At 40.3% G+C, this 123,878-nt stretch overlaps 7 protein-coding genes, 1 long non-coding RNA gene and 2 pseudogenes across 8 annotated transcripts; 9 read left to right on the top strand and 1 right to left on the bottom strand.

Annotated features, from left to right (window-relative positions):
- The first annotated feature begins 19,544 nt into the window (after positions 1-19,544).
- LOC120561268 (GPI-linked NAD(P)(+)--arginine ADP-ribosyltransferase 1-like) lies at positions 19,545-20,469 on the top strand. The gene is made up of 2 exons (XM_039804307.1): positions 19,545-19,610; positions 19,705-20,469. The coding sequence occupies exons 1-2, from the start codon at positions 19,545-19,547 to the stop codon at positions 20,467-20,469; spliced, it is 831 nt and encodes a 276-aa protein (XP_039660241.1).
- A 6,711-nt stretch (positions 20,470-27,180) lies between these two features.
- Positions 27,181-28,085, top strand: LOC120561263 (annotated as a pseudogene).
- Positions 28,086-32,333: 4,248 nt separating this feature from the next.
- On the top strand, positions 32,334-36,811 carry LOC120561085 (annotated as a pseudogene).
- Positions 32,397-33,469, top strand: LOC120560001 (ecto-ADP-ribosyltransferase 5-like). The gene is made up of 2 exons (XM_039802086.1): positions 32,397-32,505; positions 32,747-33,469. The coding sequence occupies exons 1-2, from the start codon at positions 32,440-32,442 to the stop codon at positions 33,467-33,469; spliced, it is 789 nt and encodes a 262-aa protein (XP_039658020.1). The 5' UTR covers positions 32,397-32,439.
- A 2,070-nt stretch (positions 36,812-38,881) lies between the features above and the next one.
- Positions 38,882-39,800, top strand: LOC120560000 (GPI-linked NAD(P)(+)--arginine ADP-ribosyltransferase 1-like). Its single transcript, XM_039802085.1, has 2 exons — positions 38,882-38,947; positions 39,045-39,800. The coding sequence occupies exons 1-2, from the start codon at positions 38,882-38,884 to the stop codon at positions 39,798-39,800; spliced, it is 822 nt and encodes a 273-aa protein (XP_039658019.1).
- Positions 39,801-56,091: 16,291 nt separating this feature from the next.
- Positions 56,092-68,310, top strand: LOC120559999 (NAD(P)(+)--arginine ADP-ribosyltransferase 1-like). Its single transcript, XM_039802084.1, has 3 exons — positions 56,092-56,144; positions 66,642-67,064; positions 67,162-68,310. The coding sequence occupies exons 2-3, from the start codon at positions 66,999-67,001 to the stop codon at positions 67,909-67,911; spliced, it is 816 nt and encodes a 271-aa protein (XP_039658018.1). The 5' UTR covers positions 56,092-56,144; positions 66,642-66,998; the 3' UTR covers positions 67,912-68,310.
- Positions 68,311-77,994: 9,684 nt separating this feature from the next.
- LOC120561198 lies at positions 77,995-82,304 on the top strand. The gene has a single exon (XM_039804203.1). It carries the CDS (start codon positions 78,058-78,060, stop codon positions 80,782-80,784), a length of 2,727 nt encoding a protein of 908 aa, XP_039660137.1. The 5' UTR covers positions 77,995-78,057; the 3' UTR covers positions 80,785-82,304.
- Positions 82,305-100,545: 18,241 nt separating this feature from the next.
- On the top strand, positions 100,546-102,005 carry LOC120561199 (ecto-ADP-ribosyltransferase 5-like). The gene is made up of 2 exons (XM_039804204.1): positions 100,546-100,740; positions 100,841-102,005. Exons 1-2 carry the CDS (start codon positions 100,675-100,677, stop codon positions 101,603-101,605), a joined length of 831 nt encoding a protein of 276 aa, XP_039660138.1. The 5' UTR covers positions 100,546-100,674; the 3' UTR covers positions 101,606-102,005.
- A 9,399-nt stretch (positions 102,006-111,404) lies between these two features.
- Positions 111,405-113,816, bottom strand: LOC120561203. Its single transcript, XR_005639572.1, has 4 exons — positions 113,633-113,816; positions 112,204-112,399; positions 111,630-111,770; positions 111,405-111,524 (listed from the first exon to the last, which is right to left on the bottom strand). It is a non-coding gene; the product is annotated as an uncharacterized LOC120561203 (long non-coding RNA).
- Positions 113,817-117,946: 4,130 nt separating this feature from the next.
- On the top strand, positions 117,947-119,004 carry LOC120561201 (GPI-linked NAD(P)(+)--arginine ADP-ribosyltransferase 1-like). The gene is made up of 2 exons (XM_039804205.1): positions 117,947-118,012; positions 118,109-119,004. The coding sequence occupies exons 1-2, from the start codon at positions 117,947-117,949 to the stop codon at positions 118,850-118,852; spliced, it is 810 nt and encodes a 269-aa protein (XP_039660139.1). The 3' UTR covers positions 118,853-119,004.
- Positions 119,005-123,878: the final 4,874 nt, after the last annotated feature.

Below are 123,878 nucleotides of genomic sequence, written 5' to 3'. Positions count from 1 at the left end.
TTCCCCTCTACTCCTCTGGATGGAAACAAACTGTTGTTGGGTTTCTTGTGGTCCTTCTCCAGGACATTTTTAGCGTTACAAACTCATTTCCTGCATTGTGGTGAATTTTTATGCAAACATTTATGGTGTAAATGTCTTTAGTAATATAAAGGGAAACACAAAATGTATGTAGCAGGTATCAATTCAAACAATATAATGGATTATATAATGCTGTGGCTCTCAGGCATTCTGTGTGGCTTTCAAATATTAATTCATCTGTAGAGCAACTTTTCTCATTTAATGAAGCTCAGCGTAAATTTTTAAAGGAAGACTTCATATACCTTTTCCATCACTCATAATGATCAGCTATTTCATGGTATGTCACTTGTCAGTAGCCTAGTAATCAGAGCAGCTGTGTCAGTGTTAGTTACCGTGCGTTCATGGACATCGAAAAAACGTTTTTCCGAAAGTGAAAAACGTCACCATTCACGTGACGTCCTGTGAGAATCAGAGGTGGGAAACTTCGGGCTGGATTTTGCTAACCGAAGTTCCCCAGTTGGTGACGCGTTGTTGACAACTGACGTTTGATGGAGGCGAACTTTGGTTCACTGAACATATTTCAATGATAATAAACTGTTTATTGTGGACAAATGCCTCTGCCAAGAAAACATACACAGACATAATATGTTTAAAATTATTCATAAATAGGCCTATGTATAAAAACAACACATTATCCGTGTCTTTTCCCGTTGGTTGTCCTGCAGATAACACAAACAAACACCTGTCCATGTGCTGTTCGGTGCTCGCGATAAGAAAACAGCAGAGAATCTTCTGTTATTGTGGCCTCCATGTTTTCACACACCTGATGCTCTAGGCTATGGCCAACCGCTGGTGGCAGTCATGCAAAAGTTGTTATGCCAAAGGCCAATATAACAGAAGAAGAAGAACACTCATCCCCCACCTGGGAACCCCCCCCTTTGTTTAAACAACGAAAGGGGGGGCTGTTCTCCCTGCTTGCGCCTCGCCTGCATCAACATTGCGCGCCTTTGTCTCGGCCTTTCCCCACCAGCTCCCCCCCTTTTAATTTCCTCTCTTTTACCTTTTGCCTTTTCGGGGTGTGGGGGTGGCCCGCCCCCCCCTCCCCCCCCCCCCCCCCCCGCCCTGGGTTTCCCGCGTCTCCTTGTCGCTGCTTTTGGTTTCTTTCCCCCCCCTCCCCCTCCACCCCCTGGGTCTTTCTTTGGGTTTTTTTGGGCCCTTTCCGACCCTTTAGTTTGTTTGGGCCAATCCCAATCCCCTTGTCCATTACCTGTTTCTCTACACTCTCAATTTGTAATAAATTAAAAAAAAGGTATGCAAGTTTGACCTGTTTTCCCTATTTCCAATCACAATAACTTTAAATAATTATCACCCTCCTCTTTATCCTCCCCCACCACTACCAACAAACAACATAAAACCAAAAAATAAACTATCCTAAACATCATCATTATCTAACTGACTAATATCTTATTACTCATTTATTAGTTTCATTATACCACAAAACCCTTTAGCCCTTCCACTTTCTTTATGTCCCGGCTGCAGTTGAGGGAAACTGTAGCCTATAACTTCCTGAGCGACTGATCATCCGTTTTTTTAGAAAGAAATATGGCTATATGAAATAGATCATGAAATACATAAATGAGGCAATACATATGAACATTTGGCATTAGTCATTATAGTTCAATAGCCTAAATACATATGTTTCACTTTTAATTTATTTCAGGGGACTTTTATTTATTCCGTCTATTTATATGCACGTTATATTCAAAGAAGTCTCCCGGGGGCTTCCGTATAAAACAATACAAATGATGAAGAGGATTTGCCAGGATAATGGTTTTGAGTTCCTTACTTTTCATCTTTCAGCAGGTGAAAACAATGGTGCACTTCAGCCTCTTGTGGCTGAAATGAGTATCAAAGCTACTGTTTTCACAGATAAAAGTAACTTAGAAAAATAATCATGGCAAAAACTTTTCCCCACCTGTTCTTAAGTTATCAACACAAGAAATAAAACTATTTAAATTAGACGTAGAAAATGACCAGAATTTTTATTTATTTTTTCTCACTTGCCTCTCCTTGGCTTCTGTATAAAACAATACAAATGATGAAGAGTAGCATTTCAGAAAACGGGTTAGGTTAAAGTAAGATTCAAAGTGAGGGAAAATACAGACTAAATCCTGAGTTCACTGGTACATCTTTAAAGAATACAGCACATTAACTTGGCATATTGTCACATGGATTAAGTCAAAAGTAAAAATGGCAGAGCTCCAGTAAGAAGTCTCACACTCAAATTCATATTTAACTCTTTTGATTTTTGTACAGTGCGATCTGTGAAAGGTTCTTCTTTCATATTATCTTCATGTAACCCCCATCTGCGGTCTCCCACTTTCTCTTGTTCACACACACACACTTAAGAAACACCAGACAGGAAATTACCCAACTAAATCCCAACTGTTCCTCATTTATTTAGTTTTTCACTTTCTTTCTTCAAAAGCTAAATTTCAGCTCGTCTCCACTATTTTTTTCTTTTTCTTATAGAAAATGGAAACGAAAAGTTGCCTTGTACAAACTGTAAAAATTAAAAATTAAAAATGCTGTACAGATTGGTAAAGAAAGATGAGTTCTTCCCCTCTGCCTCAGTGCTGCTCTCCACACTGTGCAGTCAAATACAGCAGTAAACAAGCTTCTTAAGCTCACACTCTCCATTTATATATACACACACACACACGCACACACACACTGGGCGGGCAGAGGATTGCTGCTGTGGACAAAAAGACTACACACAAGTACTTATTCTTGAAGTTCAATTGTGTTTTTTCAGATTTCATGACTGCTTAAAATGTCAAGTTAATGGATCCAAGACGAAAAAAATGTCCTGATTAAACAGATTTCTTTACAGTGGTTTTTGCCCGGTAAGAGAAAGAAAACAAACAGGTTGCAGCAAAAAAAGATGTTGTTATTTACAAGGGACAAGAAATGAAACCGACCAAATAATGTCTATATACCACGTCTCCACTGGGCCTCGGTTGGTTGATTTATTTCAGTAATTCCATTTAAAAAGTGAAACTTGTATAATGTATACATTCATTTCACACAGACTGATATATTTCAAGTGTTTATTTCTTTTAATTTTGATGATTATAACTGACAACTAATGAAAACCCCAAATTCAGTATCTCAGAAAATTAGAATATTGTGAAAAGGTTCAATATTGAAGACAAAAACACCTGCAAAGGCAAGGTCCCAGAGTCTGGAGGAAGAGAGGAGAGGCACAGAATCCACGTTGCTTGAAGTCCAGTGTAAAGTTCCCACAGTCAGTGATGCTTTAGGGTGCCATGTCATCTGCTGGTGTTGGTCCGCTGTGTTTTCTGAGGTCCAAGGTCAACGCAGCCGTCTACCAGGAAGTTTTAGAGCACTTCATGCTTCCTGCTGCTGACCAACTTTATGGAGATGCAGATTTCATTTTCCAACTTGGCACCTGCACACAGTGCCAAAGCTACCAGTACCTGGTTTAAGGACCATGGTATCCCTGTTCTTAATTGGCCAGCAAACTCGCCTGGGGTATTGTGAAGAGGAAGATGCGATACGCTAGACCCAACAATGCAGAAGAGGTGAAGGCCACTATCAGAGCAACCTGGGCCCCCATAACACCTGAGCAGTGCCACTGACTGGTCGACTCCATGCCACGCCGCATTGCTGCAGTAACTCAGGCAAAAGGAGCCCCAACTAAGTATTGAGTGCTGTACATGCTCATACTTTTCATGTTCATACTTTTCAGTTGGCCAACATTTCTAAAAACATTTGAAATACATCAGTCTGTGTGGAATGAATGAATATAATATACAAATTTCACTTTTTGAATGGAATTACTGAAATAAATCAACTTTTTCATGATATTCTAATTATATGACCAGCACCTGTATATAATGTGAGATGTCATGATAAAGGAGCTTGGTTATGAATTTATTCACCCAACACAATACAAATGGGACTTATTAAGTCCACTTATTATGTTAGACCCTTGTTTGATCATCTTGTTTTTCAAAAAAAATTATTAAATTGTGTGTAACAATTGATGAAATTACGTCAAACCGTTGAAAAATGACATTAGTATCGACAACTTGTACTGATGTCTAACATTGTTGCAGTTCAAGATGCGACTGATGCACATTCCTGCATCGCCTAATCTTTTTTTTTAACTTTGTTATTAAGTCTGGCAGTGTGTTCATGTTAGTTGATTTCTCATTTTATTTTTAGCCACAATGCACAATTAGCTGCTGTGCTTCCTGTTTGTGCACAAACCCATTTTCTACCATCTGAAATGCTCTAAGTGCTCTTTGAGTGACGTGTGAATGCTTCCGTGATTTAGAATCAGCTGCAAAGTGACACAAACGCTGCATTTCCACTGCATGGTGCAGCTCTACTCAACTTGAGCTCTGATTTGGGCTTCCATTAGCAAAAGTTGTGGGTTATGGAAGCAAGTGTTAAAGCTTTTGCTCAGTTGAGGAAGTTTTATTGAATTTAGCAGTTTCCAAATGAAAAATGAAAGAGAGAAAAGTTCTGATACCAAAAGTGAGTCGAGTAGAGTGAATGAGGCAAAATGCACTGTTTAAACATCTGAGATCCCTGCTGATTTTGTTTTCCAGATGTCCATCTTGTATTTCAGAATTTTAATTTAAATTCCAGTGGGGTTATTCTGTCCTAGCAGTTGTGTCCTAACAATGCTTAGGCAGATAGCAAACAAGGCAATGAATGAAGCTGGTTTGACGTCTTCTTAAGATGGAGATTTATTGAAGAGTTCACTCCAAGCATTGTTTTCTTTTGTAAAACTAAGGAATGCAAACAAAAATATGTTTACTAAATAGACAAATATTTCATCACATTTTCATACACACACATATTAGCCTGTGCATATTACACCCGCAGCTAGCGCTAGCATAACTTACACGAAGAAAAAGAATGAGCTACGCTAACATGAAATTTCATCTTAATAACTATTACAATTATTGCATACATATTCCCATAAGTGTTAATTATGATATCTGCATACAACAAGGATCCGACACGTATAGAACAGCAGTATTTCACCATTTGACACGTGTGGGAACTAAACTCATCCACTAGTTAGTTTTTCTCAATTGCTAAAACACAATTTTTGAAAATTGCTCCATTTTCTGAAAACATTAAACACAAAACCTCATCTTCAAGCACTATTTACAAAACCTCTGACTCCTCTCGCAAAATGAAACGTTCACCTCAAAACAGTTTTATCTGTGTTCATCAAACACTGCTCTCAAATCATAAACAAAGTGATCAAAATTATATACACTATCAAGCAGTCAGTAACCAATACACCAAAAAATAGAAAACACATTGTTCAAGACATATAGTTCTCAAAGAGAAGTACATTTTTAATCTCAAAACAAATTTCATATTTTTCTGTCATTGTCTTTAGAAGAACAAAAACATGTTCTATCATAGTAGCTCAAAATTGATCAGAAATTACTACTCTGCTTTGCTCTTTGCATTTTTTGGGGGGGTTTTCCTCCTCCTTGTACCCCTATTTTTACAGTACTGTACCCTGCATCTCACTAACTTGTCCTTTGTCTCTGTGATACTGTAATTCTTGTAATTCTTTGTTGATATAAACCTGCATCCAGTCAAACTCTATTGAGCAGTCAGTACTGTTACAGTAACAAATGGAAAGCACAAGGTTCAGGGACATACAATGTGTCCATTGTACAGTATACAGCCTACAATGCACTGTACTACAGTATACAATACAGGGACAAAAATCAAAGGAATAAATGTGATCAATGTGCTTCTTCTTGTCTTTGGGCCGGGTCAGGCCGGAGCACTTCGTCGACATCACAGCAATATGTTCCCTCCTGAGGCAACGGGGAAGAAGCCTCTTGTGTGCTGCATCCAGCCCTGACACCTCGCATACGCACTCGTCCTCGTCCTCTCACATTGTTTCTTCTATCCATTCTCAGACTTTCTCCTTCCCACCTTCAACAACCTGTTTGCTCTCTGAACTGGCTTATATTGTTTGTGTCACATCATTTGAAACAAGTGAAATCAATTTTGAGTGGTTGTGTTCAATCAATGATACGTGTTCTCTGTTTGTATTTGATTGTTGCTACTTGTGTTTACCGGTATGGATGACATGTGCATTAGAGTGCAGAATGTGTTTAGAGATTTGCTGAAAGTGAGATCTGCAAATAGTGTTTTATCATGTGAAATGGTTTAAGGTACTGACAACAGACTGCACAATTAGCTAAATGAGTTCAGGCAACTGATAACTTTGTTCAGCCAATAGGTTTTAGTGTTTTAGCAATTGAGAAAAACTGTAACAAGTCATGTCACAAAATGCATCACCCATTTTTCACCACTAGGCGACGTACTCGCACCACCAATGATGCACAGCAGCCTGGCAAAGCAGACTCTGAACAATTCAATTCACATTTACATTTCTCAACCAGAAAAGGGGTTATACATTTGATTATCTTCTTCGCTGTGACTTCACATTTTTGGCATTCGCATTGTCACTTTTAAAGACAAAAATTCCCCCGTTTGCAGATTTAGCCTTTAAAAAGCCAGTTGAACCATTTTGTCTGGATTCACCTCATTTCCTTCACCTTGCAGATAGAGGCGTGCGGTTATTTCTACACTTAAAGGCATCCCTTTGGTACAAGCATATTGCTCTTTTACATCCATTCTGATTTATATGAGCGCCTCACCTCTGCTCTCTCTCTCTCTGAGGAGGGAAACGGACTTAAGAAGGATTCACACGTGGCAGGAGACTGCTAATGAGTTATGTAATGCTGCTGACTTAAATAGCCAGTTGTTTAAGAAAGTTTCCAGCCTTGTAGTCCTTGTAATAACATCAACTTACGATTTGAAATTAATTTTTTCTCTGTTTTCCCATTCTGTGAAGACAGAGGTCTTATTATTATATTATTAGTATTAGAACTGTTTAAAATTTGGATTTTTTAAATATAATGCTTGAAGAACACATTTCAAAGGACACTCATTTAGTCCGAGGTCTGTGTGGTCAGGAAATGGCTGTGTGTGTGTGTGTGTGTGTGTGTGTGTGTGTGTGTGTGTGTGTGTGTGTGTGTGTGTGTGTGTGTGTGTGTGTGTGTGTGTGTGTGTGTGTGTGTTCGATCACTCTGTATAGATGCAGGAGGGGCACAGTCTCTGAGGTCACTCAGCTTTTCCAGCCTCTAATATTTACTTCAAATGTACCAATCCTAGAAGAGAAAATCACTTGGTTGATACATATACCACATTAAACCGACAAGGGGTCGCATGTACTGTACATATTGTTTTGTTTTAAGGTGATAGAAGTCCTGAAGTTTGGGAACCAACATATACGTTTATTATTATTTTTACTGAAGTAAATTATCTTCACCACTGGACCTCCCTCAAATAACACTGACATACAACAAAATATTTGAAGTTACAGTAAACTCGGCATGTTTGGAAGCTTAAACTAAGTCCCTTCCTTTAAACAAGTCCAGATCGACCACAAAACATAACGGAAAACCGCCCTGAAGATTTAACATTTGAATAAGTAGCTACATTAAATATAAGGCTTTTGTTATAAAGTGTTGTCTCATGGTGTGGACAACTCACCATGAGAAAACACACAGAGGAAGCTCATCACAGTCCACGTAGCAAGGTGTAGTTTAGGAGACCAAATGTCCATCTTACTGTAACAAGCACCAGTCAGAGGTTGCAAACCCACATCGGAAGGGAGAGGTGGGGAACCGGTGGGTGAAAGACCTCCTCGCTGAATACGCTGAGAGCTTCCCACAAATCTCCTGTCACCTCGAAGCCAACATCAACAGGTGCATCTACGGCCAAAGAGGGTTCGAGGATCGCACCTTCCAGGAGATGTGGGAGCTCTACAGTCAGTACAATAACCAAAAAGACAGGCCAGGTGACTACAGCGAGGAGCAGAGGGAGGTAATACAAAAGGCCTCCAATTCTGTGAGGAGATGGCTCAACACACCAGTCACCCACATCACCAGCGTGCAGATGAAGAGGTTCCGCAAATACATCAGGGACAAAGAACAAGTTAAGTGTTGATCATGAAAGAGGAAGAGCAGGATAGCTAATAACTACAATTTGTTAATTTTTTATGATATTTTAAGCAGTTGGATAAATGTTTATGTTTGCTTTTGGTATTTAAAAACTAGTAAATCATAAAATGTATACATTTGTGGGTCAGCAACCGCAGGCAAGCCCCTCCAAGAAGGATCATTCCTTATGGCCAGGTGATGAAACTGAACTGTTGGCTGTAAGCCAGGCTGTGGAAGGTAAATCAGATCAAAGTCAAAGTATCTTTATTAGTCTCCCCAAGGACAAATTAGTTTTGGACACTGGGAGAAATTGCTGCAAGACTTACAAACAGAAACACACAACAAGCACAGGGTTAAAACAATTTAAAGTCAAATGTACAGTAAACATTTGGGCTACTCAAAGAGCTATGCAAATTGCAAATTACCATTTTCTATACTTGTGCAAAAAAGCCATCCTTCCTACATTCTTCTGTTCTCCCATACATGCTTTACAAACACTCATTCCTACTTCCATAAGCATCCATGCATTCAGTCATAAATAAACATTCATCATCCATTCATAAATAGCCATACATTCAGTTACAGTATAAATATGCCTTCATTCCTCCATTCATATCCATACATACATTCAGTCACAGATATAATACACATACGTATATCGCTGCTCATTAATGAGCTTGAATGAGAGAGGAACAAATGAGTGCTTATAGCTGTTATATTTGCACAGGGGAACCCTGGACCTCTTTCCTGAGTTCAATAGCTCAAACTCTGAAGACAACACTGAGAGTTATCAGATAGAATGGTCTTAGTCTGGCTGATTGTTGCCTGATCAAAAAGCTCCTGTGGGTTGAGAGTAGGGTTGCACAATATTGACAAAATGTGATATTGCGATATGGATTATGAATATTGTGATATCTATATGAATTTCAATATTTTTAAACATATGTAAAATTACAAATGTTACGGGAAAACGCATCAAAATAGATTCATAACAAATTAAACAAGTTTTCTTACAACACAAAGTTTATTTCAACTGATACATCAATTCAATTCAATATATAAATGTTTTACTGGTTGGACAATATAAAATATATAAATAAGGACCATGTCTACAGAAAAGGACATGTTTTACTGGTTGGACAGTATAAAATATATAAATAAAGAGAACAGGACACAACTTTTCTTTCGCTTCTCTGATTCATTCCGTTTTGTTGTCTCTATCTATTTCTTCACTTACTGTCACTCTGTTAAAATATGCACACACATGGTACGCTCTATAGGGTTTATCACGTAGTGGACCCATGCACTGACGTGCACTAACATGTGCAAGTGGCACGGTAACTGGCCAATGAAACAGGATCATTATAGCGTTTCAAGCCGGTTCTAAATCAAACACAACTAAGCCACACAGTCAACGGACGGGACGCAACACTCCACAAAATAAACAAAATATTGCATACTTATTGCAGCACTTATTATTATCTATATATTGCGATAACGATACTGAGTCGATATATCTTGCACCCCTAGTTGAGAGGTGCAGGTGTTCCCATAATTTTGCCTGCCGTCTTAACCAGATTGAAAACCTGAGTTTTGGATTTGACTGTCAAATTCCCAAACCAGCTGGTAATACCATACCGAAGATTTGGCTCTATTGTTGCTCTATAGAAGATTAACGTGATATTTTTACAGACCCCAAACACTCTAAGTCTGCGCAGGAAGTGGAGACGCTGATGAGTTCTGGCACAGACATTTGTTACATGTGTGCACCAGCTCAGGTCATTATCAATATAAACTCCTAGATATTTAAAGGAGGACACCTGCTTGATGTCATAACCATGGATGGCCACAGGGCTCTGATCTCCAGCTGATCTGGGCTCTACCTAGCCTGGTCCTACCAGACTCTGGTACATTTCATTTGTACAGAGAGTCTGGCCACTCTCCATTGACAAGTGTTAACTACTCTGTTGAAGTTTAAAACTATTGGATCTGCCCAGAGCCACTCTGGATCTGCCATAACCAATCGCTAATGTTTGGTCGTGAGTCACAAACACAGTAACATAAAAGGATAATGGCTTTATTCTGGATTCATTGAGTAATTGTGCTTAATGAGTTGTAGAATTGTTGAATATATCATATTTGCAGTTGTTTGTATCAGTAGTCTAGTGCTAGTGATGTATCTAACTTGATTTTACACAACAGGGTTGAGGTTATACGAGCACTACTACACAGGGAGACCAGGAGAACCAAAGATGGGGGGAAATGGCTTAGACCTTAGAGGGTAAAGTACTGTATAGTACAAATTTGAGGTATACTACATCTCCTCCACTACACTTAAAAAAGATATTGTACTTTTTACCATACTTTTATAACTCATCAGAAGATCCAGAAATCTTACAAAATAAAAATGATGTTTGATGACAATAAAAGTTAAAGAATCACACAACTGGCACCAAAGATTTGATAAAGTAAATACAGTATATACTGATTTATATGCTGTGTATATATATATGACATACAATTTATTTTTGTTTATTTCTTTCATTCCCAGTGTGTAATCTAAAGTGAACTGTATAAAATAATGAATGAGAACATTTTTCGGTCAGAATAAACTTGCTTTGACTTATGACTTATTGTTCATTTCTCATTTTTGAACATGTGTGTGTTTAAGTTGTATAATTTGGAAATCACAATTACCCAGAGCCCAAACTGACACTATGTGATGCTTATTTTGTCAAACCACGCGTTTAAACGTCAAAATCATTCCAAATAAACAAAGATTATTAAAAATAGTCTAATTAAAAGCTGGAAAGCTGGAACCATGACATGTTGACTAAAAAATTGACTTGAACAACAATCAAAATAGTTGCCAATTCATTTTCTGTGAATCAGTTGCATTGATTAATTGACTAATTGTTATATTATGTAATGCATCATATTTTAGAAGCTAATCTCACATTTTGTGTGCAAAGTTGAGTGGAGCTATGCTTTGAAATTCATTGACATCACCAGACTTTACACACTAAAAATAATAACTAAGTCGATGAGGGAGATGTTAATCAAAGTGAAAACACAAGTGTGGCCTTTAAGGTTTCACATACAAATGATATTATATTTTTATGAACTATGATGAATTAATATTGATTAAACTACCAAATATAATAACTCATTAGCATTTGTTCCATCTAGCTACAACATTACAATGCTGCTTATACTCTAATCTTTAATTCTGAGGTGATTCACCTTCATTGCTACTGTTATTTATAGGAGTTAACTGGATGCAACTCAGTACAAACACAGAAGATGAATCATATTTATCTGTAAAACACTGAGCATGAACCAAATGATGATGTGACCACCAGGGGACGCAAAATGCATAACAACACATCTTTGGATTATCACTTGAAGATTTTTTTCTTGCTTTTGGTCCATCATCATCCGTTTCAGATTTCTTCTTGAAGATTTTCCAGATGTTTCTTTTGTCCCATATTCACTACTGAGCTCCCAAAGGGACCTTATTTATGATAGTGTCCCAAAAATTGGTTTTAGCACAGAACACAATTCCCAGTTGTTGGTATAGTTACTTCAAAAAAGTTGCAGTTGACTTTTACCTTAGAAACCAACTTTTTGTCACATTTCTTTGAGTAAAACACTGGTCCGTCTCTATAGATCAGTCAGGACCAAACTTGGTGGATGATACAGAACCTGGATGTCTTTAAGGATGATGTCAGGACTAATTACCTCTTTATCTTCTTCTCCAGACTCGTTTTCTTCTTCTCCTTCCTCTTCACCAGTGGTAGACTGAATATACTCAAATACTAAAGTACGATTTTGAGTTGTTACACCTTAGTATTTTCATTTTATGACACTTTGTTCCTCCATTACATTGCATTTCAAAGTGACAGATTGTCTTTTTTTACTCAACTACAGCTTCAGTTATTAGTTACTCCAAGATAAAGAATTTTCATACAAAACATAATTTTATAATATACGATGCATTACTGGAAATTAAACACAATGAGCTGTCAGGAAGGAGGATCAGAACTCAGGCGCAGACTGGAGTAGGTGGTAAAGAATATTATTTAATTGAAGCTGCGAGTGTGGGCTGGCAGTGGGGGTGTTGGGTCCGAAGATGGCTGGACTGTCAGTGGGGGTGCTGGGTCCGAAGATGGCTGGACTGGCAGTGGGGGTGCTGGGTCCGAAGATGGCTGGACTGTCAGTGGGGGAGCTCGGTCCGAAGATGGCTGGACTGGCAGTGGGGGTGTTGGGTCCGAAGATGGCTGGACTGTCAGTGGGGGAGCTCGGTCCGAAGATGGCTGGACTGGCAGTGGGGGTGCTGGGTCCAAAGATGGCTGGACTGTCAGTGGGGGAGCTCGGTCCGAAGATGGCTGGACTGGCAGTGGGGGAGCTCGGTCCGAAGATGGCTGGACTGGCAGTGGGGGAGCTCGGTCCGAAGATGGCTGGACTGTCAGTGGGGGAGCTCGGTCCGAAGATGGCTGGACTGGCAGTGGGGGTGTTGGGTCCGAAGATGGCTGGACTGTCAGTGGGGGTGCTGGGTCCGAAGATGGCTGGACTGGCAGTGGGGGTGCTGGGTCCAAAGATGGCAGTGATAGCAGAGGCCAGAGGGGCTGCTGGGCTGTGTTCCTCAGTGGGGCTGCAGGACTCTGAAGGGGGGTTATTTCTGAGAACAGAGATCTTCCAGTTAGTAGCGTCAGGGAGCGGAGCACACAGGGAAGTACAACAACAAGAAACTAGACTAGAGACAACTCTAGAAGGCTGGTGGAAAAGCATACTCAGTGGTCAGGAACAATCCAGCAGGGAGAGGAAAGTCAGACTGGCATCTGAAGGCAGATGATGGAGCAGGATGAGTAGCAGGTGCGCTGACTGGAATTGGTACCAGGTGTGGGGAGAATCAACGGGGGGGGGCGCGTCCTCACTCTGTGGAACATGTAGGCGGGAACAGAAACACAGACAGACAGAGAAAAAAAACACGCCAAACACAAGGCAGGCATAACAAAATGAAGAAATAAACCAAAACACATTCACAAAAACACAACACACACACACACACACACACACACACACACACACACACACACACACACACACACACACACACCAGACTGTCACCGTGCAGAAGTCACGGCAGGCCGGGGCGTGACATGAGCTACCTGTCGACTAGCTACAACAATACAATGCTGCTTACTCACCACCTGCAATAATAACTCACTTTCATAAGGTATCATAAATTGTCAATTATTTATAATGAGTACTTTTACTTCTAATGGAGTATTTTTACGCTGTGGTATTGCTACTTTAACTTAAAAGATAAGAACAGAGAAAAAACTTTAAACAAAAGATGAATACCATCTACATCTGAATCAATGCAATGAAACAATAAAATGGGTTTGTCTGTTTACCTGTTCTCATCATCATCATGAAGCAGGAACCAAACAAAGGACCATTGAGCAGCAGCAGGGGGGCTGGAACAGAGGCTCCTGTAGCGCCTCCTGGAGGGCACTCACCTTATGCTGAAAAACTGGTCCATGCCTTTGTCTCCTCCAGACTGGATTACTGTAACACACTTCTCATCGGGATCCCTAAGAAAAGCCTGCAGAGACTAGCCTGGTCCTACCAGACTCTGGTACATTTCATTAGTACAGAGAGTCTGGCCTCTCTCCATTGACAAGTGTTAACTCTGGATCTGCCATGACCAATCGCTGACGTTTGGTCATGACGTATGTCGTGCGCATGTGCAACAAGAGGGGAGACCGACAACTATCGGCTTATGTTTAACATTAGCATTGCTAGCGTTAGCCTTAGCCAACTCCTTCACCACTAACGGAGCGAGCTGGAGAAGCTAACTTTTCCCGAACCCCGTGGGGAGGAGGGCCACAACATCATGGCCACCAACACAACTCAGCAAAGACTGTTCTTGCTCGGGCTTTAACTTCTGGATATTCGGCAGCGTTGCCACAACGGACCGCATCTTTCTCCGCCGCCATTACGGAACTCGCTGAAGGTTACCGAACCTCAACGTCATCGTTCTCAGCCACTCCCTCTGTTCGCTGATGGACCTGTTAAAATTTGATCGGAGAAAACCGAAGAATATACTGCGAACCCAGACGTAGTACTGAAGGAAAATGAAAATTGAGTGGAGGTACGTAGGAGGGCGGAGCCAGGCTAGCAAGGATCCTGACAAGAGTACGAAAATACGACCACATCACACCCGTTCTCCATTCACTTCACTGGCTTCCTGTTTCCGCCAGGATTGAATATAATCCTTACCCACCAGTGCATCTATGGAAATGCCCCCCCCCCCTATCTGAAAGAACTACTTACCCCTCTAACTACAACTCGATCCCTCCGTTCAACAAACTCAGACCGCCTCCTTCTCCCCAGGACTAATCTCAGCACCGTGGCTGATCGGGCTTTCTGTTCTGACGCTCTTCCGATCTGGAATGCCCTCCCCAACCGTCTGAGGGCACCTCAAACTATTGATGCTTTTAAAAAAACGACTAAAAACATTTCTATTTAGCAGAACTTATGAGTTTTAATTAACCCTGCAAGTCGTTGCGCTGTCTTTTTGTATTTTATATTGATGTTTTTACCGTGCTTTTATGATCTTAACTGTAGCACTTTGAGATTTGCTCCAAATGTAAAGTGCATTACAAATAAAATCTATTATTAAATCTATTGTTAAGTCTCCTCGGGACTCAGGACCCACTCCACCTGTGAGCCATTGATCTAATCCAGTGTTTCTCAAAAGGGGGTACGTGTTCCCCTAGGGGTACTTTGGAGAACTGCAGGGGGTACGTGACATTTTTTGCAAAATGTTTTTCAGTTATAAGACTGTAGTTACTTCTACTCTTTTTGTCGCTTTTTCAAAGTTTTTGTCGCTGTTTCTGAAGTTGGTCACCTTTTTTTTTTTTTTAAGGTTTTGTCGTTTTTTTTTAACTATTCTTGCCTTTCTTCCGTACTTTTTTCTACTTTTTTTTCTTCAAAGTTTTTTTTTTTAAAGATTATTTTTTGGGGCATTTTCAGCCTTTATTTCTACAGAACAGCTGAAGACATGAAATGGAAGAGAGAGGGGGATGACATGCAGCAAAGGGCTGCAGGTCGGAGTCGAACCCAGGCCCGCTGCGTTGAGGAGTAAACCTCTATATATGGGCGCCCGCTCTACCAACTGAGCTATCCGGGCGCCCTTCTTAACAGTTTTTGTCTCTTTTTTTTTTATTCTGCTTTTTCGAAGTTTGTCGCTTAGGCTATTTGAATTTTTCCCTTTTGTCGCCCTAGTGTTGCGTTCCTTCTTTCTACTGTGTTTTTTTTTTATACGTTTTTTTTCAACCTATTCTTGCCTTACTTTCTTCTGTCTTTAGGGTCTAACCCTAACCCTAAGGTCTCTGCCAGAACCTAACCAAAGCTAAATTAGTACAGGTGTTGGGCTTACCTTGGTTAAATTAGCCTAGGTTAGGATCAATTAGACTGGGTCAGGTAGTGTTAAGTTAGGACACTGTTATTTGCACAATGGGTTGGTGGTTGCTAATGTTTTAAAAGAATATTTTACTTTTCTTTACTTCAAATCTGAAATGTTTGCCGTCTCCCTCAATTACCTCTCTCTATTTGGTGCCATTTTTCTGATTGCTCTACTTTTATCTTAATTGATATAAATATGTGACCTGATTGGCAGTGGCCAGTAGAGAAAATTTAACATAGCTGGGTATTCTGAGTTGCTGCATAACTCAGAGATATTCTCCATCTTCTTCGCATTTATTTCCTTCCTCTCTACCTTCAGTCTTTGCTTCCTCACTTCCCTCTCCACCTTAAATTCTTGTCTGCGTTTGTACACGACCAGCTCCCTCCTTCGGTCAAGCAGACGTTCTTTTTCTGCCGTTTTCTCTGGATTTCTGAGGAGATCTGTAACCAAAAGAATATGAAAGGTTAAGTCTGGAGTCCAGTTGTACACTCGCACCCCTCCCAAAAGGAAATAGTCAACATATTTGTTTTGTTACAAGTTGTTAAAAATATATGTTAGCCTGGCACCATAACACCTAACACCTCTAATTAACACACCTTGTGTGTTTCATTGTAACGGTTCAATGTAATGTAATTAGCCTGTATTAGTCACGTGGGCTGGTTTTCTGACTACTTTTACTTACTTTTAATGAATTTAGTGAATAATAATTTCACTTTTTAGGACTTTAAATGAAGGACTTTTACTTGTAATGGAGTTCTTTTTTTTTTTTTTTTTCATAGTGGTGTTGGAACTTTTACTAGTGAAGAAATTGAATAGTTGTTCCACCACTGATCTACTGTGATCTGAAAGGAGGCTATACATATACCTGTATGACATTTTATGTGACAAAATGTAAGTTTACTTTCTTACCATGACGCAGGAGGTAGCTCTCATCCACAAAGGTTGACTGGATGTCCCTGGCAATGTTGTTTATCTTGCAATTGAGCCACCAAATGTACATTCTTGAACGCAGACTAAACGTTTTCCTCTCCTTCTCCTGGTTCTTTCTCTTCATCTCTTCACACCTCTCTCTTTCTCTTTTTAAACCCTCCTCCTCCAAGGCTCTCAGCCCTTCGTTCTTGCTGCCTGGTGGTAGAACGCTGGTCATCTTCAGAAGATGATGACGAAGGACTCTCAAACCTTCGTACTTGCTGCCTGGTGGTAGAGGGCGTGTTTTCTGCACAAGACAAAGAGCTCTCTCCCCTTTGTCTGCTCTCCTTCGTGATGGCAGAAGGCTTGGTGCCCACGATGAACAGAGAGCTCACATCCCTTCGTACCAGCAGCCTGGTGGTACAACGCAGGTCATCTTCAGAAGATGACAACGAAGGGCTCTCACCTCTCCATGCTTGCTGCCGCCTTGGAAAAGAAGGCTGCTTGTCTTCAAAGGATGAAGAGGAAGGGCTCTCAAACCTTCGTACTCGCTGCCATGTGGTAGAACGCTGGTCATCTTCAGAAGAGGGTGATAGAGGGCTGGTTTTCTGCACAAGACAAAGGGCCCTCACCCCTTTGCCTGCGCTCCTTCATGATGGTAGAAGGTTTGGTGCCTCCACTAGATGAAGGTCTCTCACCCCTTCGTCCGTGCTCCCTCAAGATGGTGAGAGGGATGAGGTCTTCCGGAGACGAAGGTCTCTCACTCCTTCGTTTGGACTTCTTCGAAGAAGAGTCCATACCTCCTGAAGACCGAGGTCTTGAAAAGAATTTTAATCCAAAAATGGATCTAAACATTTTCTTGATGATTTTTTGTTGTATATTGGCGTTGTGAAACTGCAAGTACAAACACACAAACACACACAGCAATTACTTCACTGATAATCACATTATTGTTTCAAGCACTAAGCAAGTTATTTCACTTAACTAAACCTTCTAACTGAACTTAAAACACATCATTATTGCACTGTGCTTGATAAACAAAATGCAAAAGGTCTGCCACAAATATCACTTAGAATAATAATAATAATAATAATAATCATACTTATATGATATAGACTTCAGACTGCAGTATAATGTCCTTTCAAATAAATCAATCAAGTATTAATGTATGTCAGACACATAAACAGTACATTTATCCATTGACATACTATAGCTGCAACTAGTAGGCTACAGCAGTTACAGACTGGGATCAAAAAACGGCCTTTGGCATTAGCAACACACAGGCCCTATTTTCAACCTTAACCCAAGTCATCTGTTTTTAAATTGGATGCATAACCTGTCCTATATACAAAGTTACTGTATGAAAACTGTCTTCAAAAAAAAACTTGGGTAACACTCGTGTTTCCCAAGTTGTGCATGTTTATTGGATGTTTAAACACCTCGGTGTCTAACAGCCAAAACAGGAGAAGCTCTGAGTTCATCAACAAGTTCCCATGTTGATGAGTCTCCTGTCCCAAAGCTTGGTTGTGTCCAGTCAGATTTCTGAGAGGACTGTCTATATGTTTGAATGGTCTTTGATGCTTTTAGGTTGGAGAAAGTCCTCTTTACAAATCAATGATATTTAGTTTTGTACATGGAGAGCAAATATAGTTTGAGATACTGCGCGCAAAAAGAAATAAACTCATATGAAAGACTGACTGTAAAAAGACGGACGGAGCCAGAACACATGACATTTAAACACTAAAACATATTTAAAGGTGCTCTAAGCGATGTTGGGTGATGGCACTTCTTGTTGACGTTTGAAGTATTGTCAAACAAAACAGAGGCTAGCTCGCCCCTCCCTCCTCCTCATCCCTCAACCCCCACCCCCAAATCCTTCTTGTCGGTTATTGGCTGGAACACTTGTTTGTTATGTTTGGTGATGCAGAGATCGCTTTTTTTACAGTGTGTTCAGGGGACAGGCAGCTAGCTGATAGTGAGATGTTTGCTGTATGTGACAAAAAATGTTGTAGGCTCAAAATCACTTAGAGCATATGTGCATTTAAAACAGCTTTAAAGAGATATTAGTAAGGTTGCATATCATTTGATGTTTTCAGTTCAAGCTTTTCTCAACAGGAGGATACTTTTTGTCTCTCTTACATGGAGCGCTGCAAATTTGCTTTGAATTTAAATATGATTTAAATGTGTATGCTAATCTTGCAGAACTGTGAAGATAAGACCTCATGGTCACTGTCATGAACCAGCTCACAGATCTGACAACATAAAGGAAACCACAGATACAAGTAATGAAGAATTGGTGCAGCTTAGGAGTCCATCTTAAGTTGTCAAAAATACAATATACTCAAAAGATCAGCTAATTGTAAACATCTAAAAACATCCATAATTTTTCTACACCCACTATTGTCGAAGAAATTAACTAAAGACAGAGAACGTGTTATTTTCATGTGTGATGTGTTAAAGATGTGAGCGGTGGATGAACAGGCAGATAAACTCAGGCTGAGCAGCTGAGGTCTGTGTTGTGAGGAAGTTGCTCCATAAGTGACACCCAACAGAACATCAAATGTGTATTATTCCTGTTGTGGGGACATACATTTGTTTACAGTCACATTGTGGGGACTCACCTTTCTTTTGGGGACATAATGCAAGTGTGTTAAAATCTAAATTTCCTATGAAATTACAACAGTTTTAGTTTGTTCAAACAACCTCCCATGAAAATGAACGTGTACAGTACTGGAATCACCAGATCATAAAAGGTGATACATTATGGTTTCCCCTCAGAAGACGTCTAAAGGAGCCATTGGACAAGGATTGCTGAGTTGACGAGAATACAGTCCCTCCCCCTGCATGCTCACCCATAAAAACTCTGTGAAAGTCTTTGTTTCCTCAACACACTTTTGCAGACTGCTTGACACTCTGTTAAACGGCCTCCTGCTACATTCAAGAGAATAAATAAAATAACAGATAAATCTAGTGTGTCAGACAATCTTAATTTCCAGCTTCATCACCGAACACCAAAGAGATTTTCCACAACAGTCTCCAGGTTTCTGCTTTGGTGGAAGATGGCAATGATGGTCGTTTTGGCAGTAGTGGTTGTCACTTATGGAGTCTCTCCAGGATTTGCAATGGTAGGGTTGCTTCATTTTAACTGTTGTGCACTAACATCTGTAAGATGACCAGAAAACAAGATTAATTGTTCTCAAAATGTGTATTATTTCTTAGATGAAGGCTGATGAATCTGGTGCTGTGGCTGGGGAAAACAGTGTGCTTCCACTGGACATGGCTGAAAACTCTGTTGATGACAACTATGATGGGTGCAAAGATAAAATGAAGGAGAGGGTAACAACATACCTGGAGAATGAGAAGAACAACAACGAAGTCTTCAAAGCGGTCTGGGACAGCCAAGAGAAATATGTCCTAAAAAAGTTTAAGGAAGGGAAAACCAAATCACTAGAAAAAGATCAGATTGTAGCAATTTATTATTACACCTCTGGTGAAGGTGATGTGTATCTTGATTTCAACGCTGCAGTTCGAACCCAGAGACCTGAGTACAATACCACATTCAGGTATCACGCACTTCACTTTCTCCTGACTACTGCCATTCAAGATGAAAGAGCCTTTGAGAAAATACAATGTCTCACTGTCTACCGTAGAGTCGACAGGTACTTTCGCCAAGATGTTAAAAACACACAGATTCGCTTTGGCTCTTTCACCTCAGCCTCACTGGGTGGTTACGGCAAAGCAGAGAGGTTCGGAGACAAGTCATGCTTTGAGATTTTCACGTGCATGGGAGCAGATATCTCCCTCTATTCTAAATTTGGCGACTGGGAAGCAGAAGTGCTGATTCCTCCCTATGAGGTCTTTAAAGTCGTAGAGATAAAGAAGAGGTCTACTATGCAGCCAGATCTTCCATGTGATGTGGTCTTTAAAGTGGATAGTACAAATTATTCTGTTTCCAAGTTGAATTGTGCTCTTTTTCCGAAGTAAACACTTTCACATTACATACACTTAACAAAACATGTAAAATTTAGGAAGCACCATTTTAAGTACTGCAAATGATCTGTAATCAAGATTAATGTGAATGTGATTTATTTGTTAACAATGACATTTCTCGACAATCTTAAATTGAGGTGTAGATTTTCTACTGTGCGACAAGTGTTTAAGAGAAATAAACACTAGCTGCATAAAAATTAAATTAAATGTTGTAATACATTGTCTTAAAAAATAATTAATCACACTCGTGTTTCCCAAGTTGTGCATGTTTATTGAATGTTTAAACACCTCGGTGTCTAACAGCCAAAACAGGAGAAGCTCTGAGTTCATCAACAAGTTCCCATGTTGATGAGTCTCCTGTCACAAAGCTTGGTTGTGTCCAGTCAGATTTCTGAGAGGACTGTCTATATGTTTGAATGGTCTTTGATGCTTTTAGGTTGGAGAAAGTCCTCTTTACAAATCAATGATATTTAGTTTTGTACATGGAGAGCAAATATAGTTTGAGATACTGCGCGCAAAAAGAAATAAACTCATATGAAAGACTGACTGTAAAAAGACGGATGGAGCCAGAACACATGACATTTAAACACTAAAACTTATTTAAAGGTGCTCTAAGCGATGTTGGGTGATGTCATTTCTTGTTGACGTTTGAAGTATTGTCAAACAAAACAGAGGCTAGCTTGCCCCTCCCTCCTCCTCATCCCTCAACCCCCACCCCCAAATCCTTCTTGTCGGTTATTGGCTGGAACACTTGTTTGTTATGTTTGGTGATGCAGAGACCACCTTTTTTACAGTGTGTTCAGGGGACAGGCAGCGCTGCAAATTTGCTTTGAATTTAAATGTGATTTGAATGTGTACACTAATCTTGCAGAACTGTGAAGATAAGACCTCATGGTCACTGTCATGAACCAGCTCACAGATCTGAGAAAATAAAGGAAACCACACAATTAATAATTGGTGCAACTTAGGAGTCCATCTTAACTGGTAAAAATTACAATATACTCAAAAGATCAGCTAATTGTAATCATTTAAAAACGTCCATCCTTGTTCTACACCCACTATTGTCTAACACATTAACTAAAGACAGAGAACGTGTTATTTTAATGAGTGATGTGTTAAAGATGTGAGCAGAGGATGAACAGAGTCAGCTGCCAGACTGAGCAGTTGGAAGGTCTGTGCGTTGTTGATGAAAGTTGCTTCATAATGAGACGAACATCAAATTGTATATTATCTCGCTGTTGGGTGGGGACATACATTTGTTCACAGTAACATTGTGGGGACTCGCCTTTCTTTTGGGGACATAATGCAAGTGTGTTAGAATCTAAATTTTCTATGAAATTACAACTTTTAGTTTGGTCAAACAGCCTCCCATGGAAATGAACGTGTAGAGTACTGGAATAACCAGATCATAAAAGGTATGTTATTTTCATGTGTGATGGGATTAAGATATGAGCGGTGGAGGAGGAAGCCAGCAGATACACTCAGACTGAGCAGCTGAGGTCTGTGTGATCAGGAAGTGGCTTCATAAGTGACACCCATCAAATGTGTGTGTGTGTGTGTGTGTGTGTGTGTGTGTGTGTGTGTGTGTGTGTGTGTGTGTGTGTGTGTGTGTGTGTTAGGACTAGGCAAGTAGCAGTTATGGTTAGGGGTTATTTAGGTTATTAAGTCTCCAGTAAATGAATGTAAGTCAATGTTATGTCCTCTCTAAAGCATGAAAAGAAACACAACTGTGTGTGTGTGTGTGTGTGTGTGTGTGTGTGTGTGTGTGTGTGTGTGTGTGTGTGTGTGTGTGTGTGTGTGTGTGTGTGTGTTAGGATTAAAATTTCCTATGAAATGACAACTATTTTTGTTTGTCCACACAGCCTCCCATGAAAATGAACCTAAACTGAACTGGAATGACCAGATCATTAAAACATATCTGCTTTTTAGAGTTTATAAAACATCTCGACTGATTTTCCTCCCTTTTACATAAGCATGTAAGAAAACAAACATTTTAAATGTTATTAAAGACCAAACATGCACTGAGACTGAGGAGGACATTTGACAGTGTTTAAATCTGTTTGGACTTAGCTACGTGTGTGCAGGAAAGAAGCTGTGAATAAAGTTTGTGTTGTCGTCAGTACTCTCTGCTGGATAAACTATTTAATGAAGACACTACTTCTAAATTACCTCCAACAGATCTCTGCCAAACTTAAGGTACTTGTACTTTACTTGAGTATTTGCATGTTATGCACCTTTATACTTGTACTACTCTACATCTTAGAGATAAATGTTGTACTTTTAGTTTCCAGTGACAAAAACTTTCTATGGGGACTGACATTGTTTTAGAATACTATAGTGATAGGCTATATTATTGGCAATGAATAAAGAGCTGTGGATAGCTTGCTAGGTTAACTATTTCTTCTATTTCGCTCCTTCACTCTAGCTAGACTATTGTTTTCTATAGCAACCCAAAATATCCCCTTTCCTTTACCTCAAGAAAACGTAGCTAAAGGTAAGCAGGTCATTAAAAACAACTTACAATTTCACTCTGTATCACGCACTAGGCCTAAGTGTAATCAATCTTCCTTCATTCGTCTGCGTGTGTATCGGTGTGTGTGTGTGTGTGTGTGTGTGTGTGTGTGTGTGTGTGTGTGTGTGTGTGTGTTTTAATGCTGCTTGGCTCTCTTTATAGCTAACTCTCTACCTCGCTCGTCCACATACCGTTACCGTGCAAGTGGGAGCTCGTTGAGCCTCTAATTTCAACCAGCTGACAGTTCCATCCATCCATCTTCGTCCGCTTATCCGGTGTCGGGTCGCGGGGGGAGCAGCTCCAGCAGGGGACCCCAAACTTTCCTTTCCCCCCGCAAAATTAACCAGCTCCGCGATCCGATCCCGTTCCCAGGCCAGGTTGGAGATATAATCCCTCCACCTAGTCCTGGGTCGGCCCCGAGGCCTCCTCCCAGCTGGACGTGCCTGGAACACCTCCCTAGGGAGGGCGCCCGGGGGCATCCTTACCGGATGCCCGAACCACCTCAACTGGCTCCTTTCGACGCAGGGAGCAGCGCGCTCTACTCCTCCGCCTACGGATGACTGAGCTTCTCACCCTATCTCTAAGGGAGACGCCAGCCACCCTCCTGAGGAAACCCATTTCGGCCGCTTGTACCCTGGATGTCGTTCTTCTGTTCGACCCAAGCCTTCATGACCATAGGTGAGGGTAGGAACGGAAACTGACCGGTAGATCGGAGCTTTGCCTTCTGGCTCAGCTCTCTTTCGTCGCACAACGGTGCGATAGATGGAATGTAATACCGCACCCCGCTCGCCCGATTCCACCAATCTCCCGCTCCATTGTCCCCTCACTTCAACAAAACCCCACGGTACTTGAACTCCTTCACTTGGGGTAAGGACTCATTCCCTACCCGGAGAAGGCATTCCACCGGTTTCCTGCTGAGAACCATGGCCTCCGATTTAGAGGTGCTGATCCTCATCCCAACCGCTTCACACTGCGGCTGCGAACCGATCCAGTGAGTGCTGAAGGTCACAGGCCGATGATGCCATCAGGACCACATCATCTGCAAAAGCAGCGGATGAGATCCCCAGCCCACCGAACTGCAACCCCTCCCCACCCGGACACTTCTCGATATCCTGTCCACAAATATTACAAACAGGATTGGTGACAAAGCGCAGCCCCCGCGGAGGCCAACCCTCACCTGAAACGAAGTCCCGACTTACTCGCAGAACCCGGACACAGCCTCACTTTGGTCGTCAGAGATTGGATGGCCCCGGTAGAGACCCTCTCACCCCATACTCCCGCAGCACTCCTCCCACAGTATCTCCCGGGGGACCCGGTCATACTTCTCCAAATCCACAAAACACATGTAGACCGGTTGGGCATACTCCCAGGCCCCTCCAGGATCCTTGCAAGTGAAGAGCTGGTCCGTTGTTCCACCGACCAGGACGAAATCCGATTGTTCCCCCTCAACCTGAGGTTCGACTATCGCACCTTGGAGTAGACTTTACCAGGGAGGCTGAGAAGTGTGATACCCCTGTACTGGCACACACCCTCTGGTCCCCTTTAGTAAAGGAACCACCACCCCAGTCTGCCACTCCTTTGGCACTGTTCCAGACTTCCACGCAATGTTGAAGAGACGTGTCAACCAGGACAGCCCCTCCACACCCAGAGCCTTGAGCATTTCTGGACGGATCTCATCAACTCCCGGGGCTTTGCCACTGTGGAGTTGTTTGACTACATCAGTGACTTCCGCCCGGAAATCGACGACAACTCCCATCATCCTCCAGCTCTGCCTCTAACATAGAGGGCGATTAGTCGGATTCAGGAGTTCCTCAAAATGCTCCTTCCACCGCCTCTATTACCTCCTCAGTTGAGGTCAACAGTGTCCCATCCTTACTGTACACAGCTTGGATGGTTCCCCGCTTCCCCTCCTGAGGTGGCGAACAGTTTTCCAGAAGCACTTTGGTGCCGACCAAAAGTCCTTCATGCCTGTCTCTCCAAACTTCTCCCACACCCGCCTGCTTTGCCTCTTTCACGGCAGAGGCTGCAGCCCTTCGGCCCTTCGGTACCCTGCAACTGCTCCGGAGTCCTCTGGGATAACATATCCTGGAAAGACTCCTTCTTCAGTCGGACGGCTTTCCTGACCACCGGTGTCCACCACGGTGTACGTGGGTTACCGCCTTGAGGCAACTAAGACCCTAAGACCACAGCTCGCCGAGAGCTTCAGCAATGGAAACTTTGAACATTGTCCACTTGCGGTTCAATGCCCCCAGCCTCCACAGGGATGCACGAAAGCTCCGCCGGGAGGTGCGAGTCGAAAAGCCGTTGGACAGGGGCCTCCTCCAGACGCGTTCACCAATTTACCCGCACTACACGGCTTTTTGGGCCCAGGTCTGTCCAGAGTCTTCCCCCATCCCCTGACCCAACTCACCACCAGATGGTGATCGGTTGACAGCTCTGCCCTCTCTTCACCCGGAAAGTGTCGAAACATACGGCCTCAGATCAGATGAAACGATTATAAAATCGATCATTGACCTCCGGCCTAAGGTGCTCTGGTACCAGGTACACTTATGAGCATCCTTATGTTAACAGGTGTCGTAACATACAATCCATGACTAGCACAGAAGTCCAACAACAAACAACCACTCTGGTTTAGATCAGGGAGGCCGTTCCTCCCAATCACGCCTCTCCAGGTGTCTCCATCATTGCCCACGTGTGCGTTGAAGTCCCCCAGCAGAACAATGGAGTCCCCCACTGGCGCCCCATGCAGGACTCCACTCAAGGTCTCCAAGAAGGCCGTACTCCGAACTCCTGTTTGGTGCATATGCACAAACAACAGTCAGAGTTTTCCCCCACAACCCGCAGGTGCGGGGAGGCGACCTCCTCGTCCACGGGGTAAACTAACGCGCAGCGGCGCTCAGCCGGGGGCTTGTTAGTATCCCCACACCCGCCGGCACGCACCCTGAGCAACCCGCGAGAAGAAAAGAGTCAAACCCTATCCAGGAGTACGGTTCCAGAACCGAGACTGTGCGTAGAGTGTAAGCCCCACCAGATCCAACCGGTAGCGCCCCACCTCCGCACCAGTTCCGGCTCTTTCCCCACAGAGAGGTGACGTTCCACGTCCCCAGAGCCAGCGTCTGCTGCCCGGGTCTGGTCCGTCGAGGCCCCTGACCTTCACTGCCACCCATGTGGCAGCGCACCCGACCCCAGCGGTTCCTCCCACAGGTGGTGGGCCCATGGGCTGGAGAGATGGGAGCCATGTAGCTTGTTCGGGCTGTGCCCGGCCGGGCTCCGTGGCAAACCCCGCCACCAGGGGCGCTCGACGAGCCGGCCGTCTGGGCCTGGCTCCAGACGGGGGCCCCGGGCTTCCTCCGGGCAGGGTCACTCCATTTCTACCTTGTTTTTCCATTGGGGTTTTGAACCATTCTTTGTCTGGCCCCTCACCTGAGACCACTTTGCCTTGGGAGACCCTACCAGGAGCACAAAGCTCCAGACAACACAGCCCTCAGGTTCACAGAGACACACAAACCTCTCCACCACGATAAGGTGATGGTTCACGGAGAGGCAGCTGACAGTTGTAAAATAGAATTAAAACATACACACTACACACCGACACACACAGATGAATGGTGAAGGAAGATTGATTCATCATAGTTAGATACAGAGTGCACTGTTTATTATTATTATTGTTGTTCTTATTATTATTTAGGGAGGCTTAGGAACATTTTCGGGTAGCTTCAGCACCCCTAAAATAGGCCTAACGACGTCCCTGCTTTTACTGCTGTAAAAGATCTGAATACTTGTTCAATGTTTACCTGCACTTTGCTGGAAACTGTTTTGGAAGCTGCTTTTTGAGAGATACTACTTTCATCTTCACAAAGTAAAACATTATTAATATTATGTTTTGTTCCAGTTCAAGGCAGCTGTTCTCAACAGGAGGAGTCTTTTTGGCTCTCTTTTGTCACAGAGTTGTGAACCATTACTTTACCATTTTTGGTCATGTCTATCTACAACAACCACCTCTTCCTTATTAAAGGACACTAATAACCAGTTTTACTGTATCTCACACCCACTTTTTAACTTCCTTAATTGCTTCTTAAGTGTACTGTACCCAGACCATGTTCTTCCATTGACGGGTTTCTGCTCGACTCAACAAGTTGCCAGAGATTATTTTATCTAACAGCTGTGTCTCCAGGTTTCTGCTTTGGTGGAAGATGGCATTGATGGTCGTTTTGGCAGCAGTGGTTCTCACTTATGGAGTCTCTACAGGAATTGCAATGGTAGGGTTGCTTCATTGTTACTGCTGTGCACTAACATCCATAAGCTGACCAGAAAACAAGAATAATGTTCTCAAAATGTCTATTATTTCTTTGAAGGAGGCCGATGGATCTGGTGCTGTAGCTGAGTGTGTTTCCACTGGACATGGCTGACAACTCTGTTGACGACATGTACGATAAGTGCGTAGGAGAAATGAAGAAGGAGGTAAAATACTACAACACAGAAGAACAACAACACAAAGTTCAAAGATGTCTGGGACCGCTCAGAGAAAGAATTCAAGAACAAATTTAAGAATAAGAATAAAAAGAATAAAGTAGGCCTACTAGAAAAAGATCAGATTTTAGCTATTTATTCTTACACTGACAAACACGGTGTGTATCGTGATTTCAACGCTGCAGTTCGAACCCAGGGACCGGAGTACAATACCACATTCGGGTATCACGCACTTCACTTTCTCCTGACTACTGCCATTCAAGCTAAACGAGGAAAAGAATGTCTGACTGTCTACCGTAGTGTCAACGTGTCCTTTAGCAAAGATGTTCAAAACAAAGAGATTCGTTTTGGCTCTTTCACCTCAGCCTCAAGTCATGATTATGGCAAGACATTGTTCGGAGAGAAGTCATGCTTTGAGATTTTCACGTGCATGGGAGCTAATATCTCCCCCTATTCTAAATTTCCGGAAGAAAGAGAAGTGCTGATTCCTCCCTATGAGGTCTTTAAAGTCGTAGAGATAAAGAAGAGGTCAATTATGCAGCGAAACCTTCCATGTGAGGTGGTCTATAAAGTGAATAGTACAGAGAATTATGTTTCCAAGTTGAATTGTACTCTTGTTCCGAAGTAAACACTTTCACATGTTTTACATACAGTTAACAAAACATGTCAAATTTAGGATGCACCATTTTAAGTACTGCAAATGATATTTAATCAAGATTAATGTGAATGTGATTTATTTGTTAACAATGACATTTCTCGACAATCTCAAATTGAGGTGTAGATTTTCTTCTGTGCAACAAGTGTTTAAGAGAAATAAACACTAGCGCTGCATAAAATGAACCCTTAAAATTTTTTTTACTTATATTCATTGTAATCGACTGAATTACGATTATTCCATCGATTAATCGAGTAATCGGATAAGAAATACTTAGTAAGAAATACTTAGTAAACAGCAATAGTAAATATTTATTATTGCTGTTTACTAAAAAAAAGGAAACCTGTCGCTTGTATATATACAAAAGACTGGTTTCCTTCTTTAGAAAAAGCAAAATTTTGTATTGCCAAATTCCAAGACCCTTAAAAAGAAATATATTACAATAGTACATTTTTGGTGGCCCAAATGTTAATATTTTTCACCCAATTCCCCTTCTTGCCTCTGGCTCTTTGCACTGGATATGCAAAAGAGCTGTTCACTGACCAGAGGGTTTACAGCAGGGCTACTCAACTACACGGTTCTGGGGGACACATTTTCAGAAGCCTAATACACAGTGAGGAGCACAGCTCTATCTATGGTGAGGAGAAAGAATAAAGAATGCATGATGACGTCATTCACGTGCATATTAAGTAGCCATGCTGGGGGGAAGGAGCCGGTTTGTCTCCGGCAGCAGCTACATTTCCAAAGATTAGAAGCAAACTAATAAAAAGTTACACTACAAACCGACAGCTTTCGTTTTAGCTTGGTAAAACATCGCTATTAGCAGAGTAGCATGTTGTAGGCTAGTTGTGTAAAACATAACTATTAGCAAAATAGCATGCTGCAGGCTAGTTGTGTAAACAGCGCGGTGGACGAGAGCAGCAGACGTTAGCTACCTTGTGTCGGGTTGGCTCCGTGGAATGGATGAGTACACTGGAGGTTTGTTACAGAGATGATGTAGCAGCATGTTTGCAGCTTAAAATGATCCCAAACTTTCTGTCGTTTTCTCTCGCCTGTCTCTCCCTTTTAGACCCCCGCTATTTTCGTCTTCCTTTGTTTTGTAATTGTATTTGTAATATGGGCCGTCAGTCTTGTGTCCGCAGAAGCGCAAACCTCTTGTGCGCTAGTAATAATCCTCCGTGCGGAAACACAGTGAGCCGTACAACCTTAATTACATTGATTTAACGAAGCTTCGAGGCAAAGAATTTTGCTTCGAGGATTTTTTGTAATCGAATTATTCGAGTTATTCGAAGAATCGTTGCAGCCCTAAACTGGATCTGTATGAAAATGTTTAAATGAATAACAAGAATTTAAATGTTGTAATACATTGTATTATTGCCCATGTCATCTGTATTTAAATTGGATGAATAACCTGTCCTATATACAAAGTTAATGTATGAAAACTGTCTTAAAAAATAATTAAACACACTCGTGTTTCCCAAGTTGTGCATGTTTATTGAATGTTTAAACACCTCGGTGTCTAACAGATAAAACAGGAGAAGCTCTGAGTTCATCAACAAGTTCCCATGTTGATGAGTCTCCTGTCCCAAAGCTTGGTTGGCTCAATGGTGTTTTTTGCCTCCGACGGCGCCTTCCAGGCAGCTAATCCTAACCTTAACCCTAAACATAACCATTGCCGCGCTGCCTGGGAGGAGACGTTGGGGGCAAAAGACACCAAAGACCGCTTGACTGTGTCCAGTCAGATTTCTGAGAGGACTGTCTATATGTTTGAATGGTCTTTGATGCTTTTAGGTTGGAGAAAGTCCTCTTTACAAATCAATATTTAGTTTTGTACATGGAGAGCAAATATAGTTTGAGATACTGCGCGCAAAAAGAAATAAACTCATATGAAAGACTCTGACTGTAAAAAGACGGATGGAGCCAGAACACATGAACACAACATTTAAACACTATAACATATTTAATATTTAACTGCACTTTGCTGGAAACTGTTTGTGCATTTAACATTTGAATAAGTAGCTACATTAAATATAAGGCTTTTGTTATGATGTGTTGTCTCATGGCGTGGGCAACTCACCATGAGAAAACACACAGAGGAAGCTCATCACAGTCCACGTAGCAAGGTGCAGTTTAGGAGACCAAATGTCCATCTTACTGTAATGGTGAAAATGACAATATACTCAAAAGACCAGCTCGTTTTAAACATCCAAAAGCATCCATCCCTTTTCTCCACCTGCTATTTTCCCTCTAAAGAACTAAAGACAGAGAACATGTTATTTTCATGTGTGATGTGATTAAGATGTGAGCGGTGGAGGAGGAAGCCAGCAGATATACTCAGACTGAGCAGCTGAGGTCTGTGTGATCAGGAAGTGGCTTCATAAGTGACACCCATCAAGGATGTGTGTGTGCGTGTGCGTGTGCGTGTGCGTGTGTGTGTGTGTGGACTAGGCACGTAGCTGTTATGGTTAGGGTTAGTTAGGTAAGTAAATGAATGTAAGTCAATATTATGTCCTCTAAAGAGATGAAAAGAAACACAACTGTGTGTGTGTGTGTGTGTGTGTGTGTGTGTGTGTGTGTGTGTGTGTGTGTGTGTGTGTGTGTGTGTTTTTTATTTGTCCACACAGCCTCTCATGAAAACTGAACTGGAATGACCAGATCATTAAAACATATCTGCATTTTAGAGTTTATAAAACATGTTGACTGATTTTCCTCCCTTTTACGTAAGCATGTAAGAAAACAAACATTTTAAATGTTATTAAAGACCAAACATGCACTGAGACGGAGGAGGACATTTGACAGTGTTTAAATCTGTTTGGACTGAGCTACGTGTGTGCAGGAAAGAAGCTGTGAATAAAGTTTGTGTTGTCGTCAGTACTCTCTGGTGGATAAACTATGTAATGACGACACTACTTCTAAATTACCTCAAACCAATCTCTGCCATAGTTAAGGTACTTGTACTTTACTTGAGTATTTGCATGTTATGCAGCTTTATACTTGTACTACTCTACATCTCAGAGATAAATGTTGTACTTTTTACTCACCTACACTGTTAGAAAAGTCCGTAGAAATACGGGCTAAAATTCTGTGTTAATATGAAGGAATTTTCTGTATTAATTTTTCACAGGTGTTTTTCTGTATTCTGATTTTTGGATTAACAGAAATGTCCGTTTAAAGCTACAGAGGACATGCATTAAATCAACAGAATTTTCTGTTTTTAGATTAACAGAAATGTCAGTAAACTTAAACGGAAAAGGTACTGGTCATTTTCTGCCAGGACATTATCCGTTTTTCAACAGATTTTTTTCTCACAGTGTACATTTGTCTGACAACTTTAGTTACTTCTCAGATGACAGTTTTCCATCCCCTTCCTGTCCAGTGAAAACCACATATCTCCAGATGTGTTAATGTTGAATGTTTGTGATGAACTGAAGGATGAAGTGTTCCTTTAAGTGTTGAGAAGATTCTCCTACCTCTTAAACTAAACGTCTGTAAAAAGCCTCTTGGATCAGCTGAAACCTGCATCCTAACAAAGCTGAAAACAGGACCTTATTTTAGAGATACGTGGTTCTCACAGGACAGCAACACTCCAAACATATGATGATCTTATAGAAGATGATGCATCGCTGTAGATTAAACTACCCAACAGTATATTAAGGAGTTAACATTAGCACGACTTTAAACATCTACAGCAATGAAATGCAACATACACATTAATGTTGCAGTAATATTAATCCAGAAATATCAGATATAATAAACAGTGACAGGGAACACTTTACTGCACAATACTTGTACTTTAAGTACTTTAAGTATATTGTGATGTACTAACATACTTTTACCTGAGTAAGGTTTTGAGTGCAGGACTTTCACTTGTAGTGGAGTAATTATACAGCGTGGTATTACTTTTACTGCTGTAAAAGATCTGAAAACTTGTTCAATGTTTACCTGCACTTCGCTGGAAACTGTTTTGGAAGCTGCTTTTTGAGAGATACTACTTTCATCTTCACAAAATAAAATGTTACTAATATTATGTTTTGTTTCAGTTCAAGCTGTTCTGAACAGGAGGAGACTTGTTGGCGCTCTTTCGTCACAGAGTTGTAAAGATAAGCCATTACTTTCCCATATTTTATCATGTCTATCTTTCACATCCACCTCTTCCTTCCTGTTCTACTGTATATTACACCCACTTTTTAACTTCCTTAATTGCTTATTAAGTGTACTGTACCCAGACCATGTTGTTCCATTGACGGGTCTTTCTGCTCGACTCAACAAGTTGCCAGAGATTATTTTATCTAACAGCTGTGTCTCCAGGTTTCTGCTTTGGTGGAAGATGGCAATGATGGTCGTTTTGGCAGCAGTGCTTCTCACTTATGGAGTCTCTCCAGGAATTGCAAGGGTAGGGTTGCTTCATTGTAACTGCTGTACACTAACATCTGTAAGATGACCAGAAAACAAAGCTACTATATTTTATCTACCAGCACAAGGTGCCAATAGTGGTTTTTTAGGTAGTAGGGCTCATTTTGGCAATCTCTGAAGGAATGGTAGGGTTGTTTCATTATAACTCCTGTGCACTAAGATCCGTAAGATGATCAGAATACAAGATTAATGTTCTCAAAATGTCTATTATTTTTTTTAAGGTCGGTAAATCTGTGTTTCCACTGGACATGGCTGAAAACTCTGTTGATGACATGTACAATGGGTGTGAAGAAGAAATGAAGAAGAAGGTAACAACATACCTGCAGAATGAGAAGAACAACAACCCAAACTTCAAAGAGGTCTGGGACAGCTCAGAGAAAATTATCCACACAAAATCTACCAAAGAACTGACAAAAGATCAGCTTGTAGCTATTTATTCTTACACCTCTGACAAAGTCTATTGTGATTTCAACGCTGCAGTTCGAACCCAGGGACCTCAGTACAATACCACATTCAGGTATCACGCACTTCACTTTCTCCTGACTACTGCCATTCAAGCTTTAAGAGCCAAAAAGAAAAAGAAAAAATGTCTCACTGTCTACCGTAGAGTCAACGTGTACTTTCGCCAAGATGTTAAAAACAAAGAGTTTCGCTTTGGCTCTTTCACCTCAGCCTCACTGGGTGATTACCTCAATGCAATGTTCGGAGACAAGTCATGCTTTAAGATTTTCACGTGCACGGGAGCAAATATCTCCCGCTATTCTAAATTTAGGAAAGAAAGAGAAGTGCTGATTCCTCCCTATGAGGTCTTTAAAGTCGTAGCGATAAAGAAGAGGTCAATGCAACCAGGTCTTCCATGTGAGGTGGTCTATAAAGTGAAGAGTACAAAGGATTATGTTTCCAAGTTGAATTGTGCTCTTTTAAGTACTGCAAATGATCTGTAATCAAGATTAACGTGAATGTGGATTTATTTGTTAACAATGACATTTCTCGACAATCTCAAATTGAGGTGTAGATTTTCTACTGTGCGACAAGTGTTTAAGAGAAATAAACACTAGCTGCATAAAAATGAACCCTTACAATTGTGTCATTGTTAAACTGGATCTGTATTAAAATGTTTAAATGAATAACAAGAATTTAAATGTCGTAATACATTGTACTATTGCCCATGTCATCTGTATTTAAATTGAATGCATAACCTGTCCTATATACAAAGTTACTGTATGAAAACTGTCTCGAACAATAAACACACGTTTCCCAAGTTGTGCATGTTTATTAAGTGTTGAAACACCTTGGTGTCTAACAGCCAAAACAGGAGAAGCTCTGAGTTCATCAACAAGTTCCCATGTTGATGAGTCTCCTGTCCCAAAGCTTGGTTGTGTCCAGTCAGATTTCTGAGAGGACTGTCTATATGTTTGAATGGTCTTTGATGCTTTTAGGTTGGAGAAAGTCCAAATATAGCAAATATAGTTTGAGATACTGCGCACAAAAAGAAATAAACTCATATGAAAGACTGTAAAAAGACGGATGGAGCCAGAACACATGACATTTAAACACTATAACATATTTAATATTTAACTGCACTTTGCTGGAAACTGTGCAGATTTAAAGAGACATTAGTAAGGTTGCATATCATTTGATGTGTTCAGTTCAAGTTTTTCTCAACAGGAGGAGACTTTTTGTCTCTCTTACATGGAGCGCTGCAAATTTTCTTTGAATTTAAATGTAATTGTAATGCGTACGCTAAGCTTGCAGAACTGTGAAGATAAGACCTCATGGTCACTGTCATGAACCAGCTCAAAGATGGAATACTAATTCAAAATTAGTAATAATTATAATTCATTACATTTATAAAATATAAAAAACAGGCCTTAACGCACAACATGTCAAATACAAAAGTAACAGTTATCATACAAGTGCGCAGATTTACCGTCAACATTGGGGAGGACACATTTTATGGGGGGGTCCGTGGGTCCTTCTCCAGGACATTTTTAGCGTTACAAACTCATTTCCTGCATTCTGGTGAATTCTTATGCAAACATTTATGGTGTAAATGTCTTTAGTAATATAAAGGGAAACACAAAATGTATGCAGCAGGTAACAATGCAATATAGAACAATATAATGGATTATATAATGCATAGGCTTTCAAATATTAATTCATCTTGTAGAACTTTTTCTCATTTGATGTCATCCTCTAGAGTCCCAACATGAACTCTTCCCCTCCAACTTGTGTTTTGTTTGTGGGAAATAACCTCTTTAAATATACCCTGTTGAGGCATCAATAATTAATGAGTACGATATTTCCAATGAATGTATAAATCCCCTTTCAGCTCCCTCAGATGTTTTAGTCAAGTTGTTTGCTCATGTTTAAAACTTTTTGCTGAACATTCAAAATATAATTTCACATATGTTTTTTAGGTGTTTCCTATATATATATATATATATATATATATATATATATATATATATATATATATATAGAAGCTAATGGCGCCCCAGTGTATGACACCACAGGAATTTTTCTTACAAAAATTAATTGACCCCCCTTAGACTTTGGAGCCTTTTGCCACATTTCAGGCCTCAAGGCAATACATATAAAACTGCTTAATTTTTTTGTGAAGAATCCAGCAACAAGTGGGACATACAATCATGAGGGTGGAACAGGGAAATTTATTGGATATTTCAAACCATTTAAAACCAAATAAAAACTGAAATATTGGGCGTGCAAAATTATTCACCCGTAAGCTTTTTTCGCATTCTTCCGACCAATCTGTAGTCTGCAGGTTTTTACGTCACCTTTAGTATCGCCTCAGCTCGCTTGGAACCTCGACTGAGGTGGTACTAAAAAGTACCTGTTAGCAGGTACTTTTTATCTCGTAATGGAAAACCAAAAAGGCTAGTAGAGTCGGTAGGAGTAGAGCCGAAAGCCACTTTAGTAACCTGTTTTTACTGTATCTCACACCCACTTTTTAACTTCCTTAATTGCTTCCTATATAAGTGTATACTGTACCCAGACCATGTTGTTCCATTGACGGTCTTTCTGCTTCGAGTTGCCAGAGATTATTTTATCTAACAGCTGTGTCTGCAGGTTTCTGCTTTGGTGGAAGATGGCAATGATGGTCGTTTTGGCAGCAGTGCTTCTCACTTATGGAGTCTCTCCAGGAATTGCAATGGTAGGGTTGCTTCATTGTAAGTGCTGTGTAACTGCTGTGCACTAACTGCAAGACAACTCTCTTTTTTGAGACATGTATCGCTGTTTGAGCGCCTTCCATTTACTCCGCAGGACGTCCCACGACTTGTCGTAACCTTTGTTGGTTATTTCCTTCGCGAGTTCCTGATAAATTATGGCATTTCTTAGATTTTTGCTATCTAAAATAGCCGTTATATTTTGCTTGTAAATTAAATTCAAAAGGTCTCTTGTCTCCTCGTTCGTCCACTTCCACTTTACTTTGTCGTGTGCAAACAGAGCGGAAATACTGGGCGGAAATGAACTAGAACTTCTTCTTCGTTTTGTGGCTGGTTGCAACCATAAAATGACCTAAAACTTAATTTCAATTCATTAATTTATTCGGCAAATAACATTTCCATCAGCGTTTATCGCATAAGCCGTATATCGATCAAGATAAAATCCGATGAGACCGAACGTATTTCCTTTGAGTCGATATTCATGAAATTCAATCAAATTTTACTGTTTCCATAAGGCATTTTTCATTCGATATCACTTAATTCAGATAAAAACATGTGGATGGAAACATAGTTAGTGTGCTTCCACTGGACATGGCTGAAAACTCTGTTGACGACATGTACAATGGTTGCTAAGAAGAAATGAAGAAGAAGGTAAAAAAAGAATATCTGCAGAATGAGAAGACCAACAAAACTTTTGGGTATCACGCACTTCACTTTCTCCTGACTACTGCCATTCAAGCTAAAACAGCCTCTGGGGAAATAAATGTCTCACTGTCCAACGTGAGAGTCAACAGGTATTTTTGCCAAGATGTTGAAAAACAAAGAGATTCGCTGGGCGCTTTCACCTCAGCCTCACTGATAAAAGGTTCGGAGAGAAGAAATGCTTTGAGATTGTCACGTGCATGGGAGCTAATATCTCCCCTTATTCTAAATTTGAGAAAGAAGCAGAAGTGGTGATTCCTCCCTATGAGGGTCTTTAAAGTCGTAGAGACAAAGAAGAGGTCAACTATGCAGCCAGATCTTCCATGTGAGGTGGTCTATAAAGTGAGGAGTACAGGCTATGTTTCCAAGTTGAATTGTGCTATTGTTCCAAGGTAAACACTTTCACATGTTTAACATACAGTTAACAAAACATGTACAATTTAGGATGCACCATTTTAAGTACTGCAAATGATCTGTAATCAAGATTAATGTGAATGTGGATTTATTTGTTAACAATGACATTTCTCAACAATCTCAAATTGAGGTGTAGATTTTCTTCTGTGTAACAAGTGTTTAAGAGAAATAAACACAAGCTGCATAAAAATGAACCCTTACAATTGTGTCATTGTTAAACTGGATCTGTATGAAAATGTTTAAAAGAATAACAAGAATTTAAATGTTGTAATACATTGTATTATTGCCCATGTCATCTGTATTTAAATTGGATGCATAACCTGTCCTATATACAAAGTTACTGTATGAAAACTGTCTTAAAATAATTAAACACACTTGTGTTTCCCAAGTTGTGCATGTTTATTGAATGTTTAAACACCTCGATGTCTAACAGCCAAAACAGGAGAAGCTCTGAGTTCATCAACAAGTTCCCATGTTGATGAGTCTCCTGTCCCAAAGCTTGGTTGTGTCCAGTCAGATTTCTGAGAGGACTGTCTATATGTTTGAATGGTCTTCGATGCTTTTAGGTTGTAGAAAGTCCTCTTTACAAATCGATATTTAGTTTTTTGTACATGGAGAGCAAATATAGTTTGAGATACTGCGCGCAAAAAGAAATAAACTCATATGAAAGACTGACTGTAAAAAGACGGATGGAGCCAGAACACATGACATTTAAACACTAAAACATATTTAAAGGTGCTCTAAGTGATGTTGGGTGACTCCACTTCTTGTTGACGTTTGAAGTATTGTCAAACAAAACAGAGGCTAGCTCGCCCCTCCCTCCTCCTCATCTCTCAACAACCCACCCCCAAATCCTTCTTGTCAGTTATTGGCTGGAACACTTGTTATGTTGCGGGGTACAGACGATCGTTTTTTTCCAGTGTGTTCAGGGAACAGGCAGCTAGCTGATAGTGAGATGTTTGCTGTATGTGAAAAAAAATGTTGTAGCCTCAAAAACGCGTGACATTGCTTAGAGCACCTTTAATATTTAACTGTACTTTGCTGGAAACTGTTGGTGCATTTAAAACAGCTTTAAAGAGGCATTAGTAAGGTTGCATATTATTTGATGTTTTCAGTTCAAGCTTTTCTCAACAGGAGGAGACTTTTTGTCTCTCTTAAATGGAGCGCTGCAAATTTGCTTTGAATTTAAATGTGATTTGAATGTGTACACTACGCTTGCAGAACTGTAAAGATAAGACCTCATGGTCACTGTCATGAACAAGCTCAAAGATCTGACAACATAAAGGAAACCACACAATTAATAATTGGTGCAGATTAGGAGTCCATTTTAACTGGTAAAAATTACAATATACTCAAAAGATCAACTAATTGGAAACATCTAAAAACATCCATCCTTGTTCTACACCCACTATTGTCTAACACATTAACTAAAGGCAGAGAACGTGTTATTTTCATGTGTGATGTGTTAAAGATGTGAGCGGTGGATGAACAGGCAGATAAACTCAGACTGAGCAGCTGAGGTCTGTGTTGTGAGGAAGTTGCTCCATAAGTGACACCCAACAGAACATCAAATGTGTATTATTCCTGTTGTGGGGACATGAATTTGTTTACAGTCACATCGTGGGGACTCGCCTTTCTTTTTGGGACAAAATGCAAGGGTGTTAGAATCTAAATTTCTTATGAAATTACAACAATTTTAGTTTGTTCAAACAACCTCCCATGAAAATGAACGTATACAGTACTGGAATCAGCAGATCATAAAAGGTGATACATTATGGATTCCCCTCAGAAGACGTCTAAAGGAGCCATTGGACCAGGATTGCTGAGTCGACAAGAATACAGTCCCTCCCTCTGCGTGCTCACCCATAAAAACTCTGTGAAAGTCTTTGTTTCCTCGACACACTTTTGCAGACTGCTCCTCCTGCTACTTGCAAGAGAATAAATAAAATAACAGATAAATCTAGTGTGTCAGACAATCTTAATTTCCAGCTTCATCACCGATCACCAAAGAGATTTTCCACAACAGTCTCCAGGTTTCTGCTTTGGTGGAAGATGGCAGTGATGGTCGTTTTGGCAGCAGTGCTTCTCACTTATGGAGTCTCTACAAGAATTGCAATGGTAGGGTTGCTTCATTGTAACTGCTGTGCACTAATATCCGTAAGATGACCAGAAAACAAGATTAATTGTTCTCAAAATGTGTATTATTTCTTTGGAGGCCGGTAAATTTGGTGCTGTAGCTTGGGCTAAAGCTGGGGAAAACAGTGTGCTTCCACTGGACATGGCTGAAAATTCTGTTGACGACAGCTACAGTGGGTGCGAAGATATAATGAAGCAGAAGGTAACACAATACCTGCAGAATGAGAAGAACAAAGACAAAAACTTCAAAGAGGTCTGGGACAGCTCAGAGAAAATTTTCTACACAAAGTTTAAGAAATGGTTTACTAAAGTACTGAAAAAAGATCAGCTTGTAGCTATTTATTCTTACACCTCTGACAAAGTCTATCGTGATTTCAACAATGCAGTTCGAACCCAGGGACCTCAGTACAAGACCACATTCGGGTATCACGCACTTCACTTTCTCCTGACTACTGCCATTCAAGCTGAAAGAGCCTTTGAGAAAAAACAATGTCTCACTGGCTACCGTAGAGTCAACGTGTACTTTCGCCAAGATGTTGAAAACAAATCGATTCGCTTCGGCTCTTTCACTTCAGCCTCACAGGGTCGTTACGCCAGTGAAGCGTTCGGAGACAAATCATGCTTTGAGATTTTCACCTGCATGGGAGCAGATATCTCCCGCTATTCTAAATATCCGGAAGAAAGAGAAGTGTTGATTCCTCCATATGAGGTCTTTAATGTCGTAGAGATAAAGAAGAGGTCAACTATGCAGCCAAACCTTCCATGTGAGGTGGTCTATAAAGTGAGGAGTACAGGCTATGTTTCCAAGTTGAATTGTGCTCTTTTTATGAAGTAAACACTTTCACATGTTTTACATACAGTTAACAAAGTATGTAAAATTTTGGATGCACCATTTTAAGTACTGCAAATGATCTGCAATCAAGATTAATGTGAATGTGGATTTATTTGTTAACAATGACATTTCTCGACAATCTCAAATTGAGGTGTAGATTTTCTACTGTGTAACAAGTGTTTAAGAGAAATAAACACTAGTTGCATAAAAATGAACCCTTACAATTGTGTCATTGTTAAACTGGATCTGTATTAAAATGTTTAAATGAATAACAAGAATTTAAATGTTGTAATACATTGTATTATTGCTCATGTCATCTGTATTTAAATTGGATGCATAACCTGTCCTATATACAAAGTTACTGTATGAAAACTGTCTTTAAAAATATTTAAACACACTCGTGTTTCCCAAGTTGTTTATTGAATGTTTAAACACCTCGGTGTCTAACAGCCAAAACAGGAGAAGCTCTGAGTTCATCAACAAGTTCCCATGTTGATGAGTCTCCTGTCCCAAAGCTTGGTTGTGTCCAGTCAGATTTCTGAGAGGACTGTCTATATGTTTGAATGGTCTTTGATGCTTTTAGGTTGTAGAAAGTCGATGATATTTAGTTTTGTACATGGAGAGCAAATATAGTTTGAGATACTGCACGCAAAAAGAAATAAACTCATATGTAAAAAGACGGATGGAGCCAGAACACATGACATTTAAACACTAAAACATATTTAAAGGTGCTCTAAGCGATGTTGGGTGACATCACTTCTTGTTGATGTTCAAAGTATTTTCATACAAAACTGAGGCTAGCTCTCCCCTCCCTCTCCCTTTGGCACACTAACCTCCCAAACCCCACCCCCAAATCCTTCTTGTCGGTTATTGGCTGGAACGCTTGTTTGTTATGTTTGGTGGTGCAGGTTGGCTCAGTTTGTTTTTGTTGCCGTTTGTGGAGCCTGGGCTGTCTACAGAGACCCCGTTTTTACAGTGTGTTCAGGGAACAGGCAGCTAGCTGATAGTGAGATGTTTGCTGTATGTGAAAAAAAATGTTGTAGCCTAAAAAACGTGTGACATCGCTTAGAGCACCTTTAATATTTAACTGTACTTTGCTGGAAACTGTTTGTGCATTTACAACAGCTTTAAAGAGACATTAGTAAGGTTGCATATCATTTGATGTTTTCAGTTCAAGCTTTTCTCAACAGGAGGAGACTTTTTGTCTCTCTTACATGGAGCTCTGCAAATTAGCTTTGAATTTAAATGTGATTTGAATGTGTACACTAAGCTTGCAGAACTGTGAAGATAAGACCTCATGGTCACTGTCATGAACCAGCTCAAAGATCTGACAACATAAAGGAAACCACACAATTAAGAACTGGTGCAGCTTAAGAGTCCATCTTAACTGGTAAAAATTACAATATACTCAAAAGATCAGCTAATTGCAAACCTCTAAAAACATCCATCCTTGTTCTACACCCACTATTGTCGAACACATTAACTAAAGACAGAGAACTTGTTATTTTCATGTGTTTTCAGGTGGAGTTCAGGTGGATGAACAGTCAGATGAACTCAGACTGAGCAGCTGAGGTCTGTGTTGTGAGGAAGTTGCTCCATAAGTGACACCCAACAGAACATCAAATGTGTATTATTCCTGTTATACATTTGTTTACAGTCACATTGTGGGGACTCACCTTTCTTTTGGGGACAAAATGCAAGTGTGTTAGAATCTAAATTTCCAATAAAATTACAACCGTTTTAGTTTGTTCAAACAACCTCCCATGAAAATGAACGTGTAGGCCTACAGTAGGCCCACTGGAATCACCAGATCATAAAAAGGTGATATATGTCACAAAGCAGACATTTTAGGTCCTTTAAAAATTCCCATGATACACACACAGAGACTTTGGTTTTAGTTTTAAAACTGTCTTTATATTGATGAATTTGAATAGCAGCAAATGTACATTCTTGTTTTAGACAGTTAAAAAACAGGCCCTTTATCCTGGGTCCAGCTCCGCTGTCAGTCGCACGTCTCACTGCGCGTCGTCCTGCACCCCCAAAGGGGCGTCTCCGCAGGTCCCGACCGCCATCTAGACCAGCACGACTCCAGGTCCATGTCCTCGGTCCAGCTCCGCCGTCGTCTTGAGCACCCAATGATGCCTCCGACGTTCCTGACCGCCCACTAGCCCCGGTCTCTTTCACATCTCCCTGTCGATCGTCCTCCGCCACTGTAGGCCTAGCTCCCATCTCACCTCATTAGGAGATGCGCTACCAGTGTGTTTGGAGAGCGTCCTCGTGCCAATCCAGCACCTCCCCTGATTAGGAGATGTGTGTATTTCCACTGACTGCAGAACGGCGATCCGCAGCCCTCCGGAGCAGATACGCAGAGCTTCTATTTTTGCCGGACGCCGGAGAGCTCCACAGCAAACAGCACAGGGCAGAGAGTGTGGGACAGGAAGTCGAGCACAGAAGCAAAATAAAACATCCGGTTCATTTTTAAAATAAAATACACCGTGTTCACGGCGGATCATATTTCCTTGCAGTAGGCTACACCTTGAAAATACAGCACAGAGTTGTTTCCCCTCTACTCCTCTGGATGGAAACAAACTGTTGTTGGTTTCTGTGGGTCCTTCTCCAGGACATTTTTAGCGTTACAAACTCATTTCCTGCATTGTGGTGAATTTTTATGCAAACATTTATGGTGTAAATGTCTTTAGTAATATAAAGGGAAACACAAAATCTATGTAGCAGGTATCAATTCAAACAATATAATGGATTATATAATGCTGTGGCTCTCAGGCATTCTGTGTGGCTTTCAAATATTAATTCATCTGTAGAGCAACTTTTCTCATTTAATGAAGCTCAGCGTAAATTTTTAAAGGAAGACTTCATATACCTTTTCCATCACTCATAATGATCAGCTATTTCATGGTACGTCACTTGTCAGTAGCCTAGTAATCAGAGCAGCTGTGTCAGTGTTAGTTACCGTGCGTTCATGGACATCGGAAAAACGTTTTTCCGAGTGAAAACGTCACCATTCACGTAACGTCCTGTGAGAATCAGAGGTGGGAAACTCGGGCTGGATTTTGCTAACCGAGTTCCCCAGTTGGTGACGCGTTGTTGACAACTGACGTTTGATGGAGGCGACTTTGGTTCACTGAACATATTTCAATGATAATAAACTGTTTATTGTGGACAAATGCCTCTGCCAAGAAACATACACAGACATAATATGTTTAAAATTATTCATAAATAGGCCTATGTATAAAAAACAACACATTATCCGTGTCTTTTCCCGTTGGTTGTCCTGCAGATAACACAAACAAACACCTGTCCATGTGCTGTTCGGATGCTCGCATAAGAAAACAGCAGAGAATCTTCTGTTATTGTGGCCTCCATGTTTTCACACACCTGATGCTCTAGGCTATGGCCAACCGCTGGTGGCAGTCATGCAAAAAGTTGTTATGCCAAAGGCCAATATAACAGAAGAAGAAGAACACTCATCCCGACCATGTGAACGCTGCCAGTTGGAAAAACAACGTAACCAGGGGGGCGGTGCCTGTTATTCCGAGGTGGCATGAACGCAGCATTAATCAGGGTCGGCCATTTGTCACGAGCCTATCACAGCTTGATACCCTGCTTTAAATCTGCTCTCTCTTTAGCAGTTGTCGTTTCAGGGAATAGAGTGCGTCCCGCCTCCTCCCCTTCTGCCACCGGTGGTCACGCCCTCGGACCTGGGTTTCGTCGGCGCTTGGCTGTCGATGGTTCCTCTGCTCGTTCACCACCACCAGTGTCTGGATCCATCGGGGGATTTCTTTGGGTTTCCTTAAACCCTTTAGGACATTTGGGTTTGATGGAGTCCAATCTCCAGAGACTTGTACATTTACATGTTTGTCTGTACAATAAATATGTTCGTAATTGCAAGGAAGTCTCTCCTGATTGAAATGTTATCCCCTATTTCAATGATCAATGATTACCAAATTTCTCTCTCATATTGATCCTCATAACCACTGAAAACTATCAAAAAATCTAACCCAAAGTCCAATTATTATGGACATCATCTGACTGATAACTGACTGATATCTGATTGATCATTGTTTAGGTACATTAAACCACGTTAAGCTTTTTCACGTTAAGCGTTTTATGTCCCAGCTGCAGTTGAGGGAAACTGTAGCCTATAACTTCCTGAGCGACTGATCATCCGTTTTTTTAGAAAGAAATATGGCTATGTGAAATAGATCATGAAATACATAAATGAGGCAATACATATGAACATTTGGCATTAGTCATTATAGTTCAATAGCCTAAATACATATGTTTTACTTTTAATTTATTTCAGGGGACTTTTATTTATTCCGTCTATTTATATGCACGTTATATTCAAAGAAGTCTCTCGGGGGCTTCCGTATAAAACAATACAAATGATGAAGAGTAGCATTTCAGAAAACGTGTTAGGTTAAAGTAAGATTCAAAGTGAGGGAAAATACAGACTAAATCCTGAGTTCACTGGTATGTCTTTAAAGAATACAGCACATTAACTTGGCATATTGTCACATGGATTAAGTCAAAAGTAAAAATGGCAGAGCTCCAGTAAGAAGTCTCACACTCAAATTCATATTTAACTCTTTTGATTTTTGTACAGTGTGATCTGTGAAAGGTTCTTCTTTCATATTATCTTCATTTAACCCCCATCTGCGGTCTCCCACTTTCTCTCGTTCACACACACTTAAGAAACACCAGAAAGGAAATTACAAAAACCCAACTGTTCCTCATTTATTTAGTTTTTCACTTTCTTTCTTCAAAAGCTATATTCCAGCTCGTCTCCACTCATTTTTTCTTTTTCTTATAGAAAATGGAAACGAAAAGTTGCCTTGTACAAACATTTAAAAAATGACTAACAGCTAAAAAAAAATTTAAATTAAAAATGCTGTACAGATTGGTGAAGAAAGAAGAGTTCTTCCCCTCTGCCTCAGTGCTGCTCTCCACACTGTGCAGTCAAATACAGCAGTAAACAAGCTTCTTAAGCTCACACTCTCCATTTATATATATACACACACACACACACACACACACACACACACTGGGCGGGCAGAGGATTGCTGCTGTGGACAAAAAGACTACACACAAGTACTTATTCTTGAAGTTCAATTGTGTTTTTTCAGATTTCATGACTGCTTAAAATGTCAAGTTAATGGATCCAAGACGAAAAAAATTTCCTGATTAAACAGATTTCTTTACAGTGGTTTTTGCCTGGTAAGAGAGAGAAAACAAACTGGTTGCAGCAAAAAAAGATGTTATTTACAAGGGACAAGAAATGAAACCGACCAAATAATGTCTACATACCACGTCTCCACTGGGCCTCTTTGAAACGTTCATATCATTTCACAACGATCTGGCAAACCCTTTAGTGGGATTTTAAAAAGAGTAAAAAAAAGCTTTGAATGTGGTGAAACTAGAACACATACAGACAGGAGGCCTGTTTGATACACATCCAGTAATATAGCTTGAAGATTGACTGCTTTTGCTTTCAGGCAGGCTGACATTTGGATTACTGTTCTGTTGTATGGTCTGCTGCATCATGCAGTCATTTAAAGAAATTACAAGTGGCTCAAAATAAGGCTGCAAGACTGGTTTCTTGGTTGTTCTTCGAGAACTAGTGTTGCAGAGATGCATGAACGTGCATTCACATTACACAAGAGGGGCGAATAGTCGACAGATTTCTTTACCTCAGGGCTGGACTGGCCATCTGGCATACCGGGCATTTTCCCGGTGGGCCGACGCACTTTTGGGCCGAATCGCCGATATAAATAGGCCTTTTTTTATTTTTTTGGCCGGACCGGCCTAAAGAACTCACAGCGGCCCATTGGTTAATTTTCTTTATTGGCACTGGCCTGACCCAATGAAATCCAGGAACCCCCTTCCACACTCCGGGCCGCAAATTTACGAATCCCACTATGGCCACGCCACCCAGCCCTGAGGCGTGAGCTGTAATAGTTATGCTGGAAGTTTAGCATCCACGTTAAAATGGACAAACGACCACCAAGTGCAAGGGAGGTGCAGAGAAATTAGAGGAGAAAAAGATGAAGAATCTACAGGCGGAGTCCTCGAAAATTTCGGACATGTTTGGGGCTGTAGTTGCTGCTTCAACATCAACATTACCTGAAGTAGGCTAGAGGAGGAGGAGAGGGCGCTGGCTATAGAAGCAGAAACAACGATGTCAGGGAAGAAGGCGAGGAGGAGGCGAGTGAGTAAAAGATGGAAGAGAGAGTAGATGACGATGTGGTAATGACTAGATAAATTAACAGGGACTTTCAGGAAGGGAGGGAGGCTCTGTGTGTGTGTGTGTGTGTGTGTGTGTGTGTGTGTGTGTGTGTGTGTGTGTGTGTTCGTGCTCGCGCGCGTGCGCGTGTCACGTCATAACGATAACAAGCAGTTTGGCTGTATCATTAAAGTTAGTGGCTGTCAGGTAGGCCTAACCTAACTGTTTAAGCTCACATTGAAAATGCTAGCGGTTAGCCTGTTGGGTAGCTGAAAAGTCTGTGTGATCTATAAAATCAGTGTTGGATAATACTTTTATTAATAGGCTACTTTATTCATCCCACAATGGGGAAATTCACTTATTACAGCAGCAGTGTTTCCACAATAAAAACAAACCAACAAACAACCAAACAACAGGCAAACAACAGACAATGTGCAAAAAACACTGAATGAATGTAAAGTGGCATTGTATAAAAATTATTTAAGTAAAGTGAGGTGGGCAGTGCAAAAGAAATACTATAATGTAATTGACGTGAAATTAGATTGAAAAATATGAAACTATATAACAGCAAAAGTAATTAACCATAATATAAATGATATTTAAGTGTGACCATAATATAAATAATATTGGAAAAGTAAGTACTTGGAATGGAAAAAATATAAATACAGATGGAAAAATATAAATAGAGATAATAACAAATATATACATAGAGCCATGCTGAGTGGTGGGTGATTGAGACAGGACCCGAAAAACTACAACATTATTGGGTGGTGCAGGTGTTGTAGAGTCTGACAGATTGATACAAGCATCAGTGTTCTTGAATGGCTTAATTAGCTTCTCTTGTAGGCTATTGGTGCTCTTTTCCAGGGCATATACTACAGCTTTATTGTAGCTTTTGGGAAGGGTTATAGTTATGGTCACAGTATTAAGCAGACACTTGTGTCCAAAGCAACAAAATATGAATCTTACAATAGTTAAAATTAACAGTAAACTGTTTTTAAAGTTGCTAAGCCAATATTAAGCAAAATAGTAATAATAAAAATAATGACAATATCAAATATCAATAATAAAAAAATATAAAAATACCATAAATATACAAATCATAACTCTAAGAATGAATGAATTATTTAAGTGTAAGATCAACAGATAAGTCTTGAGTTCCCTCTTCAAGGATCCAAAACGATCACATGAATGCTCCATTGGCAACTCCATTGGGGCAACTCATATCATAGAATGCACGCATATTTTAAGAGGACTGTCTGCAGGGAATGTGTCTGACCAATCACGGTGGGGGTGGGCCGCCGGGCCAAAAATGCCAGGGCCGATTTTTTGTCCCAGTCCAGCCCTGCCCTACCTAAATCTGACTCTATGAAGAGGACCGTGTTTTATAGGTCAATTGTGTCAGTGATGCTTTAGGGTGCCATGTCATCTGCTGGTGTTGGTCCGCTGTGTTTTCTGAGGTCCAAGGTCAACGCAGCCGTCTACCAGGAAGTTTTAGAGCACTTCATGCTTCCTGCTGCTGACCAACTTTATGGAGATGCAGATTTCATTTTCCAACTTGGCACCTGCACACAGTGCCAAAGCTACCAGTACCTGGTCTAAGGACCATGGTATCCCTGTTCTTAATTGGCCAGCAAACTCGCCTGGGGTATTGTGAAGAGGAAGATGCAATACGCTAGACCCAACAATGCAGAAGAGCTGAAGGCCACAATCCGAGCAACCTGGGCTCTCATAACACCTGAGCAGTGCAACAGACTGATCGACTCCATGCCACGCCACATTGCTCCAGTAACTCAGGCAAAAGGAGCCCCAACTAAGTATTGAGTGCTGTACATGCTCATACTTTTCATGTTCATACTTTTCAGTTGGCCAACATTTCTAAAAATCCTTTTTTTGTATTGGTCTTAAGTAATATTCTAATTTTCGTAGATACTGAATTTGGGATTTTCATTAGTTGTCAGTTATAATCATCACAATTAAAAGAAATAAACATTTGAAATATATCAGTCTGTGTGTGGGTTCGAGGGGCAGACACCGTCGCCACATTTAAGAGTAAACTTAAAACCCTCCTCTTTGATAAAGCTTATTGTTAGGGATCGAGGAGTTGCAGCGTCCGCCTAACCCGGCCCACCTGCTTCTCTTCATAGTCATCAGTTTTATATACTGTATAATTAATAATATAGTGAGAGTAGAGGGAGGCAGGTGTTGGGGACCGAGAGTCTGGTTAAACCTGATTTTAACCAAAAGGCCTCAGATTAAACTGACCGCTGGATAGAGGACACACGAGCTCAGAGACAAAGGAACATTTGGCCAAGACAAAGGAATCTTGGCCTGCATGTAAACTCCAAAGCGGGGGTAATTCACACCTCTATGCGAAAGGGCCAGCCAGAAGGGAAACGCCTCACAACTGGCAGGAAGTCAAGGAACTACACGACTGTAGTTTTTCACCCTGTCAAGAGTTTCCAGTCTTTCTATTGGTTCAGCGGGACCATAAAAACAGCATGGGGTCTTAACCTATAAATAACCTGACCCTAAGAAACTCCCTCGTCTTCCGTTGCAACTCCGTTTGCTGAGGGGCTAGGGCGCGGGTGCTGAAAACTTTCACTTCCTGGAGAAAGTGGATTTTTATTCGTTGGATCCTTGAAAAACGCACCAGAGTTTTTCAACTGCAGTGAAAGGAAAAAACGTAGTTCTTCTCAAAGTCGACCAAACTTCCCACCTCGCTGCCTTTTTTGGAGGGAAGTTTCTCAGTGCTCTGCGCGAGCCTGAGAATTTGTGCCGTTCATTTCTGTGGAATCTATGGACAGGAATAAATGGACTGAACACACACCGTAAAAAGCGCGGACGTCTGGGCAGAGATAAGTAGTGTGTTTATTAATGAGCAAAGAGTTCGCTACTTGTTTGCCATTAATGTGATCTGATTTAATCATGTATTGATCCATATGTGATTATTAATCTGTTCTGTGAATGTATAACTTGATCATTATACCGTTTGATTCATGTTGTGTTAAAGTAGCTGGGTTAAAACCGTAATTGCTACACTGCCTTCTCACCTTTCACGGAGTTTATAATTACTGCCGGGCGGAAACTCGCGAAAATCAGCTGTTAGCTACTGGAGTGGTTAGAGTGGACGTTTTCCTCAGCAAAACCAAAAGTCTTAGAGTCTGTTCTAACTACACGTTAGCCCAGACCTGAGTGGCTGAGGGGAACTGGGTCATTATCGATAATTCAGATCAGAGTGCTTTTCTTTTCTTTCCTTCTTTTGTTCTGCTCCTCTTACTAACACACACACACACACACACACACACACACACGGACACACGGACACAAGCTAGCATTAGCTCTCGAGCTAACGCTGCTAGTTTTGACCACGTGGGATATGCTTACGTTGGTATAGAGCTAACACACTAGCTACCATATCGGCTAAGCGTGCGTGTCGCCTAGCAACCCCCTTGGGCTTCTTCAGCTCCTCCCCGTGCACGCAGCACCACTACCGCCCTCGTGAGGCTAAGTAGTTTTGTGCAGCTCACAGGAGCAGCCAGTTTGGTTTTTGAGTTAGGAATACATTTTGACACCGCCCCTCCTCCTTCGCTCACACACACACACACACACACACACACACACACACAGACACAAACGTGTCCATGCTGTTTTGTTTTGCTTTGTTTTTGGTTGTGATATTATAAAAAGGTATAGGAGTTTATTATTGAAGAATTATTGTTTAGCTACTGATAATTGTGAAGTTAATAAATCTTATTATGCTTAATTAGCAGTTGCTTGTGATTATTTGTGTTCTGGTTGTGACAACTGCTGGTCAAACAGGTCCGTTGCTCGAATCAACGCCTTCCTTTATTTCCTTTTTAAAGGATTTACACAGAAATGAGACTGATCCACAGTTTGATTATTGGTCCCTGATTTGCAGGGTGGTGCCCCGTTTTTGATCGTTTTGTCGATTTGATAGAGTTATTAATAACCATATTCATAACTTTATTAATATTGATAAAACATCTTTGATAATTTGCCAATGATCAAATCTGTACCCTAAGGAACCCAACACAGGCCAGTACAGCCCGATCCGGTTGGGGAGAGTTCTAGCCCGACCAGGCACCTCTCTTTAACCTGCCCCTCTTAGTTATGCTATTATAATTCTAGACTGCCGGGGAGGTCCTATAACACACTGAGCTGCTCTCTCATCTCTACTTGTTACTTTTGTATGCATCCTGTCCCAGAAATGCTTGTTACTAATCTAGCTCTGGGGAGTTTACTCCCCGGAGTCCTTATGTTTCTTCTTCGCAGAGCATAGCTCTGCGATTCTCAGCAATTCCCGGCCGCATCCTGCTGCGTCCTTCTGCATCTGCCGCATCCACCCATGCTCTGCAGCGCCACGTTACATCCCGCAACGCCCTGCTGTGATGTTCCTATGCACAGAGTAGTCTGGATCCGGGATAGGGGACAGCACTACTCAGTATGACACGATGTGCCCTGCTATGACATGAACTTCCACGATAACCTTCGAAGTCACTGTGACCTCTAATGTGACTATTATCGCCACTGTTCATCACACCCCCAACCGGCCCGTCAGACACCGCCTACCAAGAGTCTGGGTCTGCCGAGGTTTCTTCCTAAAAGGGAGTTTTTTCTTGCCAGTCGCAACAGCCACTGATAATGCTTGCTCTTGAGGGAATTACTGTAATTGTTGGGGTTTTGGAAATTATAGAGTGTGGTCTAGACCTACTCTATCTGTAAAGTGTCTCGAGATAACTTTTGTTATGATTTGATACTATAAATAAAATTGAATTGAATTGAATTGTGTAATAAATGAATATAATATACAAATTTCACTTTTTGAATGGAATTACTGAAATAAATCAACTTTTTCATGACATTCTAATTATATGACCAGCACCTGTATATAATCTGAGATGTCATGATAAAGGAGCTTGGTTATGAATTTATTCACCCAACACAATACAAATGGGACTTATTAAATCCAGTTATTATGTTAGACCCTTGTTTGATCATCTTGTTTTAAAAAAAAAAATTATTACATTGTGTGTAACAATTGATTGTGAAATGAAAATTACTGTTGAAAAATGACATTAGTATCGACAACTTGTACTGATGTCTAACATTGTTGCAGTTCAAGATGCGACTGATGGACATTCCTGCATCGCCTAATCTTTTTTTTTAACTTTGTTATTAAGTCTGGTATTGTGTTCATGGTAGTTGATTTCTCATTTGATTTTTAGTCACAATGCACAATTGGATGAACACATTTTCTACCATCTGAAATGCTCTAAGTGCTCTTTGAGTGACGTGTGAATGCTTCCGTGATTTAGAATCAGCTGCAAAGGGCCACAAACGCTGCATTTCCACTGCATGGTGCAGCTCTACTCAACTCCAGCTCTGACTTGGGCTTCCATTAGCAAAAGTTGTGGGTTGTGGAAGCAAGCGTTAAACCTTTTGCTCAGTTGAGGAAGTTTTATTGAATTTAGCAGTTTCCAAATGAAAAATGAAAGAGAAAAAAGTGCACAAAATGCACCGTTTAAACATCTGAGATCCCTGCTGACTTTGTTTTCCAGAGGTTCATCTTGTATTTCAGAATTTTAATTTAAATTCCAGTGGGGTTATTCTGTCCTAGCAGTTGTGTCCTAACAATGCTTAGGCAGATAGCGAACAAGGCAATGAATGAAGCTGGTTTGACGTCTTCTTCAAATGGAGATTTATTGAAGAGTTCACTCCAAGCATTGTTTTCTTTTGTAAAACTAAGGAATGCAAACAAAAATATAATTACTAAATAGCCAAATATTTCCTTCACATTTTCATACACACACATATTAGCCTGTGCATATTACACACGCAGCTAGCGCTAGCATAACTTACACGAGGAAAAAGAATGAGCTACACTAACATGAAATTACATCTTAATAACTATTATATTATTGCATACATATTCCCATAAGTGTTAATTATGATATCTACATACAACAACCAAAAGAACACTTACGGACGTATTGCTCCAAGGATCCGACATGTATAGAACGGCCGTACAGCAGTATTTCACCATTTGACACGTGTGGGAACTAAACTCATCCACAGTTTTTCTCAATTGCTAAAACACAATTTTTGAAAATTGCTCCATTTTCTGAAAACATTAAACACAAAACTTCATCTTCAAGCACTATTTACAAAACCTCTGACTCCTCTCGCAAAATGCAACTTTCGCCTCAAAACAGTTTTAACTGTGTTCAAAATCAAACACTGCTCTCAAATCATAAACAAAGTGATCAAAATGATATACACTATCAAGCAGTCAGTAAACAATACACCAAAAAATAGAAAACTAATTGTTCAAAACATATAGTTCTCAGAGAGAAGTACATTTTTAATCTCAAAACAAATTTCATTTTTTTTTGTCATTGTCTTTAGAAGAACGAAAACATTCAACAACTCAAAATTGATCAGAAATTACTACTCTGCTTTGCTCTTTGCATTTGTTTTTGGTTTTTCCTCCTCCTTGTACCCCTATTTTTACAGTACTGTATACCGTGCATCTCACAAACTTGTCCTTTGTCTCTGTGATACTGTAATTCTTGTAATTCTTTGTTGATATACAGTGCATACGGAAAGTATTCACAGTGCTTCACTTTTTCAACATTTTGTTATGATATAGCCTTATTCCAAAATGGATTAAATAAACAAATTTTCCTCAAAATTCAAAACACCCATAAATGACAACTTTAAAAAAGTTTGGTTTTGCTAATTTTACAAATTTATAAAAAAAATAAAAAATCACAAGTACACAGCCTTATTTCCTAATGGCGTCAAAGTCCGAACTCAGGTGTGCAATCTGTTTCTACTGATCACCCTTGAGATGTTTATACAGCTTACAGTTTTTTACAATTGCTTACACACTAAAATTAAAACTTTCCCACAATTAGCAAAACCTTAGACTCAAGGAGCAAAACACTAGGCTAGATTAGCACAACTGGAAGCACATTGTCAGCTTCACACTTTTTGCATAACATTACACAGTGATTTCAAAACACTAAACACACTTGTATGCATTTGACACAGAAATTTATCATGATGTCACTTCCTTGCAATTTCAAAGCAAAGGCTTTAAAATGAACACACATGAACCGATTGGTTAAACACAGCCACCAGGTATGCAAACACATGACTGCTAAATTGTAGACACACCAATCAGGTTTAAGCACTAAAATGCAGCAGGTAAGTTCACCTGCCTTCAACCAAAATGGAAGGAGTCAGAAGAAGAAGAAGAATGAGAGGGAGAGGAAGAATCCACAGAGGAGGAAAAGGATGTAGAGGAAGAGGAAGAGTCCCAGCCAGAGGTAGAGGCACACTAGTGGACCATCTTGTGAACCACGGATTGATGCTGAGGGAGACTGGACTAAGAGTCAGTTACAGTAAATCTTAGTAGATATACAGCGGCATCTGTCATAAGGACATTTCAACAAGGAAACAGGTCAAAGAAAATCTGTCTACAGTTACAGTAATCAGCTGCTCATTGTTTACACCATATCAGCACTGTTGATACCCATCCCTGTGACATGAGGATTGAGGGTCCAGAACGACAAGGAGGAAGGGGGACCATATTCACGCGAGGGTTTACGATCTCTGGCCCCAGGCTCAGGTACTCCTCATTGAGGCCCCAGGCTCAGGGACCCCTCATTGAGGCCCCAGGCTCAGGTACTCCTCATTGAGGCCCCAGGCTCAGGGACCCCTCATTGAGGCCCCAGGCTCAGGTACCCCTCATTCAGGCCCCAGGCTCAGGTACCCCTCATTGATGCCCCAGGCTCATGTACCCCTCATTGAGTCCCCAGGCTCAGGTACCCCTCATTGAGGCCCCAGGCTCAGGTAGCCCTCATTGAGGCCCCAGGCTCAGGTACCCCTCAGTGAGGCCATGGAGGACCCCTGTGACCAAATCTACGCTGCAGCTGTGCAAGGATGGATTCGACATTGTTAGAATATATTTGTGAGAGTAAGCTAACAGGATTGTAAAGTTCATGATTTTGACCTTGTTGTCTCGTTTCCCTGGGTTTTGAGAGGCCATCTAGTTCTTCAGTGATTTGACATTACAAAAGTAGGGTGAGATAATGCCTGAAATGAAAAAGTCTTCTCTGATCAAGGGGGGAACAGGCAACAAGGTCAGTGTTTTGTAAGCGCGTGATATGTGACACAAAGTATAGTGGAATGACCTGACTCTTGGAGAACTCCGTAAGTTTGAAGGAGATTAAAAAAACACAGAGGTTCAAATTTAACAATAGCAGTCTGTCTTTATGAGCTGGGAATGAGAAGTCGAGGTCATTTGTTTATACAATGTGATACATATCGTTAGACGGATGAAGCAGAGAGAGGGTATAAAAAGTAAAGGTTCTGGGTTAGCCGGCATCAGATGCTGGGGGAATCTCTGTCTGTCTGCTAGGTTTTAGCGATAGGCTGTTTTGTCTTTAAGTAATCTGATCCGTATGCATACGCTTTTGTATTTTGCAATATCATTCACTAAAGCTTGTTATTAACTTTAACTGGACGAATCTTGAGTCTTAATTTGAATCCTGAGTCTTTTCCTCTGATCTACCAGTAAACGAACACTATTCAGTGACCATAGAATTGGAGTCAGATTAAGTCTAGCCTTTTTAGGGCCAGACCAGTCATCGGTCACATTTTAGAATAAAATCTTACAACATTCAAGACGGTTCTTCCCACGTTGTCTTGCCAATGAGGATATCTCCTGTGATGTTGATGAAATTCTCTTGGCCGGATCCAGCTAGGCGAAGAGATAATGTCGAGTATTTTCTGTACTTTTTCAGATCTTTTTTTTTTGTTTTGTCTGTTTTTTCTGTGATTGTAACCTGTACTGGATAGAATATTTTAGGTTTGTTGTTTGTGGAGCTAACAGTGTTATGCACACTACTGTCGTAGAATGAAAACTGGGACATGTTTTGTTGTTGATTCTCCATGTCGACTGATTTGGGTATATGGAGAGAAATAAATTATATTTCCTCAGTCTGCAACATTGGTCTTGTGTAGTGTTTGGTGAACTTATTGTAAATTTCTCGGTGTTATTCATTTACAGTAGTCTAATCACTGAGAAGTAGAATTGCTAAAAGTGTTTTAGGTTAGCAACAGCAGTGTGTATCTGGTTAAAACTTCATTAAGTCAAATGAAAGGTGTGTGTTTCATATGGTAACAAAATATGTTTTTTATAAATTAGTGTAGTTTTTGCAAGAGTGTTTCATTTTGCAAAGGTGCAAAGGTGTTTTGCTACTTGTGTGTAGTGTTTTGAAAACACGGGCCCTGTTTTTAAAATCGTGCTTAAGCAATTGTAAAAAACTGTAACTGGAGTCCAACTGTGGTAAATTCAGTTGATTGAATATGAATTGGAAAGGCCAGAGGTGTCAAGTAACGAAGTACAAATACTTCGTTACCTTACTTAAGTAGAAATTTTGGGTATCTATACTTTACTGGAGTAATTAACAGCATACTTTTTACTTCTACTCCTTACATTTTCACGCAATTATCTGTACTTTCTACTCCTTACATTTTAAAAATAGCCTCGTTACTCATATTTCAGTTCAGCTTGTTTTCATTCCGGCTCGTCATCGTTCAAAAACACACACAAAAAAACCTCTCCAGATCGCTCCATCCGGAGAGAGTGGATGTGATTGTGGTTGGATGAGAAGTATAAACATAGTCATTCCGACACCCTGTTGGTTTGTACGCGATCCATCAAACCTGCACAGACCCGGTGCTAATACGCCACCGGTGCTTTAACGACCGTTATCTACGTTATTTCGGTGCCACTTAAATGCCTGCGCTTCTCTCTGATGCTCCGAAAACGGACGTTAGAGGGAACCGAAACATCGCCGCACGGGACGCTAGTTAACACTACAGTTGGCAGCAGGTAACGTTAGCCTAGCGTTAGCTAGCAGCTGGAGTAAACACGGTTAAAATGCTAACAGCTAAACAGTGTAAAAGTGTGTCTGTATTTCACTGGAGAGGATTGTAACATCAGACTGTAGCTGTTGTCTGAAAAAGACAGAAGAGATGTGTCACCTTTTTCAGCCCTTCTGAGTTTGCAGGTATGATTTTAATATAACATTATTATAGTCATATGATTTTGTCCTAACGTTTTGGGGTTAAGCTGTTGTCCTTAATGGCATTTTTCCCCCTTACATCAGGGGTCTTCAAAGTTTTTTAAGCCAAGGAACCCTTTACTTAAAGTGAGATGTAGCAGGGACCCCCACTACATATTGTATGAAATTAAGTTGCATATTAAACTGGGCCTACAATAACTGTTAGGGCAACCTGAAGCCTTCTTACATACCCTTTTTTCATAAGCTATTAAAATATTAATTGTTGGCATGATTTTACAGTTACATACTGTATGTGGCACAGTAAATCTAGGATTAACTGTATCTGTGGGCTGCTATCTTAGTGATTACCTTACCTATAGGCCAGTAAGCCTATCATCAGTGGGAATTTATATTTGCTAATAATATGTTGGAATTATGTTAAGGCATTTTAATTTTAAAAGACTCAAAGATAATAAAAAGACTCAAAAATTTACAATAATTTGGAGGCCCCCCTGCAATGACTTTGACGACCCCTTGTTGAAGATCCCTGCCTTACATTACTTTTACTTTTATACTTTAAGTAGTTTTGAAACCAGTACTTTTACACTTTTACTTAAGTAAAAAGCTTGAGTTGATACTTCAACTTCTACAAAAGTCTTTTCAAAGTCCTAGTATCTATACTTCTACTTGAGTAATGAATGAGAATACTTTTGACACCTCTGGGAAAGGCCCACACCTGTCTATATAAGGGACCACAGTTAACAGTGCATGTGTACTCAAGTAGATTTTTCAGATATTTTTACTTTACTATTTATTTTTGTGGCAACTTTTTACTTTTACTCCTTACATTTTAACACAAAAATCGGTACTTTCTACTCCTTACATCTTGTTACTTTAGTTTTGTACAAAAGGTCGTCTATCAGGAGTGATTGTGAGTGCATGTCTGTTGTCAATACCTTAAACCATTTCACATGGTAAAACACTATTTGCAGATCTCACTTTCAGCAAATCTCTAAACACATTCTCACATTCTCATTCTCAAAACACATTCTGCACTCTAATGCACATGTCATCCATACTGGTAACTAGTGATGGGCATTCCGGCTCTTTTTCATGAGCCGGCTCGTTTGACTCAGCTCACTGAAAAGAGCCGGCTCTTTTGGCTCACAAACGGCTCTTTAAAAAAATTTATGTTTTGACTATGATAGGTGTGAAAAACAATTCTAATTAAATTATTAAATGAAATGAAATGAAGACTGCGTTGCTGTGGGTCGCAGATTAGGCCTACTTGACTGAGTGGATACATCTCCACGTGAGGTGCTGGCTCCAGTCGCTCCACCACCGTCACTAGCGGGGACCGCTAGTTTCTAAGCGCCCACTATCTTCACAGTTGGGTGCACAGTTCGCATATGCCGGTGTAGGTTGTGCGTAGAACCGGCTTTATATGAGATTTGGTTTTGGCAAATTCTACACTGTGCTTTAACATTGTCTACATCATTAAGATGATTCCAAATGCTGCTGTGCTTCCGACTCATTTTCCTGCTTTTGTTTTGTTTTCAGAGCTGTTTTTCCTCTCCTCTGTCCTCTCCTCAGAGTTTGACTGTGTGTGCGTGCGTGCGTGCGTGCGTGTGTTTGTGTGTGTGATGGCTCGGCCCGTCCCTCATGTCGTATAATTGGTTGACACCTCGTGTATGATTGACAGGAACAGAATGTGAGGCTGATCAGACAGTCGAAACTGTGTGCCTATATAATTATTTTTTTGTTCTTTGAATTAGTCAATTATTTTAAATAAAATAAAATTCACTCATTATTTCATTATTACATAATTTAATTTCTATAGGCTATATTTTTAAAAATAGAGTCGGCTCTTTGGACATGCGAGCCAGCTCCCGTCGTTCACCTACAAGAGCCGGCTCTTAGAGCCGACTCATTCGCGAACGACCCATCACTACTGGTAACACAAGTAGCAACAATCAAATACAAATCGAGAACACTTGTCATTGATTGAACACAACCACTCAAAATTGTTTTCACTTGTTTAAAATGATGTGACACAACCAATATAAGCCAGTTCAGAGAGCAAACAGGTTGTTGAAGGTGGGAATGAGAAAGTCTGAGAATGGATAGAAGAAACGATGTGAGAGGACGAGGACGAGTGTGTATGCGAGGTGTCAGGGCTGGATGCGACACACAAGAGGCTTCTTCCCCTGTTGCCTCAGGAGGGAACATATTGCTGTGATGTCGACAAAGTGCTCCGGCCTGACCCGGCCCAAAGACAAGAAGCACATTGATCACGCTTACTCCTTTGATTTTTTTCCCTTTTAGTATTGTATACTGTAGTACAGTGCATTGTAGGCTGTATACTGTACAATGGACCATTGTATGGCCCTGAACATTGTGCTTTCCATTTGTTACTGTAACGGTACTGACTGCTCAATAGAATTTGACTGGTTGCAGGTTTACAGTGCATACGGATGTCAGGATTCAGCGAATGTAGGACCCAAATGCAGAGACGACAGACACCTGAAATAAGCTCAAGGATTTTAATCTTCACAGTCATACCAAACAGAAGAGGGCAGACAGAGACGAACGCGAACACTGAACAGAAAAACAATAATCCGACACGAGACAAAGACAGAACAGAGACTAAATACACAGGGTGATGAGAAAACAGGCAACAGGTGACACTAGGCTGGGAAACAGGTGAAAAACATTAGGGCAATCACAAGGGAGGGAAAACCAAAGACAGGAAGTAAACTAGGGAGACAAGACAGACTTCAAAATAAAACAGGAAACAGACCACAACAGAACTCACAATCATGACAACGGAAAGTATTCACAGCGCTTCACTTTTTCCACATTTCATTATGTTACAGCTTTATTCCAAAATGGATTAAATTACTTTTTTTCGTCAAAATTCTACACACAATACCACATAATGACAACACGAAAAAAGTTTTTTTTAAATGTTTGCAAATTTATTAGAAATAAAGAACAAAAATATAATATCTACATAAGTATTCACAGCCTTTAATCAATACTTTGTTGTGGCACCTTTGGCAGCAATTACAGCCTCAAGTCTTTTGGAATATGAAGCCACAAGCTTAGCACACCTATCTTTGGCCAGTTTCGCCCATTCCTCTTTACAGAACGTCTCGAGCTCCATCAGGTTGGATGGGGAGCGTTGGTGCACAGCCATTTTCAGATCATTTCAGAGATGTTCAATGGGATTCAAGTCTGGGCTCTGGCTGGGTTACTAGGACATTTACAGAGTTTTCCTGAAGCCACTCCTTCGATATCTTGGCTGTGTGCTTAGGGTCGTTGTCCTGTTGAAAGATGAACCATCGTCCCAGTCTGAGGTCAAAATCGCTCTGGAGCAGGTTTTCTTCCAGGATCTCTCTGTACATTGCTGCATTCATCTTTCCTTCAATCCTGTAGAAACCAAAAAGGAAAGTCCAAGGCACTCTCTTTAGAAAAATACAAAGCCTTTTATTTATGGCTAAGTAAATAAAGGCTTTGTATTTTTCTAAAGAGAGTGCCTTGGACTTTCCTTTTTGGTTTCTACATTATGATTATCCCATCCAAAGAGCACCTCTAGCTAAAATTTTTTTGAGTCCTGGAAGCGCTCCTCTACAGACATTTGATATTTCCTTCAATCCTGACTAGTCTCCCAGTTCCTGCCGCTGAAAAACATCCCCACAGCATGATGCTGCCACCACCATGCTTCACTGTAGGGATGGTATTGGCCAGGTGATGAGCGGTGCCTGGCGTCCTCTAAACATAACGCTTGGAATTCACGCCAAAAAGTTCAATCTTTGTCTCATCAGACCCAGAGATGGCAAAAGTACTCACTTCTCGTACTCAAGTAGAAGTACAGATACTTGTGTTAAAAAATACTCTGGTAAAAGTAGAAGTACTGATTTAACTTCTTTACTCAAGTAAAAGTAACAAAGTACAGGCTTGGAAATTTACTTAAAGTATAAAAGTAAAAGTAGCCTTGCGAATGACAACCATTTTTTATGCTAAGCTACCTGGACCACCCAAATGTTACTAGAGTGCAAGCTGAGAAATGTCAGTGGACATGGAAAAAGGCTCTTTTTATGCCATTGCCTAATGAATGTCTGCCAATAGGCCTAAAACATGACATATATGATTATTGTGACAGAGACTGGGACTCCAGGTTAATAAGATTCTGACTGAGTAGCAATATATGTATTTAGTTGTGATTCTGTGAGAATTGACAGATCCAGTTTCTCTTTTTTAATCTTCCCCTTAACATTTAAAGGAATCTACGTGTGTGTGTGTGTGTGTGTGTGTGTGTGTGTGTGTGTGTGTGTGTGTGTGTGTGTGTGTGTGTGTGTGTGTGTGTGTGTGTGTGTGTGTGTGTGTGTGTGTGTGTGTGTGTGTGTGTGTGTGTCAAATATGGCTTCTGGAAAGAAAATAAAGGATAAAATATGAATTACTAAACAGACATTAATTAAGAAGTTCCCCATACTTTAAGAGTTACGCAGTACATTCGCCAGGAGTCATTCTTGATGCCTAACATCTCTCTCAGATAAGGCCGAGGATGATTGAGAATGTCTTGCTGCTTGTCTGCCGAATGTCTGGGATCTCAGTTTTCTTCATTTTCAACCATGTCGCCATCATACTACTAGTACTAACGTTACCACCATCAAGCCGCAATGATTTGCCGCAAATGAATACTGCAGAATCTGTTGAATCATCTTGTAGTGGTGCGTCAAGTGCAACGTACAGTATATTCCCATCCAATTAGATTGAATTCAGTACTGATGACACGAAAAATAATAACGGTAACTCCAGTGAAATTATTTGGAACTTGTTAGTGAGGACTAGATTAGGACTGTATTTAAAGCTGATTCTGGTTTCCAACTTTGCCCCAGGTGTGTCTGTTAAAACACGGACGGAGACAACTTCTCTCTTTTGATGCTTTATTAAGATCAAGCAACGTGCAACCTAGCTAACAGGTGAAGAACACAAAAACAAAATCACTAGCTAACTTACTTTAAATTTGCAAGAAATATAGACCAATACAACAACAGGCTTACATTAACTGACAACATAAGTTATACGACTTACAGTTCTCAAGGACGCACACACACGATCTAACCGATTATCCTTTTTTCTCCGCGTGTAAGGTGCGTGTCCGTGCTATTTTCCGACATGCACTCACAATCACTCCTGATAGACGACCTTTTGTACAAAACTAAAGTAACAAGCCAATTTTCTAAAATGTAAGGAGTAGAAAGTACCGATATTTGTGTTAAAATGTAAGGAGTGAAAGTAAAAAGTTGCCACAAAAATAAAAAAAGTAAAGTAAAAATATCTGAAAAATCTACTTGAGTACAGTAACGAAGTATTTGTACTTTGTTACTTCCCACCTCTGATCAGACCAGAGAATTTAGTTTCTCATGGTCTGAGAGTCTTTCAGGTGCCTTTTGCCCAACTCCAGGCGGGTTGCCATGTGCCTTTTACTAAGGAGTGGCTTCTGTCTGGCCACTCTACCATACAGGCCTGATTGGTGGAGTGCTGCAGCAATGGTCGTCCTTCTGGAAGGTTCTCCTCTCTCCACAGAGGAACCCTGGAGCTCTGTCAGAGTGACCATCGGGTTATTGGTCCCCTCCCAAATAGGCCTGTCACGATAACAAATTTTGCTGGACGATAAATTGTCCCAGAAATTATTGCGATAAACGATAATATTGTCATCGAGAGACCATTTGCATCTAATATAATGATAATGTCCAAATAATAGGCCTAATACTAATACTACTACTACTACTACTACTACTACTACTACTACTACTACAGGTACACCTTTTCAAAGATCAATACACTTTTATTTCTAAAGAATATTTAACACTGGAACTGGAAGACATTTTAAATATCCACAATATGTCTTTGATCTCCTTTGGTATGTCGTCTTTCACGCTGATGTAGGCTACAGTTGTGGAATTGCCGTTTGTGACACGTAAGTTCTCAGACTAGAGACTCTGTACTACATTTTACAATTATTTAACACTAAATATTACATTTAAATAATATATAATAAAAAAATAAAATCTAAATGTATGGCTAGCTGCCACGTGGCGAGTAAATGTACCAAAATAGTTCTGTTTTTCAGCCTTCATTTTGGCGAAGGTGCGGCTTCTACTCCTCTGCAGGTCGGAGCGTCGTAAGGGCGGGCCGACACACACACACACACACTTTCACACTCCGTGTCCGCGGACAGCTGTAGGCTTGTACCGTTAATGTTCGGTACATTGTCGGACACATGGAGCCACTTTCCTGAAACCGCTTGCGAGACTGAAGAGTCCACAGCGCGTGCGTATGTCCGAGCCCGTCTCCACAGTCTCCACCTGCAGGTTGTCAGCTGTGTGTTTTGGATTGAAACGGAGAAAACGGGACGCCGAGTAACACGGTGGATATCGTTCCTTATACTTTCTTTTTTGACGGCACCTTAACTGCAAAGTGCTGCAGGAAACCCTGCTCCAACTCTCGCGCTCTCTCCGCCTGGAGTAGCCTACCGCACCACAAAGACCATGCGCCTGACAAGAGGGTTCACTCGCTACGTTAAGGAACCGAGAGTGGTCCTCCAGTCTCTTTGGTAGAGAGAGAGAGGGAGAAACGAGGAAAATAAACAAGCATGCAAAAGGAAATTATCGCGGCCGGAAAAATTATCGAGCTCATTTTTTCTTATCATGCGATAACTCGATTTATTGACTATCGCGACAGGCCTACTCCCAAACTAAAGCCCCATTATCCTTTTTTCTCCGCGTGCAGGGGCGGATCTACCGGGGTGGCATAGGGTGCCACCTCAGTTGGCAGTAACGAATTACGGTAAAAGTTATGGCCAATGTGACAATTTACGAGCGTGCGTCTCCAATGTCCGACTACAGTGAATGCAGCATAAGATGACGCCAGAGCGGAGAGAGCCTGTTTTGTTTGGAAAACTGAGTGGCGCTAAGCGAGGGAGCCAGGAGTCGCGATGAATGGAGACACAGGAGGAAAGCGGTCAAAACGGATTAACATCTATCAAGAAATGAAATTATAACGAAAGCACAGTGCTAGCATAGTTGCGATGCTGATTTTGAGATGATAAAAATCAGGTTGAACAACGTTATTTCGCCAACTATACAATGTTAGTTAGGGTCTGACGTTTGTTCTGTGTAAAGTTGGCTACAAAGCTAATATTGATTCAACGTCTGTCAAGGAAAACATCGTTACTTTGAATCTTACAGAAATGAAGAGGAAAGGTAGCATATTCAGTTTTTGTCTCCAAAGAGAAAGGCGAGAGAAATAGAAAATGAACAAGTGAGCAAGGTAGACGGAGAAGATGAGGTGGAAGAAGAGAGAAAAGAGGTGGTAGGAGAGAGAGAAGAGGTGGAAGGATAGAGAAAAGGGCCACAGAAACGTGACAGAGACCGAATACAAGGCCAAGGCGACCAGGGACAGGAGGAGGTGGTGAAGCTATGGAGGGAGAGCATCACCAAGATGAGGAGGGAGAAAGAGAAGCTATGGAGGGAGAGCATCACCAAGATGAGGAGGGAGAAAGCGAAGATATGGAGGGAGAGCATCACCAAGATGAGGAGGGAGAAAGCGAAGATATGGAGGGAGAGCATCACCAAGATGAGGAGGGAGAAAGCCAGAGACAAGAGAAGGTGCAGGGTTCAGACAGTGAAAGGGAAAGCAGAGTGCCTGGGCCATCACCAACCATCTCCAGTCAGCTGGTCCACACGGTATGGAAATTGTTGATACATAGTATACTAAGATATGAATAAGAACAACAACTGACAAAGCTTAAATATGAATAATTAGGGAAAGTTTTCAGTGTGAAAGTGTGATGAGATGGGGAGATGAGTTTTTATATTTTGTGTAGAATGTATTTTAGATCTATTACTCAGATTAAATATAAAAAATATATATAAATAAAACAAAAAATAAACAAGTGAACCTAAAAATACTCTCCCAGGCTAAAATGTTAGTGTGTGTTAACACAGTCTGATGGTTAGAACTAATCAATGACAGTTCCTAAGTTTGCTTCCCCTCTCACACATCTGCCACTCATCACCTGTGTCTTACCTTAATGCCTGTCCTGTGATAAAGCCCCTTACTTCTATCATACTTCTATATCTCCTATTAAGTGAGATCACATTGTATGGTCACTTATTCCTAATATACTTCTATCATACTTCTATATCTCCTATTAAGTGAGATCACATTGTATGGTCACTTATTCCTAATATACTTCTATCATACTTCTATATCTCCTATTAAGTGAGATCACATTGTACGGTCACTTATTCCTAATATACTTCTATCATACTTCTATATCTCCTATTAAGTGAGATCACATTGTATGGTCACTTATTCCTAATATACTTCTATATCTCCTATTAAGTGAGATCACATTGTACTGTCACTTATTCCTAATATGAACTGTTTCAAATGAAACCCCAAATGCAGGACACTGATTGTATGAGATGAAGTGTGTCTGTATGAGTTTGTAAATGGCAGCCTGTGCCCTTTTGTAGTGTGTACATACTATTTCTCATCAAACTGTGATAACTGATTCAATTCATTAAATATACGTCTGACATATGTTGCCACCCCTCAAAAATTCCTGCCCCCCTCTCGCCACCCCATAAATATTTTTCTAGATCCGCCCCTGTCCGCGTGTAAGGTGCGTGTCCGTGCTATTTTCCGACATGCACTCACAATCACTCCTGATAGACGACCTTTTGTACAAAACTAAAGTAACAAGCCAATTTTCTAAAATGTAAGGAGTAGAAAGTACCGATATTTGTGTTAAAATGTAAGGAGTGAAAGTAAAAAGTTGCCACAAAAATAAAAAAAGTAAAGTAAAAATATCTGAAAAATCTACTTGAGTACAGTAACGAAGTATTTGTACTTCATTACTTCCCGTCTCTGGGTGCAGGGGGCTGTTTCACAAAAGCAGAATTTATAAATCCAGGAAGAAATCCTAGTCTAATCTGTGCAGCCTGGCTTGGTGCGTTTCACGAAGGCCGAGCCAGGCTGAGGAGGAGCAACTAGGTCGAGCCAGGGTGAAGTATTTCAGATAGATGTGCGTTCACGGCTTTCCTTAACAGACCGCGAGGTTGATAAGAGATTTACTGATGCTAGAATGGCGAATATGCATTGTTCATAATTTATACAGAGTGAGCAGCAGCTTCTTATGGAAGTATGATAACGTGAAACACATTATTTGTAAAAAAATAAAAAGAAACACGGCCGCTGTAATGAAACGAGAAAGAGTGTCAGACGATCGCAGACCAACTGAATGCGTAAGAAGCCTAAAAATCTACATTAACTGACCACTGCTCTGAATTGAAACCGTCATGATCATACTATTCCAGGATTAGGCTACTAATCATTTGCATAAATTAACAGTTAATTTTATTAAATTAAAGTAAGACCCCTGCAGTAGTCTACAATATCTAGTTATTGATTCAGTGAACTAAGACTGTAATTTGGAAGGATTGTACAATTAGGATATGTTCTTAAACTTCCTCCCAAATTATAGTATTTAAAGAATACAAAAACAAATCAACTAAAATTATTTAAGGTGCATTGGTCCACTGTAGAAACACACATTTACAACACTTTATATATTGCCCTTAGTAACAGACTTCATTTAAAACACATTTGGCAACTTTATCAGCCTTTTTTAATTATCTCGAAAAACTGCCATAATACAACACACACACACAAAACAACGATATGAACATCAGTCTTTATACAGCAATATAACCGTAACAATGTCACATGAATAATTCTAAAAAATAATGTTCACAACTTTAACTGATAACAGTATTTAAGTGGAATGCATTTAAAACAGCTTTAAAGAGACATTGGTAAGGTTGCATATCATTTGATGTGTTCAGTTCAAGCTCAACAAGAGGAGACTTTTTGTCTCTCTTACATGGAGCTCTGCAAATTAGCTTTGAATTTAAATGTGATTTGAATGTGTACACTACGCTTGCAGAACTGTAAAGATAAGACCTCATGGTCACGGTAGTGAACCAGCTCAAAGATCTGACAAAATAAAGGAAACTACACATAATTAAGAATTGGTGCAGCTTAGGAGTCCATCTTAACTGATACAAATTACAATATACTCAAAAGAGCAGCTAATTGTAAAGATCTAAAAACATCCATCCTTTTTCTACACACACTATTGTCGAACAAAAGACAGAGAATGTGTTATTTTCATGTGTGTTCAGGTGAAGTTCAGGTGGATGAGCAGTCAGATGAACTCAGACTGAGCAGCTGAGGTCTGTGTTGTGAGGAAGTTGCTCCATAAGTGACACCCAACAGAACATCAAATGTGTATTATTCCTGTTGTGGGGACATCAGTTTGTTCACAGTAACATTGTGGGGACTCGCCTTTCTTTTGGGGACAAAATGCAAGTGTGTTAAAATCTAAATTTCCTATGAAATTACAACTGATTTTGTTTGGTCAAACAGCCTCCCATGAAAATGAACGTTTACAGTACTGGAATCACCAGATCATAAAAGGTGATACATTATGGATTCCCCTCAGAAGACGTCTAAAGGAGCCATTGGACCAGGATTGCTGAGTTGACGAGAATACAGTCCCTCCCCCTGCATGCTCACCCATAAAAACTCTGTGAAAGTCTTTGTTTCCTCGACACACTTTTGCGGACTGCTTGACACTCTGTTAAACGGTCTCCTGCTACATGCAAGAGAATAAATAAAATTACAGATAAATCTAGTGTGTCAGACAATCTTAATTTCCAGCTTCATCACCGAACACCAAAGAGATTTTCCACAACAGTCTGCAGGTTTCTGCTTTGGTGGAAGATGGCAGTGATGGTCGTTTTGGCAGCAGTGCTTCTCACTTATGGAGTCTCTCCAGGAATTGCAATGGTAGGGTTGCTTCATTGTAACTGCTGTGCACTAACGTCTGTAAGATGACCAGAAAACAAGATTAATTGTTCCCAAAATGTCTATTATTTCTTTGAAGGAGGCTGGTGAATCTGGTGCTGTGGCTGGGGTTGGAGCTGGGGAAAATGGTGTGCTTCCACTGGACATGGCTGAAAACTCTGTTGACGACATGTACGATGGGTGCAAAGATAAAATGAAGGAGAGGGTAACAAAAGACCTGGAGAATGAGAAGAACAAAGATCCATTCTTCAAAAAGGTCTGGGACAAGCGACAGCTAAAGAAACAGATAAAAAATAAATTACTAGAAAAAGATCAGATTGTAGCTATTAATTATTACACCTTTGGCGAAGAAAATGCGTATCTTCCTTTCAACGCTGCAGTTCGAACCCAGGGACCTCAGTACAAGACCACATTTGGGTATCACGCACTTCACTTTCTCCTGACTACTGCCATTCGAGCTTTAAGAGCCTCTAAGGGAGATGAATGTCTCACTGTCTACCGTAGAGTCAACGAGTACTTTAGCCAAGATGTTCAAAACAAAGAGATTCGTTTTGGCTCTTTCACCTCAGCCTCACTGGGTGGTTACGGCAAGGAATTGTTTGGAGAGAAGTCATGCTTTGAGATTGTCACGTGCATGGGAGCAGATGTCTCCAACTATTCTAAATTTGAGAATGAAAGAGAAGTGCTGATTCCTCCCTATGAGGTCTTTAAAGTCGTAGAGATAAAGAAGAGGTCAACTATGCAGCCAGATCTTCCATGTGAGGTGGTCTATAAAGTGAGGAGTACACGCTATTATTCCAAGTCGAATTGTGCTCTTTTTAAGAAGTAAACACTTTCACATGTTTTACATACAGTTAACAAAATATGTAACATTCAGGATGCACCATGTTAAGTACTGCAAATGATCTTTAATCAAGATTAATGAGAATGTGGATTTATTTGTTAATAATGACATTTCTCGACAATCTCAAATTGAGGTGTAGATTTTCTACTGTGCAACAAGTGTTTAAGAGAAATAAACACTAGCTCCATAAAAATAAACTCTTACAATGTGTCATTGTTAAACTGGATCTGCATTAAAATGTTTAAATAAATAACAAGAATTTAAATGTTGTAATACATTGTAGGCTATTATTGCCCATGTCATCTGTATTTAAATTGGATGCATAACCTGTCCTATATACAAAGTTACTGTATGGAAACTGTCTTAAAAAAATATTTAAACACACTCATGTTTCCCAAGTTGTTTATTGAATGTTTAAACACCTCGGTGTCTAACAGCCACAACAGGAGAAGCTCTGAGTTCATCAACAAGTTCCCATGTTGATGAGTCTCCTGTCCCAAAGCTTGGTTGTGTCCAGTCAGATTTCGGAGAGGACTGTCTATATGTTTGAATGGTCTTTGATGCTTTTAGGTTGTAGAAAGTCCTCTTTACAAATCAATGATATTTATTTTTGTACATGGAGAGCAAATATAGTTTGAGATACTGCGCGCAAAAAGAAATAAACTCATATGAAAGACTGACTGTAAAAAGACGGATGGAGCCAGAACACATGACATTTAAACACTAAAACATATTTAAAGGTGCTCTAAGCGGTGTTGGGTGACTCCACTTCTTGTTGACGTTTGAAGTATTGTCAAACCAAACAGAGGCTAGCTCGCCCCTCCCTCCTCCTCATCCCTCAACCCCAAATCCTTCTTGTCGGTTATTGGCTGGAAAACTTGTTTGTTATGTTTGGTGGTGCAGAGATCGCTTTTTTTTACAGTGTGTTCAGGGGACAGGCAGCTAGCTGATAGTGAGATGTTTGCTGTATGTGACAAAAAATGTTGTAGCCTAAAAAACGTTTGACATCACTTAGAGCACCTTTAATATTTAACTGTACTTTGCTATAAAATGTTTGTGCATTTAAAACAGATTTAAAGAGACATTAGTAAGGTTGCATATCATTTGATGTTTTCACTTCAAGCTTTTCTCAACAGGAGGAGACTTTTTATCTCTCTTACATGGAGCTCTGCAAATTAGCTTTGAATTTAAATGTGATTTGAATGTGTACACTACGCTTGCAGAACTGTATAGATAAGACCTCATGGTCACTGTCATGAACCAGCTCAAAGATCTGACAACATAAAGGAAACCACACAATTAATAATTGGTGCAGCTTAAGAGTCCATCTTAATTGGTAAAAATTACAATATACTCAAAAGATCAGCTAATTGCAAACCTCTAAAAACATCCATCCTTGTTCTACACCCACTATTGTCTAACACATTAACTAAAGACAGAGAACGTGTTATTTTCATGTGTGATGTGTTAAAGATGTGAGTGGTGGATGAACAGGCAGATGAACTCAGACTGAGCAGCTGAGGTCTGTGTTGTGAGGAAGTTGCTCCATAAGTGACACCCAACAGAACATCAAATGTGTATTATTCCTGTTGTGGGGGACATCAATTTGTTTACAGTCACATTGTGGGGACTCACCTTTCTTTTGGGGACAAAATGCAAGTGGGTTAGAATCTAAATTTCCAATAAAATTACAACCGTTTTAGTTTGTTCAAACAACCTCCCATGATAATGAACGTGTACAGTACTGGAATCACCAGATCATAAAAAGGTGATATATGTTTTTAGGTCCTTTAAAAATTCCCATGATACACACACAGAGACTTTGGTTTTAGTTTTAAAACTGTCTTTATATTGATGAATTTGACTAGCAGCAAATGTAGCCTACATTCTTGTTTTAAAAAACAGCCCCTTTTTTCTGGGTCCAGCTCCGCTGTCAGTCGCACGTCTCACTGCGCGTCGTCCTGCACCCCCAAAGGCCGTCTCCACAGGTCCCGTCGGGACCGGGACCGTCCCGACCGCCATCTAGACCAGCACCACTTCAGGTCCATGTCCTCGGTCCAGCTCCGCCGTCGTCTTGAGCACCCAATGATGCCTCCGACGTTCCTGACCGCCCACTAGCCCCGGTCTCTTCCACATCTCCCTGTCGATCGTCCTCCGCCACTGTAGGCGTAGCTCCCATCTGACCTTATTAGGAGATGCGCTACCGGTGTGTTTGGAGAGCGTCCTCGTGCCAATCCAGCACCTCCCCTGATTAGGAGATGTGTGTATTTCCACTGACTGCAGAACGGCGATCCGCAGCCCTCCGGAGCAGATACGCAGAGCTTCTAGTTTTGCCGGACGCCGGAGAGCTCCGCAGCAAACAGCACAGGCCAGAGAGTGCGCGACAGGAAGTCGAGCACAGAAGCAAAATAAAACATCCGGTTAATTTTCAAAATAAAATACACCGTGTTCACGGCGGATCATATTTCCTTGCAGTAGGCTACACCTTGAAAACACAGCACAGAATTGTTTCCCCTCTACTCCTCTGGATGGAAACAAACTGTTGTTGGTTTCTGTGGGTCCTTCTCCAGGACATTTTTAGCGTTACAAACTCATTACTTGCATTGTGGTGAATTTTTATGCGAACATTTATGGTGTAAATGTCTTTAGTAATATAAAGGGAAACACAAAATGTATGTAGCAGGTATCAATTCAAACAATATAATGGATTAATGCTGTGGCTCTCAGGCATTCTGTGTTGCTTTCAAATATTAATTCATCTGTAGAGCAACTTTTCTCATTTAATGAAGCTCAGCGTAAATTCTTAAAGGAAGACTTCATATACCTTTTCCATCACTCATAATGATAAGCTATTTCATGGTACGTCACTTGTCAGTAGTAATCAGAGCAGCTGTGTCGTTGTTAGTTATGGCGCGTTTATGCCACCTCGGAATAACAGGGAGCGCCCCCGTGGTTACGTTGTTTTTCTGACTGGCACATGGTCGGGATGAGTTCTTCTTCTTCTGTTATATTGGTGTTTGGCATAACAACTTTTTGAATGACTGCCACCAATGGTTGGCCGTAGCCTAGAGCATCAGGTGTGTGAAAACATGGAGGCCACAATAACAGAAGATTCTCTGCTGTTTTCTTATGCAAGCATCCGAACAGCACATGGACAGGTGTTTGTTTGTGTTATCTGCAGGACAACCAACGGGAAAAGACACGATTAATGTGTTATTTTTTTATACATAGGCCTATTTATGAATAATTTGAAACATATTGTGTCTGTGTATGTTTCTTGGCAGAGGCATTTGTCCACATTAAACAGTTTATTGTCATTACTTTACTTTACTTTTTACTTTTAAGTTTATTTGAATAGGGACAAGTATGTTACATAAGCTCATGTTACATACTACAACATTTTAGCCAAAGCTAATTCTCAATGTCCGTCCCTAGTGGGCCTTTACATAAAATTCAACAATACATAGTTAAAATAAACATATTAAAACAATATAACACAATAACAATGAAGCCGATCACATGCTTGACCTCTGATTAAAAAGTCTTTAAGTTTGTGTTTGAAAAGGACCCAGTTTGACTCTCCTTTCAGTTCAGTGGGTAAACAATTCCAAGCTTTTGTGCCTTGTACAGAGAAAGCTGATTGTCCAAATGAAGTACTACATTTCGGGATCTGTCAGTTCCCGTTCTGAGCTCCTCTAGTCCGTGAACCCACAGCCCTGAGAGCCACTATGCACTCACTCAAGACCTGTGGCGCTTGCTGATTTAAACATTTATGCATCAGCTTCAACAAAGAAAATGTAATGAAATTTACAAAAGATAAAATATTTATATTCCTCAGACTAACACAGTGATGTGACCTAATGGATTTCCTATCTAGGATTTTAACCGCTCTGTTATAAATCATTTGAATTGGCTTAACTGTGGTAACAGTAACCTGTGACCATGTGCGGATGCAGTAACTAATATGCGAGAAGATCATGGCATGCATGAAAGTGTGAGCAGCATAAAACGGTACGTAGTCCCTGATCAATCTGAATGTATAAAGATTAGCTTTGGCTACTCAACATATTTTTTTAATATGACTGTCAAATTTAAGTTAAAATATGTTCAGTGAACCAAAGTCGCCTCCATCAAATGTCAGATGTCATCAACGCATCATCAACTGGGGAACTCGGTTATCAAAATCCAGCCCGAGTTTCCCACCTCTGATTCCCACAGGACGTTACGTGAATGGTGATGTTTTCACTCGGAAAAACGTTTTTCCGATGTCCATGAACGCACGGTCAAACCAAACAGGGTCGGCCATTTGTCACGAGCCTATCACAGCTTGATACCCTGCTTTAAATCTGCTCTCTCTTTAGCAGTTGTCGTTTCAGGAAATAGAGTGCGTCCCGCCTCCTCCCCTTCTGCCACCGGTGGTCACGCCCTCGGACCTGGGTTTCGTCTAAGCTTGGCTGTCGATGGTTCCTCTGCTCGTTCACCACCACCAGTGTCTGGACTCCATCGGGGGATTTGTTTGGGTTTCCTTAAACCCTTTAGGACATTTGGGTTTGACGGAGTCCAATCTCCAGAGACTTGTACATTTACATGTTTGTCTGTACAATAAATATGTTCATAGTTGCAAGGAAGTCTCTCCTGATTGAAATGTTATCCCCTATTTCAATGATCAATGATTACCAAATTTCTCTCTCATATTGATCCTCATAACCACTGAAAACTGTCAAAAAATCTAACCCAAAGTCCAATTATTATGGACGTTATCTGACTGATAACTGACTGATATCTGATTGATCATTGTTTAGGTACATTAAACCACGTTAAGCTTTTTCACGTTAAGCGGTTTATGTCCCGGCTGCAGTTGAACTTCCTAAGCGACTGATCATCCGTTTTTTAGAAAGAAATATGGCTATATGAAATAGATCATGAAATACATAAATGAGGCAATAAATATGAACATTTGGCATTAGTCATTATAGTTCAATAGCCTAAATACATATGTTTTACTTTTAATTTATTTCAGGGGACTTTTATTTTATTTATATGCACGTTATATTCAAAGGAAGTTTGGTTATCTCACAGACTCAGACTAAAAGCAGCTAGGTAGCAAGCCTGCCTGCATCAGTGCATCATATCATTATCTGCAAAGAAAATAAAATATGAATAAATCACAAGCGCTGCAGATTCCCAGCTCAGCTAGAGCAGGTAATGCCAGCTCTGCAGACAGACCAGAGTCAGCACCGGGGAGCGAACCAGGGACTGAGGTCACAGAGCTAGTGGCTAGCTGCTAGCTAGCTGCAGCAGCTAATATTAGAATATTAGACCCAGCACCGGAGGTCTGATCCCCATGATCTGATCCCGAACTGCCGGTGACTCTGCCAGATCAGCAAGTTTAACGGCAGCAACAGAAAGTTTGCTGGGATTGTTAACGGTGGCGTAACGGTAACGTTACAGCCGTGAACTGAAATTCTGTTTCCTCAGCTGGTTCGACTCTCTTCGGGCTAAGTTGAAATTGGGGATAACATTTCAATCAAGAGAGACTTCCTTTCAATTATGACAGAGAGTCAGAGGGAGAGAGGGTAATAAATAAATGTGACATTATGAAATAAAATTCCCCCAAGGATTATTAAGAGTACAGGTCTCCAAAGTAATTTTAGCCTGGACTGAATGGCTGAAAACAACACTGGAAGGCTAGGCTGGCGCTGTTGCCTTGGAAATGACAACATCCGGTCTCTGAATATGAAAAAAACAAGCCTTTTTTCATTTCTATTTCCGAGTGATTTTATTTTTGTTATATGAAATACAAAATGAAAATCACATTAAATTTCTCCCATCCCCTTTTGACCATGAAAAGGAAAAAACGCCTTGTATTTCAATTTCAAATGTATTTTAAAACGAAAATCAAATAACCATTGTTTTTTTGTTTTATAATACCTGTTTATGAAATGAAAATCGAATGAACGAAAAAGTACACAGACCTGAAATGAGTATCAGCTACTGTTTTCACAGATAAAAGAAAATTTATAAAAAATTATGCTGGCAAAACGTTTCCCACCCTGTTGTTAAATTACACCAGATAGAGAACTTTTTAGATTAGACGTAGAAAATGACCAGAATTTGAGTTCACTGGTACATCTTTAAAGAATACAGCACATTAACTTGGCATATTGTCACATGGATTAAGTCAAAAGTAAAAATGGCAGAGCTCCAGTAAGAAGTCTCACACTCAAATTCATATTTAACTATCTTTTGATTTTACACAGTGTGATCTGTGTCGCACAAATAACATCACGTGTTTGGTAGTTGAAGGGTTCTTCTTTCATATTATCTTCATTTAACCCCCATCTGCTGTCTCACACTTTCTCTCGTTCACACACACTTAAGAAATGCCAGACAGGAAATTACAAAAACCCAACTGTTCCTCATTTATTTAGTTTTTCATTTTCTTTCTTCAAAAGATAAATTTCAGCTCGTCTCCACTCATTTTTTCTTTTTCTTATAGAAAATGGAAACGAAAAATTGCCTTGTACAAACATTTAAAAAATGACTAACAGCAACAACAAAAAAAGAAAAATGCTGTACAGATTGGTAAAGAAAGATGAGTTCTTCCCCTCTGCCTCAGTGCTGCTCTCCACACTGTGCAGTCAAATACAGCAGTAAACAAGCTTCTTAAGCTCACACTCTCTGTAGCTGACGCTGGAAAGTGTATATTTGTTGCCATGACAACGCCGAAAATTAGTTTAAGCAATCCGTATGATTGCTGGGTAGTTTCAGTTTTATACATTATTATAAAACATTGTTAACTGAATTTCGGGTTCTTTATGAGTTAAATTAAGTTGTATTTTGTCCTTTGGTATATTCAGTACAAACGACTTTTATTTTGGTAAGCTACAGGACCGGATGTTTTGGTGACGGGCGCAAAAGGAAGAAGAGAAAGGCGAACGTGAATAGCGAACTTTTAGCTCCTGATTTGTTTTTATTCTACTGCTGGTCTACCAGGCAAACACGTTTTCACGGTGTTCAATCATTCCTTCTTAAAGAAATAAAGGTGAATATGGACATCAGTATGAAGTGTGGATTCCTTCATGACCAGGGTAGTTATAGTGAAAACGTGGCCTAACTCCGTCGTATACAGGCTCCAGAGTGCAGTTCGGCTTCATATCCTGCTGTGTACTACAGGCTCCAGAGTGCAGTTCTGCTTCATATCCTGCTGTGTACTACAGGCTCCAGAGTGCAGTTCTGCTTCATATCCTGCTGTGTACTACGGGCTATCCTGCTGTGTACTACGGGCTCCAGAGTGCAGTTCTGCTTCATATCCTGCTGTGTACTACGGGCTCCAGAGTGCAGTTCTGCTTCATATCCTGCTGTGTATTATGGGCTCCAGAGTGCAGTTCTGCTTCATATCCTGCTGTGTACTCCAGGCTCCAGAGTGCAGTTCTGCTTTGCTTCGCTATCACTTGACAGCGTACAGTTTTAACATTTTGTTGTGAATTGTAAATACTAATTCTCACCTCAGGTACTCGATGCACAGTTTCTCATTATATCCTGCAACGAACATGGCATCCCGTGCAAGTGCTAAGTGCCGGGACTGTCACAATTTGTGGCAAAGCGTTGAGCTTTATTTATTTAGTTATTCAATTAACACATTTCAGAGTGTCACAGGTGTTTGGTTATAAGTTTGAATGTAACTGTAAGTTAAGTTGAGCAAAGTTATTATTGTCAACTGCTGGAATCTATGTGTTAGTAAGATACTCTGTTTTTCTACTTAAGGTGTTAAATACTGAAAGGTTTAAAAAAAAATGTCATATCAGAGTGAATCTTCGTCTCAATATGGTGAGGTAGCTGGACAGAATGAGTCCCGTTCAGAAGAGCACTTAGTCTTAAACCCCACTAACACAGCAGAGAAGGAGAAGTTAGAGAGTGTCGGAACAAGAAAATCCACCCGTGAGAAACATTTAACAGCTAAGATGTTAGACCTTAAAGAGCAAGAAGTAGCTCAAAGAGAAAGAAAATTCAAGTCAGCATATGAGAAATGGAAAACTCAAGTTAGGGAGACTCGTACAAAATTAAAGCAACAGTGCTCTGAAAGTGAATTGTATAACATGATGGATGTGATTGAGAAACTTGAGTCTGAACTGAAAGAGTTATATGACAGAATAAGGCTCCAGACAGCCCCAGATCAAGAAATTCGGAGAAAAATTGATGCATGTGTAGCTGTTACTGCAGACCTATTGGGACTAATGAGAGTACGACTGACTGAGGAGGGTGAAGAGTTTAACCCTGAGGCGGAAAAATCAAGGTTACGTTTGCTGCTCGACAGTGAATATGCTAAGTCCATATATGGTTCCACAGCTTCCAGAGCCACTGTACAAAGCCGCCACTCCAGCCATCTCTCAGAGTCATCAAGCATTGCAGCTAAGAGAGCAGAAACAGCCGCACAGCTGGCTGCTAAGAAAGCTGAAATTAATAGAGAAGCTGCCATTGATGCTCAGCGCCAGCAATTGAAAGAGCTGGAAAATCAGAGAGACATTGAGGTCATTGAAGAAAAGCTCAGAGTGTATGCTGATGAAGAGTCAAAAGTAAAATGTGAGAAACATAGTCCTGTGTCTAGTCAAGTGGAAAATCCTAGTCCACTTTCTCATCAGTCAGGAGGTCAAAAGAAGCAAGTCGCAACGAACGAAGCATCTCTAGTGCAAACAGTACAAGAGGCAATGGCACTTTCTCATCTTCCAGTGCCAGAACCCTCTGTGTTCTCTGGTGACCCTCTGAAGTTCACAGAATGGAGCACCAGCTTCAAAGCTCTCATAGAGAGACGATGCTCGAATCCGGCAGATAGGTTGTTTTACCTACAAAAGTACATTGGTGGAGAGGCAAAATCTGCTCTAGAGGGCAGCTTCTACAGGAAGGATGAAGAGGCCTATCAACAAGCATGGGAAAAGCTGAATGCCAGATATGGTCACTCCTTTGTGGTTCAGCGTGCCTTCAGAGAAAAGCTTAACAGATGGCCAAAAATTGGTGGAAAAGAGTATATGAAGCTAAGAGAGTTCAGTGATTTCCTACAAACCTGTAGCAACGCTATGCCCCATATCAAGGGTCTTCAGGTACTAAACGATTGCGAAGAGAATCAGAAAATGCTAGTCAAACTTCCTGACTGGGTGACGTCTAGCTGGAATCGGCATGTCACACATCAGCTGGATCAAGCCAAAGACTATCCAAGCTTTAACGAGTTTGCTTCATTCATCGCACAGGAAGCATGCATAGCATGCAATCCAGTTGTATGCAATAAAGAGCTAAAGCTGAAGAAAAGTCATTTGGAGAAACCAAGCGTCCAAAGGCAAACGCATTTGCCACTAATGTGAAGGCCTCTGAGGCATCAAGCATCACAGTCAAGCCCAATGATGTCGATGATGAGAACAAGAAAGATTCCAACAGATCAAAGAAATGGAGCACATCAGCTAATAACTCAAACCCAGGAAAGTGTATGTGTTGTGGGGAAAGCCACTCCATACATAAATGTCAAAGGCTAATGGAAAAGTCTGTGGAGGAAAAGAGAAAAGTGGTCTTGGATAATAAGCTCTGGTTTGCATGTCTAAGAAAAGGACACAACTCCAAGGATTGTAAGAACAAAGCCATGTGTAGCATATGCAAAAGGCACCATCCAACTCCACTGCATGAAGATCGTCCATCAAGAGAAAAATCGTCAGCAAGTGTCTTGCAAGTGGAAGAGACAAATGCATCTTCATTATCCTGTTGTGTGAACGGAGGTGAAAGTGGGAGCACATCAATGATTGTTCCAGTATGGATCTCATCACCTAACACCCCTGACACCGAAACCCTTGTGTATGCCCTATTAGACACTCAGAGTAATCACACATTTGTTGATCAGGAAGTGTGTGAAAAGATGCAGGCAGTAATGGAGCCAGTAAAGCTAAAGCTATCCACTATGATGGGAAAAAGACTCAATTGTGAAAAGTCAGAGAGTCAGTGGATTACGAGTCAGAGGGTTCGCCTCAGACAGCTTCATAGACTTGCCTCCTGCCTACACAAAGGGACTTCATTCCCCTTGAGCGTTCGCACATTCCCACCTGCGATACAGCCAACAAGTGGAAACACCTTTCAGTCATAGCTCACGAAATGCCCCCGCTAATGGATTGTGGGGTAGGTTTACTGATTGGCTATGACTGCTCGAGAGCACTGGCGCCACGACAGGTCATCACTGGAGGTGACTATGAGCCTTATGCCACTAGGACTGACTTAGGATGGAGCATCGTAGGAGGTGAACCACAGCTTGTGCGATCTAAGGATGTGACTGGTCTGTGTCACCGCTTATTAGTAAGGGAGATTCCGCCTGTTACACCGGCTGCTGTCATTAGAGCGCTTGAGTCCGATTTTACAGACACAAGACCAGGAGAAAAGACCATATCTCAAGAAGATATTCAGTTCCTAAAGGTCGTAAAGGAAAGAATCCGGCAAAATGAGTGTGGTCACTTAGAGATGCCCCTTCCCTTCAAGGTACGTCCTTACCTCCCAGACAATAAGAAGCTTGCCTTAGTCCGGCTCAAGCACCTTAAAGGGAAACTGGACAGAGATCCTAAATTCAAGGATGATTATGTGAGATTTATGGAAGGAGTCTTCAAAGATGGTGACGCAGAGAGAGCAGACAAGCGACCAGAAACAGGAAATGCATGGTACATTCCACACCAAGGGGTCTACCATCCCAGAAAACCAGATAAAATCAGGGTCGTTTTTGACTGCTCTGCCAAGTATGAAGGCACTGCCCTGAATGACCATCTGCTAACAGGACCTGATCTCACAAATGGAATGAATGGAGTGCTCTGCCGGTTCGGTAAGCATCCCATAGCAGTCATGTGTGATGTAGAAAAAATGTTTCACGTTAGCAAAGAAGACAGAGATTATCTGCGGTTCTTGTGGTGGGAAAATGGAAACACCAATGCAGAGCCTGTAGAATACCGTATGAAGGTTCACCTCTTTGGAGCATCATCATCTCCAGGCTGTGCCAATTATGGCATGAAGCATCTCGCCAGCCAGAATGAGATAGAGCACCCTTCAGCAGCTAGCTTCATCAAAAAACATTTCTACGTAGACGAGGGCTTAATAAGCCTGGAGTCAGTTGATGAGGCAATCAAGCTGGTGAAAGAAGCCCAAGCTGTGTGCGCTAAAGGAAAGTTGCACCTTCACAAGTTCCTTTCCAACAATCGAGAGGTGCTGGAGTCTATCAGTGTCACTGAATGTGCTAATGAGGTGAAGAATGTGGATCTCAACTATGATGACCTTCCAGAACAGAGAGTCTTAGGAGTACGGTGGAATGTAGAGAAAGACGTCTTCTCCTTCAAGATCTCCCTTGACGAGAAACCATCCACAGGACGTGGGATTCTCTCTATGGTGGCCTCTTTGTACGATCCGTTAGGATTCCTAGCCCCATTCATAATATCTGGGAAGAGGGTGCTACAAGAGATGTGTCAGAAGGGCGTCGGTTGGGACGAACCACTACCCAAAGAGTTGAAGTCAAGGTGGGAGAGTTGGTTAAGTGACTTGGGAAACCTTGAAAAGATTCAGATCCCTAGGTGTTTCACACCTGAAAACTTTGGCAAGGTTCTGAAAGTTGAGTTGCATCACTTCTCAGATGCCAGCAGTCAAGGCTATGGACAGTGCTCATACATCAGATTGATGAGCGAAGATCATGTACACTGCGCCTTGGTCTTGGGTAAATCGAGAGTGGCTCCTACAAAAATTGTCACAATCCCAAGATTAGAGCTGACCGCAGCAGTGATCTCAGCTGCTGTGAGCAGTATGCTGAAGGAGGAGCTGGAGCTCAGGGTCGACAGAGAGTATTTTTGGACAGATTCCCAAGTAGTCCTAGGGTATATCAACAATGAAGCTCGAAGGTTTCATGTCTTTGTTGCAAATCGTGTGCAGAGAATAAGGGAAACCACAAACCCAGGACAGTGGTACTACGTCGACACAGTGGAGAACCCTGCTGATCATGCCTCAAGAGGCCTCAAAGTAACAGAGCTGATCAACTCAAATTGGTTCATTGGGCCCAAGTTCCTATGGGAGAGAGAGGTAGTTACAAACCAAGGGTCTTCAGAGTTGCTGGTGGGAGACCCTGATGTTAAGACAATCCAAGTGCTGAAAACTGAGACTGCAGGGCAAGTTGAGTTTCAAGAGCGACTGTCACGTTTCTCAAAATGGACCACATTGGTAAACGTCATCGCTTGGATTCAACGATTAGCTAAGAGGATTAATAAGTCATCCCCCTTAAATGTGGAGGAAAGAAGGGGGGCTACACTCACTCTCATAAAGCTAGCACAGCAACATGCCTTCAAAGAAGAGTTGCATATACTCAGCCAGGAATCAGGAAAGCTGCCTTGTAACCACCAACTGTATCAGCTTGACCCATTCCTCGAAGATGGTGTTATGAGAGTGGGAGGTCGACTGAGGAGAGGATCTGCTCCTCTTGATCTGAGACACCCAATTATTCTTCCAAGAGATGGTGTTGTCACACGGCTCATCCTTGCACACCACCACAATAAAACACAGCACCAAGGCAGAGGACAAACCCTCAATGAACTGAGAGCAAATGGGTACTGGATTATTGGCTGTAGTAAGGCAGTAGCACAGCACATAAGGCAATGTGTTCCCTGTAGAAGAGCTCGTGGGCCATGTAGGAAGAAGAACAACGGATGTCAGATCTTCCCACAGACCGCGTTGATCCTTCACCACCGTTCACTTACTGCGGCATGGACTGTTTTGGTCCGTTCTATACTAAGCAAGGTCGCAAGGAACACAAACGGTATGGTCTCTTGTTCACGTGCCTATGCTCCAGAGCAGTCCACATAGAGATGTTGGAAGACATCACAACCGATGCATTCATCAATCCCTTACGGAGTTTCATAGCCATCCGTGGAGCTGTTCGACATATCAGATCCGATCAAGGCTCCAACTTTGTGGGAGCAACAAATGAATTGGAAAGAGCTCTAAAGGAAGTAAACAAAGAAAGAGTAAATGTATATCTGGCAGATAAGCAGTGTGACTTCCTCATGAATGTACCAGGCTCAAGTCATGTTGGAGGCATATGGGAGTGGCAGATCAGGACAGTCAGGAGTGTGTTATGCTCAGTCATTGCACACAGTGCTGGAAGGTTGGATGATGGTTCTTTAAGGACATTCTTTTATGAAGCCATGTCCATTGTAAATAACCGCCCACTCACTGTTGACAGTATTAGTGATCCCACAAGCTTAGAGCCATTAACACCCAACCACCTGATTACCATGAAATCCTCCGTTCCTCTGCCTCCACCCGGGAAATTTGTTGAGGAAGATTTGTATGCCAGAAAACGGTGGAGACGAGTGCAGTATCTATCCGAACAATTCTGGAACAGATGGAGAAAGGAATATCTTGCCAACATCACTCTTAGGCAAAAGTGGCATGCTCCAAGACGCAACGTGCAAGTTGGCGATATTGTGATTGTCAAGGAAGGAGAGCTCCCTCGAAATGAATGGAAACTTGGCAGAGTTCTTAAGGTTCGTAAGGATGATGATGGACTAGTTAGGAGAGTTACGCTACAGATAGGAGAGCGGAAGTTAGGAAAAGGAGCTCTCAACAAGCCATCCATTGTCGAACGACCCATTCAAAAGTTAGTGGTTCTTGTACAGAGCAGGTGAAAAGAAAAAAAAAAAAAAAAGTCAAACTCAAGTATCCCTTTCTTAGTGTAGGGAATCAAGTTTAATCTGTGAGAAAAACAGTTTCCCAATTGAAATTATACAATGCAACTGTGGGTTGAGATATTTACATGTCAATGTGATTGAAGAGTTTTGTACACTGTTGATTAACCATAATGCTCAGGTTTCCAGATGTTCTTTGAGTGATCTTTAACAAAGTGATTGGAAATTACCATTGATTTGTTTGAAGAGTGTTTAATGTATTAAACTTCACTTGTTTTTGGTTATTAATTTAATCAAAGGTAATTTGGTGGGAGTGTAGCTGACGCTGAAAAGTGTATATTTGTTGCCATGACAACGCCAAAAATTAGTTTAAGCAATCCGTATGATTGCTGGGTAGTTTCAGTTTTATACATTATTATAAAACATTGTTAACTGAATTTCGGGTTCTTTATGAGTTAAATTAAGTTGTATTTTGTCCTTTGGTATATTCAGTACAAACGACTTTTATTTTGGTAAGCTACAGGACCGGATGTTTTGGTGACGGGCGCAAAAGGAAGAAGAGAAAGGCGAACGTGAATAGCGAACTTTTAGCTCCTGATTTGTTTTTATTCTACTGCTGGTCTACCAGGCAAACACGTTTTCACGGTGTTCCATCATGCTTTCTTAAAGGAATAAAGGTGAATATGGACATCAGTATGAAGTGTGGATTCCTTCATGACCAGGGTAGTTATACTCTCCATTTATATACACACACACACACACACACACACACACACACACACACACACACACTGGGCGGGCAGAGGAATGCTGCTGTGGACAAAAAGGCTACACACAAGTACTTTTTCTTGAAGTGAAGTTCAATGATGTTTTTTCAGGTTTCATGACTGCTTAAAATGTCAAGTTAATGGATCCAAGACAAAAACAATTTCCTGATTAAACAGATTTCTTTACAGTGGTTTTTGCCCGGCAAGACAGAGAAAACAAACAGGTTGCAGCAAAAAAATATGTTGTTATTTACAAGGGACAAGAAATGAAACAGACCAAATAATGTCTATATGCCACGTCTCCACTGGGCCTCTTTGAAACGTTCATATCATTTCACAACGATCTCACGTTTTAACTGGCAAACCCTTTAGTGTGATTTATGAGTTTAAAAAAAGCATGTGGTGAAACTAGAACACATACGAGACAGGAGGCCTGTTTGATACACATCCAGTAATATAGCTTGAAGATTGATTGCTTTTGCTCCTCAAGCAGCTACTGATATTCAAAATAAATGTGTCTGTATGGGACTGTGGCCCAAGTTTACAGTCAAATGTTCCAAGTCTCTGCAGATCAGATGATTCACTGTTGATGTTTAGTTAAACTTGTGTATTTTTTTTCCACCTTTCTGAGTATTTCAGCTACACCTGCAGGCAGGCAGGAGAATGTCGTATACAGTAAATATATAATCTGAGATGTCATGATAAAGGAGCTTGGTTCTGAATTTATTCACATAACACAATACAAATGGGACTTATTAAGTCCACTTATTATGTTAGACCCTGGTTTGATCATCTTGTTTAAAAAAAGTTTTATTATTATGTTTAACAATTAATGAAAGCGTTAAACCTTTTTGCTCAGTTGAGGAAGTTTTATTGAATCTATGAAAAATGAAATAGAGAAAAGATCTAGTACCAAAAGTGAGTTAAATTATATTATTACATACAGTGCCTTGCGAAAGTATTCGGCCCCCTTGAACGTTTCGACCTTTTGCCACATTTCAGGCCTCAAACATAAAGATATAAAACTGTAATTTTTTGTGAAGAATCAACAACAAGTGGGTCCCAATTATGAAGTGGAACGAAATTCATTGGCTATTTCAAACTTTTTTAACAAATAAAAACTGAAAAATGTTGCGTGCAAAATTATTCAGCCCCTTTACTTTCAGTGCAGCAAACTCTCTCCAGAAGTTCAGTGAGGATCTCTGAATGATCCAATGTTGACCTAAATGACTAATGATGATAAATAGAATCCAGCTGTGTGTAATCAAGTCTCCGCTATAAATGCACCTGCTCTGTGATAGTCTCAGAGGTCCGTGTAAAGCGCAGAGAGCATCATGAAGAACAAGGAACACACCAGGTGGTCCGAGATACTGTTGTGGAGAAGTTTAAAGCCGGATTTGGATACAAAAAGATTTCCCAAGCTTTAAACATCCCAAGGAGCCCTGTGCAAGCGATAATATTGAAATGGAAAGAGTATCAGACCACTACAAATCTAAGGAACACCCGTCGCCCTCTAAACTTTCAGCTCATACAATGAGAAGACTGATCAGAGATGCAGCCAAGAGGCCCATGATCACTCTGGATGAACTGCAGAGAGCTACAGCTGAGCTGGGAGACTCTGTCCGGGAAAAGCAATCAACAACGTTTACTGCACAAATCTGGCCTTTATGGAAGAGTGGCAAGAAGAAAGCCATTTCTTAAAGATATCCATAAAAGTGTTGTTTAAAGTTTGCCAAAAGCCACCTGGGAGACACACCAAACGTGGAAGAAGGTGCTCTGGTCAGATGAAACCAAAATCGAACTTTTTGGCAACAATGCAAAACGTTATGTTTGGCGTAAAAGCAACACAGCTCATCACCCTGAACACACCATCCCCACTGTCAAACATGGTGGTGGCAGCATCATGGTTTGGGCCTGCTTTTCTTCAGCAGGGACAGGGAAGATGGTTAAAATTGATGGGAAGATGGATGGAGCCAAATACAGGACCATTCTGGAAGAAAACCTGATGGAGTCTGCAAAAGACCTGAGACTGGGACGGAGATTTGTCTTCCAACAAGACAATGATCCAAAAAATAAAAGCAAAATCTACAATGGAATGGTTCACAAATAAACATATCCAGGTGTTAGAATGGCCAAGTCAAAGTCCAGACCTGAATCCAACGAGAATCTGTGGAAAGAACTGAAAACTGCTGTTCACAAACGCTCTCCATCCAACCTCACTGAGCTCGAGCTGTTTTGCAAGGAGGAATGGGCAAAATGGCCGTCTCGATGTGCAAAACTGATAGAGACATACCCCAAGCACTTACAGCTGTAATCGCAGCAAAAGGTGCGCTACAAAGTATTAACTGAAGGGGCTGAATAATTTTGTACCAATATTTCGTTTTTTATTTGTTTAAAAGGTTTGAAATATCCAATAAATTTCGTTCCACTTCATGATTGTGTCCCACTTGTTGTTGATTCTTCACAAAAAATTACAGTTTTATATCTTTATGTTTGAGGCCTGAAATGTGGCAAAAGGTCGAAAAGTTCAAGGGGGCCGAATACTTTCGCAAGGCACTGTATGTAATAATATAATTTAACTCACTTTTGGTACTAGATCTTTTCTCTATTTCATTTTTCATAGATTCAAATTGAGACCGTGTCACGCATAATCAATGCTTGCTCAAAAAAAAAGTTGGTCCTCGAGCCCCAGGCAGCCAAACGAACATTACTTGACAGTTCAGCACGCTACTGTTGCCACCATGGTTGCCACGCCCACCCCTCAGTTGAACTGCTGACGAGGTTGTTGTCAACTTTTTTGTTGTTGTCATGACAGCGCACGCAGCCACGCACGTGCATACCAGACACACTGGGAAGGAACTTTTAGATGCGCGCTTTCCAATTCGAAAAATGGAGAAAGAGACTTGTGTCTGACTCTGAGGCACCGCCATCCATTAAAAAGAGAAGGTGTGGGTACAAGAGACTGGGAAAATGAATATTTGTGGCTGAAAGGTGTTGAGGGCAGAGGTTAAATTGGGCCGGAGCGCAGCTCGCCCTCAGGTCCACAACACACCCTGCCGGAGCTCAGCTCCGTGTCCTTCAGCATCAAACATTTTGCCGGGGGTTCAGCCCCTAATGTTTTGAGTGTAACCCCAAATGTATTTTGAAAAGTTGACTGACAAATATGAAACCGGACGTCGCTTAGTGTCCACTCTCGCTATAAAAAGCTGCGCAGCTTCAGGTTTATGGATGGATGCGCTCTGCTGTGGACATGCTGCGGCAGATGTGTCGCGTTTGAGCTCCGTGTATTTCTGCCAGAAGTTTCGGGTTTCCACCTCCGATGTTTAGCAGCGTACAGCCACTTCCCTAAACGTCTCAAACGGGGCTCTGTGTCTGTCAGGAGGTCTGAGATCTACCGTATCAGCAGATATCACGTAATGTACAGCAGACTACGGTGCAGGTAGACTATAGATTATTTTCTAAAATATAGTGACTTTATTCTCGTAATAGCCTATATTATAACTTTATTTTTTTCACAAAATATCACGACTCCCTCAAATCTCAGAGAGCATAGATGGGATGAGTTATATTTTGAATGTGCACAAAGTTTTGGACATGAGCAGAAATCTTGCTCAATCATCTGAAATATTACAATCAAGAGGTTTATTAATAAATTAAATGAATAATGTATCACTGAGGTGAATAATTGTCATATGCACATTTACGGAGGTTACCTCCCCAACAAAAGATGCAAAACATGGAAGAATAAATGATGCCTAAGCTACATGTGTGCTGACTCAGATATAATTAGAAAAGTCAATCTAAAGGAGAATAAATAGAGGAAAGCAATACAGAATTCCTGACAGCCTTAATGATTGCATTATTTTCCATTATGTTGTTATATTTGGATTGTAGCCTAATGTTTCCCTTTACATAAAGATAAAAGGTAGAAATAGGTGCATAAAAATTCACCAAAATGCAGAAAATGAAGTGTTTAATGCCAAAAAAATTCCCCCACAGTCACCAAACAAATCTGGAAGCAAAACCTTGGCCTTTGAGTTGCCAGGCCAGTTATTATTAGACCAAATGTTGGTGCCATCTAACAAACTGGAAGCTAAAATGAACATACACTGGCTATTAACAAGCTGGGCCAGCCAATCGCTGTTAAAAAGGCTATAATAGTGGTTTCTGATTCTCTTAAATCAACATAATTTTCTTGTTTAAAAAGATGTTTACATATTTGCCAACCAGTATTTTCAAACATGTTCAATTTCATACATTTTCCAAGGGTGAAATCCATTGCCTGCCTGTTAACATTAGCCTATAAAAGGTTTAAAAAAAATAATAATAAAGTAAGTGAATTGTGAAGTATTTCTCTTTGTTTGAATAACTTATCAACCCTACCTTACACATTAATACTGGAAAAAGAGCCCATTTGGTGTAAAAACACATTAAGTCATTTTACTGCCCGTGGGGTAGGGGCACCGCCGCGCCAGGCAGTGTCCCACATTGTCCCTCAGAAACATACCCCTTGTCCCCCCTTGGGCTTATTAGCAGGTGGTCACCCTACAGTAATGTCACAAGATGCATTACCCAGTTTTCACCACTAAGCGACGCACTCGCACCACCAATGATGCACAGCAGCCTGGCAAAGCAGACCCAGAACAATTCATTTACATTTATCAACCAGAACAGGGGTTACACATTTGATTATCTTCTTCGCTGTGACTTCACATTTTTTTGCATTGTCACTTTTAAAGACAATACGCTCAGAAAAAGTCCCCCAATGGCAGATTTAGCCTTTAAAAAGCCGGTTGAACCGTTTTGTCTGAATTCCCCTCATTTCCTTCACCTTGCAGATAGAGGCATGTGGTTATTTCTACACTTAAAGGCATCACTTTGGTACAAGCATATTGCTCTTTTACATCCATTCTGATTTGTATGAGTGTCTCAACTCTGCTCTCTCTCTCTCTCTCTCTGAGGAGGGAAACAGACTTGAGAAGGATTCACGCAGGAATCCAACCTGCGACCTTTCTATCCGCACCTCTCTAAAGTTAATCTTTTTATGTTCATAATAGGAGTGCAGGAGAGGGTCATAGGTCAGAAAAACTTGATCGAGACTTGAACTTGACTGAGAAAAGTACCGGGTTCGGTACCCAACCCTAATCAACATCCTCTTAAAAGCAACCAATGAGACCAGCTCATTAAGTTTCATGGATTTCTGTAACTTGTTCAATGTAGAGGGAGCAGCAAACTTAAATGCCTTTTTCCCCAGCTCAGTTCTAACCTTTGGAACAGACAGAAGGAAAAGATCCTGGGGACGAAGATTGTAAGTCCTGTTACTATTTACACTGATATAGGTCAGAAGGTAGGATGGAAGTAGACCTAAAATAGCCTTGTATATGAAGATATGCCAGTGTTGAAGTCTCTGTGTTGATAGAGAAGGCCATCCAACACATTCATACAGTTCACAATGGTGAGTGAGGGCTTTAAAACCAGTGATGAACCATGGTATACAGTGTCCAGTGCATGTAAACTTTGAGACAAAACATACATGTATAAAACATCACCATAATCAAGTATAGACATAAAAGTGGCAGCAACCAGCCTCTTTCTAGATTCGAACAAAAGGCAGGATTTGATTCTGAAATAAAACCCTAGTTTAAGTTTTAATCTTTTTGCTATCTGTACTTTGCAACACATTCGATCTTCGTACCCTGGGAAGTGAGGATTAAAGGCAGATTTGATTTGTACTTTGAATTTGAAAAAGCATGACTTTTGTTTTCTCAGCATTTAAAACAAGTTTTAAATCATAAAGATTCTGTTGAAGTGTGTTTAAAGCAAGTTGTAACTGGGTGAGAGCCTGGTCTGTGGTGGGTGCTGAGCAATACAGTACAGTGTCATCAGTATAAAAATGAAATTTTACTTTAGACACGTTATGATCAATGTTATTGATATAGAGGATGAATAGCAGTGGCCCCAAGGCTGACCCCGGAGGCACGCTTTTTGTTATTCTGAGATAGCGAGAAGTGCTGCCCTCCACCTGCACACACTGAGTTCTGTCTGTAAGGTAATTAACAAACCAGCTGACAGTTTGTTCAGAATATTCAGACATATTAACAGTGGGTCAGAGCTCAGTGGCAACTCTACAAACACAAATTCATGCAAATAAAGGTAGACAAAGTTCACTTTGTACTGAGTCTGAACACACCTTGACAGTGTAGAGTTAAAGCTTTGTTCAGAGTTTTAGCCATGCAGCCCCTTGATTCATTTGAATGAAGCCATTGGGGTGCCAACACCAAAGGCCCCAGCTAAACACTGCAGAAAGAAAGATCATCCAGAAAGAAAGATAAACTGTTTGTGTGTCATTCAGCAAGATGCTGCTGTGGACAAATACATAGAAGGACATATTCCTGTTACTTTGTTATGGGAATGGCATAATTCTACTGTTTACCTTGTGACAAAAGATAAAATAAAAACCACTTTGCAGTGTTTTGGCATCTGAAACAAACCTTCAAGATCGTTCACATCTTGCTGGAATCTGAAGTAACAAGCCCCCACCAATGTTTTAACGCAGGTCTGGTTTCAGTCTGAACGCCTGCTAAGCCTGCATCTGAGAGTTCTTAAAATGGCCACAAATAAGAGAATACACTCTTTTAATTCAGGTGCCACCCACCAGCCAAAGCAATGTGCTTTGCCCCTCCAGTGGTTAAGGATACAGTACGTTGTCTGCTGTGTAATAGAGATTACAGCCAGGAATCACCAGCATGTCTGTAACCATTTACTCTTACTTTTCCACCTGTGTTTAACCCGGCATGTTGCACTGAAGTACGCTGTCCATAATCAGTCTCACAGATCAGATAAGACCAGTGTCCACTCATTGTTTACACATCCGTTTTACCCAGAAAAGAAGAAACATACTCTACTTCACAGGTTGGCTGATAAGCACAGAGACTATTTGGCATGAATTCACGAAAATGACATTTCAGTGCAGTTTCCTTCTCCTTCTGATGTAACCTCTCAAAAAAGTCACTCTCTTCCTCTTACTGAGGAAAGCAGCTGTTTGCATCACATGTCTGATGCAGCACAGCATCGTCGGCCTCACTGCTCAGATGGGAAAACTGTGTCAGGATGTCGGCAGCTCACTGTGTAGTCAGCACGGTTGGACTGGAGAGAAACCAGTGGGTGCTCTGTGATCACTGGAGCATCAGAAATATACTCTGGGTCCAGTTCTAGGGCTGACGGTTTGATGATGAGGTGGCTGATCAACAGCAGAGAGGTTCTCTGCTGTTGATCTCAAAAATCTACTTGTTTTGAGAGGTTTCTTCAATCACACTTGTCTGTCTTGTTTTTAAGACACTGAGACTAACGTCCAGAAAAATCCTGAAAGGAATGAAACTGCAGAGTGAAAAGATAGAGATTTTTTTTCTTTAAAACTGAATATGACATTAAGCAACAGAATAAACAGGATTGTTTCTGTGACCAAGTTGGATTTGTCTGTAAAGCTGAGTATAGCAGAGCACTTGATGACCTGGGAATACACGAGCCAAAACGTTAATAACACCCAAGTTTAAAGAAAACGATTATTTTTTTAAATCGTGATTAATTTCAAATTTCTAAAGTTAATCGCGATTAATCGCATGTTTTGTCACATGAATAAAATTCTATTATTTTGCATTTCAGAACAGTTTTTAAGTACATATTAACAATGGAAAGCAATTCTTACAAGTGTATCGTGATTGCGAATCAAATGAATGCAAAGAAAGTTACTTTATAAACTTGACTTTAAAATTTGTAATTGATTCTCCTCCAAGTACCTAACCTAACTGAGCTGAGATGTAACACTAACACTTTACTTATACAGTACGTCAAACGTTACTAGTTGTTGCAACAGCATGTGAAAAAAACTACAAAGTTTGCTAGGCCAAAAAGAACGTTAATCTCGCGATAAAAGAATTGACGCCGTTAAAATGGGTTTGCGTTAACTCCGTTAATAACGCATATAACTGACAGCGCTAAAGAAAATGAAACTCACCTGGTGGTTTGGGTCCATCAGCCACTGGCCTGTCGTACTGGCCCGGGGGCTGGAGATGGGCGGGAAGAAGTACAAAATGTACCTGCACAGTAATGGTATTGCTGGTATGACTCTTTGCTATGCATTAGCCGTATCAATAAAGACTTATTCACTTTTTCTTCAAAAACAGTGCATTGGTTTTCACACTGTTCTGTGAGTAATGGTATTATTGATGAATTTTAATTTAATTCAGCTGAAACACTAAGAAAGTCAAGGCCCATTAATCTGATTTTAAGGGCTTTTTGGAACGAAACATGACGTAAGGTACATACTACAACATACTTTCGGCATTCTATACAAATTTCTCCCTTCCATAACTTTCTTTTGACAGCGATGCTAAGTTAGTTCACAAAATGTGGTAAAATAATGTATTCAACCAGTCAACAGTAACAGAACCGTGTAGGTGCTTGAGCCGATGTGACCATCAGTGTGTGTTGACTCACACAGTCCTGGACAGGATGGAGATAATGAGCACAGTTACAGCTAGCAGCAGCAGAGGAGTCGCTGTAGCCACCGCTGGCATCTCATCTGAAAATAAACATTCCTAGTTCGCTCAGAATCAAAGGATTATTGTGTGTAAATGCATTTATTCCTCTACCTGCAGTCACACTGACTATAACACAGTAAATTAGTGATGGGAAACACTGGGATATGTTATTTTATGTTTTATGTTATTTTGGCTGATTATACAAGATACAAAGAATATTAGTGATTGTTCTATTTTAATTCATAATGTAAGATATAATATTCCAGTTTTCCAGTATTCAAATTTAGATGTCAAATTAATTATTTCTTGTAAGCATGATGAAGAAAAAACTACCACAAAGTTAGAAAATCACACCCAAGAGCCACCAAAAAACAAATCATCGCCCCTTCTTATTCCTGTTTCTCGAGAGGTGATTACATGTCAATATCCAACAGTTAAAATGTTTTCCACACTGCGATCATTAAATCACATTCTGCTTTTAGAAAACCAGTTCAACTCACCATAGTCTGTCCTCACAGGGATGATGTTTCTGGAAACATCATCAGCCAATAGGAGAAGAGAATACTCAGTGTTGGGTTTCAGGTTGTTGAAAGTGAGCTGCCATTGGTCCGGCCACAAATACAGTGCTGGAGAAGAGTGGCCTTTTTTTATACTTAGACAACTTTTCACTAATGCATCAACAGATTCACTTTGAACTTTCTAACAGCAGTGAGAAAACTGTTAACCTACTTTTGCTCTCCAATTCTTTTGTCAGCATGACTCTTTATCTGTTCACTCTGATTGGTCCAGCCTTCCTTTGCAACACCCACACCACTGTCACTGTGGTTTTGGTCACGACCCCCACCTTCAGTTGGACCGGCTCCATCAGTGCTGAGAAAACACACATGAAATCTTCCTGTAAACGTCTATGTGAAGGTTTTCTGTCTTGTGGGAGACCAATATTTCCAGTTAAAACAATGGACCGAATTAATGTTACACAGTAAATCCCCAATAAACAAAATTGAATCTCTGATTCCAATGTCAGCAAAATTCCTTAATAATAAGATCTAAACATGTGCCATTGGGCACAGACTAGTAAGAGACCCTTTGTAGTCGTTTGTGGCCGTTTTGTGTCTCTTTGTAGTCATTTTGGGTCAATTGTAGTCGTTATGTGTATGTCTTTGATTGTTTTAATCAAAACATGCACAACCGAAACATACAGAATGACAAGTATCTCCTCTGCACAGTTGGATATTCCAACACAGTTGTACCTCGTATGACAGTGGAGGTGGTGTTGTAGTCCACTGTGGTCCAGCGGCTGGTGGATGGACGAGTCTCGGAGCGCCACTGAACAGCAAAATGAGTCGGACGGAGGGCGGTAGGCAGAGGGGCTCTCCCATTGGACCAGTGGGCCCTTCATAGCCGGGAAAGAACTGGACACCCATAAGCTTCTGACTGACGGGAGAGCTACAGAATACAACCGCAGGATTGTGATTAACGAGAACAAGATTATCATCATGCATTTTTATCACCATGATCAGCATGAACACCAACATACTAACACAATGTGACTTATCTTGTAAAAGCCTACACGCAAATGAACGAACCACACTGCATCCATCCCTTATGTTAATCTGTTTATCATTTTGCAGAGTGACGACAGGGGAATCTGTCCCAGCTGACACTGAGCAAGGAGCGGGTTTTATCCTGGACAGGTTCTTCACAGAGATCCATAAATTAACTCAATCATCTCAATATTAAGCAAAACACTTTTTTAAAAATTTTGCCGTTACCACAGCGCCGAGAGTTAAGTGACATCTCACACTGTCTTGCACCCTGCACAGTCTAAGATTCATTCTTTTAAATAGCTACACTACAAGTTATAACACATGAAACAAGCAAACATTTCATAATTAAAATAAACATTTGAATGGAGAAAAGTTGTGTTGCAGTCAGTGTTATCTGAACATCATGACACTGCTCTGTTGCTTCCTTCTCTGATAGAAAATACACACACACACACACACACACACACACAGGATATTACATAAGTGGAGAGTGCAAGCTTTACATCTGATATTATCAGTTGATTGCTTAATGCTTGCAGTTGAATTCTTATAATCATGATTGGCAATTTAATAGATAAAACATAGTTCTGTCTATTTCAGTATTTCCATGCAATAGCCAGTTGTGGTTGAATTTTCAGAAATACCATGTTGTGTTATGATGAGACTAAAGGAAAGCATAGACAACATCGGGCCCTTCATTCAGGTCACAGGTCAGGGGACGAGGATATTCGGCCAGTCTCTATTAACCAAACCTGGTTATGTATGTTTGTCTCTCTACAGATTCAAGGAGTCTACGTAGACACTACTTCCCAGAGAGAGAGATAGGCTGGACTAGGCTTTAACATAATATCTTTGTTTACTTAAACGTTCAAGCTAAATGTAACGCCTCCAGCATGAGTTTAAATACACCTTCAGGAAGACAGGAACTTCAGAGAGTTTGGATCACACTGCACACTGTGTTGTGGTTAAGCTTTATTGTCCCCTCAATTGAGTGTTCATTAAATGCTCGTGTATAAGTCATCTCCTGAACCTTCTTCACATATGTGAAATTAGTTGTGCTACTCCTGAGTTTTTCCTTAACACCAGTGTGCCACTCACTGTTCTGTGTTTGTGTGTCAATGCGGAGATGTGCAGCAGGTCCACAGCCGGCCGTATTGAAGGCAGTAACTGATACACTGCAGTTCCCCTCTTCCACCACCAGGAGCGCCATCACGTCTGTGACATTTTGAATTATTCTGTCCTGGAGCTGCTGTTTCTTCACTGGCTTGTAGCTCACCTGGTATCCAAGGATACGACCTCCGGCATCACGGAGGTCAAGGTCCTGCACACAGACAAGACGTTTCTAAAAGACATTGTATACCACATTTGTTTGGAAACATTGAAAGCTGATTTTGATATAGTTTCTGTCTTTTGACACAAAATTAAATTAGTTTTGGTTAGTTTGAGTTTTGTGTTTGTCAACATCAACAAAGACATTTAGGTCCCAAGTAGAAATTGAAGTAATTTTTGTTTTCTTTCTTTTCATGAACCGGTAATGTTAGCTTGTTTCTGAAATGTGAGATGCTGCTTATTGGTGCAAAAATAACACCAACAGCTCAATCACCTTTCAAAGATTTGAGAGAGATTAGAGAGTACTAATCAGGATTTTTAAAAATAGTTTTATACGATAATAAAAATATTTCCAAGTACCTTCCACATGAGATGAAGGAGAAAAGATCCACCAGAGTCTGTTGTCTCCACTCTGTAACACACCTCTGGAGGCCTGGAGGGCACTAGCAAAGAAAAAGCCTTAGTTAACCACAGCTCTTCAAAAATACTGGTTTAATGTTTGATGTCATTGGTTTAGTCTATTGTAGTGTCAGGTATCCTGGATAAGTATTTAAATATAAATCCATGAAGTCTTCGTCTCAGTTTCTCACAACATTTCTTTCCTGTGAATTCAGTCCCCATCATATGATTTAATTCCAGTTTGAATGTAAAGTGTTACCCCTATCCAGCGTCCTCGTGCTGACGTCAGAACTCCAGTCGCTCCAGATGCCGAAGTCCTCTCTGCAGGCCACAGCAGCTCTGTAGACGGTAAACGTCAGGAGGTCTGCGATCTTGTAGGTCAGTGTCTGATCTTGATGTGCAGGGACGTAATCTGGAGCCTAGAAACAAAAAAACAGACAGCAAAGAGTGCAAGAGAGAAATTGACTTTATGTATTCAGTGGATTCGCTCAAGGGGTGTTTTGCAAATGTCACTTAAAAACCTGTCAACAAAATTCAGAGTTATCAGCTATGTCCTAGCAAGTGTGTTGGAAGGGTTTCCAGGCAAAATAGAATAGGAAAAGATGTTTATATGTCATTTTGACACAAATACATATTAAGAAATGACATGTTGATGTTTGAAATTCTCTAGGTTTTGACAAAAATGCAGCTATAAATGTAATTAAAAAAAAAAAAAAAATATCGATTTTCAAAAATTGCACCTATCAATACAGAACAAAACATTCTGTAGCCTATTTTGCCATCAATACTGCCAACGTTGTCTTTGCTGTAATCAAATCAGTAAATATTTATGTTTAACATGAAGGATTCTACTGCTTGAGTGCAGTAAATCAGTGGGAAACATCCATGTGTACAGACAAGGCTAGCAGCAGCAGCGCCGCATCAGACACGTTTCTGGTGTGTAAAGACAGAAAAATCCACACAGCCGCCACGCAACAGAAACGCAACAGAAACGCTACACTCACGCCACGTGAAAAAACAACAGAGAGCTTATTCAATTCAATTCAATTTTATTCAATTTTATTTATAGTATCAAATCATAACAAAAGTTATCTCGAGACACTTTACAGATAGAGTAGGTCTAGACCACACTCTGTAATTTCCAAAACCCCAACAATTACAGTAATTCCATCAAGAGCAAGCATTAGCAGTGGCTATCGCGACAGTGGCAAGGAAAAACTCCCTTTTAGGAAGAAACCTCGGCAGACCCAGACTCTTGGTAGGCGGTGTCTGACGGGCCGGTTGGGGGTGTGATGAACAGTGGCGATAATAGTCACATTAAAGGTCACAGTGACGTCGAAGGTTATCGTGGAAGTTCATGTCATAGCAGGGCACATCGTGTCAATGGCAGTGAAAGGAAAATTCAATGCACAGGCAACACCTCTAGTGGACATTCCTGGAGTCAGCACGCCGATGGCATACTCCCTCAAAACTTGGGCCATCTGTGGCATTGTGTTGAGTGATAAAACTGCATATTTTAGAGTGGCCTTTTGTTGTGACCAGCACACCTGTGTAATAATCATGCTGTTTAATCAGCAATCTTGATATGCCACACCTGATGAATTATCCTGGCAAAGGTTCTCACTAACTCAGATTTTAACACATTTGTGCACAAGATTAAAGACAAATAAGCAAACAAAACTGTTTATATTTTTTTCAGTGGCTTAAATAGCCAATTGTTTAAGAAAGTTTCCAGCGTTGTAGTCCTTGTAATAACATCAACTTGCGATTGGCAAAGACATTTTTCTCTGCTTTCCCATTCTGTGAAGACAGTGGTCCTTCAGTTTAAAATTTGGATTTTTAAATATAATGCTTGAAGAGTACAGTTCAAAGGACACTCATTTAGTCTGAGGTCTTTGTGATCAGGAAATTGCTGTGTATGTGTGTGTGTGTGTGCGCGTGTGTGTGTTCAGTCACTCTGTATAGATGCAGGAGGTCGAGGGGCACAGTCTCTGAGGTCAGTGACACACACTCCCTCGTCCTTCTCACACAGCTTCAGGTCAGAGTCCCTCACCATCACCTCTGACACACAAACACACAGGAAACAAGACAGTACAAAAAAAATAATCTCTCAGCTCAATCTAATCATTGTCTGCAACTTGTGTTTGTTTTGGATGAACACTAAAATGTACCACATAAATGTAAGTGCATCATCCAGGAGTCTTTATTTTAATAGGACAAATTTGCTGGACAAGTTAATTTAGTGGAAAATCTCTCTGAATTACATCTTAAATGTGTATTCTTTCAGTGGTTCTCAACCTAGTGGTCAGCATGTTTGAGTATTTCCCAATCTGCTCAGTTACTGGGATTTTCACGCACAACCATTTCTAGGATTTACAAAGAATAATCTGAAAAAGGAAAACCATCCAGTATGCGGAAGTCCTCTGGGCGACCATGTCCATTCCTTTATGACCACCATGTACCTCTGATGACTACTTCCAGCAGGATGATGCACCATGTCACAAAGCTCAAATCATTTCAAATTGGTTTCTTGAACATGACAATGAGTTCACTGTACTAAAATGGCCCCCACAGTCACCAGATCTCAACCCAATAGAATATTTTTGGGATGTGGTGGAACGGGAGCTTTGTCCCTGGATGTGCATCCCACAAATCTCCATCAACTGCAAGATGCTATCCTATCAATATGGGCCAACATTTCTAAAGAATGCTTCCAGCACCTTGTTGAATCAGTGCCACGAAGAATTAAGGCCGTTCTGAAGGCGAAAGGGGGTCAAACACATTAATAGGGTGTTCCTAATAATCCTTTAGGTGAGTGTGTGTGTGTGTGTCTGTGTGTGTAGGTGTACATTGTTGTACACATTGTACTGGACCTCGGTCCAATAACACTGACATACAACAAAATATTTGAAGTTACTAATCTAAGTCCCTTCCTTTAAACGAATCCAGATCGACCACAAAACCTCTGGGAAATGGAAAACCACCCTGAAGATTTAACATTTGAATAAGCATCTAAATTAGATATAAGGCTTTTGTTACAAAGTATTGTCTCATGATATGGGCAACTCACCATGAGAAAACACACAGAGGAAGCTCATCACAGTCCACGTAGCAAGGTGCAGTTTAAGAGACCAATTGTCCATCTTACTGTAATAGTGAAAATGACAATATACTCAAAAGACCAGCTCATTTTAAACATCCAAAAGCATCCATCCCTTCTCTCCACCTGCTATTTTCCCTCTAAAGAACTAAAGACAGAGAACATGTTATTTTCATGTGTGATGTGATTAAGATATGAGCGGTGGAGGAGGAAGCCAGCAGATAAACTCAGACTGAGCAGCTGAGGTCTGTGTGATCAGGAAGTTGCTTCATAAGTGACACCCATCAACTCAAGTATGTATGTGTGTGTGTGTGTGTGTGTGTGTGTGTGTGTGTGTGTGTGTGTGTGTGTGTGTGTGTGTGTGTGTGTGTGTGTGTGTGTGTGTGTGTGTGTGATTTGTTCCCTCACACCTTTTAAAATATGTATTGGACACTGTAGGTCCTACAATTTCCCTTATTATAAACAGCAGTCTTGCCAATGGAACTGTCCCATCCATCTTTAAACATGCAATAGTTCATCCTCTTATTAAAAAACCGAACCTCGATAAATCAGATTTAAATAATTTCCGTCCCATTTCCAAGCTTCCCTTCCTGTCTAAAGTATTGGAGAAAAATTTTTATGCTCAGTTACTGGCTCATTTAGATAATAACAACATCATGGAAAAATTTCAATCTGGGTTCAGGGCACGTCACAGTACAGAATCGGCCCTTCTTAAAGTTTTAAATGACCTGCTACTGGCTTTGGACGGTGGTAAATGTGCCATCCTAATTCTGTTAGACCTTAGTGCAGCATTTGATACAGTGGGTCACAATATTTTATTAAATTGTCTTGAGGACCAGGTTGGCATTCAGGGCACTGCCCTCAAGTGGTTTGCCTCCTATTTAGCCGATAGGACTTTCTCTGTTAACATTGGCAGCCTTTACTCCTCCACAGCCCCTATTACTTGTGGAGTACCCCAGGGCTCCATTTTGGGACCAATTTAGTTTGCTCTGTATATGCTCCCTTTGGGCTATATATTCCGCCAACACAATGTTTCCTTCCACTGTTATGCCGATGATACACAAATCTATTTGCCGTTAAATCCGGGGGATTCAAATTCGGTTACATCCATTCTTAACTGCCTCCAGGATGTGAAATGCTGGATGGCCAAAAACTACTTACAGCTGAATGACTCTAAAACAGAGGTGATTCTTCTTGGTCCCCTAAACACCACAGCAAGCATAGCTAGCCACCTGGGTCCGCTGTCTCTTAACCTTCACGTCCATGCCAGAAATCTTGATCATCTTCATCACTTCGTTTTGAGAAACAGATCAATTCAGTGGTGAAAAGTTGCTTTTTTCAACTCCGGAATATTGCCAAACTGAAGACTATCCTGTCTTCTGATGACATGAAGACTGTCACCATTGCATTAATCTCCTCCAGGCTTGATTATTGCAACTCACTGTATCTGGGTGTTGGCCATTCCTCTTTGTCTCGACTGCAGCTGGTGCAAAATGCTGCAGCGAGACTTCTGACTGGCACAAGGAAAAGAGAAAGCATCACACTGATTCTGGCATTCCTGCATTGGCTCCCTATCAAATACAGGATTGATTTTAAGATTCTTTTTTTCATTCGTGGTCAGGCTCCTCAGTATATTTCAGAGCTCCTCAGCCCCTACCCCATTTCCAGGCCTCTTAGATTCTCAATTATTTTTAACTGTTCCTCAATCGAGGTTAGTGGGTAAGGGAGATCGTGCCTTTTCTGTGGCAGCTCCAAAGCTTTGGAACAGTCTCCCACTTTGTCTCAGATGTTCCCCCTCCATTGACAGTTTTAAAACGCATCTCAAGACATATTTGTTCTCAATGGCCTTTGGTTGCTCTTAAAGGTTTGTAGCATTTTGCTTTTTTTTTATTATGCTATTATTGTGCTCCTTTTGCTTGATTATAGTGCTTGTGTTGTGCACTTCAATTTGTACAGCACTTTGGTCAACTTTGGTTGTTTTAAATGTGCTATATAAATAAACTTGACTTGACGTGTGTGTGTGTGTGTGTGTGTGTGTGTGTGTGTGTGTGTGTGTGTGTGTGTGTGTGTGTGTGTGTGTGTGTGTGTATGTGTTAGGATTCAAATTTCCTATGAAATGACAACTATTTTTTTGTCCACAGAGCCTCCCATGAAAATGAACTGCACTGGAATGACGAGGCCTGAAGATGCCCTGGATTTCTTTCCATTACACGGCTTCACCTCACCTAACTACCACATAACCTGTGTCACGACTGTTAATAACTAGTTCAATCAACCCAGGGTTTCCCAATCCAGCGTTCACATAAAAGAGGCGGTGTTTACATGACCAATTGCAAACATTTACCAGAGCCGCATATTTTACATAAGAAGAGCAAACTATAATTTTACATAAATATGAAGAACAGAGACACGGTTTTACAGGCAAAAGACAATACAGTTGCTGCTTCCTTAAACAGGAAGGAAAGCTGGCAAAAATCATGTGTATATCACAACGCTATTAATATCACTTCCAATGGTAAGCGGTCGTGAGGGCAAATTCAGCATCAGCAGGATCAGCTAAAACCTGCATCCTAACAAAGCTGAAAACAGGGCCTTATTTTAGAGATACGTGGTTCTTACAGGACAGCAATGCTCCAAACATATGATGATCTTATAGAAGATGATACATTGCTGTAGATTAAACTACCCAACAGTATATTAAGGAGTTAACATTAGCAGGACTTTAAACATCTACAGCAATGAAATGCAACATACACATTAATGCAGCAGTAATATTAATTTAGAAATATCAGATATAATAAACAGTGACAGGGAATACTTTACTGCATAAGACTTGTACTTTAAGTACTTTAAGTATATTGTGATGATAATACTGACATACTTTTACCTGAGTAAGGTTTTGAGTGCAGGACTTTCACTTGTAGTGGAGTAATTATACAGCGTTGTATTACTTTTACTGCTGTAAAAGATCCGAATACTTGTTCAATGTTTACCTGCACTTCGCTGGAAACTGTTTTGAAAGCTGCTTTTTGAAAGATAATACAAAATAAAACAGTATTATGTTTTGTTCCAGTTCAAGTTGTTCTCAACAGGAGGAGTCTTTTTGACTGTCTTTCGTCACAGAGTTGTGACGGTAAGCGATTACTTTCCCATATTTGGTCATGTCTATCCTCAACAACCACCTCTTCCTTATTAAAAATGACACTAATAACATGTTGTACTGTATCTTACACCCACTTTTTAACTTCCTTAATTGCTTCCTATAGAAGTGTACTGTACCCAGACCATGTTGTTCCATTGACGGGTCTTTCTGCTCGACTCAACAAGTTGCCAGAGATTATTTTATCTAACAGCTGTGTCTCCAGGTTTCTGCTTTGGTGGAAGATGGCAATGATGGTCGTTTTGGCAGCAGTGGTTTTCACTTATGGAGTCTCTCCAGGAATTGCAAGGGTAGGGTTGCTTCATTGTAACTGCTGTGCGCTAACATCTGTAAGATGTAAGACCAGAAAACAAGATTAATGTTCTCAAAATGTCTATTATTTCTTTGAAGGACGATGGTGAATCTGGTGCTGTAGCTGGGGCTGGCACTATGGGAGACAGTGTACTTCCACTGGACATGGCTGAAAACTCTGTTGACGACATGTACGATGGGTGCAAAAAAGAAATGAAGAAGAGGGTAACAAAAGACCTGGAGATTGAGAAGGAAGCCGACAAAGTGTTCAAAAAGATCTGGGAAACCTCAGAGAAAAATAAACACATTTTTAAATGGATTCCCAAAGTACTGACACAGAAACAGATTGTAGCTATTTCTTCTTACACTTACGTTGGCATTAAGACAGAAAATGGGTTAAAGAATGTGTATGGTAATTTGAACACTGCAGTTCGAACCCAGGGACCTGAGTACAATACCGCATTCGGGTATCACGCACTTCACTTTCTCCTGACTACTGCTATTCAAGCTAAACGAGTAAAACAATGTCTCACTGTCTACCGTAGAGTCAATGTGTCCTTTAGCCAAGATGTTCAAAACAAATCGTTTCGCTTTGGCTCTTTCACCTCAGCCTCACTGAATGATTACCTCAATGCAGCAATATTTGGAGACAAGTCATGCTTTGAAATTGTCACGTGCATGGGAGCAAAAATCTCCAGCTATTCTAGTGTTCCGAAAGAAAGAGAAGTGCTGATTCCTCCCTATGAGGTCTTTAAAGTCGTAGACATAACGAGGCCAACTACGAAACTTCCATGTGAGGTGGTCTATAAAGTGAAGAGTACAGGCTATGTTTCCAAGTTGAATTGTGCTCTTTTTCCAAAGTAAACACTTTCACGTTTTACATACAGTTAACAAAACATGTAAAATTTAGGACGCACCATTTTAAGTACTGCAAATGATCTGTAATCAAGATTAATGTGAATGTGGATTTATTTGTTAACAATGACATTTCTCGACAATCTCAAATTGAGGTGTAGATTTTCTACTGTGCAACAAGTGTTTAAGAGAAATAAACACTAGCTGCATAAAAATGAACCCTTACAATTGTGTCATTGTTAAACTGGATCTGTATGAAAATGTTTAAATGAATAACAAGAATTTAAATGTCGTAAAAATTGTATTATTGCCCATGTCATCTGTATTTAAATTGGATGCATAACCTGTCCTATATACAAAGTTACTGTATGAAAACTGTCTTAAAAAATTAAACACTCGTGTTTCCTAAGTTGTGCATGCTTATTGAATGTTTAAACACCTCAGTGTCTAACAGCCAAAACAGGAGAAGCTCTGAGTTCATCAACAAGTTCCCATGTTGATGAGTCTCCTGTCCCAAAGCTTGGTTGTATCCAGTCAGATTTCTGAGAGGACTGTCTATATGTTTGAATGGTCTTTGATGCTTTTAGGTTGGAGAAAGTCCAAATATAGCAAATATAGTTTGAGATACTGCGCACAAAAATAAATAAACTCATATGAAAGACTGTAAAAAGACGGATGGAGCCAGAACACATGACATTTAAACACTATAACATATTTAATATTTAACTGCACATTGCTGGAAACTGTGCAGATTTAAAGAGACATTAGTAAGGTTGCATATCATTTGATGTGTTCAGTTCAAGTTTTTCTCAACAGGAGGAGACTTTTTGTCTCTCTTACATGGAGCGCTGCAAATTTTCTTTGAATTTAAATGTAATTGTAATGTGTACGCTAATCTTGCAGAACTGTGAAGATAAGACCTCATGGTCACTGTCATGAACCACCTCAAAGATCGAATACTAATTCAAAATTAGTAATAATTATAATTCATTACATTTATAAAATATAAAAAACAGGCCTTAACGCACAACATGTCAAATACAAAGGTAACAGTTATCATACAAGTGCGCATTTTTAGCGTTACAAACTCATTTCCTGCATTCTGGTGAATTCTTATGCAAACATTTATGGTGTAAATGTCTTTAGTAATATAAAGGGAAACACAAAATGTATGCAGCAGGTATAGAATAATATAATGGATTATATAATGCATGGGCTTTCAAATATTAATTCATAGAGAAACTTTTCTCATTTGATGTCATCCCTGCAGAGTCAACATGAAGGCATTACTCTTCCCTCCCCTTTGTGTTTTTTGTTTGTGGAAATAACCTCTTTAAATATGCCTGTTGACATCAATAATTAATAAGGTACATTATTTCAATGAATGTATAAACCCCTTGACTCCCTCAGATGTTTTTGAGCAAGTTGTTTTGCTCATGTTTAAAACTTTTGCTGAACATTCAAAATATATTCCACATATCTGTTTTTAGTGTTATATATATATATATATATATATATATAAAGAGAGAGAGAGAGAGAGAGAGAGAGAGAGAGAGAGAGAGAGAGAGAGAGAGAAAAAAAAAGAGAGAGAGAGAGAGAGAGAGAGAGAGAGAGCTAGCCAAGCGCCCCCAGTGTATGACACCTATGTCTGAGCAACAGTTGAATAAGAAAATAAGAAATCAGCAGTCATCGGTAAAATAAACATGGAACCTTAACATCAAAATGTGTCTTCTTTCATATTATCTTCATTTAACCCCCATCTGCGGTCTCACACTTTCTCTCGTTCACACACACTTAAGAAATGCCAGACAGGAAATGACTAAAACCCAACTGTTCCTCGTTTATTTAGTTTTTCACTTTCTTTCTTCAAAAGCTAAATTCCAGCTCGTCTGCACTCATTTTTTCTTTTTCTTATAGAAAATGGAAACGAAAAATTGCCTTGTACAAACATTTAAAAAATGACTAACAGCAAAAAAGAAAAAGAATTGAAAGAAAGTAATGCTGTACAGATTGGTAAAGAAAGATGAGTTCTTCCCCTCTGCCTCAGTGCTACTCTCCACACTGTGCAGACAAATACAGCAGTAAACAAGCTTCTTAAGATCACACTCTCCATTTACACACACACACACACACACACACACACACACACACACACACACACACACACACACACACACACACACACACACACACACACACACACACACTGGGCAGGCAGAGGATTGCTGCTGTGGACAAAAAGGCTATACACAAGTAGTTATTCTTGAAGTGAAGTTCAATGATGTTTTGTCAGGTTTCACGACTGCTTAAAATGTCAAGGATGTAAGCTGAAAAAATGTCCTGATTAAACAGATTTCTTTACAGTGGTTTTTGCCTGGCAAGAGAGAGAAAACAAACCGGTTGCATCAAAAAAATATGTTGTTATTTACAAGGGAGAAGAAATGAAACAGACCAAATAATGTCTATATACCACGTCTCCACTGGGCCTCTTTGAAACGTTCATATCATTTCACAACGATCCCACGTTTTAACTGGTAAAACCTTTAGTGTGATTTATGAGTTTAAAGGCAGGAGAATGTGGAATACAGTAAATATATAATCTGAGATGTCATGATAAAAGGAGCTTGGTTCTGAATTTATTCACCCAACACAATACAAATGGGACTTATTAAGTCCACTTATTATGTTAGACCCTTGTTTGATCATCTTGTTTTAAAAAAATATTTATTATTGTGTTTAACAATTAATGAAAGCGTTAAACCTTTTTGCTCAGTTGAGGAAGTTTTATTGAATTTAGCTGTTTCCAAATGAAAAATGAAATAGAGAAAAATTCTGGTACCAAAAGTGAGTTTAATTATATTATTACATACATATTCCCATAAGTGTTAATTATGATATCTGCACACAACAACCAAAAGAACACTTAAGGACGTATTGCTCCAAGGATCTGACATGTAAAGAGCAGCCGTACAGCAGTATTTCACCATTTGACACGTGTGGCAACTAAACTCATCCACTAGTTAACAACAGTAATGTCACAAGATGCACTACCCATTTTTCACCACTAAGTGACGCACTTGCACCACCAATGATGCACAGCAGCTTGGCAAAGCAGACTCAGAAAAATTCATTTACTTTTCTCAACCAGTACAGGGGTTATACATTTGATTATCTTCTTCTCTGTGACTTCACATTTTTGGCATTCGCATTGTCATTTTAAAGACAATACGCTCAGAAAAATTCCCCCGTTGGCAGATTTAGCCTTTAAAAAGCCAGTTGAACCATTTTGTCTGGATTCCCCTCATTTCCTTCACCTTGCAGATAGAGGCGTGCGGTTATTTCTACACTTAAAGGCATCACTTTGGTACAAGCATATTGCTCTTTTACATCCATTCTGATTTGTATGAGCGCCTCACCTCTGCTCTCTCTCTCTGAGGAGGGAAACAGACTTAAGAAGGATTCACACGTGGCAGGAATCCAACCTGTGGCCTTTCTATCAGCGCCTCTCTTAAGTTAATCTTTTTATGTTCATAATTAGGAGTGCAGGAGAGGGTCATAGGTCAGAAAAACTTGATCGAGACTTGAACTTGACTGAGAAAAGTACCGGGTTCGGTACCCAACCCTAATCAACTTCCTCTTAAAAGCAACCAATGAGACCAGCTCATTAAGTTTCATGGATTTCTGTAACTTGTTCAATGTAGAGGGAGCAGCAAACTTAAATGCCTTTTTCCCCTTAGCTCAGTTCTAACCTTTGGAACAGACAGAAGGAAAATTTCCTGGGGACGAAGATTGTCCCCAGGAAAGTCCTGTTACTATTTACACTGATATAGGTCAGAAGGTAGGATGGAAGTAGACCTAAAATAGCCTTGTATATGAAGATATGCCAGTGTTGAAGTCTCCGTGTTGATAGAGAAGGCCATCCAACACATTCATACAGTTCACAATGGTGAGTGAGGGCTTTAAAACCAGTGATGAACCTCAGAGATCCATGGTATACAGTGTCCAGTGCATGTCAACTTTGAGACGAAGCATGCATGTATAAAACATCACCATAATCAAGTATAGACATAAAAGTGACAGCAACCAGTCTCTTTCTAGATTTTGAGGATTGAAGGCAGATTTGATTTGTACTTTGAATTTGAAAAGGCATGACTTTTGTTTTTTTTTAAAACAAGTTTTAAATCATAAAGATTCTGTTGAAGCGTGTTTAAAGCAAGTTGTAACTGGGTGAGAGCCTGGTCTGCGGTGGGTGCTGAGCAATACAGTACAGTGTCATCAGCATAAAAATAAAAACCTGAGGCACGCTTTTTGTTATTCTGAGATAGCGAGAAGTGCTGCCCTCCCCCTGCACACACTGATTTATGTCTATAAGGTAATTAATAAACCAGCTGACAGTTATATATATTCAGACATATTAAATTGTTTAATATAACAACTTCCCATTGTCTGAGGCAATATTTTGTATAACATGGTACTGTTGTGCATGTGTCCATGTTACCATGATGTTACCACTTACCTGGCCTCCATAATAAGTGTCTTTATACCCGCATTTGTAAACAATTTGTACAATAAATGCCGCATGGCCCAAAAGGTTTTGTCTATTGCCAGGCAAATGATCTGAAGTAAACCTATTTGAATGAAATATCTGAATGTGACCCACTTTTTTATAGGGATACTTGCATCTAGGACCAACACACAGAACGCAACAGTGGGTCAGAGCTCAGTGGCAACTCTACAAACACAAATTCATGCAAATAAAGGTAGACAAAGTTCACTTTGTACTGAGTCTGAACACACCTTGACAGTGTAGAGTTAAAGGGGTGATAGAATGATTATATAGAGTATTTCACACTGTTCCTTATGGTCTCCTAATGGGGTATGTAACATTGGTTGGGCTGAAAATGGTCTGGTTGATATTTTATTGGCCCTTATGCATCCCTGTGTTTTGGCCCTATTTCTAACAAGAGCTTTTCTTCCAAATATGGTATGCTCGTGAATATTTAGATGAGCTGCACGCTGATTGGTTGAGCGAATTGCCATACGCAGACATTAGAGAAGCGACAGAATCTCAATCTCAATGTTTCCTTACCAAATTCACTTCTGAGACTTTTTTATGTGAGAAATCAACTATATAAAGCTCAAATATGGGCCGTTTTACGAAAATTGATGGCTAATTGCAAATATGGTAAGACTGTGTCGGACTTCAGCGGCGGTGCTGTTGCCTCGCCCCCCGGTCTGCCTTCCTTCACAGACCCCGGCCTGCTGTGAGCTCCGTTAGGCTGGCAGCCCTGACAGAGCTCCAGGGGCCCGCAACTCCCCTCTTCCTGCTAGCTAAATGGCCCGTTGTGTGAGAGTGAGAGCGCGGCCAGCGATCTTGTTACACCAGCAATCTCTTACCACATGTTACACACAATGTCACGCCACTTAGCTATACAACATATACCTAAATGTCTTATAAAGCTAACAACGGTGTCCGATTAATTCCTATTTGTGAAGTTTAGCTAGGTGTTTCGTTAGCTGCAACTGTCCCTTCAATCCTATCTATGTGTAGCTACAAATCACGGATAGTTAGCTTCATTTTCGGCATAATTCCGAGTATATTTACAGTTAGAATTTCGTCACGTCACATCTAACTAAACCTCTTATAAAGCTAAAAACGCTGTCCGATTTCAAGTTAATGAATTTTTGTGAATTCCGGAGGAGTCTAGCTAGCTCCTTCCAGCCGCAGGCTCTGTCAATGAGACTCGCGGACAAGAGGCGTGTATTTCACCGATCATTTGTTTAAATAACTCAACAAATTATAATTACACACATTATAAGATTAACTGGAACCTGTGCTAAGAGATTGCGGGCGTAACAAGCTCGCTAACCGGGCTCTCACTCACACACACCTGGCATTAGGAAGAGGGGAACTGCAGGCCCTGGAGCTCTGTCAGAGCACCGGCGTTTAGTCCACAAAACGGTGACTTTGCGCGGGTATGAAGTGCCGTGGGTTGCCAGCCGTAACGGAGCTCAATCAAGCTCACAGCAGGTCGGGGTCTGTGAAGGAAGGCAGGCCGGGCAGCGAGGCAGTAACCCAGGCAGCACTGGCCGCTGAAGTCCGACACACAGTCGGACAAAATTTGCAATTAGACATAGATTTTTGTAAAACAGCCCATATTTGAGCTTTACATAGTTGATTTATCGCATAAAAAAGTTTCAGAAGTGAATTTTGTAATGCAATAGCAGAGATCTGCGTGACCTAGATTCAGAAGACTACCTGATCTCAGGTCAGTTGTGTAGCCTATGTAAATGTTGGGGCATGACCGTTCTCTTAATACACCCACGGCTGTGACAAAGGTTCCGGATTTTGAGATGCTTACGTAAGCAACTAGCTTTGTTGAGATTCGCCCGTTTTCAGCGGCAGTTTCAAAATATGAGATTTTCATAGTAAAGGGGTGTCAATGGGATTTTGAGCTCATGTGTATGTCCTATTTACCCACTGAACTGTCGTTATTCAACTATGACAGGGTAAAATCGGTTTTGCATTCTATCACCCCTTTAAAGCTGTGTTCAGAGTTTTAGCCATGCAGCCCCTTGATTCATTTAAATGAAGCCATTGGGGTTCCAACACCAAAGCCCCAGCTAAACCCAGCAGAATCGTCCAGAAAGAAAGATAAACTGTTTGTGTGTCATTCAGCAGGATGCTGCTGTGGCCAAATACACAGAAGCATATATTCCTGTTACTTTGGTATGGGAATGGCATAATTCTACTGTTTACCTTGTGACAAAAGATAAAATAAAAAGCACTGTTTTAAAGCAGGTCTGGTTTCAGTCTGAACGCCTGCTAAGCCTGCATCTGAGAGTTCTTAAAATGGCCACAAATAAGAGAATACACTCTTTTAATTCAGGTGCCACCCACCAGCCAAAGCAATGTGCTTTGCCACTCCAGTGGTTAAGGATACAGTATGTTGTCTGCTGTGTAATAGAGATTACAGCAGGGAATCACCAGCATGTCTGTAACCATTTACTCTTACTTTTCCACCTGTGTTTAACCTGGCATGTTGCACTGAAGTACGCTGTCCATAATCAGTCTCACAGATCAGATAAGACCAGTGTCCACTCACTGTTTACACATCCGTTTTACCCAGAAAAGAAGAAACATACTCTGCTTCAAAGGTTGTCTGATAAGCACAGTGACTGTTTGGCATTAATTCACGAAAATGACATTTCAGTGCAGTTTCCTTCTCCTTCTTATGTACCTCTCAGAAAAGTCACTCTCTTCCTCTTTCTGAGGAAAGCAGCTGTTGGCTTCACGTGTCTGATGCAGCATAGCAGCGTCGGCCTCACTGCTCTCCTCAGATGGGAAAACTGTGTCAGGATGTCGGCAACTCACTGTGTAGTCAGCATGGTAGGACTGGAGAGAAACCAGTGGGTGCTCTGTGATCACTGGAGCATCAGAAATATACTCTGGGTCCAGTTCTAGGGCTGACTGTTTGATGATGAGGTGGCTGATCAACAGTAGAGAGGTGTCTCCATGTAGGTCCTCTTCTGAGGAGGGCTGGGAGTTCAGACAGACCGTGATGAGACTCTTCTCTCCGAGTACGTCCGTCACCTGGAAGTCCTCAATATCCAGGAGGTTTATCACTGCAGTTTTCTGTTGTGGGGAATAATAGATTGGATTTTAATCAGGAAAGAGTCAATGGATATTAAGAAAAGTTTAAAGCCTTAAAAACAGTAATCTTTGAGGGGTTTACTATGTGAATGGAACATCATTAAGCATCAATGAAGAGTTGTAAACAGTCCCCCCTAAAATTTATGAAAATAAAGAGTCAAATATTGTCCGATTTCAGAGATGGATCCCATAATCTGCCATCAATATTAATCAGAGGGGAACCATCATGATAACACAAATAATACTAACAATGACTGACTTAAACCATGTTAAAATGAATAAATGGAAATTCCTATTGACTGGATAAGTTTAAGATGACTCAAAATGTATTGCTGCATAAACTGCCATCAGATGAGATTATTTCAATTAGTAAAATCTACTCGTTTAGAGAGGTTGCTTCAATCACACTTGTCTGTCTTGTTTTTAAGACACTGAGACTATCGTCCAGAAAATTCCTGAAAGGAATGAAACTGCAGAGTGAAAAGATGCAGATTTTTTTTCTTTAAAACTGAATATGACATTAAGCAACAGAATAAACAGGATTGTTTCTGTGACCAAGTTGGATTTGTCTGTAAAGCTGAGTATAGCAGAGCACTTGATGACCTGGGAATACACGAGCCAAAACATTAATAACACCCAAGTTTAAAGAAAACTAGGGCTGTCAAACGATTATTTTTTTAAATCGTGATTAATTTTAAATTTCTATAGTTAATCGCGATTAATCGCATGTTTTGTCACATGAATAAAATTCTATTATTTTGCATTTCAGAACAGTTTTTAAGTACATATTAACAATGGAAAGCAATTCTTACAAGTGTATCTTGATTGGGAATCAAATGAATGCAAAGAAAGTTACTTTATAAACTTGACTTTAAAATTTGTAATTGATTCTTATTTATTTACTGTAAACAAAAGAAAGATGTGTAAATCTGTCATTATTGCACAATTCCTCCAAGTACCTAACCTAACTGAGATGTAACACTATTTGCTTATACAGTACGTCTAACGTTACTAGTTGTTGCAACAGCATGTGAAAAAGTACAAAGTTTGCTAGGCCAAAAAGAATGTTAATCTTGCGATAAAAGAATTGACGCCGTTAAAATGGGTTTGCGTTAACTCCGTTAATAACGCATATAACTGACAGTGGTTTGGGTCCATCAGCCACTGGGCTGTCGTACTGGCCCGGGGGCTGGAGATGGGCGGGAGAAGTACGACTTGTACCTGCACAGTAATGGTATTGCTGGTATGACTCTTTGCTATGCATTAGCCGTATCAATAAAGACTTTTCACACTGTTCTATGAGTAATGGTATTATTGATGAATTTTAATTCAATTCAGCTGAAACACTAAGAAAGTCAAGGCCCATTAATCTGATTTTAAGGGCTTTTTGGAACGAAACATGACGTAAGGTACAGTATGTCTGATTTGCTTTTCAACATACTTTCGGCATTCTTGACAAATTTCTACCTTCCATAACTTTCTTTTGACAGCGATGCTAAGTTAGTTCACAAATGTGGTAAAATAATGTATTCAACCAGTCAGCAGCAACAGAACAGTGTAGGTGCTTGACCCTTCAGATGTGACCATGAATGTGTGTTGACTCACACAGTCCTGGACAGGATGGAGATAATGAGCACAGTTACAGCCTGCAGCAGCAGAGGAGTCGCTGTAGCCACCGCTGGCATCTCATCTGAAAATAAACATTCCTAGTTCGCTCAGAATCAAAGGATTATTGTGTGTAAATGCATTTATTCCTCTACCTGCAGTCACACTGACTATAACACAGTAAATTAGTGATGGGAAGCACTGGGATGTTATTTTATATTTAATGTTATTTTGGCTGATTATACAAGATACAAAGAATATTAGTGATTGTTCTATTTTAATTCATAATGTAAGATATAATATTCCAGTTTTCCAGTATTCAAATTTAGATGTCAAATTAATTATTTCTTGTAAGCATGATGAAAGAAAAAACTACCACAAAGTTAGAAAATCACACACAAGAGCCACCAAAAAACAAATCATCGCCCCTTCTCATTCCTGTTTCTCGAGAGGTGATTACATCTCAATATCCAACAGTTAAAATGTTTTCCACACTGGGATCATTAAATCACATTCTGCTTTTAGAAAACCAGTTCAACTCACCATAGTCTGTCCTCACAGGGATAATGTTTCTGGAAACATCATCAGCCAATAGGAGAAGAGAATACTCAGTGTTGGGTTTCAGGTTGTTGAAGGTGAGCTGCCATTGGTCCGGCCACAAATACAGTGCTGGAGAAGAGTGGACATTTTTTATACTTAGACAACTTTTCACTAATGCATCAACAGATTCACTTTGAACTTTCTAACAGCAGCGAGAAAACTCTGTTAACCTACTTTTGCTCTCCAATTCTTTTGTCAGCATGACTCTTTATCTGTTCACTCTGATTGGTCCAGCCTTCCTTTGCAACACCCACACCACTGTCACTGTGGTTTTGGTCACGACCCCCACCTTCAGTTGGACCGGCTCCATCAGTGCTGAGAAAACACACATGAAATCTTCCTGTAAACGTCTATGTGAAGGTTTTCTGTCTTGTGGCGGACCAATATTTCCAGTTAAAACAATGGACCGAATTAATGTTACACAGTAAATCCCCAATAAACAAAATTGAATCTCTGATTCCAATGTCAGCAAAATTTCTTAATAATAAGATCTAAACATGTGCCGTTGGGCACAGACTGGTAAGAGACCCTTTGTAGTCGTTTGTGGCCGTTTTGTGTCTCTTTGTAATCATTTTGGGTCATTTGTAGTCGTTATGTGTATGTCTTTGATTGTTTTATGTAGAATTGATAAGATTAGTTGATTGGTTGTCAATTGGTTGTGCATCTTTTAATCAAAACATGCACAACTGAAACATACAGAATATCAAGTATCTCCTCTGCACAGTTGGATATTCCAACACAGTTGTACCTCGTATGACAGTGGAGGTGGTGTTGTAGTCCACTGTGGTCCAGCGGCTGGTGGATGGACGGGTCTTGGAGCGCCACTGAACAGCAAAATGACGGCGGGACAGAGGGCAAGGCTGTGGGGCTCTCCCATTGGACCAGAAGGCCCTTCATAGCCGGGAAAGAACTGGACACCCATAAGCTTCTGACTGACGGGAGAGCTACAGAATACAACCACAGGATTGTGATTAACGAGAACAAGATTATCATCATGCATTTTTATCACCATGATCAGCATGAACACCAACATACTAACACAATGTGACTTATCTTGTAAATGCCTACATGCAAATGAACGAACCACACTGCATCCATCCCTTATGTTAATCTGTTTATCATTTTGCAGAGTGACGACAGGGGAATCTGTCCCAGCTGACACTGGACAGGTTCTTCACAGAGATCCATAAATTAACTCAATCATCTCAATATTAAGTAAAACACTTTTTTTAAGATTTAAGCCGTTACCACACAGCCGAGAGTTAAGTGACATCTCACACTGTCTCGCACCCTGCACAGTCTAAGATTCATTCTTTTAAATAGCTACACTACAAGTTATAACACATGAAACAAGCAAACATTTCATAATTAAAATAAACATTTGAATGGAGAAAAGTTGTGTTGCAGTCAGTGTTATCTGAACATCATGACACTGCTCTGTTGCTTCCTTCTCTGATAGAAAATACACACACACACACACACACACACAGGATATTACATAAGTGGAGAGTGCAAGCTTTACATCTGATATTGTCAGTTGATTGCTTAATGCTTGCAGTTGAATTCTTATAGTCATGATTGGCAATTTAATAGATAAAACATAGTTCTGTCTATTTCAGTATTTCCATGCAATAGCCAGTTGTGGTTGAATTTTCAGAAACACCATGTTGTGTTATGATGAGACTAAAGGAAAGCATAGACAACATCGGGCCCTTCATTCAGGTCACAGGTCAGGGGACGAGGATATTCGGCCAGTCTCTATTAACCAAACCTGGTTATGTGTTATTATGTTTGTCTCTCTACAGATTCAAGGAGTCTACGTAGACAGCTGCATGGTAACGGAATGTCTTCTTTTGGAGGTCAGTTGGCCAGCCAAACTTTTGCATACTTCCCAGAGAGAGAGATTGGCTGAACTAGGCTTTAACATAATATATTTGTTTACTTAAACGTTCAAGCTAAATGTAACGCCTCCAGCATGAGTTTAAATACACCTTCAGGAAGACAGGAACTTCAGAGAGATTTGATCACACTGCACACTGCGTTGTGGTTAAGCTTTATTGTCTCCTCAATTGAGTGTTCATTAAATGCTCCTGTATAAGTCATCTCCTGAACCTTCTTCACATAAATGAGTTGTGCTGCTCCTAAGTGTTTTTCCTTAACACCAGTGTGCCACTCACTGTTCTGTGTTTGTGTGTCAATGCGGAGATGTGCAGCAGGTCCACAGCCGGCCGTATTGAAGGCAGTAACTGTGACACTGCAGTTCCCTCTTCCACCACCAGGAGCGCCGTCACGTCTGTGACATTTTGAATTATTCTGTCCTGCAGCTGCTGCTTCTGGTGGCTTGTAGCTCACCTGGTATCCAAGGATACGACCTCCGGCATCATGGAGGTCAAGGTCCTGCAGACAGACAGGACGTTTCCAAAAGACATTGTATACCACATTTGTTTGGAAACATTGAAAGCTGATTTTGATATAGTTTCTGTCTTTTGACACAAAATTAAATTAGTTTTGGTTAGTTTGATTTTTGTGTTTGTCACAAATCAACAAAGAGATTTAGGTCCACAATTAAATTTGAAGTAATTTTTGTCATGCATTCTTAATTTGTTCTTAAATTTGTTATCTTTCTTTTCAAAAACAGGTAATGTTCGCATTACTGACAGAGACATAACGTTTCTGAAATGTGAGATGCTGCTTATTGGTGAGAAAAAGAAAAACCTTAGTTAACCACAGCTCTTTAAAAATACTGGTTTAATTGTTTAATGTCATTGGTTTAGTCTATTCTAGTGTCATGTATCCTGAGAAAGTATTTAAATATGAATCCATGAAGTCTTCGTCTCAGTTTCTCACCACATTTCTTTCCTGTGAATTCAGTCCCCAACATATAATTTAATTCCAGTTTGAATGTAAAGTGTTACCCCTGTCCAGCGTCCTCATGCTGACGTCAGAACTCCAGTCGCTCCAGATGCCGAAGTCCTCTCTGCAGGCTACAGCAGCTCTGTAGACCGTAAACTTCAGGAGGTCTCTGATCGTGTAGGTCAGTGTCTGATCTTGATGTGCAGGGACGTAATCTGGAGCCTAGAAACAGGCAGCAAAGAGTGAAAGAGAGAAATTGACTTTTGGTATTCAGTGGATTTGCTCAAATTCAGTTATCAGCTGTGTCCTATTTTTTTCCTTTGCCTTTTACTCAACACTCACTTTCTGATTGTAGATCATTTGCATTAAAACTAAGCCCAAATGTACAACTTTGCTCTGTGAAGCAACTGTTAATCTCTCTGCTCTTCCTCCACCCAGACATTTCTCATCATTGCATTTGCATTTGGTCTAATAACATCTAGCTCTAGAAAAAGATGGCACCAAACCAAAGGCAACACTGAAATAAAAGAAAAAGGTTTGGAGAAGTACTGGGACAAAGCTGGTATTTCCAAAAAAAAAAACAGAAAGTCTTAGCTAAGACATGCAATTTTCAATATGTGTGTGTTCTTGTACTAACAGCATTGTGAGGACTCAAAGTTAATCACACACTCACATTGTGGGGACTCATTAAACCTGAGGCCCGTTCCAGAAAGCAGGTTTAGTGAAAACTCTGAGTTGGTTAACCCTGAGATGAGGGAAACTCTGGGTTTCCTCAGTTCCTCTGAGAGGGAGGAGAAACTCATTTCCTCATTCATTCATTCTGTCATTCAGTCTGTATCAGGTGCATTTTAATGCAGTATTATCTGCATGAATAAAAAAACGTATTGGTTTATGGATAATAAACGTTTTTTTCTCAAACATGTCATGTCCTTTTGTTGACGATCCCATTGATGAAAAAGCTATATTAATTCACAGAGAGTTTACGTCGGTATTGAGTCCCGACTATAGATGTATTTTCATTTCCACATAACCCATTTGAGAGGTATTTATTATCACAGTCCATTAGATATGTAGATATCTGTCCTCATATCACTAACATCAACCATCGTGGACAGGCTTTAACATCCCAGCAGATTCTTTGTATCGCATTACGTTTTTTGCAAACGGCAGTTTTCTTTAACTGCTTACTCGCCCTCAGGATTGCACCTAAATGAAATTATAGGTGTAATACAATTCCAGTTTTCACCAGTAATATTATAAGTTAACTTATAATATTACTGGTGAACGCATTCACAGTGTATTAGTTTCATATTTAAATATGAAATAAATACACTGTGAATGCGTACGCATTGACTCAAGCAGCAATTTTCTCCCACACCAATTCTCTCTCTTTTGCAGCAGCAGCCGCTGTCTTGCTTTTTTAACGAAATACATGTTCAAACCATAGACTGTTAATATCTATGGTTCAAACTCGCTGTTTGTGCGCATGAGTATTTCCGCTGACCCTTTTGTTTGTGGTTGTTACCATGGTGAATTGTAGAATCATGGCTCCATTCATACTGCCTTTTGTACACGCGCGTAACCCTGAGTGAACATACTCTGAGTTGATTGAACCAACTCAAATCAGCTGTTCTGGAACCGAAAACTCAGAGTTTCCCATCTCGGGGTAAATCAACTCAGACATCAGGGTTAGACTCAGAGTTTGATAAACCTCCTACCTGGAACGGACCCCTGGGGACAAGCGGATCCTGATAAGTTTAACTTTATTTTAGGGTTAAAGGGGTGAATGCAAAACAGATTTTACGTTGTCATAGTTGAATTATGACAGTTTAGTGGGTAACTAGGACATACAGTACAGGCCAAACGTTTGGACACACCTTCTCATTCAATGCGTTTCCTTTTTATTTTCATGAATATTTACATTGTAGATTCTCACTGAAGGCATCAAAACTATGAATGAACACATATGGAATTATGTACTTAACAAAAAAGTGTGAAATAACTGAAATCATGTCTTATATTTTAGATTCTTCAAAGTAGCCACCCTTTGCTTTTTTTATTAATAAGGGAAAAACTTCCACTAATTAACCCTGACAAAGCACACCTGTGAAGTGAAAACCATTTCAGGTGACTACCTCATGAAGCTCATTGAGAGAACACCAAGGGTTTGCAGAGTTATCAAAAAAGCAAAGGGTGGCTACTTTGGGGAATCTAAAATATAAGATATGTTTTCAGTTATATATCAAAAAGAATGAAATCAAAATAAAGAAACACATTGAATGAGAAGGTGTGTCTCAAACTTTTGCCCTGTACTATATATATATATATATATATATATATATATATATATATATATATATATATATATATATATATATACACTCACCTAAAGGATTATTAGGAAAACCTGTAAGATTTCTCGTTAATGCAATTATCTAATCAACCAATCACATGGCAGCTGCTTTACATTTAGGGGTGTCGTCCAGGTTTAGACAATCTCCTGGGGTCCGTTCCAGGTAGGAGGTTTAACAAACTCTGAGTCTAACCCTGATGTCTGAGTTGATTTACCTCGAGATGGGAAACTCAGAGTTTTCGGTTCCAGAACAGCTGATATGAGTTGGTTCAATCAACCGTCTATATTTCACTCAGGGTTACGCTGTCCTACAAAGCGCGGTATGAATGGAGCCATGATTCTACGATTCACCATGGCAACAACCACAAACAAACGGGTCGGCGGAAATACTCATGCGCACAAACAGCGAGTTTGAACCATAGATATTAACAGTCTATGGTTTGAGCCAGAATCTTTTATCGTGATAATGCATATTTTGCATTGAGCGCTTCTTTTGTTTGGGCCGTCTTGTTTAAAGTTTTTGAAAGCAAAACTTACGATGAATGGCACAGCAGCGGCCGGTGAATTTGACATGTGTGTTTGTTGTCCTCCAGCCAGCAATACGTACGTGTTACGCAGGCAGGTTATAGGTAACGGAGGGAGGGGTATAGCCTATAGCGAGCTCAACAGACGTTTCCTAAAAATCAACATTGTTCACGAGTCCCGCAGCTCGAGTCCGAGTCGAGTCTGAAGTCTTTCGAGGACGAGTCTCAAGTCGAGTCTGAAGTCACTGTGTGTGCGACTTAAGTCGCACTCGAGTCCGAGTCTCAAACTCGAGTCCCCATCTCTGGCTCCAAACATATGAGGATCTTGTAGAATGTGACTGTAGAATAAACTACCCAACAGTATATTAAGGAGTTAACATTAGCACAACTTTGTAGTGGAGTAATTATACAGTGTGGTATTACTTTTACTGCTGTAAAGGATCTGAATACTTGTTCAATGTTCAATGTTATGTTTATGTTTTGGTTCTCTTTTGTCACAGAGTTGTGAAGGTAAGCGATTACTTTCCCATATTTGGTCATGTCTATCTTCAACAACCACCTCTTCCTTATTAAAAAGGACACTAATAACCTGTTGTACTGTATCTTACACCCACTTTTTAACTTCCTTAATTGCTTCCTATATAAGTGTACTGTACCCAGACCATGTTGGTCCATTGACGGGTATTTCTGCTCGACTCCACAAGTTGCCAGAGATTATTTTATCTAACAGCTGTGTCTCCAGGTTTCTGCTTTGGTGGAAGATGGCATTGATGGTCGTTTTGGCAGCAGTGCTTCTCACTTATGGAGTCTCTCCAGGAATTGGAATGGTAGGGTTGCTTCATTGTAACTGCTGTAAACTAATATCTGTAAGATGACCAGAAAACAAGATTAATGTTCTCAAAATGTGTATTATTTCTTTGAAGCGGGCCCGTGAATCTGATGCTGTAGCTGGGAAAAACAGTGTGTTTCCACTGGACATGGCTGAAAACTCTGTTGACGACATGTACGATGGGTGTGAAGATAAAATGAAGCAGAGGGTAACAGAAGACCTTAAGAATGAGAAGAACAACAACCCAAACTTCACAGAGGTCTGGGACCGCTCAGAGAACGAAGTACACTGGTCAGAAGAACTTACAGAAGTACTGACAAAAAACCAGAGTGTAGCTATCCGTACTTACACTGATGAAGGTGTGTATGGAGATTTCAACGCTGCAGTTCGAACCCAGGGACCTCGGTACAATACCACATTCGGGTATCACGCACTTCACTTTCTCTTGACTACTGCCATTCAAGATATAAGAGCCTTTGATAAAAATGAATGTCTCACTGGCTACCGTAGAGTCAACGTGTCCTTTAGCCAAGATGTTGAAAACACATCGATTCGCTTCGGCTCTTTCACCTCAGCCTCACTGGGTGGTTACGCCGATGAAGACCTTTTCGGAAACAAGTCATGCTTTGAGATTCTCACGTGCATGGGAGCAAATATCACCCTCTATTCTATATTTCCGGATGAAAGCGAAGTGCTGATTCCTCCCCATGAGGTCTTTAATGTCGTAGTGATAAAAAACAGGTCAACTATGCAGCCAGATCTTCCATGTGAGGTGGTCTATAAAGTGAGGAGTACAGGCTATGTTTCCAAGTTGAATTGTGCTCTTTTTCCGAAGTAAACACTTTCACATGTTTAACATACAGTTAACAAAACATGTACAATTTAGGATGCACCATTTTAAGTACTGCAAAAGATCTTTAATCAAGATTAATGTGAATGTGGATTTATTTGTTAACAATCTCAAATTGAGGTGTAGATTTTTAAACAAGTGTTTAAGAGAAATAAACACTAGCTGCATAAAAATGAACCCTTACAATTGTGTCATTGTTAAACTGGATCTGTATGAAAATGTTTAAATGAATAACAAGAATTTAAATGTTGTAATACATTGTGTTATTGCCCATGTCATCTGTATTTAAATTGGATTCATAACCTGTCCTATAGACAAAGTTGCTGTATGAAAACTGTCTTAAAAAATTAAACACACTCATGTTTCCCAAGTTGTTTATTGGATGTTTAAACACCTCGGTGTCTAACAGCCAAAACAGGAGAAGCTCTGAGTTCATCAACAAGTTCCCATGTTGATGAGTCTCCTGTCCCAAAGCTTGGTTGTGTCCAGTCAGATTTCTGAGAGGACTGTCTATATGTTTGAATGGTCTTTGATATTTTTAGGTTGGAGGAAGTCCTCTTTACAAATCGAGAGCAAATATAGTTTGAGATACTGCGCGCAAAAAGAAATAAACTCATGAAAGACTGACTGAAAAAAGAGGGATGGAACCAGAACACATGACATTTAAACACTAAACATATTTAATATTTAACTGCACTTTGCTGGAAACTGTTTGTGCATTTAAAACAGAGGCATTAGTAAGGTTGCATATCATTTCATGTGTTCAGTTCAAGCTTTTCTCCAAAGGAGGAGACTTTTGTCTCTTTTACATGGAGCGCTGCAAATTTGCTTTGAATATAAATGTAATTGTAATGTGTACACTAATCTTGCAGAACTGTGATGATAAGACCTCATGGTCACTGTCATGAACCAGCTCAAAGATCTGACAACATAAAGGAAACTATACATAATTAAGAATTGGTGCAGCTTAAAACAGTTACAACAGCTTTAAAACAGTCTGGGTCTATGCAGTATTTCATCAGCTTACGTGACCTGCACTGTTGGAAGAATGCATTGTAACCATGGTCTGTTAATATTAAACTACCATCTACTGGATGATTGGCACTAATTGCCTTAATGTTTTAAAGCCTTTCGCGTGAATTGAAACAGTCCTAGATTTTTTATTTGAAACAAAACTGTTTATATTTTTCTTCAGTGTACATGCTTTTTTTACTTGACTAGTAACGAGACTGCTGATGAGTTAGGTAATGCTGCTGACTTAAATTGCTGGTTGTTTAAGAAAGTCTCCAGCGTTGTAGTCCTTGTAATAACATCAACTCACGATTTGAAAATATTTTTTTCTCTGTTTTCCCATTCTGTGAAGACAGAGGTCTTATTATTATATTATTAGTATTAGAACTGTGTGGTCAGGAAATGGCTGTGTGTGTGTGTGTGTGTGTGTGTGTGTGTGTGTGTTGTGTGTGTGTGTGTGTGTGTGTGTGTGTGTGTGTGTGTGTGTGTGTGTGTGTGTGTGTGTGTGTGTGTGTGTGTGTGTGTGTGTGTGTGTGTTCAGTCACTCTGTATAGATGCAGGAGGTGGAGGGGCACAGTCTCTGAGGTCACTCAGCTTTTCCAGCCTCTAATATTTACTTTAAATGTACCAATCCTAGAAGAGAAAATCACTTGGTTGACACATACCACATTAAACCGACAAGGGGTTGCATGTACTGTACATATTATTTTGTTTTAAGGTGACAGAAGTCCTGAAGTTTGGGAACCAACACTTATGTTTAGAGTGTGACATTGTTATTTTTACTGAAGTAAATTATCTTCACCACTGGACCTCCCTCAAATAACACTGACACACAACAAAATATTTGAAGTTAGTGAACTCGGCATGTTTGGAAGCTTAATCTAAGTTCCTTCCTTTAAACGAATCCAGATCGACCACAAACATATCTGGGAAACGGAAAACCACCCTGAAGATTTAACATTTTAATAAGTAGCTACATTAAACATAAGGCTTTTGTTATGAAGTGTTGTCTCATGGCGTGGGCAACTCACCATGAGAAAACACACAGAGGAAGCTCATCACAGTCCACGTAGCAAGGTGTAGTTTAGGAGACCAAATGTCCATCTTACTGTAATGATGAAAATGACAATATACTCAAAAACCAGCTCATTTTAAACATCCAAAAGCGTCCATCCCTTTTCTCCACCTGCTATTTTCCCTTTAAAGAACTAAAGACAGAGAACATGTTATTTTCATGTGTGATGTGATTAAGATATGAGCGGTGGAGGAGGAAGCCAGCAGATAAACTCAGACTGAGCAGCTGAGGTGTGTGTGATCAGGAAGTGGCTTCATAAGTGACACCCATCAACTCATCAAGTGTGTGTGTGTGTGTGTGTGTGTGTGTGTGTGTGTGTGTGTGTGTGTGTGTGTGTGTGTGTGTGTGTGTGTGTGTGTGTGTGTGTGTGTGTGTGTGTTAGGACTAGGCAAGTAGCAGTTATGGTTGGGGTTAGTTAGGTAAGTCTCCAGGAAATTAATGTAAGTCAATGTTATGTCCTCTGAAGAGATGAAATGAAACAGAACTCAACTTTGTCCACACAGCCTCTCATGAAAACTGAACTGGAATGACCAGATCATTAAAACATATCTGCATTTTAGAGTTGATAAAACATCTGGACTGATTTTCCTCCCTTTTACATAAGTATGTAAGAAAACAAACATTTTAAATGTTATTAAAGACCAAACATGCACTGATACTGAGGTGGACATTTGACAGTGTTTAAATCTGTTTGGACAGAGCTACGTATTTTTACTGTCTTAAAAAATAATAACACACTCGTGTTTCCCACGTTGTGCATGTTTATTGAATGTTAAACACCTCGGTGTCTAACAGCCAAAACAGGAGAAGCTCTGAGTTCATCAACAAGTTCTCATGTTGATGAGTCTCCTGTCCCAAAGCTTGGTTGTGTCCAGTCAGATTTGTGAGAGGACTGTCTATATCTTTGAATGGTCTTTGATGCTTTTAGGTTGGAGGAAGTCCTCTTTACAAATTGATATTTAGTTTTGTACATGGAGAGCAAATATAGTTTGAGATACTGCACGCAAAAAGAAATAAACTCATATGAAAGACTGACTGTAAAAAGACGCATGGAGCCAGAACACATGACATTTAAACACTAAAACATATTTAATATTTAACTGTACTTTGCTTGAAACTGTTTGTGCATTTAAAACAGATTTTAAGAGACATTAGTAAGGTTGCATATCATTGTCTGTGTTCAGTTCAAGCTTTTCTCAACAGGAGGAGACTTGCAGAACTGTGAAGATAAGACCTCATGGTCACTGTCATGAACTAGCTCAAAGATCGAATACTAATTCAAAATTAGTAATAATTATAATTCATTACATTTATAAAATATAAAAAAACAGGCCTTAACGCACAACATGTCAAATACAAAGGTAAGAGTTATCATACAAGTGCACAGATTTACCGTCATCAATTTTATGAGGGTGTCCTCCTTCAGGACATTTTTTGCGTTACAAACTAATTTCCTGCATTCTGGTGAATTATTATGCGAACATTTATGGTGGAAATGTCTTGCTGCAGGTAACAATGCAATATAGAATAATATAATGGATTATATAATTCAGTGGCTTTCAAATATTAATTAATCTGTAGAGCAACTTTTCTCATTTAATGTCATCCTTGCAGAGTCAACATGAAGGCATTACTCTTCCCTCCCCTTTGTGTTTTTTGTTTGCATAAATAACCTCTTTAAATATGCCTGTTGACATTCCCCTTGAATCCCTCAGATGTGTTTGAGCAAGTTGTTTTGCTCATGTTTACAGTTTTTTACGATTGTTTACACACTAAAATAAAAATCCACACAATTTGCAAAATTCTACTCCAATGAGCAAAACACCTCCACAGATTTGCACAACATTACACACGATGTCTGCTTCCCCCTTTTTTGCAAAACATTACACAAATAGATTTGTAAAACTCCTACACACATTTTCACACCTTAGACACAGATAAGGATTGGGGGGTTTTTAAAAACGTCACCAATAAATGTTTTTAAATTTTTTTTTTTTTTATTAAAAAACAAAAAAAATTAAGGGGGTTTTTTTTTTTTAAAAAAAAACACGCGTTTAAAAAAACCCACCCAAAGAAACAACTGGATAAACACATCCACCAGGTGTGGAAGCACACATGTGCTAATTTCAAAACGCAGCACTCAGGTGTGCTATATGGCCTGATCCAGCCAGACGGAGAGATGATGAATAGTTACAGTATTCTTGTTGCTTTTACAGTAGTTTTTCTTCAGAGTCAAAGTGTATGTACTTTATGCAGTAATTTTTAATTTGTCTACAGATTTTATTTGTTTCATTGATTTCATTGTTGGTTGATTATTGTAACTGATTATGGTAAGAAATACTTTAAGTATTGAAATAAATACTTGAAATATTCAGTCTGCAGCATCAGTGTTGTGCAGTGCTTGGTAAGTTTATAGTAGGCCTATTTGTGTACATTCTCCCTATATCACAAACTAATCATGAAGAATGTTGTGGGTTTGTCACAATTTCTTTTTGTCTTCTAAATTATCCCTTACATAACAATGTCTAGCCAAAAATCTAGCACATGCTATTTCCTAAAATTAGTTTTTTTATAAATGTGTTTTTTATTTATCACAGCAGTGTGAAACTGGCTGCAATAGTGTCTGATCATTGAGCACTGTGTTGGTTAAATGAAAACTAATAGAATTTTCAGAAATATGTGTATATGTTTTGACTGAAGTGTGTCATTTTGCAAACAATCTAGGAATTATGCAAATTGAGTGTGGTGTTTGGATAATTGTGGTTACATTTTTTTAAAAAGAACCCGGTTTTCAAAATTGCGTGTAAACAATTGAAAAAAACTGTAAGAAGAAAAATTATAATTTTTTCCCGCCTTTCTGAGTGTTTCAGCAACACCTGCAGGCAGGCAGGAGAATTTGGTATACAGTAAATATATAATCTGAGATGT

This window comes from Perca fluviatilis, chromosome 6, assembly GCF_010015445.1.
Source record: "Perca fluviatilis chromosome 6, GENO_Pfluv_1.0, whole genome shotgun sequence".
Classification (NCBI taxonomy): Eukaryota; Metazoa; Chordata; class Actinopteri; order Perciformes; family Percidae; genus Perca; species Perca fluviatilis.
This window is presented reverse-complemented; position numbering and strand designations above follow the sequence as displayed.

What these genes read in the sequence shown, in the direction of transcription:
- LOC120561201 (XM_039804205.1), top strand. Translation starts at nt 117,947, where the DNA reads ATGGCATTGATGGTCGTTTTGGCAGCAGTGCTTCTCACTTATGGAGTC. An exon ending in TCTCTCCAGGAATTGGAATG is followed by an intron (nt 118,013 to 118,108) that starts GTAGGGTTGCTT and finishes ATTTCTTTGAAG; the next exon opens with CGGGCCCGTGAATCTGATGC.
- LOC120561268 (XM_039804307.1), top strand. Translation starts at nt 19,545, where the DNA reads ATGGCAATGATGGTCGTTTTGGCAGTAGTGGTTGTCACTTATGGAGTC. An exon ending in TCTCTCCAGGATTTGCAATG is followed by an intron (nt 19,611 to 19,704) that starts GTAGGGTTGCTT and finishes ATTATTTCTTAG; the next exon opens with ATGAAGGCTGATGAATCTGG.
- LOC120560000 (XM_039802085.1), top strand. Translation starts at nt 38,882, where the DNA reads ATGGCAGTGATGGTCGTTTTGGCAGCAGTGCTTCTCACTTATGGAGTC. An exon ending in TCTCTACAAGAATTGCAATG is followed by an intron (nt 38,948 to 39,044) that starts GTAGGGTTGCTT and finishes ATTTCTTTGGAG; the next exon opens with GCCGGTAAATTTGGTGCTGT.
- LOC120561198 (XM_039804203.1), top strand. Translation starts at nt 78,058, where the DNA reads ATGCCCCCGCTAATGGATTGTGGGGTAGGTTTACTGATTGGCTATGAC.
- LOC120561199 (XM_039804204.1), top strand. Translation starts at nt 100,675, where the DNA reads ATGGCAATGATGGTCGTTTTGGCAGCAGTGGTTTTCACTTATGGAGTC. An exon ending in TCTCTCCAGGAATTGCAAGG is followed by an intron (nt 100,741 to 100,840) that starts GTAGGGTTGCTT and finishes ATTTCTTTGAAG; the next exon opens with GACGATGGTGAATCTGGTGC.
- LOC120559999 (XM_039802084.1), top strand. Translation starts at nt 66,999, where the DNA reads ATGGCAGTGATGGTCGTTTTGGCAGCAGTGCTTCTCACTTATGGAGTC. An exon ending in TCTCTCCAGGAATTGCAATG is followed by an intron (nt 67,065 to 67,161) that starts GTAGGGTTGCTT and finishes ATTTCTTTGAAG; the next exon opens with GAGGCTGGTGAATCTGGTGC.
- LOC120560001 (XM_039802086.1), top strand. Translation starts at nt 32,440, where the DNA reads ATGGCAATGATGGTCGTTTTGGCAGCAGTGCTTCTCACTTATGGAGTC. An exon ending in TCTCTCCAGGAATTGCAAGG is followed by an intron (nt 32,506 to 32,746) that starts GTAGGGTTGCTT and finishes ATTTTTTTTAAG; the next exon opens with GTCGGTAAATCTGTGTTTCC.